The 144,179-nt window shown below is 35.7% G+C and overlaps 2 protein-coding genes across 2 annotated transcripts in view; both read right to left on the bottom strand.

Annotated features, from left to right (window-relative positions):
- Nucleotides 1–14,818: 14,818 nt before the first annotated feature.
- okr (DNA repair and recombination protein RAD54-like okr) lies at nucleotides 14,819–91,619 on the bottom strand. The gene is made up of 13 exons (XM_089099873.1): nucleotides 91,488–91,619; nucleotides 81,412–81,588; nucleotides 75,735–75,931; nucleotides 70,914–70,983; nucleotides 67,318–67,512; nucleotides 62,913–63,125; nucleotides 59,939–60,100; nucleotides 53,299–53,560; nucleotides 46,475–46,625; nucleotides 43,947–44,142; nucleotides 42,435–42,641; nucleotides 20,204–20,367; nucleotides 14,819–15,230 (listed from the first exon to the last, which is right to left on the bottom strand). Exons 1-13 carry the CDS (start codon nucleotides 91,617–91,619, stop codon nucleotides 15,032–15,034), a joined length of 2,325 nt encoding a protein of 774 aa, XP_088955999.1. The 3' UTR covers nucleotides 14,819–15,031.
- A 44,001-nt stretch (nucleotides 91,620–135,620) lies between these two features.
- LOC148944232 (b(0,+)-type amino acid transporter 1-like) overlaps nucleotides 135,621–144,179 on the bottom strand; it is a 98,153-nt gene continuing 89,594 nt past the window's right edge. The window contains exons 10-12 of the mRNA XM_089099874.1: nucleotides 143,927–144,076; nucleotides 140,951–141,119; nucleotides 135,621–135,740 (exon numbers count right to left, since the gene is read on the bottom strand). Of these exons, the coding sequence (XP_088956000.1) occupies nucleotides 135,682–135,740; nucleotides 140,951–141,119; nucleotides 143,927–144,076 (378 nt within the window). The 3' untranslated portion in view covers nucleotides 135,621–135,681. The remainder of the gene's footprint in view (nucleotides 135,741–140,950; nucleotides 141,120–143,926; nucleotides 144,077–144,179) is intronic.

Consider the following 144,179-nt stretch of genomic DNA (forward strand, 5'->3'; position numbering starts at 1 on the left):
AACCACGACGACAAAGTTTCATATAATAGTCCAAAGAAGGAGAATCGGTTCCCATTATATCGTTAAGCATTTCTCCAGAAAATATCTTTCTTTGAAGAGATAATTCTAGACAGTAATGATCTAAAACTAACTACTTTTCCAATTTTACTAGATTACGCATGATTTTCTGTTTCTCAAATCTATCAATTTTAACACCCTCACTACGATATACATACTGTTTTCCATAAATTGTTCTCTTCAATATGGATTTCGCCAGCACATTTAATCCATCTTGTAGTCTCTGTATATGCGCTATATTCAACTTAGCCGCGGAGCACAATTGTTCTTCTGACTTGAATTTGCTTAATGTTATAACATACCCATTATACATCGTGTCCCATTTTAGGGTTAGTCGAGAACCCCTTGTAATTTCTACAGCCACCTCAGGCACTCTAGGTCCCGTTTCATTAGCACTTTCAATATTAAATAGTGTATAAGCATCCATGTTGACTGCTCCACTTCCAGAAAGAAACTGATCCTCGATCAATAGTTTCAAGCACCAGGGAACGTGTCTAGAAACATGACATGCGCTAGAAATCTATCCTAGTAACAGGGAAGAGGGCGTGTCCTTGAAATCTTGCCAAGGGTCAGGAATGTCACCTAGAAACAGGTATGTCGCATGACGTCAGAGGGCTGCGTTTGAAATCCAATGCTATTTTCCCTATCTGTACGTTTGAAATCCAATGCTATTTTCCCTGTCTGTGTCACAGAAATCCTGCTGTGTGTCACAGAGCCAACGGAGGGGGTACTACTAATTAGTCCAAACAGCACTCGTAAATAATGCTAAATGGCAAAAAACGAAGTAAATGGTTTAACCTTCTCTTAGACGCACCGCACTCTAACAAGTCACATACGTGTAAAGGGCAGGAACATAATATCATAGCAAAATAAACTATTTCTGTCATACAGACAGAATCTTAATAAAACCTTCAGATAACGACAAAACCCCGATCGAACCTTTAACTGCTTAGTTTTAAACAGCGAATACCAAAGTCGTGAAATACACAGTGAGTGAGACAGAGCTAGGGCACTATATAGTTTAGTAAGTATACGCTTACTAAAACTGTAGTTAAGTGCAGCAAGTTTGGCATAGCTGGAGTTGAAACCCGACATAGCACGCTCAACGGTAAGAACCTGAGTACTAAGCTTTTGTGGACTATAAACGAGGCCGACGTATTTCAGCGTAGAAAACTCTATAATAGATTGATCTGTTATAACAACAGATAAATAAGATACAGCTTTAGCTCGGGCATTATAAGCAAGAAGTTCAGTCTTACCAGCATTAACATTAAGTCCAACGAGTTTATAACCAGAAATAAAAAAAAAATTAAGGTTTGCCTGTTAAGTAGAAAGACTTGGACTGATAAGCAGGACATCATCTTTGTAGCAAATCAAACTAAAATCACAAAGGTCAGTATAAATTCCACTATTAATCCTCCTAGTTAAAATGGTCGTAAGAATATTAAACATAGTAGGCCTTAAAATTGAACCTTGCCTGTGTTCTCTAATATGACGAATAGGCTCAGTTAAAAGATCCATTTTCAGTTAGACCCTGACAAAACTATGGTTATACCAATACGAATGCAACTCAACTATATGGGGCGTAACTCCAAAAACAAACTGAGTCAAAAATATTTTTGGTTGGACCACTGAATAGAATGCTCCTTGTATATCCACACTAAATAAATATCTAAAATTTTTCAAATTCTCAGCATTACTGCGGGTACACTTCAGTAGGTGACAAGCAAACGAACAATTCAGAAGCTTACGAAAACCAAACTCAATTGAGACAGGATAAGAATTTCTAGAACCTTGCTTAAAAGACTATAAACAGTAATAGAGCTATAACTATTATAAAACATAGCATTTTCCCTTTTTTTTATATATTCGTTATTGCGCCAGAACCAAATGAATTAGGTACTTGACCTGAGTCAATGCACATTTGAAACAAGAGTGTCAGATGCTCAATCAGTAGCGCACATGCGTTTTGAAGGTAGTGGGGTCGGATACCGTCAAAACCGGGAGCTTTCCGACGCCTCAGAAGCTGGCTTACATGCACAACATCACTTGAAACAACGTCACAAGAAACATGTTACGTTTACCCAATAGACAGCCAAGCCTATTTTTTATTAAAGCAGCAATTCCAGTTTCAAAATTCGAACCACGGGAGCCAAACACAGAAGAATAATGGCGAAACTTTTGCTCTTCAGGAATAACCCCACTCACTTTCAAAATGCCTTTTGAAAACCTTTGATTAGTTTCGGGGAGAGCGCGTCTAAATGCGATAAGTGGGGAGGAGCTGGCTGCCTTCTGATCACTTTCAAGCTTCCCCTTGATTATGTTAGGAAAGTTTCAGCTTAATACCCTAAGTTGTCCCTGAGATATAGCTGATGCACTCTTTTGACAGCCACTATGCACAGAGCGTGTTTTGATTTTGTTCGATATCCCCGTCAAAATTTTTGAAAGTAATTGAAAACCATATGTTTTGATTTTACACATAGTATGTTTTGATTCTGTTCAATATCCTGCTCAAAATTTCCTGAAAGTAGTCGCAAGTAAAAGTAGTTGCAGTCGCAAGTGGTTGCAGTCATAGTCACAAGTGATTTTAGTCACAAGTAGTCGTAGTTAAGTCGTAAGTAATCACTGTTACAAGTTACTCACACTCACAGTTACAATTTTGCATTACCTGTTTTTTTTGCTAGAAGTTGATTTTCCTGTATTCGCTTTTTTTTTAGGTTGTAAGTGGTCAAAAATAAACCTCCCTTATTTTGTTCAAAATAACCAAAAGGTCTAATAAACTGTACCTCCTGGGATACCATGCGCGTCACAGCCCAAGGGCAAGGGCCATAGGTCATTCAATTTGCCCGTTGTTCACAACCAGAATTTATCCTTGCAAAAAGAAGTATGTTTATTATGGGTGTGTCCGAAGAGACTAAGGGGGTTAAGATGAAACCTTAGGGAGGGTTGGCGAGAGGAAGATCTTCGTTTGTGGTAAAAGGGTAAGAAAATTTCCTTTCGTTTTGGCAATCCTATGGTATATAACTATGTTATTAGGTCAGCAGGCAAGGTTTTACAAAATACTCATGCGTTCTTTGTTTATGTAATAGTAGCGCAAGACATTTTCACTGAACTAAAATGGACTGGCCTCGTCAAGTTTCACAACTGGCGAGAAAAACATCGTCAATTCAACATTGATTCCACCATAAAGTGTTATTACAACCTCTTCATATTAAATTGGGGCTTGCAAGACAGGTTGTCAAGTCACTGCCAAGAAAAAGGAAATGTTTTAGATACCTGTGTTCCAAGTTCCCTAAACTGTCTGAAACCAAGTTAAAAGAGGGATTTTCAAAGACCCCGAAATAAGAAGATTCCCTCTTTTTGGATGATGGAAGACAAGAAAAAAATATGGTATTCTTTCAAGAACGATGTGCAGAAGTTTTTGGGGAATACTAAGGACCCTCACCACAAAACTATTGTACAAAGTTCTTGAAAGAATACCATGTTTTTTTCCTTTTCTTCCATCTTTTTATTGAGACTTTTTATATAAGAAACTGTATTGCAGCTACCGCTGCAACCATGATGGCAACAGTGGGGTGGATGAATTTCGGGATAGTCAAAATATTAGGAGGGAAGCCAATTTTTCTTTTTTTTGGGGGGGGGGGGTGTATTGACTAGAGCAAATTTACATTTTAAGTCCTTTAAAAAATCCTCTTGTTACTTCACAGCACAGTATATATAATAGCAGTATGATCTTTCCCTATCTCACCCATTATAAAAACCCGGACCGAGGTGCGATTGCTCCAGAGAATGTATAAACCGGTATAAACATAAGCGACAAAGAGTGCTCCAACGAAGAGAATGATGAGCCAGAAATAATCTGGGGTAAACTTACATTATAAAGACCCGGACCGAGGTGCGATTGCTCCGAAGAATGTATAAACCGGTATAAACATAAGCGACAAAGAGTGCTCCGACAAAGAGAATGAAGAGCCAGAAATAATCTGCGGTAAACTTACTGCCTAATTATTAAAACTGTGCTTCACAGATAACACAGGTTTGAAAAAAAAAACAGATGCATCACATATTTATGCTTAACTATTCGTTTTAAGTTCACAGATTCTGAATAGGACTTCCCTAAAATTCCATCATATATAGATTTTTCCAAATCGAAATCAAATACAAAACATAATTTTTTGACCATATTTTCTTACAGTTAATAAAAAGATTTCCAATATATACAAACAATTTAAGGTCTACTATTTTTTCTTTTTCTGCTTCTCCAAAGTCGCTTCCGATTTCTTGGTTTGGTTTTACTATTGAGCATTCAACAAAGTCAGCTAACATATTGACATCTTATTGTCCTTGAAAACGTTCTCAAAACCACAGACATCTTGATGAAATCTTGCTTGTCCTTATCGCTGGCAAGTGCGATTTAAGGTAATTTAAGGTAAAATCTTTTACCAAGTTCTTTGCTGTACGCTTCCAAGTTTTCAGAAAAAAGCCAATATAGGTTCATACGCTACAAGGGTCCATACATTGTACAAAAGTGTTGTAGTCAGGGTCCTAAATATTCCCCAAAAACTTGTGCACAAAATTCTTGTGAAATACCAGGTTTCTTTGTCCTGGTCTTCCATTGTTTCCAAAAAGATGGAAATAGTTAAAAATTTTCTTATGTCGGGTCCCGTGAAAATTTAGTAAAGATGGATGGCAATAGTAGGAATAGTTGGCGCCTCACACACCCCTTCAGACTAAAATTGGTGAAAATATCCGTTTAACTAACAAAAGGTTAAATAAAGTTAACGCTGTCAAAAAACCACCCAAGTCCTGATTTTTTTTTACCTTCACGAAGCACAAATTCTCCTTTTGAGAATTGATTGAGAGTAGGTTCACACCACTTTCGGGTGTTATGAAACTAATATTCTGATCATACCGTTATGGCTGAGTGAACACTATGGTCGTCACGCATCAACTGGCAGCAAGAAGCATTAAACAGCGTGGTGCATGTGTCTAGTAACCACTGACATAAATATTGAATTGCACATATTAACGCACCCTGGATTTGGCATGCTCTGTTTTCTCTTTCTTAATTACCAGATTTTGAAACAACAGTGGGCCGGGTTCAAAACATTTTTTTTTTCACTTAAAAGTGCTACAAAGCCTAAGCAGCGATACCTAATAAATTTAATATATAGTACCAGGGATCGAGCTTCTCTTGGTAGAATGAATTTCAAATATAAAAACAAAGTCCGGTGTATTCCCTCCTGCTTAAAATCCCCCCCCCCGGAAATACAATCCCCTCATTCCCTGGTTTAAACAAGGTAAAACTTCTTTGTGCATATTTTAGATTTATCAGTATTAGTATTTAATTTTTTCTGCCTAGCCAATCCATGAATTGATGCCCCCGAACCAAACAAAGGAAAAACAAACTTACTTTACTAACGATTCAGTCAAAAACAACATTTTAAGTTGAATATCTTGTTAAGATTACACTGAAAATTCAGTTGACCTGTTCTGTCAATCTAAAAGGTTCAATTGACACGAAAAGGGCTAATTAATCAAACAATCTCTGCATACGAATTTGATACACTTAATAGATGAGATACAATGCAAAATCAACCCATGTCGGAACGTTTAAGAATAGTAATGATTTTATTCATATTCAGTCACCTTCGTCCAACTGTCCAACTTCATTTTGACAGTTTTTCCCGATTGCTGGGTCCCTGATTTCAGGTAGCACAGATTTAAGAAAAATGTATCAAGGACACTGGGAGGGCGAAACAAATTTTCCCAAAGTCACGACATGTCTCTAGACGCTTCTCGCTATCACTTGTCTTTTAACCGCATATTAATGTGAACTTCTTTTACAGCCTTTTCTCCAGTAATGATATTTGTTTTAATTATCTAGCTTCGCGGGCCTTTACAATAAAAATTAGCTTCGTGGGCCTTTTCATGGCCTTTTCTTTACTTGAGCAAAATTGAAATCAGCTTGGTCCTCCGGCTTTAAAAATAAGTCAGTTTTATATTACAAATGGGTTACGTCATTTTGATATATGAATTTTTTCTACTTCATTCACACGAATAGGTGACCAGTGTTTCTTATGCTGTTAACTACACTATATGTACAAAATCCATAAAGTTTGACTTAAATATGTATAAAAAATGCGTACGACTGACATAAGTCTGCTCACTTTACGTCTTCAAACTACCCTACTTATCTCTGATATAATGAAAGATCTTAAGCCGAACCGGCCAGCCATGACAAAAAACCAACAAAGAGAAAAATCTCTAAAAAAAAACAACAAACAAACGAGACTGTGGCCAGTGGAGAGAAAAGGAAAACAACAGAAACAAAACAACGCGGATATTTTGCCTTTATAAAACCAAGGCGTATTCATCACGAAAGACACAAAAAAAAACAAGATAAAACAAAAACCAAAAAAACCCCCCACCAAAAAAAAAAACAAAAAAAATTTAAACACGACGCAAAAAGAACCACGTAGGGAAAGGATGCTAATATAGAGTTAATTAAGTGTGGACACCAGAGTAACTGAGGAAAAATAAAAAAACTGTAAATTACTTTAATTATTCAGTTGCGAAATAATCCTTTTGTTAGCTATTACTGAAGCAAATCGTTTTGGTCTAACAGGTAAAATAGTCCCCTGGTGATTATTTAAAATCTTTACTCCCTTATTGACAATTGATTCACTCTTTAGAAGGTTATCATAAATTGGGTCAATATTTAAATTACCCGTGTCCCTATTTATGGAAAGGTTAGCAAACATATGTTTTTTAATTTCTATGGCGTCCCTGGCCCATTGGGTGTACCCCTTATCATTAGAAATAGCCAAGGCTTCATCAAGTTTTACCAAATGATCTGGTTGAAGCCAAATATGCTCTGCTAAAGCTGAAACGAAAGTTTCTGGAGGCTTGCTTAATTTTAGGGTTTTTTCTATTGAATTACGGTGTTCAATAAACCTTTCAACAAATTGTTGGTGAGTCCTACCAATATAGAACTTCCCACAAGAACACGGAATTTTATACACCCCACTTACTAAATTTCCCCGAGTTAAATCCTTACCAGAACTAAAAAAACTACCCATTGGCCTCAGCGATTGGAAACATGTATCAATAACAAATTTACGTAAAACCCGTGAAAGTTTCTCCCCCAAACCAGGTACATATGGTAATGAAATGAAGGTTTTTGATACAACTAAATCTAAAGACTGAGAAACCTCAATAACCCTACTACTATGTTTGGTCCGTCTATTTTCAATTATTTTATCAATGAACTTAATTGGATAACTAATACAAAATAAAATATCTCTCAAGTATAACAAGTCCGAATCCAGAAATTCCTGGGAACAAATTTTAAAGGCTCTATCCACTAGTGAAATTACAACCCCCCTTTTCACCGACATAGGGTGACAAGAATCAAAATTTAAATAACTATCATTGTGCGTTGGTTTTCTGTAAATAGAGAAAAGTAAATTGAAATCCCTTTTAATTAATAAAATATCCAGAAAATGTAATTTATTATTATCCTCAACGTCAACTGTAAATTTATTATGATTATCAAAACTATTTAAATGCTTACAAAAAAGGTCTAAGGAATCCAACCCATGTTTCCAAACGCATACTACATCATCCATGAACCTACCCCAGAAGCAAGGGGAGATTCTAAAACTGTTTATAGCGGAGGTTTCAACGGCATCTATGAATAGATTTGCCAATAAAGGAGAAAGAGAAGCCCCCATAGGTAACCCAAAAATTTGTCTATAAAACTCCCCTCGAAAACCAAAATAAAAAGAAAATTCATTTACCAGCATAATTAGTTTCATAATGACATCAATATCCAAACTGGCTAACGTCACATCCTGTATTAAATCAAAGTGTTCAATCAAAATAAATAAGCCCCAATAGGGCTTCTGGGGACCGCAGTCCAAATTTATATGTCGCCTTCTCCTCTGAGGAGGTAAATATAGACAAAAAGCCACCATGGCTTTGAATTGTGTTTGCTTTAGACGACTTTTTGGTACGAAGAGTTATTGCTAGTAGCGGCATTAGATACCTCCACCAAGGGCAAGGCTTGTTGATAGCATTTCTCGGAATAATTTTGTAGGCAAAATAAAGCACTCCTAGAAATTAACACCACCCTCCTCCCCGAAGGAAAGATTTTGTTCTAATACTAATGGGAATACACCTTGTGTTCTATTTTTATGTCACTAGCTCTATGATAAACCAAACTTAGCTACGAATAACTAATTAATAGTTATGATAGTATACTGGGAATTAGACCCTTCTCTTGAATACGAGAATCCGAGTTCAATCTGCTTTGTGGTAACCTTGGTGATTATACGTAGTTCGTAGATTTTTTTTTTAAACTTTGTACCCCTCCCTCTATTAAAATGCCCTTCCCCCTAAATAAGTAACTCGAAGAAACGATAATAGAAAACGAGTTGGGTTTCTTATAGAACTATATCAGAAGTCCATATCTTCAGTATTTTCGACCACATTTTCAACGCAACTCTGGACTGTCGCAGCTGACAACAGCATGTCTTTGATTCTGGCAATCATTTGTTTTCATCAGAAAAGTCATCAAATAAGCGTCATAGCTAGTAACAAAACTCTAAAGAATTTTCAAAACTTAATACACGTTTAAAAATGTAATGAGATTTGCCCCAATTTTTCATTTCATTCTCATCTTTGTTTTTAAGAAAAGACTCACTCCATATTGTAAGTCCAAGCGGTAATGACATCTGCCCATAAAGTACATATCACTTTGTAGCCATTTGCGATACAGCCGTACATTTTAATCCTAATATCTGGAAGTAACCTCTTTTATTTTGTTTTCTTTACCCATGGTAACAATCATTTAGCTCTGTAACTGCGTCACTATCCTTGTGCAACTAAACATAACCTAAAACTGAGAAAACGACACACCCCGCGTGCTCAATAATTGTAAACTTTTTTTTTTGAAGAACATCTCTGTATTCTACCTATTATCGCCACCGTAACTTTCTCAACGTAATAACTCAGTTATGTTTTATAATTCATTTATAAATACACATTACTTTTTTCGCAACTAAAGAGATCTACTTAAAATTAGTTAATAGGTCAACAAGTGACCCGCGGGTTATAGATTACCAGCCCCTGAACTATTGGGCTGGACTGTTCGGTGCCATTTTCTGTTCGGTTGCAATATTAACCTATTAACAAACCTTTGCACTAGTATTTTCATAAAATTTGAAAAATTAATGCTAGGAGAGTCTAGAATCAAAGTAAATCAAGACCATTTTTTTTATATATTAAAATAAAAATATCTCGACATCGCTGAAATCCTATCTGTTTCAGAAGGATCCACGAACTGAACTAAATTGTAATTGATGCGTTTAGTGGCATACTTCAACAAGTTAGTGGAAATATATTATAAATTTTCATGGCAACATTGAGTTTCTAAAATAATATCGTTTTCTGCTATTACAAAAAACTCTATAGTTACTTAATTTTCTTGAAAGTAATGACTGAAAATAGGGGACCCAACTTACCCAATTTACTCAATATATTTCAGGGGGTATGTGCAACGGAACACGCCTGGTTGTTACTGAATTATGTAACAACGTAATTAAAGTAAAAATAATTACTGGGGAAAAGCTGTAAAAAAGTTTACATTAATCTGTGGTTAGAAGACAAGTGACAGGGAGAATCCCATATTTTATTCTTAGTCACAGGTTGCCTAATACTCAAAAGCTGACCTTCGGGACTCCACTCAGTTTATTATTGAGCACCTCAAACTATTTGAATGAATATAAAGAACTGCGCTAGAATCATTGTCACCTATTTACATAATTCAAACATTAGCCTCAACTGTTATCAAATTAAAGCAATGATAAATAAAAAAGAAACATGACTTTAATCACATATTTATGAAGGTGCAAACAACAACCACCTCGTTACTAAAAAGCTGGTGGTGGGTCTAGAAGGGGAGGGGGAGCATTGGAAAGGCCACGGGTTCACTTTATTATTAAACCCTCTATATCATTTGGGTAAATTTAAAGAATCAAGGTAGAATAATTGTTATTAATTACATAATTGGTTTGCTACCCTAAACTACAATTAGGTTCATTCAACGGTTTACAAAAAAGGTAATACTGCAATTTGTATGTTTTTGATAACGGACATCTCGCCCATAGACTAAGTAGTTCAGAAACCAAAATGCAAAAAAGACTTAGATTTACCAGTATGAATTTATTGAGTTTACCGTAATATGGTATTACCATTTACTGAACAACAAATTTACCATATTCAGTTTCTGCTTTCTAACAGTTCGTGGTAACGAACTGTAAGTAAGGAGCGACCCGGCTCAATAGTAACCGAAACTCTAGAAAAGGTTTTTTTTATACCAATAGATGCATCAAAAGAATCAAATTTCAATGCTGAATTCAAATATATAACTTTCATCAAGTTTAGTCCCACCCATCAAAAGTTACGCGCCTGAGAAAATTTGGATGATTTTCGAAAAAGGGAGAAATACCCCCTAAAAGTTGTAGAACCTTAATGAAAATCGCACCATCTTAGTCAGCGTATCAGAGAACCCTACTGTAGAGGTTTCAAGCTGCTATCTACATAAATGTGAACTTTCGTATTTTTTGTCAGAAGAAAGATCACGGATGTGTGATTACGAGTATTTGTTTGTTTTGTTTTTTTCCAGGGGTGATTGTATCAACCCAGTGGTCCTAGAATATTGTGGGAGGACTCATTGGAACGGAAATTTAACGTTTTAATCCCCTTTTAAGGTGACCAAAAAAATGAAAGGTAAATAGCCCCCCTCCTACGCTCATGTTTGTCCCAAAGTCACGTGATCAAAATTTTGAGATAGCCATTTTGTTCAGCATGGTTGAAAATATGATAACTATGTCCTTTAGGATGACTTAATCCCCAAAAGTCCCTGGGGGGAGGGCTGAAAGTTATGAACTTTACCCAATGTTAACATATAGTATTGGTTATTTGGAAGTATACAGACGTTTTCAGGGGGATTTTTTCTGGTATTAGGGGAGTGGGTGGGCCGGGTGTTATGTGGGAAGATCTTTTCACGAAGGAAGTTTTCCTGGGGGGGAGGGACATTGCTATGAAGGGGGCGCCAGATTTCCCAGCATTATTTAAAAAAAAGATCAGAAATTAAATGTAAAAGAAAACAAGTTTTCCAAGTCTAAATAACGGCCTTTGTGATTAAGGGGTCATTTTTGAAGAATTGGAACAAAATTCGAACTTTAGCGTACAGAGCGAGGTATTGTCTAGGGGGCGAACCCCCTAATATACGTATTAAAAAATATATGAATATAGAAGTTCGTTACGTAACTTAATTCGGAAGTTACGTATATTTATTACTAATAAAAACGTTCGTAAATAAAATTAAACAAGTTTTGAGAAAGCCATTTAACCAAATAAAAGTAAAATTAATATGCAAATTTTGTTTTAATTATTCATGTACGGTGAGCCAAAATCAAAACCTGCATTAAATCAAAAACGTTCAAAAATTAAATAAAAAAAACAAAGTTTTTTTAACTGAAAGTAAGGAACGACGGTAAAACTTAAAACGAACAGAAATTGTTCCGTATATGAAAGAGGCTGTCCCCTCCTCAACGCCTCGCTCTTTACGCTAAAGTTTCACTTGCTCACAACTCTTTTTTTTTAAACAATAAAAAACTTTAGCAAAAAGAGCGAGGCGTTGAGGAGGGGACAGCCCCTTTCATATATGGAATAATTTCTGTTCGTTTTACGTTTTAACGTCGTTCCTTACTTTCAGTTTAAATTTTTTTTTTTTTTATTTAAAAAAATGTTTTTACAAAAATGTTTATTACAAAAATGTTTGTAAAAATGTCGTTGACCAAGCGGTGTAAAGAAAAATAAATTTCAAATGTATATTTGAGAAAAATTCGTAACAAAAATTTTTGCAAAAATTTCTTTGACTGACACTGAAAAAAACAACAACACTCAACTTGTACAAATTTATGCGCCACGAACATAGTTTTACAGATTATATAAAAAGACAAAAAAATAAATCTCCTAAAACAATATATTAGGCAAAGTATCTCACAAATATCTTTTAGACTGATTTACAGAAAAACAAGAATAAAACCATGATTACTTACAATTTTTGTGGAATTGTGCAGCTGTAACCTAATTTTGTTAATATCTCAAAGAAAAAAAAAGTTCCCATAAAATATATATTTCAACAAGGAAAAGTTGGAATGTCAGGTCATACACGTCAAAGTCCAGAGAGTCATGTAATTAATTATTATCATTATTAATCAATTAATTCAGTCAATTAATTATTATTAGCATCAGCAAAATCCCTCTTTTTCTTGTTTGATAAAGATGAGACACTAATACATTATATCAATACAAATTAAGAACATGCGACAGCTGGGATTCAGCCCTGTGCCTCATATTGCCAAGCAGAGACCAATCCATTGGGCCACTACATGGTGAAAATTTATTTTTTCAATGAATTGATAGTTAAAATTCGATTCAGAGTGAGCAAAATTTTTTTGAATAAAATCGAATATTATGAAAAATCATACCAATTTCTCAAAGCTGTATTTATGGAGGTTGGGGATGGCATTACTGTATTTGTGCCCCCCCCCCCCCCCGAAATTTTTGTCTGATTTGCGAAACATAACAAAAGTGTATATAAACAAATTTCGGAAGCGAATTTTTAAAGTTTTTTTATAGTCTTCCCTGGCCCCCCGAAAAATACCCCCACCCGTGACCAATAATAACGGATACGCTCTTGCAAGTTCTATTAAATGGGATGAACTATTATGACAAAGCATCATTACCCATATTCTTTTTCACTTAAGATTAGTTTTCAAAAGACGGTCCCAGGTGAAAGACCCATTTCAATAAAATTTCAAATATGATTCTGTTGGTTTTTGCTTAAGAAAATATTTTAGTGAAAGAATAGAATAGCAATGAATATTCTAGATAATTATAAAAAGCAGGCAACAATAACTACAACAGTTAAAAAGGAGCATTAGTACCCCTGTTCGGACAAATTACTATTACATACTTCTTAGACCTAATCTTCAGTATTAATTCGCCTGACGAAAATAAATTTTACAAAAGTAACTTTACAAATCAACCGTTCTCTAAAAAAATAACATGTTGTATTTATATTATTTGGAGTAGGGTGTAGACATTCAATCTAAACACTTTGCAATTGTGGATGATGGTTTGAGGATGAAAGCCTTAATCCTAATTAATCCGTAGGTAGCACTGAACTCGTCAGGGTTAGTTCAATTACGCTATTAAAATTTACGGTAAAAAAGGATAAAGTTCCTCATGAGGCATAGATGGCGCATAAGGCATCGACAATTGAAATTCATGACAGTTTAAATAACAAAATGACAGTTCATGACAGTTTATACAAGACAAAAGCCCTCTGCGACATTAGATCCCAGCACACTTTTTCGTCGCAATAAAGCGCAAGGTGAACTGCCATTTCTTTCTACTCAATTTTTCCATTGCTACTAATGCTACTACTTACAGCAGCAAGCCATCTGAGGCCAACACAGCTATACAGGCCCTTCTTCCCTCCCAGCCCTTGTATTTTATTTTATATACACCATTTACTCCTTGGTGAAGTTTCCCCAACTGGGTTGGCAAAACATACAATTTCTGGCAGTCTATTTGATAAAATAAAAAGTTTAGTATTTTTTTTTTCCAATTCACAATGACAAGTTTTATATTAGTCACTGTTACAGGTTCAGGTTAGAGGTAACAAATTTGACTAGAGGAGCAGAAATTGAATATTACGCGGTATTTTATTGCTGTTTTTCTAGGGTTGAAACAAGGAAAATATCTGAGAAATTACAGGGCAGCACCCAAATTTTAAAACTTTATTTTAACATATAACCTCAAAAATATACGTCATATGGCCTTTAATCTCAGGTTCTTGAACATATTTTTGTCCTAGTCATGGCCACTCCCTCCCACATTCCATCAAGTAATTATGACTCAGCCAATGGGAACAGAGGATAAAGATAAATTAGGCTCCTGTAAGAATATAACTGATTCTCCAGGAAAAGTATCTCCTATGATTTTTAGGTCTAATAGAGGCAATCCGAGTGCAATTTAATAACTTAGAAGTCACCATTTTGAATAATTCCCAGGTACGTAACTACAGTTACGCTGACGACACAGCCCCTCGGAGATCAGTAAGAGCTGTGCCTCAGATACTAGGCGTCAGGTTGCCTTCAGGCTATAATCGAACTTTAAGGTACTGACCTGAAAATTATGCGAAAGCCAGGCCAAAAGCTTACACTATGACAGTAATAGAAAAACATACCAGCTTGAGTAACAATATTAGTTAATAGTGTTCATGTTTTTTTTACATATAACTAATCCAGTACAGGGTCCCCAATTTATTTTAAACATATATTTTTGAAAAATTAGCAACGTAGAAATATTTTTTTTTAATATAAAGGTGCTTTATCGTCAAAACCTCTCAACGCTTTAAACGGAATGGAGAAATAGTCATGATCATAGCACATACACTACCCTCCTCCAAAAAGTCCCTGGAATCCAATGACATAATTATTCCCACAGCCAAGGCCGTACCCAGGGTGGGACCCCCCCCCCCAAATGTTTGTTTGACTCGTAAAAACATAACAAAAATGGATATAAAAAATTTTCATCCGTTTTTTAGTTCTTTTTTGTATACCCCCCCCCCCCCAAAAAAAAAGAAAAAGAAAAAAAAAGAGATCCTTGTGTAAAACACCCCTAATGTCATAATGTCCACTGTCATAATGTCCTCCCCAGAGATTAACCGAGATTTAAAACAAATTAATTAACTGGTAGGATTCTAAAAATAAATAACTAGAAGCATATTTACTTTTTATGTGTTGGTTATTAATTAAGTGACAGTGGCAATGTTTAAATTTAACCGCTATTCGTCAATATCTAAACACTAAATGAAAGGGTTGAGTAAACTTCAGGGTACAACTGTCATCTCGTGCGACTTTTGGTGAAAAACAAAACTGACGCCCGATGCCCAGGCTGTCTTTAGGGCAAGATCGGGGATATTCTTTTTATCAGATGCATGGTGCCATTGCGATAAATCCGAGTTACAAGTTGCAGATTCTGGTGGAGATCGAACTTGGATACCTAGAGTACATCTTTTGCACTTCAACCTGAAAAAACGAAAACAATTTCAACTTTGTTAATATATTTTAATGAAAATTATTTTATTTTATTAACAAAAAAAAACATTAACACAAAATCTCAAAAATAAAAATATAAACAGAAAATATTTCATATTCAAAGCTTCCCAGGAGCTAGAGGGGACCTAGATAGACCCCCAAGTACAATATAACACTCTTTTGGCTGCTAATTAATATTAAAGATAAGGTGAAGGCGGCACTAGGAATTTTAAAATGTTCCTAAGTGTTTTTTGTTTTTTTAAAGTTAGTGCCAGTGAGGGGAGGTGGGATTAAAAAAAGAGCTGGAGGAATATGGTTTTGAGGATGGTACCCCCAACACTATAGAGATGAAACAAAAGCTTGACCGATTCGGGGTTTCTGGAAACCCCGCTCCCCACCCCCCCAACCCTGGGGAATAAAGCTATGGGAAAATATAACACCAAATCTAGGGGATGGATCGGATACTTTTAAAAGGAGAAGAAGGTGCATTTATTAATCGGAAAATTTAGACATTTAAGCATAAATTCTCATTCGAGTGAAGTTGTGGTCATAATTCATGGATTCAAAGACCTAAAATCCACAAAGGCTGGGTAGAAAAGGGTCAACAATGTAATTATTATTATTTCATGTTTATTTATTTTTACTTTAATGATAATATTAGTATATTCTTGAATTGTTACTAGTCCAGAAATTATATAAGGGTTATCCAGAATATTATCTACGCTTTGGATAAAAAAAAAAAATTATTAAATACAATTGAACGGCAGTTATTTTTTATAGTTCAAATTAAAACTGAGACATTTATCAGCATGTGCGCCCAGTTTTTAATACCCCTCTCCAAAACATTTTGCCACCTGACATACCTTCGAGCATGAAGAAACGCGAGATGGCAGAGCAGTTCCACCTCTTTTCTTATGTCTAATTCTTCCCTCATCCAATACACATCAAGCCGTGGTAGCAAAACGTTTGTTTTTATTTCTTCTCAGAGTGTCTTTTCGTTTTTTTTCTCTGGTACCTTGGTTTTCGGTACTATCTACTACTATTACTACTACTACTAACAACTCACCATAGCACCGAGCCACCTGAGACTAACAGAGCTACGTACGCTCCTTCTCCATCCAAATCTATTCAAAGCCTCCCTCTTTACCCCCTCCCAGGAAGTCCCCACTTCCCTTAAATCCCACCCCAACCACGGACGACCTGCTTTCCGTTTGGCCCTAGACGGTTGGCCGAAAAGTGCAATATTTGGCAATCTGTCATTTTTCATCCGCAGAACGAACCCTAGCCATCTCAACCCTTCTCTCATTATAGCCCTAGAAAGCAGGATTGAACCGCACTTTTCGTGCAGTATGTTTGAAATACGGCCAGTCAGCCGGGTACCCGGAACAATCTGTAAGCAATTTCTTTGAAAACATCTAGCAAATCTTCATCCGCTTTTCAGAGCGCCCATGTTTCAGAACCATATTTGACCACTGTCATCACTGTACCTTCCAATATTCTAATCTTGGTTTGCAGACTTATCTTCTTATTCTTAGAAGCTTTTTTCAACTATGTAAAAAACTCCTGAGCCTTGGCTATTCTACTTTTAACATCTTTACTGCTCCCACCGTCTTTACCAATAATACTACCAAGGTAAGCGAAACTCCCCACCTTATCAATCTTTTCGTTACCCAACGCCACCTTTTCATCTTCACTTATTCCTAGGCTTAGTGACTTCTTCTTTTTAACATTAATTTTTAAACCTATTCTAGCACTCTGAACTCGCAAAACCTCAAGAAGTTCATTTATTTTGCTCACACTTTCATCTAGGATCCTCAAATCATCCGCATAATCAAGTCCAGGAAAGTTTTCCTCTCTATTTTATTCTGTGTTCTCCCATTACCTTTCCTGTGCTCCTTCAGACAAAGTCCCTCAAAATGATCCATATAAAGAGGGATAGAACACAACCTTGCTTAATTCCTGATTTAGTACGAAACCAGATGCTAACCTCATTTCCTACCTTAACCGCAGCAGTGCTATTCTCGTACATAGCACTAATCACTTTAATGCATTTGTCTGGTATACCCTACAAGCATAAGATTTGAAAATTTGGTCGACATATCCTCTACCCTTTCTAAATCAGCATTGTTTTTCACTTATGACTTTATCTACAGCATTTCTCAGTCTAAAGAGTATCATATCAATAAGTAATTTGCTACCTACAGAGATCAGGCTAATGCCGCGATAATTACCACACTCACTCTTATCATCACCTTTATCACTCACTCACTCAGTTATCACCTTTCTTATAGAGTGGTTTAATTAGAGTTTCCTTAAAATCGCTACGTACTTCCCCTTTTTCAAAAATCATATTCATAACCTTCACTGACTCATCTCTAACCTCAGAACCACCATATTTAAGAAACTCATTTACCACACTATCAGTGCCTGGGACCTTATCATTTTTTAATCCTTTTAGTACTGTCGCTAATTCTTCCTCACAAAACAAATCCTCCTGCACATCCAAGGAATTACAAACTTCTTAATTTTCCTCTATACCTTTTCCTGCAACTTTTTCTCGGTTTAGCACACTCCCAAAGTGTTCTGTCCATCTCTCGTTAACTCATTGCTTATCACTATTTGTGGCCCCGTTCCTATCTTTAACTGGGACAAGTCTGGGTTGACTACTCCCTCTCAATCTATTAATACGCCAGTAAAATATTTTACTGTTATGGTGTCTAGCTGTATCTTCCAGATCCTTGGCAATTTTATCCATGACCTCCAATTCACACGTCCTCATATTTTAATGCTTTCTCCACTTTCTTTACATTCCTCTTGTTTTCATACAATCTATCACTCACATAATTCTTGTACAAGCCCCTTCTACTCTCTATTAAACATACAGCTTTTTTACTAATATTCCAAGCTCCGTTCCTGATTTTTTCCCCTAAAACACCATCAGCAACTTTACACATTATTTTCCTAAAATTATTCCATCCATCTTCTATATTTTCAAATTTTAAACTCTCCAGCTTAGTATTGAACTATTCCTTGAAATTTTCTCTTAAATTCTCATCCTGGAGTCTATCAACATCTCAGCTGCCCGGGAGATAGTTATCCTTCCAAAATTTCAGCTTTAAATTAAACGTAGACACTATTAGATAGTGATCTTTACTTTTAACATCAATAACATCACTCCTATACACCCTAGTATTTTGTATTGATACTGCTAGTCTTCGGTTTACAATAAAATAATTAATAAGGTTTGCTGTGCTACTAACAAGTGAATACCACGCTGATTAATGGGCCATTTTACGAACAAACAGTGAATTGGCTATAATTAGATTGTTATACCTTCAAATTGGTAGCAATCTATAGCCCTTACTGTTTTCCTTTCCTACACCAAATTTACCTAAGCTAGGATACCATCTATCCCTATTTCTACTGGCCTGTACGTTAAAATCTCCTAACAAAAACACCATATTTCTACCTGGAACTCTATCTATTTGCTCCTGTAACTCTAAGTAAAATTCACCTGAGTCACTAGTATCTCCATCAGTCGATTCTACAGGGCCATATACTACTATAGCTGATACCCTGAACTTTTTAGTCATAAAATAAGCGATTAATATTCTATTATTAACACCTTCCCAGCCTTAACAAGACTTACCAAGAAAGAAAAACGAGCAAAAATGGGGTTTTTAAAAGTCAAATGAAAAAACTGACAAAATACAACAAAGCAAACATTTCGAGGGGACAAATGCCCCTCTTCTTCAATGTAAAACGAGAAGATATAATCAGTGAGAGTGCCGGGAAAAAAACCAACAAAATAAAACGCGAGAAGTCAATGTTAGTGTGAAAAAAACAAACAATTAAAAGAAGTATAAAATTCAATAAAAGCCAAAATTATAAGAATTAAAATCAAATACTTAACCACAATAAAAGTGAGTCATTCACCAATATCCATGATTTGCAAAGAAATTCAAAATTGAACCGCCATTGACGGATACTATTCGCTAGTATCCGTTGATACAGGATCAGTTAAAAGTTTATTTCTTTCATTCTAAATATACAAAGAGAAGGGAAGTTTTAAAAGGATATATTGAATCAAATTTAAACGTGAAGGAAGAGCTTCGGATTTCAAAAGATTTCAAAGCAGCTTTGTAATTTTAATTGAACTGTTTGGAACCACTACAGGTCGATTATACAAAACTTAGTGCAGGCGTTCGAGTTTACTTGCCCAGAGCAATCCAGACGTCAATTTGTCGACGCCTTATCTTTAATTATTTTGACATAGGTGCAAGGCAATTCTAATAAATGAAGACTTTTGCAAGACCAGAACTCACCCCTAATACCCCGAACTTGCATGTCACGAGAATCGCTTATAATTTAATGATCAAGCAAAAAATGGAATGAAAGATACAATTTTCTACCTAATTTCAATGAAATCAAGGAATAAGAAATCAAGGAGAGGCAATCAAGCCCAAATTTCTCTTCTTCTTGAAAAATATCTTTGGGCTAAACCTGCAATATGGGTCCTGATGGGTGACAATTCCCCTCTTATTGTGATAAATGATATTTTTGAGTATAATAGAAGACTAGACAGGGCCCACAGCCCCGAAATCCTAAATTTTTCCGTGTTTCTGGCACTTCTTGTTGAAATTATCAAATTATTTTTTTATTCTCCCCCCCCCCCCCAGAAGAAAATTCTACATAAGTCCCTTCCATAGGATATATTATATTTTTTGATATATTATAAGGATAGCAAGTAATCAATTTTTAAAGCCATATAATAAATTTTTAGTCTCATATATCCTTCTTTCTTTTTCTTCAGATATATTCTCCTCTGAAATTCCCTTCAGATGTATTCCCAAGTCCCTTCATCCAGATATATTACAAGGATAGCACGTAATTAGCTGTAAATGTTTAATCTTATATATCCTAGTATCATATATTACTTTTTTCAGCGAGGGAGAAACAGTTACCTATCATGAGTATCACTTGTAGTCTGCTCATCGAGCTTGAATAATTCTCTTAATTCGGCTAAGCTGAAATGTCTTTCAACATCTTCTTCTTGATCAACAACACACGAGCTTAATGCTTTCTTATGGGCTTGACGTTGAAACATCTTCTCTTCTATAGTTCCAGTCTATAAATCAAAAGAGAGCGTAAAGTATTTGCAAAGAACAAATTTGAAACGTTAAGCACCCTTACTGTAAAATTATGTTTCTAACTATAAAATACATGGACTTTAAAATATAAAACTGAATGAGTCCTCACTGAAACATTCAATACAGTCCAATCCAAACTACCACCACCAACAGAGCTTAATGCTTTCATATGGGCTTTCTTCATCTGTTTCAGGTATGGATATATCACGTGTTGAAATTATTCGTTACCTTGGTGTACTGGTTGACTCAAATTTGAGTTGGAAGCCGCATATAAATGGTATAAGTTTGAAGCTTGGAAGGAACGTGGGTATTATGCAACGTATGAAATTCATTTTGCTGCTCGAAGCTATGCGTTCTATTTATTTCGCTCTTGTTCATTCTTATCTAAATTACTGCCCACTTATTTACTTGAATACTTTCAGATCCCATTTAATTCCGCTTCAGAGGCAACAAAATAAGGCGCTTCGTATTTTAAAAAGTTATCTTCCTTCCCCAGCGTCTTTCCCCAGTAAGTCTTCTAAAAAGAGTTTATATTGTTTATTGAATATTCTTCCTGTTGAACTTTCAGTTACTTTTAACTCGATATTATTCAAGGTTAATCATAATCTCCTGTCACTGCCCAGTTATTTCTTTTCTTTTGATTTGTTCCCAGTTGCTCCACCATCTTCTCATCTAGCTCGCAGCATACGCAAACTACGCCAGCCGTTGATAATTTCAGAAAGGTCCCGGTTTTCTCTACGAAATAGTGTGGTCGCCGCGTGGAACCAATATGAATCTATTTTTGATTTTGATGTGTCGATTGGAATTTTAAAAAATAAAATAAAATCATTCCTTTTGGACATTTATTAGTCAAATAATATTTTCATTTTTTTTTTTTTTTCTCTCTTCTTATTTTTCGATCTCTCTCAGATCTTGATATCCTTCTTCTTGTCCCATTGCTGGCTGAGAGTTGTTTATGTATCGTCGGGTGGGTGTCTGCCGTGATGTGGTGAGTAATTAACCTTACATTTATTGATTTATTTATATTTGTTTGTGAAGTCTACCATTTTGAATGAAAATCCGTATATTTCTTTATTGTTTTTCTTTTTTTATCTGTGCAAAACGAGCTTGTCTCACTGCCAGATATCTGTATATATTTAGTGTCATTATGTAAGATTGAATAATAAATGAACCTGAACCTGAACCTTGACGTTGAAACATTTCTCTTCTATAGTTCCAGTCTATAAATCAAAAGAGAGCGTGAAGTATTTGCAAAGAACAAATTAGAAACGTTAAGCACCCTTACTGTAAAATTATGTTTCTAACTATAAAATACATGGACTTTAAAATATAAAACTGAATGAGGCCTCACTGAAACATTCAATACAGTCCAATCCAAACTACCACCACCAACAGAGTCTTCCACGAAAAAAAAAAAATGTGAAATGCATCCAGAGCTGTTAAACATAACAAAAATAGGAAAACTTGATATTTTACTAAAGGGTTTCTCAATCCTCAGATGAAACATCAAGATGGTAATTCTTTTTCTTTTTGTTGTGGGAGGGAGGTGGGGAGGGTTGTACTTTTCAGGTGTTTCTTCAACCGCAATGGTTCGCAAAAAAAACGAAATGTAGATGGCTACGAATAAAATTAGAACGAATTGAAAAACTGGATTGGAACTGGGTGAGCCAAAATTTCAGGAATATTTTACTGCCTAAGGCCTGAGAAGGTTTTGTTTCATTCCATCCTCGACCACTTTCCTACACCCAAAATAAATTCTACACGAGGTTGGAAATTCGTGTGCTAGGTGGATGAAACTTTCAGGAATGGATCTAAACCCCAAATTAGGGTCTCAAAAGCAGTTTTCAGCAATCAATTACACTCTTCACCCACTTGTAAGGCACGACACTTTAAATCAAGAGTCCTAATTTCAAAAAGGCTTAAATCCTTGGGACCATTTTGCCAAAACCTAAAAATCAAGAGAAGCAGGAACATGCGCGGGGTGGGGTGGTGAAGGTAGGGGGCGTGGACCCAAATTCCAGAAAATCCTGAATTTTCTTGTATTTCTGGGCACTTCTTATTCATATTAGCACACAAAATGAGTTTTTATTATAACTTTGGACCGTTAAGCGAACTTCTGAAAGAGGGCATCAAATTATGCCAAGAGAAAAGACCAAGCGACGTGGCTGAGTGAATCAAAGCTTTATAATTTTGATTAAAGCTTTATAATTCAAGTTTTGTCATTAGAAATTATGCAGTTAATTTGTGGAATGGCTTCCCATAGAGCATTAGAGAGTCGGAAAGCCAGTTTCAGTTTAAAATTAGATTAAAAAAGTATTTGTTGGGTGGGAATTCAGTATTTTTGATTGTTATTTTTCTATTTTGTTTTGTTGGGTTTGTTTTGTGGGTATTTTTTTATTCGGGAGTGTTGAATAGTATTGAATGGTATTAAGAGAGTAAGAAGAGTGAATGAGTTTGGTTTATGATGAAAAATTATGTGATGCCGCTCAAGCCACAATAGTGGCTTAATAAAGCGTCACACGTTCTTACTATTTTCAATGTTTGGTTGATAGATTTATTTAAAAATTGTGGTAAGTGCCAGTTAAGTATGATGTAATTATTAGTTGAAAATAAAACCCATCTCATCTCATTATCATTATACTTAAAAAGAAATAGATGAGCACACTTTAAACATTTAGAAGTGAAAAGAAAATTTAAGGTTAGGGATCTAAAAATTTAGGGATCTAAAAAATTAATAGACTTTAGAATTGCGCATTTTTGCATATTCACGGTGCAACTTTTTCTTATTTGTCTAAAAGAGAAAATAGTATACAGTCAGAAAGAATCAGAGAAGAAACTGGTTTGAACAATAAAGAAAAAAAATTAACGATAAAAATTACAAAGAAAGCATTCCTTACGACAGGAGGGATCGAACACGGACACCCATGATTGGCTGCCACGGCCACATCCACTTTACTATCGTAAGGTACTCTTGTGTTAAATTTGTCTAGATTATGCTCACATTCTTTTCGTTGAAGAATTATAATAGTTAATGTTTGTTTAGCTGGCAGCAGACTTAAAGTTTTATTTATATCAATTGGTATTTCAAAACATAAAAAGCTAATATACCGGTAGGACATAGGTATCAAATTGCGAAAAATGTATATTGATATCCTATCGTCGCAATTTTGTCTCAGATACCACTAGGCTCCCGCAAAACCTGGATTTCACCAGGACTATTATGGCTCAGTACGTGTTAGACCCAAATATTTCAATTCACAAGTCTTTAATGTCTTGTCTCAAAAATGTCCAGGAAGAACTCCTTAGAAAACTTTTGAGAGCATTTATCAAAGAAATTGATGTTTTCGTAATTTATTAAAGATCCACTCTTATTAATACCCCCCCCCCCACCCTAAAAAAAGGCTTCAATATATCTAAAAAAAGGCTGCTACGACAACTGCACTCCCTTTCCGCCATTTATGAACCAAAATATTCCAATAAACGAAAACTGTATCAAGATAATGAAAAAGCAGACGTTAGGAAACGTTCAGACATTCTGGCTATAGGACCAATAACTATCCCCACACAAAGCCGTGGCCGTGGTGATGAGGTAAAGGCTAATTTAATGTTGGTTTTAATTTGCTTTTCAAGATAAGTTTTCAATCAGGATTTTTTTGAAGGTTTGTGTTTAATTTTTCTTTTATTTCGCTGAGAACAACTATTGGATGTATAGAAAAAATATTTAAACTATAGTTGACTTAACTGTTTTTTGACTATTAAAAAGTTTCCGTATACTGGATTTGTTCTGGTCTTCCAAAAAATGCAAAGTTTTTTTTTAAAAACATGGAGGGAGTGGGGGCTAATCGAAGTATAATATCACACTTCTTGACACAACTCTAGCAAGTGTGCCAGAAGCGTGATATTATACTTCGATTAGCCCCCACTCCCTCCATGTTTTAAAAAAAAACTTTGCATTTTTTGGAAGACAAGAACAAATCCAGTATACGGGTGACAAGTCTAATATTAAAGTAAATATAGGAAAACGCTTACAATAGCTAATCAATAGTTGGCCCACAGTAGATAAATATGTACAGTAGAATCATTCCCTATCTCAACCACAGGGTTCGGACAGGTCGGTTCGTTACAAATTATAGACTCTGTCCTATTTTTATAGGATTTCCCGGGCCCAAATATAGGCCAAATATAGGATTCGGAAGTCCTCGGAATCAGATCTGTGGTAGGTGGCGTGGGATGCCTCGTTACATAAATTCGTCATTTCCCGAGTTTTTGCATTTATCTATTTTTTTATTTTTTTTTTTGAAATAAAAACTGTACAAATAGTAAAAAACAGTAAAAAATCAGATACTCATACTATGCCAATGATTGACTGATACAAGTAAAATATTTGGAATCACTCTTCCTGCTTCTTGGGTATCAATTTCGATATGAGGTCAGTTCTCTTTGTAAGAGACTGCTCCATTCTCGCAGATTCCACCATCTGCTCTCTTTCACTTGTTCTGGACTTCAAAGCTTCTTCGAGCGAAGAAACAACTAGGGCAATGTCTATAGAACTCTTGGACTCGGCAGCCATCTTCATTCTGTCGGTCACTTCCTTAAGTAGAGTATCTGCTACTGTTCTCTTTTCTTGCTCTGATACTCTAAGTTTTTTTCTTTTGCTTTCCAGGTCTTCTATTTCTTTCTATTTCTTAATTTTCAGTCTCGGTCACGAAATCTGAAGTAAAGACCCGTCCGCAAAGCGTCACAACTAGTTTTTTGATCTCTGAGTGCAGAACATGAATGAGAGGCTCTTCTTTCTGGAACAATTGGGTGAAACTCATGAACAGTTCTGCTGAGGCTAGAACAAACTCGAGTTGGGCCTTCATCATCGCACTTTTGATATAAGCCACAATCTTCAGAATTTTGGGAGTGGACAGAAGATTCTTCAGTTTTTGTTCTCTCGGCACGAAGTTCAGGAAGTACTCTAAGATTGCCGGCCACTGCTGCATGATTCTAGCGAGGGCACGTCCGATCGTCAGCCAGCGGCTTGGGACATGCTTGATGAAAGCAGTTTCTGGCACTCCCATTTCTTTTGGCACTTTCGATAGTCTTCACAGCGTGCAGGCCAGTCGTCAAAAAATGAATGCACAAGAATAACAAAATCGGAACTTTCTTCTCCGAACACCTGAAGACCTTTCAAGAAAGCGTTATGAATTATATGGATGTTGCAAGTACTAATGTTCAACATTCCCTTTCCCGTCACTTTCTTTTTTTCGGCATTGAACTTGTTCCAAACGCTTTTGTTGACGTTTGGTCCGTCACTTCCAAGTGGGATCAGTTTTTCAAGAGGCAGCTGATTCTGCTCAATGGCTGACATAATCTTCCTATACAGGTCATCACTTGTCGCGTGGCCCATAAAACTTGTTCATAAATGTCTGCTCTGGATTTCGTTTCCGTATGAGGACCAATATCGAACACGTATCTATAACTCTTTCATACCAGCATTGTTGGTTGTCTCATCATATTCTAGTACAAAATATGACTGAATGTCCTTCACAAGCATTTGCTTACAGTAAGGATGCAGCGCATCGGTGATCAGATACGTGAGTTTCTTCTCACATAGGGACATTCCGTCGGGGATCTTACCAGGAAAAATCGCATGGAAGGTTGCGACAATATGGTCTGAAGAGTTAGCAGACATGGAATTCTGTACCGTCTGATGTGCCCATATTAACTCAGCTTTATAAGCGGCATCACGCTTACAAAACATGTTTGTACCAACTAATGGTTTATTCTTGGTTGTTTCATCAACTCGAGATTGTCCGGTCAGGTGAAGCTGTAGTGGGGTAGTTGAGCAGTAACTGCGGCTTTGTGTTCTGCAGATCACACATGCTGGTTTAGCTGAGCAACCCCAGCTGTGCAATCAAGGTTTTTTCAGCAGAGTTTGTAAAAGAACGAGTACTGGTCGTTCCCAGTCTTACACCATTCGCCAATCTTTCTGCCGCTGCAATCCGTCTTAGCAGGCCATGAACTATTGAACTTGGCAGGCCCCATACTAGATTACCAAGCATCACCTGCAAAATAGCACCCCTCGATTAAAAGGCCATAAAAAGAAAAAAATGTGGATATGTCTGAAACTGGGCCGTATTCGCATCAGCCTTTTATAACGTTCAGCCAGGAAACACATAAGTCTCAAGAACTCACAGTCTCATTAAGCAGAGACTGCTAGCCTATATACAGATCTCCGCTCATTTCGGACAGTTCCAACATGACAAAAAACAAAACATAGGCTACAAAGTCAACACAACAGCATAGCCCAGGCAGAAGCAGCTTACTAATCCCAACATAAAGCATTAGTTAAGTTCAAACAGCTCAACAGTTGTAACTAATTATCGATCTACACCGAAAGACAGCATAGTCTACAAGCAGAGTCAAAAGCAAAGAAAAGTACATCATGGCTTACTTAACGAGCAGTGAAAATTGCAAATCATTAGCAATGTTCTTGGTGCTCTTCAGCCGAAAATATAGGAATAATAGGATTTTAGCCAAAATATAGGCATTTTATAGAAGTGCATTAAAATATAGGAATTTATTGGAATTTATAGGCGAGTCCGAACCCTGCAACCATTATACAAAGCCGGACCGAGATGCAAGTGCTCCGGAGAACGTCGAAACATAAACGACATTATATTTTTTTCACGGGCAGACAAGTCAGATTTCTCTTCAACGCGAAACTTGGCTTCACCTTGGTAACACTAACTTTTATATAATCTAATTTTAAATGAATTTATTCTAATACATATATAAAAATCGGTAATTAGTAGCGTAATGTTATTATTAGATGTTTTTAGAAATTACAAGTGGGTTGCAAAGTCTCGAATTGGTTTCAAAAGCATATTTAGGAAGTTGATGCGAAAATAGGTGTTCCAGGGTAATATACATGCGGATCTTTTATACGCGCCAAGACTGTAGTAGCCAAATATTACTGAGTCGTGATTAAGCATGGGAACTGTTTCTGTTATGTTTTTAAAGTACCTGTTTCTGTTCTGTTTATGCAAAAAAACAGAAAGAGAACAGAAACAGATGACCTGTTTTCTATTTACCTGTTCTGTTCTGTTTCTCTTTTTATAATAGCTATTCCGTCCTGTTTCTGTTTTTTTCCTACCTGTTTTTCTTCTGTTTCTGATTTTATTTAAGTGATATGAGAATGAGATATTTGAGGATTTTGAACTTACAAAATGATTTTTAAAACATAATTTGAAATTGTGTAGAAGCGTGGTTACGCCTCATGCGATTTCTAGAATTGGAACGTAAGTAAAATGATGGAACTCAGTCTGTCAAGCGTATCAAATAGTGCTGCTTGACTGTTTAAGCTAGGCAGAATTAGGGACTAGGAATCAGATAATTGTAGGTATTTGCGTAAGTGTTAGCAGTGGTGAATCCAGGGAGGACCCGGCCCCCCCTCCAAGATTTTTTCCTGCACCCTCATTCCTTACATTTTTTTATTTTTTTTCACTCCTTTGTTTAGAATAAATTTGTCAATTTCGTCAATTATTGGTACCTTTGTCACATTGAGTCCCCCCAAATTTTGCTCATTTGTGGCCTTGTCACATTAGGCCTCGCCAGAGATTTTACTTTAGATCCGCCCCTGAATGTTAAGACGGTAAAGATGCAGTTCAATTCCACTAAAACGACGCATTGCTTACAATATATTATTCCATCAATTGAGCAGGAAAGTTGCACAGTTACTGTCCAAGAGAAGCAGGATACAAACAAATCACTTATTACTGTGTATCCTGGTTCTAGTGGCAGGGGTAGGGGCTCTGTCTCCTACATTACATGGGAAATAATTTGCACCTTTAGCCCCGAGAACTTTAATCTAACTGTTTTTATGGAATTTATGCTGCTAAATAACATTGACTTGCTACGATTACCGTGCTGACCTGTACATGATAAATACTGATTATTAATTTGTAAAATTCTCTTAAATGCTTAGTCAGAGAGCAATGTAAATATATTGAAGTCTTGTCCAGTAGAAATATAAGTTTTTGCTAGCAAATCTTTATTGCATCAACATAACAAGATAGCCAAAAATACTTTTTCTCATGTTACTAAAATCATCTCTAAAATCCACAGAAATACTCTAAAGATGAAGCCTTCAGTTGAAATTAGCTGATTTTCTGGAGGGACCAAATACTTATGAAATGCTGATACACTTTTCTCATTCAGTAGGATACCCAGCTTCCGGTGAACAAAGTATTTTTTACCATACAGCAAAAGAAATTAAAAAAATTAACACTAAGCGGTGAATTATTTCATGTATCTGTCTCATAAATACCAATTATAGACAAGCTAGTTCCCGTAAAAATTAATATCGTGCTTCAAATGGTCTAAGTTGTTATGAAACCGTAGTTGGGGTCATTTTGCTTTTATAAGCAGACAGATTCTTTGACTTATTGTGCCAACAAAGCAGCTCAGGGGGCAATTGGTCCCTTTCCCCCTAGTTATGCCAGTGAGGTGAAAGAGATCAGATATTTGGGTGGAGGTGCAATTTTTAAAATAGTAGGCTACTGGAAGGTGCTCCTAATTTTGTAAAAAATCCTAAAATCAACCTTTGCGCTAGGAGAAGCATGATGTCATCTTCTGATGACGACTTGGATGTTCCAACTAAAACTTCTAAACTATCTCTCTGGGTATCCCAATTGAAAAAGGAATCACAGAAAGTATCAGGTGCAATTTCTGCAAAGTGTCCCTAAAGGCTAAGGGAGTCTCTACTACGACATTTATATACCATCTTAAAAGGAAGGATATAATTGACGTGCACAAAAATAAAGTATATGTGGCTGGTGCAGCAAATAACAAATCCAAACCAAATAAAAAAAAATATATATATCAATTCAGGCTGCGGCCCTAAAGAAAGGTCCCAATAGCAAAGCAAGTGACACAGAGGATAATGAAATAGTTAAATATAGAACAAGAAGAGTAGACATACAACGACCATTCCTTATTTCTAATCATAGGCAGCGTGATAGCGCTGCCTAAGTAATGAAAAATGTGGGCACAATGTTTTTTTTCCTCCATACCCGGGCGCTTCGTATCATAACCCTCGGGGTGAGGGTTTTAAGTTATGCTCTGAGGACATATAAGAAGGATGTTGGCACAATGCATCATTTATTATTTTTTTCCTTTAGAGCAGGGCACTTCATATGGAAAGGGTCGTCGTAGAAACTTCAAAAGGGGCTCATTAGATTGGAAATCGAGAGTTCTAGTGCCCTTTTTAATAGTCGAAAGTGATTGGAGGGCAACTAGCCCCCCCCCCCCGCCCATCATTCCCCCAGACATCCAATCAAAATTTTGAGAAAGCCATTTTGTTCAGCGTAGTTGATTTCTCCAGATAGAAAATATGTTTTTGAGGAGGACACTCCCCCACAACCCTCAGGGCAAGGGTTTTAAGTTGTGCCCTGAGGGCATATAAAGCTTTTTATAGAAAGCGGTGTCGTAGAAACTTCAAAACAGGCTCATTCGATTGGAAATTCAAAGGGCTAGTGCCCTTTTTAATAGTCGAAAGTGATTTGAGGGCAACTAGCGCCCCCCACACCCATCATTCCCCCGAACACATCCAATCAAAATTTTGAAATAGCCATTTTGTTCAGCGTATTGATTTCTATATAGAAAATATGTTTTTGAGGAGGACACTCTCCCATAACCCTCCGGACAAGGTTTATAAATTTTGCCCTGGGGTCATATAAGGTTTTTATAGAAGGCGTTGTCATAGAAACTAAAAAAAGGCTCATTCGATTGGAAATTCAAAGGGATAGTGCCCTTTTTAATAGTCTAAAGTGATTGAAGGGCAACTAGCCCCCCCCCCCTCCACGCCCATTTTCCCCCCAAACACATCCAATCAAAATTGTGAGATAGCCATTTTGTTCAGCGTAGTTGATTTCCAGATAGAAAATGTGTTTTTGAGGATACTCCGCCACAGCCCTCAGGGCAAGGGTTTTAAGTTATACCCTGGGGGCATATAAGATTTTTATAGAAGGCGTTGTCGTAGAAACTTCATAAAAAGCTCATTCGATTGGAAATTCAAAAGCCTAGTGCTCTTATTAATAGTCGAAAATGATGGGAGGGCAACTATCCCCCCTTACGCCCATCATTCCCCCAAACACATCCAATAAAAATTTTGAGATAGTCATTTTGTTCAGCGTAGTTGATTTCCAGATAGAAAACATGTTTTTGAGGAGGACACTCCCCCACAACCCTCAGGGCAAGGGTTATAAGTTATACCCTTGGGGCATATAAGGTTTTTATTGTAATCATTGTCGTAGAAACTTGAAAAAGACCTCTTTTGATTTGAAATTCAAAAAGCTAGTACCCTTTTTAATATTCGACAGTGATTTGAGGGCAAATAACCCCTCTCTCACGCCCACCTTTTCCCCAAACACATCCAATCAAAATTTTTAGATAGCCATTTTATTCAACGTAATTGAAAGTTTTCGAAATTAGGTCATTAAGGATGACAACCCCTCCCCCCACAGCCCTCATGGCAAGGGTTGTAAGTTATGCCCTGGGGCATATTAAGTTTTGTTTGAAAGCGTTGTCGTAGATACTTCAAAAGCGCTCATTCAATTGGGAATTGAAAGGGCTAGTGCCTTTTTTAATTGTTGAAAGTGATTTGAGAGCGACTAACGCCCCTCTCACGCCCACCGTTTTTCCAAACACATCCTATCAAAATTTTCAGATATCAATTTAGTTCAACATACTTGGAGGTTCTTGAAATTTGGTCATGTGGGATGATAACCCCCTAAGAGCCTTCAGTGCAAGGGTTGTAAGTTTTGCCCTGGGGCACATAACTTTTTATTGGAAGCGTTGTCGTAGAAACTTGAAAAGGGCTCATTTAATTGGGAATTGAAAGGGCTAGTGCCTTTTTTAATAGTTGAAAGTGATTGAATAGAAACTAACGGCCCTCTCACGCCCACCATTTTCCAAAACCTATCCAATCAAAATTTTGAGATGTCCATTTTGTTCAATGTAGTTGAACCTTCTGGAAATTAGGTCGTTTAGGATGAAAACGCCCTCAGCGCCCTCAGTGCAAGGGCTGTAAGTTATACCCTGGGGCATAAAAAGTTTATATAGAAAGCTGTTGTATAAATCATATGCTGCGCGATGGCACTGCCTAAGTAAAGAACGGGGACATTCGAGAACGAGATATGAAACGGGTACTAAGTCAAGAGGAGGACACTCCCCCACAATCTTCAGGGCAAAGGTTTTATGTTATACCCTGGGGACATATAAGAACGATGTTGGGACAATGTATTATTTAATAATTTTTTCCTTTAGAGCAGGCCACTTCGTATCGAAGAAGTTGTCGTAGAAACTTCGAATAGGGCTCATTCAATTGGAAATTGGAGTGGCTTGTACCCTTTTTAATAGTCGAAAGTGATTGGAAGGAGACTAACACCCCTTCGACGCCCACCATTTCCCGAAACACATCCAACCAAAATTTTGAAATAGCCAATTTGTTCAGTATACTTGATTTTCAAATCGAAATTATGTTTTGAGGAGGACAGTCCCCCATAGCCCTTAGGACAAGGGTTGCCAATTATGCCCTGGAGGCTTATAAGTTTTTTTTTATAGAAGGCGTTGAAGTAGAAACTTCAAAAAAGACTCATTCGATTGGAAATTCAAAGGGCTAGTGCCCTTTTAAGTAATTGAACGTGATTAGAAGGCAACTAACCCGCCTTTTACGCCGACCTTTTACCAACACACATTAAATGAAAACTTTTAGATAACCATTTTATGCACCATAATTTTTAATTATGCAAATTAGGTCTTTAAGAATGACAACCCTCCCAGAGCTGTCAGAGCACAGGCGGTCAGTTATGCCAAGGGGTCATATAAGGTTTTTATATAACGCGTTGTCGTAGAAACTTCAAAAAGGGCTCATTCAATTGAAAATTCAAAGGGGTAGTGCCCTTTTTGATAGTCGAAAGTGATTGGAAAGCAACTAACACCCCTTCCACGCCCACCATTTCCCCAAACATATCTAATAAAGATTTTTTGATAGCTGTTTTGTTCCAGGCAGTTCAAAGTTCAGGAAATTTTACCTTTCAGCAGGAAAATCCCCCCACAGTCTTCAGGGCAAGGTTTATAAGCTATGCCCGGGGGGTAAGTCAGGTTTTTATTCAAATTTTTGTCGTAGAAACTTGAAAAAAGGGCTCGTTCGATTTGAAATTCAAAGGGCTAGTGCCCTATTTAATAGTCGAAAGTGATTGGAAGGAAACTAAACCCCCTCTCATGCTCATGTTTTCTCCATCCAAACACATCCAATTAACATTTCAGATAGCCATTTTATTCAACGTAGTTGAAAGTTTTGAAAATTACGGATTTAAGGATGACAACCCCTCCCCCCCCCACTCACAGCCCTCAGCGCAAGGGTTATAAGTTAAGCCCTGGGGGCGTATAAGACCTTTACAGAAAACGTTGGCGTACAAACTTCAAAAAGGTTCGTTTTTTTGAGAACCAAAAGGAATATGGTCTTTTTTAATAGCTGAATGGGATAGGGTTGTCACTAAATTCCCTCTCACGCCCAATATTTTCACAAACACATTCAATAAATATTGTGAGATATCCAGTTTTTTAAAAGTAGCTGAAAGTTCTTGAAATTAGGTCTTTTAGGATAACCCCCTCAGAGCCCTCAGTGCAAGGGTTGTAAGTTATGCCCTGGGGGCATATAAATTTTATATAGAAAGTTGTTATAGAAATTTCAAAAAGGGCTCATTTGATTGGAAATTGAAATTGCCCTTTTTAATGGTCGAAAGTGAGAGGAGAGTAATTAACCCCCCTCTTACGCCCAGCGTTTTCCCAAAAACATTCAATCAAAGTTTAGAGATAGCCCTTTTGTTCAACATAGTTGAAAGTTCTGAAATTATGTATTTAAGGATGACAAACTCCCCCAGAGCCCCAAGGGCAAAGGTTTTAAGTTCTGCCCTGAGGGCATATAAGGTTTTATAGATACAGTTGTCGTAAAACTTCAAATGGGGCTCATTAAGTTGCAAATTGAGAGGGCTAATGCCCTTTGTAATAGTCGAAAGTGATTGGAGGGTAACTAACCCCCCTTTCACGCCCACCAGTCCTCCAAACACATCCAATCAAAATTTACAGATAGCCATTTTGTTCAACGTAGTAGAAAGTTCTGGAAATTAGGTCTTTGAGAATGACACCCCCCCAGCACTCAGGGCAAGGGTTGTAAGCTATTCCCTGGGGGTATATAAAGTTTTTGTTGAAAGCGCTGTTATAAAAACTTCAAAAGGGCTCATTTGATTGGAAATTGAAAGGGCTAGTGCCATTTTTAATAGTTGAAAGTGGTTGGAGAGCGACTACCGCCTCTCTCTCGCCCAACATTTCCACAAACACATCCAATCAAAATTTGAGATAGCCATTTTGTTTTACTTAGTTGAAAGTTCTGGAAATTCGGTGTTAGAGGATGACAACCACCCTAACAGACCTTAGGGTAAGGGTTGTAATTTATGCCCTGGGGGCATATAAGGTGTTTATAGTAAGCTTTGTCGTTTCCAAAAGGGCTCATTCGATTGGAAATCGAAAGGCCAAGTGCCATTTTCAATAGTCGAAAGTTATTGGAAGGCTTGACATTTTTATAGTAAAGATCGATGTGGGTATAATGTATTATTTTTTGTTGTTGTTGTTGTTTAGACCAGGGCACTTCCTATCGAATGATTTGTCGTGGTAACTTCCAAAAGGGCTCATTCGATTGAAAATAGAAAGAGATGATGCCCTTTTTAATAGTCGAAAGTGATTGGAGGGCAACTAATCCCCCTTCCACTCCCACCCTCCCATTTGCCCATTATGTTTAAAAACTAAATGTCGCTTTAAGATAAAATCAAAATTCACTGTGATAATGCCAATTCCCAATTAGGCACCTCAACAGTATCCCAAGAAAAACTTAGGGTATCTAGCTAGTAATTTTAGGGTTGATTTTGCTCCTAAAATTTAACCCAATTAAAATAGTGTTGGTTTTTCCAAGCCATTAAAGAAATCAAATAGATATTTTTGCGATTGGCATCAAGTTTTCTATTTCATGTAAACTAGAAGAAGCATTACACGAAATTAAATAGTACTATTTGTGTCCAGATTTTTAAAAGAGTGTAGGTTGTTAAAAATTGCTGAAAATTTTTCTCCAGCATACAAATAGCAGGCCAAACTATAAAGTCCTAAAAAACGAAAAGATTTAAAGTATTTGTTCTTTTTCACCGAAAAGACTATGTCAATATAAAACAAACAGAAATTAATCAAACAACTTTTTCAACAAAACATGTTTTTCAGAGAAAGCTAAATAACTCTATTAACCAGAAAATGTACAACGATAAAATCAAATATTCTGCCAAGCGTGAAACTACCCCAAATCAGCATCCATAAATAAATGAAACCCAAAACGAACAGAAATTACAATAAATAACCGAGTCAAACTCAAAACGAGCAGAAGTTAACATGAGTAGGGCTTAAAACCCCTATGCCTTTTTATGGTCAGAATAAGATTTGCAATTTACTAAAAAAAAAAATACAAATGAATGTGCACTGTCAGTTTAATACACATATGCTGATATTTATTAATAAAAACATTAATATTATTTGATTTACCAAAGTTATAAAAGAAAAAATTTTTTCAGTAAAGTGCAAATTTTGTTCTGGCCTAGGGAAGGCATAGGAGTTGATTTGAGTGGTATTATTTGAAAAATTTTCACACAAATTGGCTTGGAAATAATTAATCTTAAAAGGCTGCTTTAAGCTGTAAGGTAACAAACAATTTTTTAATTGACAGTAAGAAGTGTCATTTTCCAGTGCATTTTTCTTCTTCCTTACTTTTGTTTAAGATGACTTCCACACATCAGAATAGAGTGGAGGGGGGGGGGGGGAAAGCATGGTCTGGAGGGGAAAATTTTCCCCTCCCAAATCAACTATATGCTCTTCTTAAATAATAATTACTTTTAGCTGACTGCGTAATTCCATGCTGATTTTTTTTTTTCAAATGTCTCGAATAACTAGTTTGTATTATAAACATAAAAGTCTATTTTTGGAATAAGAAAATGGAAGAAAAATAACCATAAAGAAAAAAATGATAGCGATATTTATGTGCGCAGACAATTTCTCGCCCCTATATTAGAAAAACTGCTCTTTTTGTGGAAAAAAATGCTCCAAGAGTACTAGGTTTTCTCAAAAGTGTTACCGCCACAGAAAAGCACTACCCATGGCAAGTGTAGTTTTTGATCAAAAACAGCTGTTTAAACAGTTTTTTTTTTTTTTATCAAAAACAGCTGTTTTCTGTTTTTACCAAAAAACAGATCAGAAACAGGAACAGGTATTCTGTTTTTTGTTGACCTGTTCTGTTTCTTTTCTGTTTTATTCAAGCCCTGTTAATTTTTTTTCTGTTTCTTCAGAAAAACAGAACAGTGCTCATGCTTAGTCGTGATTATGCTGTGTATTATTTATATACAGTGGGTTGGCCTAAGGTCTTTTCAAAATCTAGGGAGGGAGGACCTTGGTGATTTTTTTTTCCTTTTTTAATGAAAACACCAAAAAAGAGCATTTTCAAGGGGATCGGCAAAAAGAATTTTTGTTTAATCTAGGAGGCAAGAAAATCTAGGGGGGACCACGAAAAAATATTAGCTTTGTCAAAATTCAAGAACGATATATCATTGTGAAGTATACACACATGTTGGGGTTCCAACCACTGTTTCTTTTCCTTTCAGATAAATGAATTTCTCTCATTTTTTTAATTACATTAGCTGACAGTAGAATTTTGAAAGACAGTCTAAGTTCTCTCTGTTAAGTTTGAGGCCTCGCAATAAGCAAGCTTTGAAGTAAGTTTTATTTTTGTATATTCTGACTTAGAGTTATAGAACAATAAGAATAAAAGGTAGAATTGAGTACAAATGGAGACGGAAATCAATATTTCAGCCAAGTAAAGGTCAACCCCTACGAACAGCTGTGTATCAATTATGATTATATTTTTTTAGTCTGCGTTTGGACCCCATTTGGGGAGATATATTTTTGTGATTATTGTGACCCTTTGGAAGAATACAAGTAAGGTATTTTCTACAAACAGTGTACTAGTTTCCGTAACCCAGGCAGGGTAGGAATAGAGCTACGAGGTACCGTCATTATTATATTGACAGGGAGGTTTGTTACCTCCAAGGAGAGTTAGAGATTTTCTAGTCGTAACCCAAGGCGGGTACACTTGGCTTTAGAAAGTGGCCATTTGACCACTCGATCGCGTTATCATACCCTGGGACAGGGTATACTGTAAATCGGGTAGTACCAAACCCGATATTTGCAGAACCGGTGTGGTAGACGCGGCATCACATTATATTTTGGGGCCAGGGTTTTCCCCTCCAATAAGTGGTGACACCCGTATATTACCACGCCAGTGGTGTTGTGACCTACCTATATAACACTGGTGGCTAAATACCACGAACATTGGTGGCAGCAAGAAAAGGAGCTATCAGTAAACCTGATAGTAAAAGAATTCCGCGTTTTCGAAGAGACTAGTTGAGTTAGCCTACATAGTGATAGTAGCCTATTGTGGTTACATATAAAAAGAAAAAAAAAACGGAATCAATTAATAGAATTATAATGATCTATCATGGGCTGTGCCTTGTTAGATCATAATTGAAAAATTGACGGATCAATATATCGCGCAACTAATTAGTCAGCAAAAATATAAGGCTAATTGACACACAGCAATTTTCGCGGGAGACCGGAAGTTACATGGGTGAGAGAATTTTCATTTAGACTGAAGAGGTAATTTGAAGTTAACAGGATTTTGAAATTATGTCGGACAGAGATGAGATTAACTCAAGACCGAGAAGGGCGAGTGAAGCCCATAGAGAAAGTAGGAAAATAGAAAGAAAGGTTAATATGGAGGCGTTTGAGAGAGAGCACCGAGAATATGAGGGAAAAATGCAGGCTGAGAAAGATGAAATTAGAAAGAATAGAAAAGAGGACGAAAGGGCTAGAGTAGCCTATAAAGGAAGAGACAATACGGATAGAGAACGAACATATTCAGAAAATGAATTAAGAATAAATAATGACAGACGGAATCAAAGTAATCCGAGTAGAAGGAGCAGTGTTGAATCGAGATCCAGCAGGAGCTCGCGAAAAAGCACTCAAATGGATATGACACAACAACTATTAAATTTCATAGAGAAAGAAAGAGAGAGAGATAGACAGGAAAGAGAGAAAGATAGAATAGAAAGAGAGAAAGAGAGAATAGCTAGAGAACGAAAAGAAGAGGCAGATAGGGAGGATAGAAGAGAACTAATGCAAATGATTGCAGGGAGAAACTCCCAAGAGCCTCAGAAATCATCTACAATAGAGATAATGCATGCAATAAACTTTCAACCAATGAAAGAGAATTAAGATGCACATTTGTACCTCTACAACTTTGAAAAAACCGCGCAACTAAATGGATTGCCGAGAGAAAATTGGGTGACAAAATTACAGCCCGTTCTTAACTACAAAGCACAAATTGCATATAAAGCATTACCAATGCACTACTCAAAAGATTTTGAAAGACTAAAACAAGCCATTTTTGAAAAGTTTCATCTCACCCCTGGGCACTTTCAAAGGAGGCTTTGAAGCGAAAGATACAGAGATAACGAAAATTAAAGAGAACACGGGTACAAATTAAAAGATTTAAAAGATGTGTTTAAAATGGTTAAAGTTAGAAAACTATAGAATGTTAGAAGACCCGGAAGAAATAAAAGAAAAGATAAAGAAAATAATAGATAAAACAGTAATGGAACAATTTTTAGAAAATACCCTCAGAGAATTGAAAATATATTTAAAAGAAAAGAACCCAAACACAAGCAAAGAAATGGCGGAAATGGCAAATAGGTGGACCGAAATAAGAGAGGAAGTTGAGGAGACAGACATATTTCAATACAGAGAGTATAACAAAAATAGGCACTATAACACAGCGCAAGGATAAATAACTTGCTATAACTTTGGTACCCCGGGGCATTATGCAATAATTTGCTCCAGTAAATATCACAAAAAACACAATGAAATGACAACATAGGCCATGACCCATAATAGGGAAAAAAATTACGCATTTGCAGAGTCGCATGAAATATGAAGAAAATTGAACGGGGAATTAGTCGAAACGGCAATCGGTTCCTGTAGTGACCAAACCTATGTGCGAACAGGCCTAATTAATAGAAAGGAGATATACTGTAAAATCGGGTAGTACCAAACCCGATATTTGCAGAACCGGTGTGGTAGACGCGGCATCATATTATATTTTGGGGCCAGGGCTTTCCCCTCCAATAAGTGGTGACACCCGTATATTACCACGCCAGTGGCGTTGTGGCCTACCGATATAACTCTGGGTGGCTAAATACCACGAACAACATAGATTTTAAAATTTAAGAGTTTTAGTACTAACTATATCACCATTTCATTTTAATTTCATCCAAAGATGTTCTTAACCCCAAGCAAGAAAATAAAGACCACTCAACGAACCAAATACTTCTAGAAACCCAAAATCTGCAGAAAACCGATGATAATTTATGGCTATCTGATGGTATTGCTGACAAAAGTCATATGATTGTAAATGATCAAATTATGATGCGTCTAAACACCAATGAGATAAACCAAGGGTGGATCCAGGATTTTTTTAGGGGGGAGGGGGTACAAAATAGGTTGATCCGATAAACTTGCGTTAGGAGCAACTTCAATTAGCGCAAACTTGCGTTAAATAAGAAAATCACACTACTTTTGACTACGTTAGGGGGGCCCTCACCACCTGGATTCGCCAATGTAGTAAACTGTGGCTCACCGATAAGAGGTACATTACTTATCTCTCAACAATATGGTGGTTAATTTAAATAGCAGAAATAAAGGGAAAAAATGGCTGAAGAGAAAAAAGCAATTACATTAATGAATGGTTACAGTAAATGATACATAAAATTTTTATTTTCAGTAGAACGACCACATGACTGAGTCGTGGCGTATAAACTGTGAATTGCTTCAATTTAGTTAAAAACTATATATTTTAGAAGTCATATCATCCAGTTTGTTCAAACAGGTTAATAGTCAGGAAAAACTTCCCATCTCAAACCACGTGGAAATTTTTTTCAAATTAAAATAAAAAAACAACAGTTAATTTTCGATTCATAGCTACCCAATGTAGGCATTAAAAAATAAAATAGTGCCTTCAAGTCAAAGGTGAAGGGGGTTACGCACATATCCCTTAAATTCCATAATATGCTCATTCTCGAGTGTATGTAATAAACCTGGCTTCAACATAAAATGAATGTTTTTTGCCATACTCGAAGACTTCTTAAAAACAAAATTCCATTGTCAAAAAATGTATGAGCAGGACCATAGCCTTGATCCCTTTAGGATAATATGCATGAACAACTAGAATATGCTAAAAAAAAACAAAAAAAAAAAAAACCATATCACTAAATTCATGGCGTATGAATATAAAAGGTAAATAAGGTAAATAATACGGCATTGGACTTTACAGTCCCTACCGGCGGTGCTGATCTCCGTTTCTTGGCCCTTCAGCCAGGAAGTGCAATGGGGGGTTGGCTGAGCTTACCAAACCAAATAATTGGGTACACTAGGATTCGAACCTTCGCCCTCTCGGGCAATGAATTCACTCTAATGTATTAAATTCTTTAGATCGTGTAATTCCATTAATCGTGTTTTTCTTTGAAAAGACTAGTTATAAAAGAAAAAAAAAATCCCTTTTACAGATCGGCCAGTGAATAAACTTTTACAAATGCCAGTGAAACACCGATTAGACTACTGTACAATTCATATCAATACGCTGTCATACTCTTTTGTCAATTAGTAGCTTTGTTAATTAAATATGGCTGCACTACTTCAAAAAGATTTACGTCATATTCGTGTCAAACTGAGGATTAAACTGACAATCAAGCTGATTATTGTGTCAAATGGGGCCTAAGAGATAAACCAACCCCTTAAGCTCAGCCAGTCCTATATGCTAATTCAATCTATTATCCCCATTTTTATTGGTGGCCAAGATACTCATAAGCTCCAAATTTTTCTAAAAATGCCCTATGTCAACGTATCTTGGACATAGAAGTACTTGAAACTGGGACTTCTAACATCAAAATTGTTCTTGATTTTTATAGCCAAGTCAACTAGCTCTCAGACGCATTCAAAAACCTTAATTCAGTGGTAACAAAAAGCCCTAACACACAGCCTGGTACGTTATGGGGGGGGGGGCAATTGCCCTCTAGAATTATTTTCCCCCTCTTCCCTAGGCTTGAAAATACCTTTTTTCGTATTTTCGTCGTACAATACCTTTTTTTGGTATTTTTACTAAAAAAACTAAAAAAAAACAACTGCGAAGTGATTTTGAAAAATACATCCCCCCCTCCGCTTCCATTTTTATGAGCTGACGCCCCTGTACCCAGTCTTTATTGTATAAGTCATGCATATAATAGCCAAAACCTATATAACCAATCACAAACATAGTACCCACTGGAAATCTTAATCGTATTCGATTTCTCAATTTAATTTTACTGATATTTGGTGTTAAATTAATCAAAAAAACTTTTTGTACAAATTAAGTTTTTTAAAAAAAAGTAAAGAACTCCATTAAACCAAAATGCAAAAAATAGAATCAAATAATCTACCAAGTGTACAACTACCACAAATCAGGATCAATAAACAAATGAAACCCAAAACAAACAGAAATTAAAATAAGTCAAACTCAAAACGAGCAGAAATTAATCTGAGTAGGGTTTTAAACCCTATACTTTTGAAATCCAGAATATAATTTGTACTTTACTGAAAAAATTCAAATGAATTTACTGAAAAAATGTGCATTGTCAGTTTAATATACATATGCTGATAATTATTCCTTAAAATCTAAATTAATTTTTTATTTCTTAAAGTTATATGCGAAAACATTTAATATAATTTTTTATTCTTTTAAATAAATACCTAATTTCCAAAACTTTCAACTACGTTGAACAAAATGGCAATCTAAAAATTTTGATTGGATGTGTTTGGGGAAAAAGTGGGCGTCAGAGGGGGTTAGTCGCCCTCCAATCATTTTCGACTATTAAGAAAGGGGACTAGCCATTTAAATTCCCAATCGAATGAGCTCTTTCTAATGTTTCTGCGACAACGCGTTCTGTAATAATTTTATATGCCCCCAAGGCATAACTTACAACCCTTGCCCTAAGGGCTGTGGAGGAGTGTCATTCTCAAAGACCAAATCTCCAGAACTTTCAACTACGTTGAACAAAAGGGCTATCTCAAAATTTTGATTGGATGTGGCTGGAGGAGTAATGGACATGAGAGGGTGGTTAGTTGCCCTCTAATCACTTTCGAGAATTAAAACGAGTACCATCGCTTTGAATTGTCAATTAACTGATTCCTTTTTTAAGTTTTTACGACATATCCCTTTATAATAACCTTTTATGTACCAAGATCACAACGTACAACCCTTTTCCTAAGGGCTGTAGGGGAGTGTCCTCCTCAAAAACATAATTTCTATCTGGAAATCAACTATGTTGAACAAAATGGCTATCTCAAAATTTTGACTGGATGTGTTTGGGGAATGGTGGGCATGGAAGGGGTGTTAGTTACCTTCCAATAACTTTCGACTATTAAAAAGGAAACCAGCCATTCCATTTTCTAATCGAATGAGCCCTTTTCGAAGTTTCTACGACAACTCCTTCATTACGAAGTGCCCCGGTCTAGAAAAAAAATAAAATGAAAAAACAATACATTGTGCCAACATCGTTCTTTACTTAGGCAGCGCTATTGAGCTGCCTATGATAATACAAGGTCTCAAAAATCCAGAATACATTTTTCAGTTTTATCTTTAGGGCATGTTATGTAACATACCACTGATTGAGCTTTTTGAAACCCAGCAATTCAAGTTTTAGTGCATTTCTCACTTTGATATAGGGATGAGGAATATTCAGAGGGTTCTTAAGCTGAATTCCCCTATTTTATGCAACTACAACAAGATAGAATAACCTAATAATTGACTGAAAGGACTCACAGCTAAAAGACGATAAATGTAGCAGTGTTTCTTCTGTCCGTCCCTCCAAACACGAGCCATTGCTTGATCGTCATTTGCCGGATTCCAATCTGGATCAAACATAACCAGCCTATTAGCACCAATTAAATTTAGACCACATCCACCGGCTTTGCTGCTCAACATGAACACGAAATCAGAACTGATTGGGTCATTGAACTTTTCAACAATCTAGAATTAAGAAAGTTGATGTAAATTTGAGAAGAAGAATTTTTTTTTTTAAAGAAACAGGAAACAAGAAAAAACAATTCCAATAGTAGTAGCAAATAAATAAATAAATAAAAAATTAATCAGCAGTTAAAAAAGAATCTAAGCTTGCGAGAGCATGCTACTAAACAATAGCAACGAAAAAAACACAAAAACAATAATAAACATAACTGAGTAAATGAACTGAAATAATTTTACTTCATTATTATTATTTAACATATAGTTGGTGAAATCATCTAACAAGTCAAACATAAACAACCAAACGCAAACAAAACGTTACTGTTTTCAAGATAGGGAACAGTTAAACCATTTTTTAACAAAATAAAAACATTTCAACAAAATATTAAAATAAATCTAAATTAAATTAAACTATTCCCCTTTAATCCCGTTCAAAGGTATATTTACCCAGTATCTCCATTCATAACCCACATTTGAGCTGATGGTAAATCATTATTAAATTGATTAAGCAGCTCAGATAACTGAGGACTTTTTCAAGACCGTAACAGTAAATCAATATAACTAATCGGCTACATAACTGATAGCAGTTCTCAGGCAAATAGAAAAAAAGAATAAAAACACTAATATCTCTACAGATATGTACAATAATAGCATCATTGCAGTTACATAACAGACAATTCATACAAGAAGATATTGACTTTTAAGGTGTCAAATATAATTAATTTATTTTTACAAATAACGTAACGCCAAACTTCCACACTCTCAGGTATGTCTGTTGCGCTTTAATCTAGGGACATAAAGATAAAGCTGAGGGGGACCGGTGAGATTTTCAACGAGATGGGAGCTGATGGATATTTCTGGGTCCCTCCAACACAGGAAGCCTCCATTCCTCCACATGTAGATAGGTCTTTTTCCCTCCCATTTCGACTTACTGTCACGTTTCTGCCCCTCACATTAAGAAGACGCGAGAACAATACCGCAAAATACTTTGTGACATTTTTAGGATTTATATAACTAAATGGCTATAAAAAAAACTTTTTTCTTTGCCATAGAGGATAATTAAAAAAAAAATTTACACCAAAAATATAGCTATCATAATCAAAGACATGTATAGAAAAAAAAGGGATGATGTCTATAAAAAAGAGAATGTATCTATAATTATTTTTTAACTACCCAAATAGAAGAAATCTATAAAAAAAGAAAGTTATGTACTTGTATAAAAAAATAACTAGAGACAACATTATTTGTGCCATCTATTATCTAACTAACCTTAGCCTATAAGTAGTAAAAAAAAGAGAAGAGGAACGTTACCTTTGCTCTTTTTTTTATAGTCATTGATCCATCAAGTCGAACATACTGATAGTTTCTGAGACTGCATAGCCTTTGAAACAAGTCTAAAGTCTGTGTGTAGTTGGAAACGAGCACAACTTTGTCTCCTGTTCGCTTTATCATCGCTAATAAACAATCAAGGACACAGAGCTTTCCAGACAATTCAGGTACTAGTTGCCTGGAAAACAAAAGCCAATTATGATAAATAAGAAGTAAATAGACTCTGAAAATGACAAAATAAATCAATAGTGATAATAAATTGGAAAAAAACGAAAATACAATTCAATTCACTTGAGATTTTAATTAAATTGTTTGCCCACAGAATCTGTCGGAGAGCCATCATGGCTGTAGAATTGCCAGCCTAGTTAGCGGAAGACCGCGGGTTCAAATCAAATCAGCACTAGCGATATGTTTTTATAATGAATTTCCCCTATAAGCAACTAGTCAAAGAGTGTACAAGGCATAAAAGAAACATAGTAAATATGTTACTGTGAATGTCCCAAATTCCTTTTTTTTCTGCTTCGATTCAATTAGCTCTGCGAATCAGCTTTTTCAGTCTTATGAGTTTTGATGGTAAAAGTTAAAGTTAGATTAGGCTAAATTAGGTTAATAATTAAAAAAATGGGTTAAAAACCTAATCTAACCTAACCTGTCACCATCAAACCTTGCATAAAACTGAAAAAACTGACTGGCAACGCTGACTAAATCCAACGAGAAAAAAGGTAATTCGGACATTCACAGTAACATATATATAGTAAGAACCGGAAAGAAAATTGTTTACACCCTTCTCGCAAACACAAAACTTAAATCTGCTAAGCACTCCCCCCCCCCCCCAAAAAAAACGGGAATTTTCAATCAATGACTGAGCCGGGACAGAAAACTTGGCAGATTTCCCAAACTACACATTAAATACGTCATCTTTTAACAAAACCAACTATCTACATGCATTCACTACGATGGATATAGTCACTTGCCTCTAGAAAAAAACAAAAAAACATATGTTGTCTTCTTAGCATCCAAAAACAAACTGACTATTATCTAATTGGAAAAGTCTCCAAAGAAACTGTTACCCGTTCTATGTTATAATGCCATATTTTCCAGATTAGCTATTGGCTGAAAAGTCTAAGGACATTTACCTTAGACTTAAAATAAAGTAAGAAAGTCACTCTTTGTATAAGGCCCACGCGGGGAGGGGAAGAGATAACTACTGATGACATTGTTGTAAATTTTTGTGCTTACCTTTACGGAGCATCACGTTTAAATCTCAATAAAAAAATGTATCTAGGATTTTTTTTTCATGGGGGGGGGGGGTATTAACAAAAAAACTTAAAAAAGCGCAAAAAATTTGTATATATTCTTTTTGTTACTTTTTTACGAGTTGACTAACATTTCGGGGTGGGTGGAGGTCAAAAGCCCTAACTACCCCCCCCCCTCCTCCATCCCATCCCTGGATACGGCCTTGTCTCAATGAAACAAAGCGCAAGAGGCTATTAAAAGTCAGTAAATGACATTGTAATAATAGTATATACTGAAAAATATTCAACCGCTTCAATAGCTGGACCAGACTAAACTGGATAAGCGCCACTTAATCGAGTTACAGCAAAGAGTACTAGTTTGTCGGTTCCTCTAAGTGGCAGTCCATGAAAGCATGGACTAGCGCAAGTATATACTAAGATGGACAATCTTAAAGGCAGACCATGGCCCTTCTTTTATTGGGTGGAAAATTAAAACCTTTCTATGTAGATATAGGCAAAGAAATCTTAAATTTCATTTACATACTTGGTACACCTTTCTATAGGGGGGATCTTTCAAATACCAAAGCAGCCTTCGTAAGATTATGTCTGGCACAGAAGTGGCTACCACGATTCAGAAAAAAAAATTATAATTAAAATACAAACTTATTAACAGCAGAAAAAATATATTTGTACAATACAATAAAATGGCACTAAAGAAAAGAAAAAAGAGGATATATATGTATATATATATACATATATATATATATATATATATATATATATATATATATATATATATATATATATAGAGAGAGAGAGAGAGAGAGAGAGAGAGAGAGAGAGAGAGAGAGAGAGAGAGAGAGAGAGAGAGAGAGAGAGAGAGAGAGAGAGAGAGAGAGAGAGAGAGAGAGAGAGAGAGAGAGAGAGAGAGAGAGAGAGAGAGAGAGAGAGAGAGAGAGAGAGAGAGAGAGAGAGAGAGAGAGAGAGAGAGAGAGAGAGAGAGAGAGAGAGAGAGAGAGAGAGAGAGAGAGAGAGAGAGAGAGAGATAGAGAAAGAGCGATATAGAGAGGGAGAGAGAGAGAGAGAGAGAGAGAGAGAGAGGGAGAGAGGGAGAGTGGGAGAGAGAGAGAGAGAGAGAGAGAGAGAGATAGAGAGAGAGAGAGATGGAGAGAGAGAGAGAGAGAGATAGAGAAAGAGAGATAGAGAGAGAGAGAGAGAGAGAGAGAGAGACGTATCTTTTTGTCTTTGCTACTAAAATGGCTAATGGATTCTTACTTCAGGATATATCCTTTGGGAAAATATTCCAAGGCACCCTGAAATCCATGGCTCTTCTCGAGACATTTGTCATAAATTAGGTCAGGGTGAGCACACAGTTTCTTCACATGTGTAATTGATGCTAAAGCTGAAACACCGGTTTTCCCATTTTCTGAAAGGGAGGTATTACAACAAATTCATCTTAAATAATGATAGACCACAAAACTTTTAAACTGCATGCGAAAAACATATTTTTACAACCTAAAAAATCCTATAAGAAAAGAAAACTTGTGCATGGAAAAACATACTAAAGATATAAAATCTTTAAGGCTTATAAGAGAAAATAGAAAAAAACTGTTTACAACCAAACTCTTTGAAATAAATTAGCTTGTATATTCGCATTAGTGCATGAATAAACTGCAATTCATTTCTACTAGCATTAAAATAAATTTGAACTGTATTAAGACGAGAACTAGTGCTTGAGAAAAAAAAAATATCAAATAGTTATAACCATTGAAGTCAAGAAACTATGATATAAATAGACTTTTCAGACCCAAGACAATATTCTTACATTCTCAATTATTTCTATCGTCCCTTTTAAAATATTAGATAAAAAAGAAAAAAAAGTGTTTTTTAATTACAAGTAAGGAGCAATGCTAAAGCTTAAACGGAAGCAAAGATTTTATATATATGACAGGGTTGCCGGTCCATTATTCCCCCTTCCCCCGACCTTTACGTTTAAGGATGACTAGCATCTTTCTCGGAACACTTCAGAATAAAATGAATATAGCCTGTTGTTAGTTGCACAGTTTTTAGCTTATTCACTATTTGTTCATGACATTTAGCCTGCAAACTTGCATTTTATAGCAAATACCAATAATTTATTTATGCCCTCTATACATACATGATGTACACAGAGGAGCATAGGAAATAAATGAAAAGAAAACTGAAAAACAAAATATTACATTTCTAATGAAAAGGATAACAAAAAGTGGCTCATAATACTCAATAGCTCATGAATATATAATAAATAGCCTGTGATAGCTCATTAGTGCATAACACTAAAAACACTCATAAAACATTACGCATAAACACTCATAATACATAACGCATAAAAAGCTGTTTTATTAAAGCAATGGCGACAAAACTATTTTTCCATTAAACGAGACAATTAAGGGGAAAATTTATTCTATTTTCTCTAGATCGTCTAAGAAATCGGTCGTATTATTGGTCCATTTTAACATTAATATCAAATATTCCGAATTTTTGTATAATATACCTATTTTTGAACCACAGTGGAATTCCAAGAAAATATTTACAAAACCGGAAAAAGTACACACGGATACGCTTTTTATCACTTTGACTTAAAAACTTCAAAAATAGAACAATGAAAAATGCATGAGGTGCAAACATTGTATTATGAATTATAGCAAGCGTTTGTTTATCAAAAAGACATCTCACCCTGACTAACAGGCCATAAGATTTCATAAGTTTTCCCAGTGCAGACGATAACACCAACTCCCGCGTAGCTTTTATTGTTGGGCCAAAAGGCAAGCCAAGGTAATTAATAGAATCATTATGAAAGATATTAAGTGATCCCACCCTAATTGAGTGATGCTGGAAATCACTGTTATTGCCTGTCACTAGTAATTCTGTTATAGTAGGTTCAATCTCGAATCCTATCTCCCGTAGATGTGAATGTAATATATTAATTGCATTATCTATTGATGTTAAAATATTTGAAAATACTAAAATATCATCAGAATACAATAAGTGAATAATTTCGTTACCGTCAATCACATATAGCGGTAGGTACCGTGCGGCTATTCTAATTGCGATATTATATATGACAGTGATAAGAACTGGCCCTTGTTTTACTCCACGACGCAAAGAAATTCGGTCTGTAAGTTGCCCTACCGAAAAAATTCTCACAGAGGAATTACCGTACCAACCCGTCAAACACTGGCTTGTAAATGGATTGACACCACTCCGCAACAATGATAAAAAAGCCTAGCTACGCAACATATTATTAGGTGCATTTCAAATATCAACTCTGCAAACTAAAGGTTGTTTTTTAAAGCTATGATGCCGTTTCAATATTTCTAGAAATATTGCGTGTGCATTTTGAACCCCTACATCACTTCAGAAACCCAACTGATGGTCCCCCCACATCACATTTTGTTGATAAATATGGGAGTAAAATATTTGTAAATATGGGAGTAAATAGGTCTATACGATGAACAATATGAAGGATCCTTGCCCTTCTTGCGCATACAAACTACTCTACCTTCTCCCATCAAAGAAGGGACATAATACTGAAATATTATTACTTGATATAATAACGTAAGATGTTCTAGTAGTTTCGTAGTACCATACAAAAGGTGCTCTGATAACAAACCATCTGGACCTGGGGCCTTCCCACATTTTAGTGATTTAATTTCAGTCAAAACTGAAGATGGAGAAAAACAAACTAAGTTTTTATATGAGTTCAACTGAGAAAAATGCTTTTATAACAATTCACAATAACTCCATTCAGTTGATGGTGGGTTGGACGAAAATACTGAAGTAAGATGTCCATACCATTGTTCCAGCGGGATTTGGTCTGATAAATCAGCTGATGATTGCGTTAATCTATTAACCTTATTATTTATTAATTTGGATTATTCCTAATTTTGGTTGATATATCTTTTACTTGTTGTTTCTTCCATGTTGCCACTAACATTATATATTTCTTTTTTGTTGTTTTATCTATCTGGAAAAGGTGGCCATTTCTCGGTCGGTCACATTGATCCCAAATATAATACAATAGCTGATATTTCTCTTTTGCTTCGTCCAACCCAGGTATAACAGACCATCCCTTTTTTTGTGTGTTTTTACGGACTCTAATAGCAGGAACCGCAACGGAAGCCGCGGTTCTTTCGGAAGTGATGATAATTAGATCTGGGATCACGGTAAACTAGGAATAGTAAAGGTCAGTGTTAAAATCACCACAAAGCAAAATGGCTTTACCATACGCTTGTACTTTATGAGAAATTTTTGAGACACTTGCACATGCGTTAGCAAAACGTTCGTTAGATTGTTCGTTTCTGTAATTAGTAGGCATATAAACTGCAAGAATTACGGTATGACCTAGATCAACCGCAACAAAAGTATAATTCGTTTCAAGTAAAACACACTTAAGGCTCTTATTTACTCCAATCATTATGCCGCCAGAGGGACGACCTCCTGTGATTTTCGCAGGACGGATGAAGAACTTGTATTCACAAGAACTTCCAATTGATTACTATTAACGCCACTTAACTGGTGCTCTACTATGCACACTATTTCGAATGACTTGAATATTTCGGCTGTAACTATTAACTTATCTCTTGCTCCATTTATGTTCTGAAAATACAGGTTTACACTGTCATGTTCGGTGCAAAGGTCCATACCTGTGAGGGGGGAGGTATCAGCCTCAAGCTTGAGTGCTCGAAGCACCGACAGGCATACGGCTCTACAATACGGTGCAGGAGAAGCTGTTGCTTCTTTGATTTCCACCACAATTTGCGCATTTCACAGCAGAGGCTGGGCATGCATTATCACGGCTACTAACGTCGGGCCCGGCACAATTACCACATTTAAGTTTGTTCACACATTCACAAGCAAATGATCAAAGCCTTGGCATTTATACCACTGGTTAGGTCAATTCAGGGGAGTTGACCCCCCGGAAAAGCGAATAATCAATTTTGATGCCATGCTTTAGAGCGATATCGAGATCTAGTTGAGACTTAAAGGACAACCGCATGACTGAACTACCTCCAAAGCACTTTGCTTGCACAACAAAATTAATTAGACCTGTAATATTTGATTCATCAAAGCCCTTGTCAATACTTATAATCCCTAGATGTTCCTTCTTTACGACCTTAGCACTGATGCGTGAACCGAGTGGTAGTGCACTTACCACTGACGAGGCAGAATCATTATCTTTCATAAGCACTAGTAGCCTCTCTCTCCGTTGCTCAACATGTTCGACTTTGTCTAAGCATCCTAAATTTGAAATAAACTCGCGCTGCTTAGCGGGGTTGGAAGACTGCATACTAGCAGGTAAATTACTAAAAATAACAGGAACTGTAGCAATTTCTGGCTTAGGGAGGAACGGCCACAAACGGTTTTGTTCATCCATATCTGTGCTAACAGACTCTTGTTTTTCAACTAGGAAATTTAACATTCGAACACAGTCATTTAATCTTGATGCCACAATAGTATTTGGTTCGCTTGGGAAAACCAGAACATCTGAAGTGTCTATAATTGCAAATCGTGGAACAGGATCATCTTCTGAGATCCGGCCTAATAGTAATTCCTAAATGTCGGTCATAAATGCCGCATTTATATATAAACCTCAGCGCCTCTCAAGAATTTCCACCTTAAAAACATCACGACAGATTTCAACAGTCTCTTTAAATGCATCTTTTCCAAAAATTTTGCTACTAGTTTAAAAACGGCGTCCTTATCTTTATTTTTAATAATTTGTGTCTGCAGAAAATCTAAAACTGCACAAATATAAACTAAATCCATTTGACAGGGCACAAAAACTTACTTCCCATAATCTCAATGATAACCAAAGACCACAGTCCGTATTCGATCAAGCCGTCGGTAAGTTATAGTACTTTCTTCTCAGAAAATTTGTAACATTTCGGAATTTTCTTATTTTCAACAGTTTCGCAAATTGTGCAATCCAATTAAATACAAAGTATAATCCAGCTTACGTCCTCACAGTTCAAAGACTGAATGAAAAACTGAATTATCCATGTCATTTTCGGAACTTTGCGCGATAAAAAAGAATTAAATTTTTTAATTACATTACCCTCATTTTAGGAAAAAAGTCCCAACTTTAGCATGAAAAGACCTTAGCGTCTTCACCTAATTAGACCCTAATCATGCCAACATTTTGGTTTTGCAACATGGCTGACAATTATATTTTATTGTTGCGCAATCTCTTTCGCAAAAAAAGTACTAAAACTTTAAATTTGCAAAGCCTTTTCCTATAAAAGAGCTGTCTTAAAAAAGAAAAAAAAAACAAGACGAAATTATACATTTTTATAGATGGGGAGCCAAAATTTGGCTCTCCAATTCCCGAACCTGTTAAATTTGCCAGTAAGGAGCAACAATAAAACTCAAAACGAACAGAAATTATTTTTATCTTTAATTAAATAAATCTAAAAAACAAATGAAAATTCTCCCCCTCCACCCTATTTCTACTCTACTCCCTACTTCTATTCCCCCTAGGATAGTTGCTTGTACCCTGTTCAACGCGCACTTTTGTTCAACACACACGTCTGGCAAGGTCAAAAATAACAAACACAGTTAGTAATGTATCTTTAAATTACATAAACATCAGTTACAAATCAATACCTTAATTATCTTGTAGCTGTTGAACTCCAACAACTTTTGGTTGTTAAAAAGGGCACTAAAACTTTCAACTTCCAATTGAATGAGCCTCCTCCAGAGTTTATACGACCCCCCTTCTACAAAACCTTATATGATAACAATTGGCAACTAGCATAACTTACAGCCATTGTGATTTTCTTTGAAATATTACATCACTTCGGGGCCTCTTTTAAACAGAACGCAAGAAATTTTAAGGGGGGGGAGAGGGAATAAGAAAGTAATTGATAACATGCCAAGAAGTCTTGCAAAATTTAGGATTTCGATGGGACCAGGCCCGAAGGCCTCCATCCCTACGTACGTACATGGCCCTTTCCCCTTTTTTTAAATGAATACTTCGAATTTTTCTATGATGACGGAATTTGGTATGAAACTTTACTTTGTTCTTTTTTCCTAATTAGCTTATTTAGCAGCTCTAACTAATATATTCAAGCCATGAATTATCCAACAGCGCCAACTATTTATGCTCAAAATTATAGAACTTTGAAATTATAAAACTGTAATGAGATCGAGAAATGCTGAAAATAACAAATATTCAATATGGTAGAAACGTACAACACAATAAACACACCACTATTGTAATGCCTACTATAATTTCAAATAAAACACAAGAAAACAAAAGAAAAAGAAATTTAACATATTATTTTATTTCAAAAACTGCAACGGTTCCAAGATTAATTTTTGCTTTCTTTTTCAGATGTTTAAGTGGTTCAAAAGTGGTTATAGTATCCTTTTTCAAGGGCACCCGCAGCGGAGTACATAAAGCTACCCCTCACCCCTTAGAAAACCAAAACGTCCAAATGTGTGTCATTTTTAGTATCCTGGAATATATGACACGTTTTTGGTTCGAGCTACAAAGAAGAAATTCAACAAATCTCAAAACAAAACGAGGTTTGCTATATAATCTTAACTATCTCTAAAATTAATTCTTGGCGCAAAATGTTTTTCCCCGATTTGAACATTTTCCGTTTGATACAGCCACATATAAGTATATTCAAAACAAGTTACAAATATTTCTTTTCTATTGCACCTTTGGCAGGTGAAGAGTCAACCAATTATGTATAGATGAAACTTTGGATCGGTGACAACTTACAATAGGGCAACTACAGAGGACTACAGGAGCCACCAACCCTCCACTCTACACCTAGAAACCCAAAAACATCCAAAAGTACAAAACTGTAGAGAATTCTTACGAATATGACAATTTCCTAGTTTGAGCTTTACACCAAAGATTCACACACCCCAAAACAAAATTAGGTAAAAACAATACTAAATATCCAAAAAAAAAAAAAATTTTTGGGCAAAGACTTTTACCATAATATTAACTTCTATCTTCTTTGGATAATTTGAAATCTTTGGTGAAAGGATAGCCATAGAGCCACAAATTCAGAAAAGATTATCAAAAAAAATATTAATTATACCTTTTGTGGTGCCTTTCATTAACGAGGAGTCAACGAAAGATTTGTAGATGGCGTTCTGCATCGGTGACAATTTACAACAGACAACAAGCTCCGTCTTTGGTGGCAAGTATTTCGTTAAAAGAGCAGACGTTCGTCGGATGATACATCTATTCACAATTAAAGCTAGTTCATTTAATTTTTCTTCGCCTTTTTTCTGAATCTCTGGTGAGGCATCTGCGTCCCTTCCTCTGAGAATGGGGTTCTCAAATTTCTTCTTAAACTCCTAGAAAAGTTTCAAGATACACAATCCATAGTTCAAGACAAGCTGATGCCTTTTTTTGGAAAGTCTTTTTTCGTGGCTTCTTTATCGATTCTTTTTTTTCAGTTTTAATATTTTCCCTTTAAAAATAAAACGTTTAGGACATATTCCATCTCAGCAAGGAATAGCATATATTGCCTTTTCATCAGTTTAATCAACCCCGTGATCCCCCTTATAATACTCTGGAAAATATAGCTAGATACTCTAACCTATTCTTAATATATTGCTGATACGCACTTTTGACAATCTGTATGAACACAGTGTGTTTTGATTTAGTTCCACGTTCCCCACAACATATCCTGACATTTTCCCCTTAATATCTCCAGTCTTAGTAGTAATCGCAATAGAAACAGTATATGTAGTACCAGTGGTAGTAGTACTGTGCACATTTTGTCTTTTGGTCAAATGATCATCTCCATCATCATTCCCCAAAAGTTCCAACTTAATACTCTAAACCATTCCTGAGATGTCTTTTTGACAACCTGCATGCGCATAGTGTTTTATTTAATTCATATAGTTCAGTGGGTGAATTGCATAACTTTTGCAATTGCATAACAGCCCTTGCCCCGCGGACTTTGAGGGGCTGACGTCCCCAGAGACACAGTTATTGGACGTTTCGCAGAACAAAATGGCTATCTGAAAATTTTGATTGGATGACTATAGGGAAAAAAGTGAGTGGGCGGGGGAGGGGGGCTGATCGCCCTACAGTAACTTTTGACTCATAAAAAGGGCACTAGAACTTTCAATTTCCAGTCGAATGAGCTCCTTCCGAACTTTCTACGACAACTCCTTCCATACGAAGCGCCTTGATAAATAAAAATCAACAAAAACAAATAAAAAAAATAAATAATACATCGAACCCACTTTACTTTTTACTCTAATACTAAGCAATCAGATTTCATTTTCAATGTCCATGGTACTTGAATTCCGACGATGCAGTACGAACTGAGATGTTATAATCCCTTGTACTGACTCCAATGACATTAAAAAAAAAAACCATGTTCTTCCGAGAGAAACCTAAAATATGCAATACTACACAAGTAAGCTTAAAAGGCGTACATGGGTATATCCACTTTTATGTTCTCGGTTTTGGAAACTGCGGGGGGGGGGGGGGAATTAACATTGTTCGTTAAAAAAAAAATTCAAGCCACAGTTAAAGGTGAAAAAGAATTACGAACAAAGCACATTTTAAGAGCTTCAGCAAAATACCTTTTTTTTGTTATGTTAGAAATTAATTGTTGTAATACACCAAAAACAGTTGAAAACAAAAATAAAATAATAAAAAAAAAGTTAGACAATATTAATAGCAGGAGAAAATTGAAAAAAAGCTGAATATATGTAATAGTAAAAGAAAAGTTCGGGAAAATTCGACCACCAATTAGATGGTACATATGTGCTGATTCATGCAATTACGTTGCAACACTGTGTATGGCATCACTAATCACTTAAAGATTTTGCAACAGTATTGGCTATTTGATAGCTACTAGCTGTGTGGGACCTGTCTAAAGGGACCTGTTGGGTGTTACTATTAGACATTAGTATTTTACAAGTAAACAAGCGGTCAATAGCCGTTTACTAACTTTCGCAACTGTGGCAGTAGCCCTCAAAAGCATCTAGATTGGTATTTTACGGAGCATAATATGCTCGTTCAGCAGGCAGGGTTGCCAGCTCCTGTGCAGCTTATCTGAGCCAACCACACCAATATTTTATACCAAAGATTATAATTAACTATTTACTATTAGAAAAAACGTAGGATTGTGCAACGATGTGAAAAGCATACTTTACAAGTTAAAGAGTAAAAATAAAGTATTTACCTTGCAAAAAAAAATCAAAAAAATCTGACGCTAAATGTGGCTTAAGCTCTTTCTGGATTCAGCATCCTACGCTTATATATTCTATATTTAGCACAAAAGCAAAGATTCGCAAATTTAGCGAGAGGATCAGAACACACTTCTGGTGACACTTCAGATAGAAACAGCTAGTGACCTTAGAGTGAACCAGGGCAAAGGCGGCGGGAAGTGTCAAAAAGGACCTAGAGTTGGCATCTTAAAGCACCATTCACACTCTAGTTCTAAATGCAGAACCACTTGCGTCACTGCAGCTTACCATCATCAGCACTTTTATTGATTATCAAAGGTTAGGGTTTCATGAAATTTTTTTTTTTTTTTTTTTTTTTTTTTTTTTTGTAGAGAAACATACTTATCAACAACAGTACTTTACAAAACTTTTATTAACCTACTTGCTTTGAGAGGAAACAGAATGCAAAGTAGAGGAATACAAAAGCTCTTCAGTCCAGATTAGGCAGGCTCTTTAGACTTGATTTTTAGTCCGGGTTGTTAAAACTAAATAGTTGAGAGGAAATAGTGATGAGGCGAAACCTCAAATGCAAAGTAGAGGAATAAAAAGGATCTTCAGAGGCTCTTTAGACTCGATTTTTAGTCCGGGTTGGGAAATTCAAATAGTTGAGAAAAAAGTGTTGACAAGAAACCTTGAATGCAAAGTAGAGGAATAGAAAGACTCTTCAGTCTAGATTAGACCGGCTTTTAAGACTTGATTTTTAATCCGGGTTGTTAAAACTAAATATTTGAGAGAAAATAGTAATGAGACGAAACCTCAAATGCAAAGTAGACGAATAAAAAGGATCTTCAAAGGCTCTTTAGACTCGATTTTTAGTCCGGGTTGGGAAATTCAAATAGTTGAGAGGAAAGTGTTGACAAGAAAACTTGAATGCAAAGTAGATGAATAGAAAGACTCTTCAGTCCAGATTAGACAGGCTCTTAAGACTTGATTTTTAGTCCAGGCTGGGAAATTCAAATGGTTGAGAGGGTCGAATACAAAGTACAAAAAATAGGAATACTCTTCAGTTCAGGTTAGACGGGGTCTTACGACTTGATCTTTAGTGTGGGTTAGGAAATTTAAATAGTAGTTTGTTAACTCAATAGCAAAGTTTTGAGACATAGTCGTAAAAAAATGAGATATCTGTCACTGAAAACTCAAAACAAAAAAAGAAAAAAGAATTAGCTTAAAATATTCACTATGAATTATGTCTGTGCTAAGCTCACCTCACGTTATCTTGGTATGCTGTTTTTATTCATTTTTTTTTTATTTAAAGTTCACCTTACCTTAACTTCATATATTGTTTTTAATAATTTTTTCATTTATTTTTCAAAAATTGAAGTCCACCTCACGTCAACTTGATATGCTGTTTTATATATTTATTCTTGAAAAATTTAAATTAATCTCACGTTAATTTGATATGTCTTTTTCTTCATTTTTTATTATTTTTTTCAAAAACCGAAATGCACCTCATGTTAACTTGATATGCTGTTTTATTCATGTATTGGCAAGAAAATTCACATTCCTACGTTTCACTGTCCTATGAAGCTAAACAAATGTTTAAGATGACCCTTTTTCTTTTTCTTCAACAAGGTGCAGTTTAAACCATCTCCTTATTAGCAAAGCCAATTAAAAAGCTAAACAAATTTTTAAGATGGCAGTTTTTCTTCAACAAGGTGCAGTTTAAACCATCTCCTTATTAGCAAAGCCAATTAAAAAGCTAAACAAATTTTTAAGATGGCACTTTTTCTTCAACAAGGTGCAGTTTAAACCATCTCCTTATTAGCAAAGACAATTAAAAAGCTAAACAAATTTTTAAGATGGCAGTTTTTCTTCAACAAGGTGCAGTTTAAACTATATCCTTATTAGCAAAGCCAATTAAAAAGCTAAACAAAATTTTAAGATGACACTTTTTCTTCAACAAGGTGTAGTTTAAACCATCTCCTTATTAGCAAAGCCAATTAAAAAGCTAAAAAAAATTTTAAGATGGCACTTTTTCTTCAACAAGGTGTAGTTTAAACCATCTCCTTATTAGCAAAGCCAAATAAAAAGCTAAACAAATTTTTAAGATGGCAGTTTTTCTTCTACAAGGTGCAGTTTAAACTATCTCCTTATTAGCAAAGCCAATTAAAAAGCTAAACAAAATTTTAAGATGACACTTTTTCTTCAACAAGGTGCAGTTTAAACCATCTCCTTATTAGCAAAGCCAATTAAAAAGCTAAACAAATTTTTAAGATGGCAGTTTTTCTTCAACAAGGTGCAGTTTAAACAATCTCCTTATTAGCAAAGCCAAATAAAAAGCTAAAAAAAATTTTAAGATGGCACTTTTTCTTCAACAAGGTGTAGTTTAAACCATCTCCTTATTAGCAAAGCCAAATAAAAAGCTAAACAAATTTTTAAGATGGCAGTTTTTCTTCAACAAGGTGCAGTTTAAACTATATCCTTATTAGCAAAGCCAATTAAAAAGCTAAACAAAATTTTAAGATGGCACTTTTTCTTCAACAAGGTGTAGTTTAAACCATCTCCTTATTAGCAAAGCCAAATAAAAAGCTAAAAAAATTTTAAGATGGCACTTTTTCTTCAACAAGGTGTAGTTTAAACCATCTCCTTATTAGCAAAGCCAAATAAAAAGCTAAACAAATTTTTAAGATGGCAGTTTTTCTTCAACAAGGTGCAGTTTAAACTATCTCCTTATTAGCAAAGCCAATTAAAAAGCTAAACAAAATTTTAAGATGACACTTTTTCTTCAACAAGGTGCAGTTTAAACCATCTCCTTATTAGCAAAGCCAATTAAAAAGCTAAAAAAAATTTTAAGATGGCACTTTTTATTCAACAAGGTGTAGTTTAAACCATCTCCTTATTAGCAAAGCCAAATAAAAAGCTAAACAAATTTTTAAGATGGCAGTTTTTCTTCAACAAGGTGCAGTTTAAACCATCTCCTTATTAGCAAAGCCAATTAAAAAGCTAAACAAATTTTTAAGATGGCACTTTTTCTTCAACAAGGTGCAGTTTAAACCATCTCCTTATTAGCAAAGCCAATTAAAAAGCTAAACAAAATTTTAAGATGGCACTTTTTCTTCAACAAGGTGCAGTTTAAACCATCTCCTTATTAGCAAAGTCAATTAAAAAGCTAAACAAATTTTTAAGATGGCACTTTTTCTTCAACAAGGTGCAGTTTAAACCATCTCCTTATTAGCAAAGCCAATTAAAAAGCTAAACAAATTTTTAAGATGGCACTTTTTCTTCAACAAGGTGCAGTTTAAACCATCTCCTTATTAGCAAAGCCAATTAAAAAGCTAAATAAAATTTTAAGATGGCACTTTTTCTTCAACAAGGTGTAGTTTAAACCATCTCCTTATTAGCAAAGCCAATTAAAAAGCTAAACAAATTTTTAAGATAGCACTTTTTCTTGAACAAGGTGCAGCTTAAAGCATATCTTTATTAGCAAAGCCAATTAAAAAGTTAATCTTAAGTGTTTACATGTTAGCACTTAAGTGTTTACATGTTTTTCAGTCATATACATTTGCTAGTATGACAGTGCAGCAACTAGTATAACTGTGGATATATGATTTTTGAAGATGGTATTTCTTCCTTTTCTTTAGCACATTGCAATAATATCAAACTCCTACCTGAGCCGTTCCAAGCATCCCCTTATTAACAAAGCCAATTAAAGAGAAGCATTCATTGCAATGAATTAAGTACAATTGAAGAGACACGGGATAATAACTGAAATCGAATAACATATTGCAAATTGTTGTTATAGTATGAAAGCTATTATGGGTTGAAAATAGTGTTTGTGGCTAAAATTGATACTATCCCACCAACCCTTCAGTTGGTCATTATATTTTTTCGATGAAAATACTTTTCAGGACACAAAACAAGAAGAAGAACAAAAACAAAGGAAAAAGGAATTAAGTTGAAACTGTTTATGTTAAGATTTTACATCTACAACTTCATGTTTACAACTTCAACTTCATTGTTGTCTTCAAGAAGATTAAAAATTTAATCTCATACTGCACTTAAGCGTCTTCATGTTTTTCAGGCATGTGCATTTGCTAGTATGACTGTGCAGCAACTAGTATAACTGTGCAGATACGATTTTTAAAGATTAAAGCCTTAAAATGTGCGGCAAAATTTTTAACTTTCCATAATAGGTCCTTTGGGTATCCATCATTTGTGAAATATGAAATTTATAATTTGTGATTTTTCAATTTTGTGTTTCAATATTAGTCTCACATTTTTTAAATTTTTTTAAGGATATTTGTACTGCAGTTTTGAGCGTCTTTAATAATTAATTATTTAATCATTTAGGACCAGTCTTATGCACTTAAAATCAGAGCAGATTTTTTTTTTATGCTGTTATTAAAACTCTTTTTAAACTTTAAAACTTGTAAACTGAATTTAGAGACATTTCTATCTTCAAAGAGTTATTAACATCTTTAAGTTCCAAAGTTAATATTTCATTAGTTTCAAAAGTTCCAAATAAATAAAATATCAAACTCCTACCTGTGCCGTTCCAAGCATCCCCTTATTAACAAAGCCAATTAAAGAGAAGTATTCAATGAGGTCATTCTGAATGGGCGTTCCCGATAAAAGCACTCGTCTTTTACACTTCAGTTCCATTAGTGCACTGTACGTCTGATTCTCACAATTCTTTAAGCGATGTCCCTGAAAGCAAAAAATTACGCTAGGGTAGACAGTCGCTTTCCAGACAAACTTTCTTTTATGCTTTGGAGAATTGAGCTTTCAGGAAACAACTCAAATATCAAATCCTGAAAATAAAATGAGCTAGCTCAAATACTTATCTTTGAAACAAGAAAGTTCATCCGGAAATTGATTACTAATCCTAAGGTTTAAAAGCTGATTTCCCAGATCAGCATTTACAAAAAAATTTTGATTCGGAGAAGAGAGGACATATCTCACAAGAGTAAAAAAACAGACAAATTACGCGAAAAAAAAAAAGAAATTATAGGACCAATCTTGAAGTGTATCAAAATTTCAAGAGAAGGGGATAGCCTTGTAGCCATTTTTGGTCATTCCCACCATTAATTAGATTTAACTAGATACTTTTCATAAGGCAATAAATTTAATTTGTTTAATTTAAATTTCATTTTATGCATTTAATTAAATTTTCACATGACAATTCTCCTGACCTTTTTGAGTTAGGCAGGTTCTACCATTGGATAAGGCCCATCCTTGCAATAAGACAAGTAACCAAAAATGACATGCTGAGTAACATATAGTTTCACCTTTATGCTGGATTGATTTGAGAAACAAATCAAACAGAACAACTTACTTCTATTACAACTTAGAATATCAAGCAATTATTTGTTTAAGAAAAAATATCATCTCCAAGCCACTTCGGATTTTTAATTTCATTTATTTACGATTGTCTTCCCTTGTTGAAGTAAAATATTCAAAGAAACTAATGACACTAGGCCTGTACGAGTTCTATATTTTGACAATTTAGCAAAGCCGAGATCTTTAGTCCACGATAATGATACAAGATCTTCTAAAACAATTAACACCTTACTAATTGTTTCAACCCGGTCAGCGTTTTCTGTACTACATAGGGGGATCAGGATGTTTACCAGCATGTGTCTGCCATTCAAGGCTATTTACCAGTGGAGATGCCATTCTAAAAATATTTTCTAAGGCACATTTTTTATTTATCCTGCATGCAGTAATGCAAAGATTACATTGTATTTTATGGATATAGAGTATTCAAAGATGTAAAGAGCTTGCCAGCCATGGCAAAATAAAGAAATGAATCTGAGAATGACAAATGGGTCTATGGCCAGTAAAGGAAACAAAAAGAACAAAAATCAAACAAATTTTTCGCCCGTATGGAGCAACGCGTTATATATATATATATATATATATATATATATATATATATATATATATATATATATATATATATATATATATATATATATATATATATATATATATTATATATATATATATATATATATATATATATATATATATATATATATATATATATATATATATATATATATATATATATATATATATATATAGGGACGTTCAATAAGTTCGTAGAATGGAACACTTAGAAATTGCAAAATAAGTTCTAACCCTGCATGCATGCTTATCTAGGTAAATGATATTCACAGCCTGAAAACTGTTCATTTTGCTTTGTCCTTTCAGGTATAAGAAGACTCCAAAGTCATTGAATCACTGTAGAAATGGATTCGTCACTGATCGAGTACAGGGCAGTGATAAAACTCCTTGTCAAAGAAGGTTCTTCGGCTAGAGAAATCACAGATCGGTTGGCAAAGGTGTACCAGCAAGATGCTCCCAAGTATTCCACGGTCGCCATATGGGCCGCAGAGTTCAAGCGGGACCGTCAATCCCTGGAAGACGACCCAATGTCCGGTCGCCCTTAGGAAGTGACGTCCCCGGAGGTCATCCGGCGTGTGGAAGACCTTGTCATGGCTGATCGTCGTTTAAAGGTCAATGAAGTTGCAACCGAAGTTAGCCTTTCTGAAGGGCCATCACGACCATCTTCATCTCTCCAAAGTGTCTGCCAGATGGGTGCCTCGAAATCTTCAAGTGCAAGATCAACAGCAGCGGATGCAGCTCAGTTCACAACCTCTCGAGCTCTACAGGAGAGACCCAGAAGACTTCCATTTGCGACTTGTGACTGGAGACGAGACCTGGGTACACCACTGGGACCCTGAGAGCAAGATCGCCTCCAAGTAGTGGAAACACAGTGACTCGCCACCTCCAAGGAAGTTTCGGACACAGTCCTCTGCAGGCAAGATGATGGCATCAGTCTTCTGGGATTCGAAAGGTCTCCTTCTAATCGACTACTTGCCCAGAAGGTCTACCATCACTGGTGCCTATCACTCGGATCTGATGGTTAAGTTGCGCCAGGCAATCAAGACGAAGAGGCGAGGAATGCTGGCTCGTGGTGTTCTTCATGACAATGCACCTGTGCACAAGAGCCGCGTGGCACAAGCCACAATCAATCAGATTGACTTCGAACAGTTGGCTCACCCACCCTACAGTCCAGATCTGGCCCCAAGCGACTTCCACCTGTTTCGTGCCATGAAGTCCGACCTTCGTGGAAAGCGTTTATATATAATTATATATATATATATATATATATATATATATATATATATATATATATATATATATATATATATTTAACTACTATATATTTATATAGTAGTTAGTCTGTTTTAGTTTTAAATACATTTCTTTATTTCTGTTATTTTAGTTTTAGATTCTAGTTGTATTGTTTTTTTTTTTCTTCTTATTTTTTATACGCTGAAGACGCCTTGCTCCAGACGCGTGAAAAATTTGTTTGATTTTTGTTCCCTTTGTTTCCTTTACTGGCCATAGACCCATTTGTCATTTTCAGATTCATTTCTTTGCTATATCGGGTCCTTTTTTTCTTTTATTTACCCAATTTGTTGATAAATACAAAAATAATTCAACATACCTCATCACATATCAATAACCCAATTTCTGATTGGTGTAATGCTTTGGCATGCAATCGAAAAGTCTCATAGGAAATAATGAGTATAGGATTTACTGGTCGTCTACTTTGCATAAAACTATCAAGATTCCTGTCAATATCGTCTTTTGAGCCAGAATCAATTACAAGAGGTATAACTCTTCCAAACAGCCACTTCCGTATTTCATTGGCCCAATTCTGAAAAAAAAACCACAATAATTAATGAAAGACTTTAGGCAGCTATTGCCTGGAGAAGTATTTTATATAAAAAAGGTGGCTCGGGACCTAGGGAATATCCAGGATTTTTGTTCCGGGGGGGGGGAAGATTTTTTTCGGAAGAAGGGGGGGGGTATCACAAAACTTAAAAAAATGCATCAAAATTTGTTTATATATTTATTTTTGTTACGTTTTTTTATGAGAAAGACAACATTTGGGGGGATTTAAATCTCGTACCCCCCCCCCCCTTGGATACGACCTTGCTCGGGACAACCTGTTGAAGAAAATGAATTAAAAAATAAAATCAAGACTAGATTACTGAACATAGTAAAAACACTTTGTGATAAACACAACTGTAACTTTCACATTCTCCCTCCTACAGCGCGAAACATATAAGACATACCTCAAGTACTTCGACCTTAGAATTGTCAAGATGTCAACTGACCTAAAACCTGAGTACCACTGCTACTACTTACAACTCACTGCAGTACCAAGTCACACGAGGCCGACACAGCTACGCACGCTCCTCTTCCATCCCAATCTATTGAAAGCCCCCTCTTTACATTCTCCCAAGAAGTTCCATTTCCCTTAAATCTTTCCTTAGGACATCCTTCAGCACATTGGGGGGCGATCTGCTTTTTATTTGGCCCAAGATACTTGGCCAATAAGGATGATCTTTGGAAATCTGTCATCCCTCATCCGCAGAACATTTTTATAGCCATCTCAATTAGAAACAATATACTTGAATTAAAATTGATCATTCAGAAAGGAACAGAAAAGGACAAAATACTAGTTTTAGAATAGTACCAGAAGGGAAGCGTTGATGAGGTAACATAAAATTTATTACTAAAGGTTTGACGACTACTGAACTTGAATTAGAACTTCAAGGCATAAAAAGAATTACGACCACAAAAAAACCTAGACAAATCTGGAAACTTATCTTCACACACAGTACAATGTAAAGGTGTTATTTTTAAAGAAATCATTAGGTATTTATGGCGGCATTCTTTGAAACTAGTAGCAGACAATTTTCCAGTCTGCTGAATCCAATAACAAAATGAAAAGCAGTTTTGTCTTGCTGCCAAATCTTCACATTTCGTTTGCACCATTTTCTTAAAGATATCCAGGAAATTCAGAAGGAGATCCATGAGATTTTGAAAGAGATTCGTAAGATTTGAAAAGAGATCCGTGAGATATGGAAAGAGATCCGTGAGATATGGAAAGAGATCCGTGATATCTGGAAAGAGATTCGTGAGATTTGAATGCAAATCCGTGAAATTTGGAATAAGATCCGTGAGGTTCGGAGAAAGATCCATAAAATCCGAAAAGAGATGTGCTGGTAAAATTACGTTACCAGACGAAGAAATTCCTTAATGCTGAAACAATGTAGAAAAACTTAATTACAATTAACTTACATGATTTGAAAGTTAGCTTACATATTTAGAAAGAAATTACCTTATATAATTAGCTAGTAACAGTTAACTAGTTAACTGTAATTTAATTTATTTACAATAATCAAAACTAATTTCTTATGCAATTATACATTATACAATAATAATTAGATTTATTGTTGTAATACAATTTTATCTATAAAATTACATATAATAAAAGTTTCCTTATCATTTAATAATAAATAAAACAGATATGTTTATTCAATACACATTAATTCAATTCATTAATTTAATTATTTAAATTATTAATTACAATTAACGAATAGCACAACTAAGATAATGTAATAAAATTATAATTAATATATATAATTTGAAGTATAATTAAAAAAAAGTTTTATGTTTAATAGAAAGGAGAAAGAACTTGTACATGAATTACCTTAGTGATAGATCATATGAAAACAAAAGGAATGTAAAGAAAGTGGAGAAAGCATTAAAATATGAACTAAGGGGGTGTGAAGGGGAGGCCATGGATAAAATTGCCGAGGATCTGGAAGATGCAGCTAGACGGCATAATAGTAAAATATTGTACTGGCACGTTAACAAATTGAGAGGGAGTAGTCAATGCGGACTTGGCCCAGTTAAAGATAGGAATGTGACCGCAATTAATGATAAAGAAAAAACTAAAGAGAGATGGGCCGAACATTTTGAGAAGTTTTTTAACCGAGATAGACTTAAAGGAAGAGATATAGAGGGAAATGAAAAAGTTTGTGATACCTTGGATGTGAAGGAAGATTTGTTTTGTGAGGAGGAATTAGTGACAGCACTAAAAAGACTAAAAAATAATAAGGCTTCAGGTGCTGATAGCGTGGTAAATGAGTTTCTTAAATATGGCGGCTCTGAGGTTAGAAATAAGTTACTGAAGATTATGAATATGATTTTTGAAAAAGGGGAAGTACCAAATGATTTTAGGAAAACCTTAATTGAGCCACTTTATAAGAATGGTGATAAAAGTGAGTGTGGTAAATATCGAGGGATTAGTCTGGTCTTTGTAGGTAGTAAATTACTTAGTAATATGATACTTTTTAGACTGAGAGATGCCGTAGACAAAGCTTTAAGAGAAGAACAGTGCGGTTTTAGAAAAGGTAGAGGATGTGTCGACAAAATTTTCACTCTTAGGCTAATAATTGAGAAGTTCCTGAGTTTTCAAATACCTTGTTCCTCAGTTTTATAGATTATGAGCAAGCGTTCGATTCTGTTGATAGAAGAGCTTTAATAAAGGTTTTATCATTGTATGGTATACCAGACAAATACATTAAAGCGATTAGTGCTATGTACGAGAATAACACTGCTGCGATAAAGGTAGGAAATGATGTAAGCAGCTGGTTTTGTATCAAATCAGGAGTTAAGCAGGGTTGTGTTCTATCCCCCTTTATATGGATCATTTTGATGGACTTTGTCTTGAGGCGCACTGGAAAGGCAATGGGAGACCACGGAATCAAATGAGGAGAAAAAAATCTCCTTGACTTAGATTATGCTGATGATTTAAGCATCCTAGATGAAAGATCCTAGATGCAAGTGTGAGCAAAATGAATGAAGTTTTAGAGGTTTTACGAGTTCATGGTGTTAGAATAGGTTTGAAAATTAATGTTAAGAAGACCAAGTCACTAAGGCTAGGAATAAGTGAAGATGAAAAGGTGATGTTGGGCAATAAAAAAATTGATCAGGTGGGCACCTCCACTTACCTTGGTAGTATTATTAGTAAAGATTGTGGGAGCACTGAAGATGTCAAAAGTAGAATAGCCAAGGCTCAGGGTGTTTTTTCACAGTTAAAAAAAAGTTTGGAACAATAGGAAGATAAGTCTGCAAGCCAAGATTAGAATATTAGAAGCTACAGTGATGACAGTGGTCAAATATGGCTCTGAAGCATGGGCGCTCCGAAAAGCGGATGAAGATTTGCTAGATGTTTTCTAGAGAAATTACTTAAGGATTGTTCTGGGTACCCAGCTGACTGACTGTGTTTGAAACAATAGACTATGCAGAATATGTGGTTCAGTACAACTCTCTAGGGCTATAATAAAAGAAGGGCTGAGGTGGCTAGGGCACATTGTGCGGATGAAGGATGACAGATTGCCAAAGGCTATTCTTTTTGGCCAACCATCTAGGGTTAAACGGAAAGCAGGTCGTCCCCGTCTGGGGTAAGAGGACGTCATAAAGAAAGATTTAAAGGAAATGAGAACTTCATGGGCGGGTGCAAAAAGGGAGGCTTTAAATAGATTGGGATGGAGGAGGAGCGTATGTAGCTGTGTTGTCCTCAGGCGGCTTGGTGCTGCGGTGAGTTGTTAGTAGTAGTATAATTTTTTTTTACCTAATTTGACCGAAAGTAAACGTCTGGTTACCTCGTAACGGTTATCAACGTATTAACTGGCTACCTTCCTCATGACAATTCCTGATTATCTTCTTCCCTGGGCCGGAAATTTATCGAAAAAGTTTCTTTATTCGATCAACATCATTTAGAATAATTTCCTTTAAAATATTATTATAATAAGAAAATAATTAAAAATAGATTTGCTCGGTTTTATTTGAAACCAATGACTTGCAGATGAATTTTTTTAGAGGAGATGTTTTTTTTTTTTTTTTTTTTTTGTCTTCGTAACTATATTATAAAAATTCTTTGCCCTTTTTGCAAACTAGAACGAAAAAGCTTATTATTTAGACAAATCAAGAGTTTAAATGTTAAAAGAAAAACAAAAAAACAGCCAATTGTCAGTAATATATTTACATACCTTTACCAAGCTGCTGGGGGCAACAATAATTGATTTTTCAATTGTCGGTTTACAATCCGGACTTTGCTTCAATAAAGTCCAAACAAGGGTAATACACTGGAGGGTCTTACCAAGGCCCATTTCATCTGCCATAATACAACCATGCATTTCTTCTATGCGCTGCCCTGTTACGCAATCGTACATAAATTTGACACCCTAAAATAAATACGGTAAGGTAGTTCCCGGTAAGGGACCTAAGGTAAGGAATTATGGTAAGTTTAAACGTGGCGGAAAAAATCACCGGCCTCTAAAAACAACTGCTTGACCGGGGAAAATATTGCTATTTAATTTTTTTTTGTATTTTAGAGTAAAAAAAAAAACAGAATTATAAATAGTTCAGTCTTCAACCTGAGTTTAAAAATTGAGGTTAAAAGCAGTGGTTGAGAGAGTACGCATCATATTCAAGTCAGCCCTGAGCATATTATTAAACACTAAAATGAGTTAGACAAAATAAAAAATGAGTTTTTTTCGAAATGAAAATAAAGAGTGGCATCAGAACTTACGCAGTGAAATTATCCTGTAGATTCGAGGATGGGGGCTAATACTTCTTCAAACCCCAACAATTTACGCAAAAACTCGACTCTTTTTTAATGCTTCAACAACAATGCTTTAATACAGGAGTAATATGGTAAAAGGAGTAATCTTTTTTTTTATTACAATGCCTCAAGAATGAAAAGGGTTATTTATTCGCATTTGCTTTTAGCATAAAAAATCTCATTTCACGTCTTTTGAACGGCATCAGTAAATAGACTTGAAATTAACAACTAGCTATATTTGTTACAGTTCCGTAAATACTGAAATATTTTCAGTAAAGAAATAGTCAAAAGTTACTGCTAGGAGCAACCCTCTTACATAGAGAATAATGCATGTTCGCTTTAATTTTAGTGTCGCGCTCTACTTTCATTTAAAACAAAAATATACTTTATTTAATTTCTACAAGGATGGTGGCGCTTATGTTCTAATCATAAATAGCTAAAAAACTGTCTTACTTAAATTATAGTTTACACATTTGAGGAAGATGATAGGGTATGCTTAAAAGGCTCATTCATAGTGAGACGTAATTAACACTGGGATTTATCTAATAGTAATAACAAGTTCTGGTTACATTTCGAAGCAAGCTAGAGCCGGTACCGAAAATCAATTTAATTGACCCTGTTTTTAATTTAGCTAACGATAATTAGCTATCAATCCCTGCCCATAAAAAAGGGATTTAGAAAGGGAAGGAATTAGAAAAGAACTTAAAGGAATACAACTCTCAGTCTGAATATTTAAACGGCAATTAGTAAATAAAGCTGGCACTCTAAAATGCTTTCAGTAAAGTATTAGCCAAATTTTACCACAAAGAGCAATCCCCCTGCATACAGGATAATGTATGTTCGTCTTACGTTTCAATGCCACGCTTTACTTTCATTTGAAAAAACTTCATGTTTTACTTACTTTCTACAAGTCTGGTGGCGCTTTTGTTTTAATAATAAAGAGCAGCAGAACTGCTTTATTCAAATTATAGCGTATATACTTGAGCAAGAGTAAAAGTTATGCTTAAAGGCTCATTCACGTTGAAACATAGCTAACACTAAGATTTAGCTAACCGTCATAATAAGATTTACTTAAATTCGGGAGCAACCTAGATAGGATAAAGGATGGAGATCCCACAAAGCCCTTAATGGCAAATAGGGTGTCGAATCGGCATTACAGTTGCTGTAGCTTTTTTTACAGGGAAAGGTAACAAGTCTGTCGCCCAATCTTGAGGCAGTAGGAATAGAATCCCAGGCTCTGTAATGCCAAGTAAAGTATCAATCTACTCTGTTACCACAGAGGGTACTTTGAATTTGATTTTAATTTAGTTATCACAAGCCAATTAGAGAGCTTCATTACCAGTCCTTATCTCTAGAGAAAAGTAAAGGAATTTAGAAATGTGAAAATTTATTTACGATGAACATTGTATTCAGAGCTTTGACTAGACACTCGGATACACCTTATTATGAATGGGTCTGCTTCAGCTAAAATTCCATTTTTTAGAGTTTCGGTTACTATTGAGCCGCGTCACTCTTCACTTACAGTTCGTTACCATGAACTGTTTGAAAATCTCAACGGTTGTTAACTAAACCTTGGTATTAGTTAAATCTCATTGTCAATTAGCTTTAAGTGACTGTTGAACAACTAAACAACCAGATACAATCATTCGTCATTTCCGTGTGCTTATTCAGGCTATTTACAGTGAGTGAAGCATTTTTGAGGTTATTAACACGTCTTTTATTTACTTGTTTCTTTTTTTGTGTTTTTCTTTCGTTATACATTGCGTTTAATATAATTCGACCCTTTTTCCCGTTAATAAAGGCTCCCGGACATGGAGTTAAAATATTCAGATTTTTACTATTTAAAGTTAGTTGTTGTTTTTTTTTTGTTCCAGTTTTCTATTTAAATCATACCCGTTTTTATCTCTTAAATTCAGTAAACAACCACCAACATTGTGAGTGTTATTAACACAGGTATGCTTTGCATAACTGAAATTCAATTTCCAAATTCCTTTTTCCAAATTCTTTTTCCAAATTCCTAGAATTAGGAAAAAGAAGTCAAGACGGACTTAAAAACTGATTCTTAACAAAATTTTGTCTCAATGACTAAAAAACACATAAATAATTAGAATAGGTTAGATATGAAGCAATTTAAAATCTACAAACAGGTTGGTGATTTTTTTTTTCTTCTGTTTCTTCTTCTTTTAGATCCACTGGCGATTCTTGTGTCAATAAGGAATCCTCTAGTATTAAACAGCAAAAAATTAACTTTTTTTTCACATTTCTAACAAGCCTTAAGAACAACCTTGTTAAGAACGACAATATATTGATATAGTGAATTTAAGTTTTTTTTTCCATTTATTGATGTATGCACTGTCAGTGAAAGCTCTATATTTCCTTGTCAAACCATGAAAAAGTCTGCGAAGTGCGTGTTAATCATGACCGCAATCATCGGGCCAATTCAACAAAATTAACGGGGGGGGGGGACAAGATATTTCCACTTTTTAATGAATGAAGATCTAGAGGGGAGGAGTTTGTTTTGTTCGATTTTTTTCAATGAAAATACAAAAAAATCAAAATCTAAGAGGGCACTTACTCCCCCCACAAGAATTGAAGTCCTTGACAGCAATATGGTCTGCATTAATATTCTGCTTGGCAATACACCTAGGGACCAATCTTCCCAGCTGCCGCAAGGTTGGACGACAGATTTGTTACTAATCGCTGTAAAAAAAGACCCAGCAAGCAAAATGTTGATGCTCTATGTAAAAGCAATGCCTTTGAAAGATTTGTATCCTTTTTTATACTCCGTTAACTTCAATTCAATTGTATTATTTCTCAAAATTGCTTTAAATAGAATTTAATCTTCCTAAACCACAGGAAAAAAGTTAGGTTAACTGGAGTTGTTTCCCCTACAGGTATTTTCCTTATAAATTTTCAAACAAATTATATAATCACGGCTCCACTACAGAGCTCCAGAGGATTTAAAACAAAAAATAAATTCTCAAAAAATGCACTTTCGGTAAAGGAAAAAAGTAAGCAAACCTCTCTTTGATGAGGCCTTAAGATCTTTGAAAGCATAGGATCCACAACCACATGAACAAGGCGCTCATTCCTGAAAAAAAAGGAAATTTTTCAAAACTATATACCACAAACTGGGGGCATTTCATACGCTGAGTTAAAATTCGCGATCATTGAAGAACTATTTGTAACTATTCTGACCCATCTGGCTTCCATGTCCCACCAAAATTGAAAACATTCATAAACATTAAGGCGATAGTTTCTACTGTCCTTCACTACTTGTTTAAGAGATATTTTGATAGAACATAGTAAATTCTGTCAAATAAAACAATCCAGTGATGTTGTTACATGAATTCTGGGCTTTAAAGGTGGTGGTGTTATGTTGATGGTTCGGGATGAGCTTGCACCTCAAAAAATTAATGTACCACACTCGAATGATTATGATGAGATTTTATGGGTCCTCGTTCGGGCCAAACGACTCCCAAAAAGTGTTGCTAATATAGCTATTTGCGTTTTTTACTCTTCACCGAGTCAACAAGCTTCTCAGAAAAAAAAATTTATAAATAAGCTTTCTTTAAGCTTAGATTACGTGACAACAAAATACCCTAACGTTGGCATTTGTTTAACTGGTGATAAAAATGATCTAAAACTAGATTTTTTTCTTAAAAATAACAAACTAAAACAATTAGTTTCGTTTCCCACGACAAAAGGAGGAACTTCACTTGATGTTATATGTTCAAACCTTTCTGAATATTACCAGAACCTCCAAGAGCTCCCACCTCTTAGTGAAAGCTACCATTTTATGTAGCATTGGAACTCCCTTCCCTCGTATAAAATTAAATACGTTATTGAAACTTTTTCATATAGACCTCTAAATGATAATGGTCTATTTATGCTCGGTTCATGGATTTCAGAAGAGAACTTGTAAGACGTATACTCCTCGGATTCTCCAGATGAAAAACCATCGATTCTTCAAAACAAAATCCGAACCAAGTATGAAGAATGTTTCCCCGAAAAAACCGCCAAACGCTCCAACTCTGATAGGCCGTACATAACTTACGAAATAAGTATTTAATTCGACAAAAATTGAACTACGAAAAAAACAAAAGAGAAAAAGAAGCAAACAAACTACGTAATAAGATTCGAAAAATGACAAGAGAGGCTGCCGCTTCATATTATAATTCAAAAGTTGAACACCTTCTCCAAAGCAAAACTTCAGCATGATACAAGGAAATAAAAAAACTTTCTGGCAAAGGTGCTAATAGTCTAAATTTTGGTCTGGATCAAAGTGATAAAGACACAGCTGACCAGTTAAATAAACATTTAGCAAAAATTGTAAAAGTCACTCCCTTTTTTGTCTGGACATATGGGAGATCTCCCGTCAACAACATCGATAGATACGCTGGCGAAAATCAGTGAAAGGAAGTTTTTATTAAAATAAAGAAGCTGAAACGAACAAGTATAACCCCTATTGATGTTCCTGTGGAATTACTTAAAGCTTTCCTTGATAAGATTGCTCGCCCTTTGACTAATATTTTTAACTTGATTTCAACTACTCATGAATACCCGTCCATTTGGAAAACTGGGCACATTACCCCTATTCCGAAAAAAGGACTTGAGCTGGATTTTGATGGAGTAAGACCGATAACTTTAACACCCACTTTTAGCAAAATTTATGAAACTTTTTTAGCAAAATGGTTATAAATTCAAACTGAACTACTAATTGATTGAAAGCGATTTGGCAATATGTCAAAGACGTCCAAAAAGCATTACCTGATTCGTCTGCTTGATTTTATTTTAAAACATTCGGTGGAACCAGGTAGAAGGCTTAGCCTTTTAACAGTCAATTTTAAAAAAGGTTTTGATTTAATACAGCATGATATGTTAATTCAAAAGCTACTTGTGGAATTTTCTGTAAATCCTAATTTATTTTCTTTTATTCAAAGTTTATTATCTAACCGATTTCAAAGAATATAGCATAAAAAAGTTTTTTCAGATCCTCAGTCGGTTTTTTGCTCCTCAAGGGACTATTTTAGGCCCAATTTTATTCCTAGTCATTTTTAACAACATTGCCAGGGACATGGCAAGTATATGGAAGCACTTCGATGACTTAAGCATAGTAGAAATATGTGATAAAGGTGACTCCAGCAGAGCGGCGGTAATCATCAAAAAGTGAGACACGAGTTGGTGTCTTCACTGATTACAGTGAATGAAAAAAAGAGTAACATGTTAACATTTTATTTTTTTAAGAATTTTAGACCTACTTTTGATCCCCCTGCCCCTGAACAACAAATTGTAAATAAAACTAAATTACTAGGAATAAACATTACTTCTGATCTAAAGTGGGAAGCGCTCACTACAGAGTTGGTGAAGAGAGGTAACGCTAGCTTACAAATATTAAAATTAATGACAAAATTTCGCGTTCCACCAACCCATCTTTTAAGAATTTATTGTACTTTTATTAGACCACTTTTGGAGTATGCTGCCCCTGTGTGGCATTTCGGCTTAACTCTGGAACAATCTAACCGCATCGAAATAATCCAGAAACGTGCTCTTGTTAAAATTTCCCGTGGACCTGAAATTCCGTATTCTGAACTATTAGTTAAATTTGATTTGGTTTCGCTGGAGCAAAGGAGGCTGAGGCTGAGTATGGATTTCTGTAAAAAATGCCTTGATAATAATAAACACCGTGATATCCTTCCCTCAGATTTTATCCCTAAACGACCACCAAGGGGGTTGTTGCGGGACCAGTCCCGAAGCTGACAAAAATAAAAGCCTAACATTTGCGGTATGATAGAACGTTTGTTCCCAGTTTCGTGAACGAGTACAATGTTACCCTCTAAAATGTAGCATCTTTATTCATGTTTATTTGTGTATTTTTATGTATTTTTATGTATTAATATGATGTATCTTTATGACACATTGACCTATGATATGTATTTATGACGCAAACCGTAATTTGGCAATTGCTATGAAAGTGTTTTTAGAATAAAATGATTTGATATATTTCATTAAAACGATTTTCGTTGAAACTTCTTAGAAAACTTCGCAGAAAGAAAAGACTCCTTTGGCAGAGTTGCAATGTGGCAGAGTTGACGTAAGAAAAATATTCCGCATTGTAAAGGAAATATCACTCCAAGGCACTTCTTAACTTTTACAAAACATTACAGTACCCGTCAACACCAACAGAGAGTTGACCCACCATGTTAATAAAACAAAAATTAGGAAAAATGATAAGAGACACCAAACGTTAGACGTCGTGATTTTTATCGACACTAGCACCATTTCCTACTCTTCTAAATTATCCATACTCTTTGGGCTGACAAATTACAGCTTTTCGAAATTAGACTTGTGTCATAGTTGTTAATCTTTATAGTTAGAATAAACAGTTTTAGGCCTATGGTCCCAGCCCCCCACCCCTTGAGAAAAGTACATATAGACAGTAGCCACACGTTTTGAGCCAATCCTACACTGAGCTTGACTAAATCTCACATACACTTCATAGACATATTCACTAGAAACGTAGGCATGATGCCGCGTTGTTGGAATCAGGATCATATGAGCGTTGATTATTTGTGTAGTTTCAGGACCCTGGAACACCATCCACTCCGTGTATATAACATTTTATAAATTTTAAATCATGATCATTGAGCGATCGTTCCCTGACACCCAAACTAACTCAAACTGCCCCAAAATCACTGACACTCACAGTCAACTGATTATCACACTTGCTTAATTTGTTGACATGCATCTCACAGTGATCTGCTAGCTACTTGCTACGTATTAGCTCCACACAGGGAACCGAGTGAACCCCATTAGAAACTGAAAGTATATCTCAACCACTAAACTTCTAACCCGAAACCAAGTACTTACAACTCAACCTAGTATAGGTATAAGAAACCCAATCCAGTTCATTCAAAACAGGTAATTCGCCTGAAAGAACTCAACTACTAATACTGAAAGCTTGTTTCAGCACCAAGACACCAGAGGCCAAGCAGCAACGCACGCTCCTCCTTAACTCTAATCTACTCATATCTTAACTCTTCGCCTCCCACCACTTATTTTTTTCCTATTACATCGCTCGACTCCACTTTGGAAAGGCCTGCTTTTCGTTTGAGCCCAGGTGAATAGCCAAAAAGTAAAACCTACAGTAATCTATTATCATTCCTCCGTGAAATGTGGCCTATTCTACTAAAATTTTCTTTCATTATAGCCCAAGCAGCACCGCACGCTCCTCCTTAACTCTAATCTACTCATATCTTAACTCTTCGCCTCCCACCACTTATTTTTTTCTTATTACCTCGCTCGACTCCACTTTGGAAAGGCCTGCTTTTCGTTTGAGCCCAGGTGAATAGCCAAAAAGTAAAACCTACAGTAATCTATTATCATTCCTCCGTGAAATGTGGCCTATTCTACTTAAATTTTCTTTGATTATAGCCCAAGCAGCAACGCACGCTCCTCCTTAACTCTAATATACTCATATCTTAACTCTTTGCCTCCCACCACTTATTTTTTTCTTATTACCTCTCTTGACTCCACTTGGGAAAGGCCTGCTTTTCGTTTGAGCCCAGGTGAATAGCCAAAAAGTACAACCTGGGGTAATCCATTATCATTCCTCCGTGAAATGTGGCCAATTCTACTTAAACTTTCTTTGATTATAGCCCTAGATAATAGGATTGAAGGGCGCTTTTCGTAGAGCTCAGTGTCTCAGTAAATCAAGCGCCTAAAACTATCCTTAAACAAGTCCTCTGGAAGATTTACCGAATCTTTTCTTCCAGCTTTTTTTTTTTTTAGCAACGTGGGCTACAATATTTTCTCACGAAAAAAACACTGATGTAAACTTACGGATTCACTTTCAACTTTTCATGAGCTGAGAGCTCTGGAGGATTATATAGGACTAGCGCCCCAGGTTCTTCGGGATCGTGAAGAGATATCCTCTGGCCTGTTCGACGTATCCCTAAGGATCTGCCATAGCCACTAGGGTTATAATTGGAAATGGGTATTCGAAAGGGCTGGCATAAAATAGCCTTGATCAGCTTCTCCTGTAAATAAGATTCAGATTTCACATGATGAAAAAAGTAGTGAAAAAAAATAAAAATAAAGTCAGCAGTGAAAGATTAAACAGCCAATCATACTTGAAAGAGTAACCAACATTCAACTACAATTCAACTTTAAGCACAAATTACTCAGTTAAGTTACAATTTTAATAATTACCAACAGTTTCTTAATCATTCAGAGAATAGATGGCTTAGGAGCTGTAGAGAACAGGGTTGCCACCACGGTCAGTTCCTAAACTGCAATAGTTGCCTAAATTTACGTGCTATACAGCGATTTTCGGAGCTATGGTAAAAAAAATTCAACTGTAACGGTGCTAATTAGATCACTTTTGTGCTATTTTAGCACTTATTTTTTAGCCACCCTGAGCACGTGCTACAGTGATACACATAATAAAATAGAGCTAAAATAGCACTTTCATTCTAGAGGTGGCAACCCTGGTAGAGAGACCATCCAGTTAGAAAAGTTTTAGGGAACATTTGGGCACAGGAATGAAAATATATCAATGTTATTTGGTTCTTTCATATACATTCCTTTAGTAGCGTACAATTTTTGTTAGCACTAGAATGCCCTGCACCTCCCTGACCTCCTCTTCCCCCAAATTTTGACTGTTCAGCATATATCAAAGAAAGATATATAAAATAATGCAAATTTTAAAGAGGGCTGAAAACTTCGTTATTTTAAAAATTTCCTCCAACAATCAATTTTTAATTTGAATTCTCTCGTGGGCAATCCTTCATTTCCAATTCCAGCAAAACTATCCCCAACGATTGGCTTGTTTGTTCCTAAACATGCGAGTATATTCAATTCTTACAAAATCAATGGCTGTTATATATAATTCTAATATGCAAAATAAGTTTTTTTCTTCCAAGATAAAGGAAAATATAATGTTTTTAAATCAACAGATATTATCCTAAATATGAGGCTATCCCACCTCTTCACCAATTAACGCTAAAGTTTGACTAGTGCTCCCCCGAAAGTATTCTAGAATATAGTAAACACAAAAATATGTAAACCTCTAAAATTTATAAGAATTTTATAAAGTATTTTCGAATACAATAAAAATATACATCTGAAAGCCTCTAAAATTTATAAAAATTTCCGAAACTGTTTTATAACATAACAAAAACGTACACCTGAAAGCCTCTAAAATTTTTAATTCTTTAATAGAAAGTATTTTAGAATACAACAAAAACAAATATAAAATCTTTGAAATAAAAAATAAAAGTATTTTAGAATAAAATAAAAACATATGTCTGAAAATCCTCTAAAATCTATAAAATTTTTAGAAAACATTTTAGAATACAAAAACCATACATCTGAAAATCTCTAAAATTTATAAAAATTTCACTATTTAGATCAAATACCAGTCAAAACGTCTGGACAGTTTAATAAATAAAGAAATACAATTCTTGTCACACCAGTCATATTGCAGTTGTACTAAAGCCTTTATTTGTGTAAAAAACGATATAAAACAATACTTCAATTTGAAAATTAGGGGTCGAGAGAGTTGCAGAACTCAAATATAGGATAATTTCTGCTCGTTTAAAGTTTAAGAATTGCTCCTTATTTCCATCATATAAATATTTTGTATTTTTAATCAATTTCGGTTCATTTTAATATCATGTACAGAGTTATCCGACAAATTAGAGGCTTCAACCCCCCCCCCCCTGCTCTTTTTTTGATGGTTAATTTTCACAAAAAAAAATGTATATTCAAATATATTTATTTTAAAATAAACTGGAATTATACCAAAAACGATAGAGGATGCCACCTTCATGAAGCCCAATTCTTTATCTAAAGTTGAATAATTGTTATCATAATGGTAAGATAGCTAGAAACTATCGTTTTCTGTTAAGGAAGTACCGCTTTCACAATGTCAGAGGAAAAAGCCGCCTCAACACACCTTTTGAAAGCTTTGCATATACACAACCCTTCAAATTAAGGAAGTTTAGGAGGTAAAAAACCTTCCCTTTCATATTGATGAAGAGTCTCTAACGGAGGTTTTGAAAATTTAAGCCTAAAAATTGACTTTCTGTGGCTTTAGGCAGACCTCTTCCCCTTCAAAAAAGGCCCATTGACTTTCCAGCTAAAGAAAAAAGGATGAAAACTGATGCTAAAGAGACAGTTTATTTTTAAGAAAACTTAAAAAAGAGTAATCTTCCAAAAGAGAAATAATCAACTTAGCTTAAATTTTACAAGAATATTTGATTTTGTGTTCTTAGTTCATTTGCCTTCTTTTAAAAATACCAATTAACGAGATTAAGTCCGTTTTTTGATTATAATTAATTGAAAAAAAAAACTCAAAAAAAAAAGTTTTTCAAAGAAAAGTAAAGGTCATATTAAACTTCAGATAAGCAGACACAAATACCTGTTAAAATTCAAACTAGAAATGACAAGAAACTACTATTAAAGCATAAATGAGACCCAAAACAAACAGAAATTAAATAAAGAATCATAGCAGAAAAAGTACAACAAGTACTAATATAAATGAAAAAATTACAAGGAATTACTATCAAAGAATGAATGAAACCCAAAACGAACAGAAATTAAATAAACTATCATAACAAACATACAATAGGCACTAATATAAATGAATAAATAAATCTTAAAACGAGTCAAACTTAAATTGAATATGCAAATAAGCTTAAAACGAACAAAAATCACTGCAAACAAGAGTTAGGTTTTGCCTCCTTCTCTCACTATAAAATCTAAAACCTACTGCGTCATATTCTTTAATAATAATTTCTTGTTGTTTCTATTTTGAATTTTAACAGGTATTTGTATCTCCTGATCTGTAGTTTAATATGGCCTTTACTTTTCTTTGAAAAAATTCTTTTTTTGAAAGTTTTCTTAATTAATTTTTGTTCGTTTTGATTCCAAAAAGTTTCAATTTCTTAGAAAATGCCTTATTTCAAATTCTTTTTTTTCTCAACATTAAACTTTCATCAAAGTAAAGAAACCACCTAAGTAAACAAGGTATCAAGGCAATCAAAGTAACAATGAGCAAGTTCCGTAACTCAAAGCCAGTTCCCTGGGGCTGAGGTGGGGGTTCAAACCCGGAAACATATTTATTTGGCCTTTGAACCATTTTGAACAAAATGGCTATGTCGAAATTTTGACCGAGTGCCCTTTTGGAAAGTGGGGCGTGGGGTAATTGCCCATTGCTCACTTTTGACTCTTAAAAAGAAAAACAACTAAAAGTTTCTATTTCTGATCAAACGAGCCCCCGCCAAACACCCCTTTCACAACAAACTTATATTCTAATAATGGGCAACTTGCATAAGTTACAATCTTTTCCTTAGGGGCTAAGGAGGATTTCTCAACCCCTAAGTTATAGCAATTTGAATTTATGACTATTTTGAACAAAATGGCTATTTCAAAATTTTTATAAGATGCATTTGGGGGGAAAAGGCACAAGGGGGGGGGGGGGAAGAGCGTGTTACTTTTTGATCATTTTCGATTCTTAAAAAGGGCACAAAAAAATTTCGATTTTGGATCAAACGAACTTCCTCCAAAGTTTATACGACCATACCTTCCATAGAGGCTTTATATGCTAACGATGGGCTGCTAGTATAACTTACAGCCCTTTCCCCTGGGTCTGGGGGGGGGGGGGGGTCAAATCCATAAAGAGAGCTATTTGACATTTGCACGATTTTGAACAAAATGGCTAACTCGAAATTTTTACTGAAAGCCTTTAGAAAAAAGGGTGGGGGAAGGGGTTCCTACCGCCTGATTACTCTTGACTTTTAAAAATGGAGCTATAATTTCAATTTAAATCGAATGAGGCTTTTATTCACCTCTTGACTAATTCGGACACAATGGCCATCTAAAAATTTTGATTGGATGCGTTTGGGAAAAGAGGGCTTGGAAAAGGAAGGGGAGGGGGCCTTGAATTCCTCCAATCACGTTTGACTCTTAAAAAGGTCACTAGAAATTATCGTTTCCAACTGAATGAGCCCCCTCCAAAGTTTATACGACCACCTTTTCCGTAAAAACTTTAGATGTCCCCAGGGCATAAGTTACAACCCTTCCCTCATTTTTCTTTTTTTTTTTGGGGGGGGGGGTATTTGGATCCCAAAGGTTTATCTCCTGATCGGTGGAATATTTCAAACAAAATGGCTATCTCAAAATTTTGGTCGAATACATTTGGGGAAAAGGGGAATTTGGGAGGGGGGTTAGCTGCCTTCCGATCACTTTTGATTCTTAAAGAGGGCACTATATATTATGATTTACAGTCAAATGAGCCCCCTCCGAAGTTTATACTACCATCCCTTCAATAAAAACCTTATATACACCCGGGGCATAATTTACGACACTGGCCCCCTGGTTCTGGTGGGCTGTGTTATCCCTGAAATCTTTGTAATATGATCTTTGGTATATTTTGAACAAAATGACTAAATAGAAAATTCAATCAGACGCATTCGGGGAAAAGAGGGTTGGCGGGGACGGGGGGTGGGAGGGTGCTAGTTGCAATCGGATCACTTTTGACTCTTGAAAAGGGAATTAGAACTTTCAATTTCGAATCATTTGAGTCCCCTTCGAGGTTTCTACGACCACATCTACCATAAAACCTTATATACACCAAGGGCATAAGTTAAAACCCTTCCCTCGCGCTCTAGGAGGGGGCTAGGAGTTCCTCTCTGATATCTTTTGCCTCTTAAAAAGTGAGGTAAAACTTTCAATTTCCAATCAAATGAAACCTCTCTGAAGTTTATACGAGCATCCCTTCTATAAGAACCATATATGCCCCCAGGGCATAACTTACAAGGCCTGCCCCCGGGAACAGGGAGTTTTGTGTCGACCCCGGAGTTTTTGTAATATGATCTTTGTACTATTTTTCACAAAATGGCTATTTCAAAATTTTTATCGGATATATTTGGGAGGGAAAAGGGCGTCAATGGGGGGGGGGGCTAGTTACCCTCTGATCTCTTTTGACTCTTAAAAAGCGAACTAGAACTTTCAATTTTCAATCAAATGAGCTCTCTCTGAAGTTTATACAAGCACCCCTTCTACAAGAGCCATATATACCTCTAAGCATAACTTACAGCACCTGCCCCCGGCAGGCGTTTATATGAGCCCTTTCTGAGGTTTATCCACCAAATGAGCCCTCTCTGAAATACGAGTATCCCCTCTATAAGAACCACATATACCCCCAGGGCATAACTTACAACGTCTGCCCCCGGGCCCTGGGAGGTTGCCAAAAAGGGTACTAGAACTTCGTATTTCCAATCGAATTAACCCACTCTGAAGTTTATATGATGACTCCTTCCATATGAAGTGTCCCTGGAAAAAAATTAAACATTGGAACCGTATAGCCTTTACTATAGGCAACGCAATTGCAGTGCCTCTGATAAAATAATAAACAAAATTACAATTGATTTCATAGGCTATTATAGATCAGTACAACTTTGAATTGATAAGCATAAGTTATCCACCTGTTAAAATTCAAATTAAAAGATCTTACATGAGTCGAGAGAGCTGCTGTCCTTTCTGCTAGCGCCTCTTCTGTCACAGGTTCAAGGGGTTTTCTTGAAATAGCTTGACTAGATATAAAATTCGGCTTTTTAATAATCTTTGTGAAATCTTCAAATTCGGGATCATTTTTCCTCTTTAGAATTTGACTTGGAGCTGAGCTTCTCCTCTGGAAAACAATTAGAACATATTTAAAACATAATCATAAAAGTCTCTCATGTTTTATATTTTAATACCACAGAAAGCGAAACAATTCTCTTCTATAAGTTCCCTAAGGACTTTTATAAGATAGATTATTCAGATGATACGAGATGACCAATCAAGGAGATAGCTTCACTTCCCTCGGCGGCATTTCATAGGCAGCGCAATAGCGCTACCTAAGTAAAGAACGGTGTTGGCACAATGTGTTATTTAGTTGTTGTTTTTTTGTTTAGACCAGGGCACTTCGTATCGAAGGAATTGTCGTAGAAACTTCGAAAAGGGCTCATTCGATTGGAAATTGGAAGGGCTTGTGTCCTTTTTAATAGTCGAAAGTGATTGGAAGTCAACTAATACCCCTTCCACGCCCACCATTTCCCCAAACACATCCAATCAAAATTTTGAGATAGCTGTTTTGTTCAACGTAGTTGAAAGATCCGGAAATTATGTCTTTGAGTAGGACACTCCCCCCACAGCCGTCAGGGAAAGGGTTGTAAGTTATGCCCTGTGGGCATTAAGGTTTTTATAGAAAGCGTTGTCATAGAAACTTCAGAAATGGCTAATTTAATTGGAAATTGAAACGGTTTAGTGCCCTTTTTAATATTCGAAAGTGATTGGAGGGCAAGTAACCTCCCTCTCACGGCCGCTAATTCCCAAAACATAATCAGTCAAAATTTGGAGACAACTATTTTGTTCAGCTTAGTTGAAAGTTCTGAATATTATATATTTGGGGATCATAAACCTCCCACACCCCTCAGGGCAAGTTTCAAAGTTATGGTGGCCGGCGTTTACTCCCCCACCCCCGGCGAATACCCCCCCCCGTGAAAAATAAGGCTTTCCAAATTTGAGAAAACAAACTCGTAGAATTTGACAACGCTTTTGTCCGTAAAAACTTAAACAATTTAGAATGTGTTGATTCCCAAAGCCAACTATCTTTTCAAAGGATAGCCAAACCTCCTTAAACTTTTTGGTGCCATATGTTCCTTAGCATTTTTCAACGAAACTAAAAAAAAACTCAAATAAAAGTTTCAAATTTAGAAACCTTACTTTCCAAATGGGGGGAGGGTATTTTCCAAGGAGGGGGTATTTTTCACGGGGTTTACTTTCCGTGGGGAGGGGGGTGGGTATTTTTCGTAAGGGGTGGGCACTTTCCAGGGGGCTAAACACACCCCCCCCCTCCCCATTCACTATATTCATTTATGTTATTTTACTGTGTTCATGGCCGTATATTTGGCTTTAAAATACACTTATTTGTCCATCTATCTAATATGCAGAATAATTGTACCAAACACATTTTGCATGGAGACCCGCTATCCTCATCCCCCCCCCCCCCAATGTACAAATCTATGGCGCAAATTTATTTCTAAAGTAATGAAGAAACTAACAAAAAAACCGGTGTGTTCTCGAATTTTACACAGCGTAAACTTGACTGAGTGGCGCATAATACACAAGTACCAAAATTCCAACCCCCCCCCCCCTACGAAAAAAAAACTCAAATAAAACTCTCAAATTTGGAGAGCCTTATTTTCCACGGGGGGGGTATTTTTTTTTGGGGGGGGGGTATTCCGGGGGAAGGGGGTATTTTTTTTGGGGGGGGGAGGAGTATTTTACGAGGGGGGGTATCTTCCGGGGGGGGGGGTATTCGCGGGGGGGGGGGGTATTCGCCTAGAACCGTAAGTTATACCCTGGGGCATATAAGGTTTTTTATAGAAAATTTTGTTGTAGAAACTTAAAAAAGGACTCATTCAGTGGAAAATTGAAAGGGCTACTGCCCTTTTTGATAGTCGAAAGTGATTGGAGGGCAACTAACCCCCCTCTCACACCCACCATTTCCCAAAACATCTAATCAAAACTTTGAGATAGCCATTTTGTTCAACGCAGTTGAAAGTTCTGGATATTATGTCTTTGAGGATGATAAGTTCCCAAACCCCTCAGGGCAAAGGTTGTAAGCTATGTCCTGAGGGCATATAAGGTTTTTATAGAAAGGGTTATCGTAGAAAGTTCAAAAAGGGCTCATTTAATTGGAAATTGAAAGGGCTAGAGTCCTTTTTAATAGTCAAAAGTGATTGGAGGAAAGCTAACACCCCTACCATGCCCACCATTTCCCCAAACACATCCTTTAAAAATTTTGAGATAGCCATTTTGTTCAACGTAGTTGAAAGTTCTGGAAATTAGGTCTTTGAGGATGACACCCCCCCCCCCCACACACACACACCCCTCAAGGCAAGTTTTGCAGGTAATGCCCTGGGGGCATATAAGGTTTTTATAGAAAACGTTGTCGTAGAAACTTCAAAAAGGGCTCATTCGATTGGAAATTGAAAGGGCTAGTGCCCTTTTTAATAGTCGAAAGTGATTGGAGGGCTACTATCCCCCCTCTCACGCCCACCATTTCCCCAAACACATCGAATCAAAATTTTGAGATAGCCCTTTTGTTCAGCATAGTTGAAAGTTTTGGAAATTAGGTCTTTGAGGATGACAACCCCCCACAGTCCTCAGGGTAAGGGTTGTAAGTTAGGCCCAGGGGGCATATAAGGTTTTTTTATAGAAAGCGTTGTCGTAGGAGCTTCAAAAGAGCTCATTCGATTGGAAATTGAAAGGGCTAGTGCTCTTTTTAATAGTAGAAAGTGATTGGAGGGCAGCTAACCCCCTCTCATGCCCACCATTTCCCCAAACACATCCGATCAAAATTTTGAGATAGGCATTTTTTTCAACGTAGTTTAAAGTTCTGGAAATTAGGTCTTTAAGGGTGATAGCCCCCCCCCCCCAACCCTCAGGAAAAGGGTTGTAAGTTTTGCCCTGGGTGCATATATGGTTTTTACAAAAAGTGCTGTCGTAAAAACTTCAAAACGGTCTAAGTCAATTGGAAATTGAAAGGCCTCCTGCCCTTTTTAATAGTCGAAAGGGATTAGGCTAAAGGGCAGCTAACTCCCCTGTCACGCCCACCATTTCCCCAAATACATTCAATCAAAATTTTGAGATAGCCATTTTTTCAACGTAGGTGAAAGGTCCGGAAATTATGTCTTTGAAGTTGACAAACCCCCCACAGACCCAAGGCAAAGGTAGTAAGTTATGCCCTGGGGGCATATAAGGTTTTTATAGAAAGCGTTATTATAGAAACTTAAAAAAAAAGACTAATTCAATTCGAAATTGAAAGGGCTAGGGCCCTTTATAATAGTCGAAAGTAATTGGAGGACAACTAACCTCCCTCTCACGCCCACCATTTCCTTGGTTACATTCAATTAAAATTTTGAGATAGCTATTTCGTTGAATGTATTTGAAGGGTCCAGAAATTATATTCTTGAGTATGATACACTCCCCCCCACAGCCCTCAGGGCTAAGGTCGTAAGTTAGGCCCTGGGAGCATATAATTTTTTTTTATAGAAAACGTTGTCGTAAAACCTTCAAAAAGGGCTCATTCGACTGGAAATTGAGAGGGCTATTACCTTTTCTATTAGCTAAAAGTGTTTGAAAGGAAAATCTCCTCCCCCCCAACGATCACCATTTCTCCAAACTTTTCCGATCAAAAATTTGGTCTGGCCGTTTCGTTTAGCGTAGTTGAAAGGTCTGGAAATTATGTCTTTGAGGATGACAACCCTCCCCAAATAGCCCTCAGGACAAGGGTCGCAAGTCAAGCCCTTGGGGCACATGAGGTTTTATAGAAACTTTTGTCTTGAAAGCTTGAAAAAGGGCTGATTCGATTGGAAATTGAGAGGACTAGTGTCTTTTTATTAGTCGAAAGTGATCAGAGCCCAAATGCCCCCCACCACGCCCATCATTTCTCCAAACACTTCCAATCAAAATTTTGAGATATCCATTCTGTTCAAAGTATCATAAAGGTCTAGAAATTATGTCTTTGAAGATAAAAAAAAATCCCCTCAGCCCTCAAGGCAAGTGTTGTAAGTTATGCCCTGGGGAAATATAAGGTTTTAAAAGAAAGCGTGGTCATATAGACTTCGGAGGGTGCCCATTGGATTGGTAATCAGACGCTCTATTGCTCTTTTTAAGAGTCAAAGTGATCAGAGGTCAGCAACACCCCCCCCCCCCCACACCCACACACACACGTTGTAGCCTATTGTCCCGAAATGTATCTAATAGAAATTTTGAGATAGCAATTCGATTCAAAATATTCAAAATATCATATTACAAGGCTTTTGGGGTTGAAACAAACCCCAGAGATAAGGGGCAAGGGTTGTAAGGTATGCCCAGGGGCTATTTAAGGTTTTTATGGAAGTGATGGTAGTTTAAATTTAGAAGAGGCTCAGTCTTTCTCCCTGAAAAAGACTGTCAATATAAAACGAACAGAAATTAATACTTTTTCCAAAGAATATGTTTTTCAAAAAAAAGTAAAGAACTCCATTAAACCAAAAATGAACAAAAAAAAATCAAATAACCTACCAAGTGTACAACTACCTCAAATCAGTATCGATAAATAAATGAAACCCAAAACAAACAGAAATTAAAATAAATAACAGAGTCAAACTCAAAACAAGCAGAAATTAATATGAGTAGGGTTCTAAACCCCATGCTTTCTAAAAGCCAGAATATAATTTGTACTTTACTGAATAAAAATTCAAATGAATTTACTGGAAAAAATATGCATTGTCAGTTTAACATGCACATGCTGATATTCATTTCTTAAAATTATAATTAATTTTTGTTTTCTCAAAGTTATAAAAATGAAAACATTTAAAAGAAATTTTTCCAGTATAGTAGAAATTATATTCTGGCATTTAAAAAGCATAGCGGCTTAGAACTCTGCTCATATTAATTTCTGTTCGTTTTGAGTTTGACTTTGTTATTTATTTTAATTTATGTTTGTTTTAGGTTTCATTTATTTATCGATACTGATTTGGGGTAGCTGTATGCTTGGTAAATTATTTAATTCTTTTTTTTTGTTCATTTTTGGTTTAATGGAGTTCTTTACTTTTCTTTGAAAAACCAATTTTGAGGAAAAATTTGTTTTAATTTCTGTTCGTTTTATACGTTCAACGGTGAGCGCCCATCATTTCCCCAAACACTTCCAATCAAAATTTTGAGATATCCATTCTGTTCAACGTATCAGAAAGGTCTAAAATTATGTATTTGAGGATAACGAATACCCCCAGCCCTCAGGGCAAGGGTTGTAAGTTATGCCCTTGGGAAATATAAGGTTTTAATAGAAAGCGTGGTCATATAAACTTCGGAGGGGGCTCATTGGATTGATAATCAGACGCTCTAGTGCTCTTTTTAACAGTCAAAGTGAAACCTTATAAAAACCTTACCCTGAGGGCGGTGGGGGGGGGGGCTGTCATCCTCAAAGACCTAATTTCTAGAACTTTCAACTACTTTGAAAAAAATAGTCATTGTAAAATTTTAATTGGATGTATTTGGGGAAATGGTAGGCGCAAAAGGGGTGTTAGTTGCCCTCCAATCACTTTCGACTATTAAAAACGGTACTATCCCTTTCAATTTCCAATTGAATGAGCCCTTTTTGAAGTTTCTACATCAATACTTCCTATAAAAACCTTATATGCCACCAGGGCATAACTTACAACCCTTACCTCAGTATAAAATGTGTGTCATATTTTAAAAAACAAAACCAATTCATCATCAAGTTAAAGTCAAAATCCCAGTTGTTAAGTGCAAGCATAGAATGACTTGCTTTAGAGAGTGTATAGATGACCTGAAAGCTCAGTAAAGTTGTCTCCAAACGAAGCTATGGCTAACAAGCTGAAACCACTGTCAATTGAGGAAATAGGTGCATTACATGTACCATAACAAAGGAGCACGTGGATGCTTTGAAGGTGTCTTTGACTGAAGTTGAAAGTAAAGAATATATAATACCAATTTTGCCAATTGGCATAGCCCAACACTGGAAGGAATCTCAACTAGGTACTAGATCAGATGCCTCCTATAATTGTTTTAAATATATCTGACAAACCATTACTTGATCTTTAAGTATATGCAGGATCTCTCCTGCTAAGTGAACTCAAAGAGACCCTAAAGCCCTTGCCAACAGAGAGGCGTCTGGCAATGATATCAAGTTCATAAATTAAGCTCTTAAAGTTACTGTCAAAGCTCATAAATGAATTGGGACAAAAAATATACATATATATAAAAATCCTCCATAGCCATTGATGCCACAGAGGGCATCAAAATGACATTTCAGTTGCTTGGTCTCTTTTTACAAAAACAGGTTGCAAGTTTGTTGCCCAACCTTATAGCAACAGAATTCAAATCCAAGACCTAGTATTACCTAGCAAAGCAGCAATCCACTGTGATACCACAAGGTGAACATTAATACTAAATTAGAAGAAATCACCCCAGTATTCAATATTAATTGCCAAATGTCTCCTCTGAATACAGACTGGATAGAGGTAATGAGGATCATTACCTTAAATTACCTTAAATCGCACTAGCCAGCGATAAGGACGAATCCTGTAGACGCTGGTCAATGATGATGGTGGCTCAGCTCATCAGGCACATCCCAAACTGTGTGCCATGGCTTGCTGCACCAATCTCTGTCAACAGCTGACTTGAAGGCTTCAGTATTAGGGGACATGACTGCATTCTGGCTAAGGGAATTCCATAAGCCAACCACACTGTTGGAGAAAAATTTGTTTCGCAGCCTGGTATTAGCGCGTTTCCGGTAGAGCTTTAGGGGTGCCCTCTTGTTCTTGACAAACTATCTAACTGGAATAAGTCAGGGATGATATCGTGGTTGCAGATCAATTTGAATGTCATCAATACATCTCCTCGCTTACGTCGGTATGTGAGAGATGGTATTTTGAGCCTCTGGAGTCTGGTAGAATATGGCAAATTTTGAAAACCCCTCATGACATTTTTATCTGATCAATCATAGCTCAATTCTTAATGACATCAAAAAGTAGAAATGGATGTACTGCTTTGGGGTCATATAGTATACAAAGGGGATCAAAGGCTATCTTTTGATACTTTTCATCCCTTATAATACAAACATCAGGGGACGTACAACATACTGTAATCTTTGCAGGTCAGGAAGACCAAAAATAATCCCTGGAAGATTGCTAGAGAGGAAGGCAGAGTTAGCAAGGAAAGAGAGTTCCACAGTCAATGAGGTAACTCTGGTGTCAAGCCTATTATGGTAAATTATAATAGCTAACATAGGCACCTCTAGGCATAAGAGAAACTAAGTCCAAGTAAATCCTTTAGACATTACTGTCTGACATTTGAGTGCTTTTTTGAGAAGACAATGTCCCAGTTACTGGCATATGAAAAAATGGTTCTAACCTTAACTAAATTTTAATTTCCAGTCTACTAAAACTTATAAAAGACTGAAAATTGTACGTTCTGGGAATTTTGAAAAATGACTTTTTCTATTGAAACAAAATGCCCATCAATTTTTTTATCCAAATGCTTTCATTCAAACCACCCACAGGTAATAGCTAAAAACCTCACAAAATTGCCAATAGGCTGAAATCAATTACAGGACAGAAATCAGATAGTACACCTTTCATTAATGTTTCCAAATACAATAATCACTTCTATTAAAAATGTGTCCAAGCATTCCTCCCTCTCTAATGGACCAGATAATTGCCCTAGGTTACATACAAGGTTTTGCTGATTTTGTGGGATTTTCCATTTTTGTTTATTATTTGGTAGATTTACAATGCCAAATAAAGCCAGTTTGGAAGAAAATTCAGTGAACTGTTGTATTTAGCTCATGGCTAAGTTATATCTGGCCTAATAGTGGAGGGGCATGGGGATAAAGCACAATTGCAACAACAGTTATTATGGTATTTGGAAAAAATACTGAATATTGAATTGGATGGAATATTTATTAGTTTTCTACCTACTTTTTGCTTTACAAGTAATCTAGACCTGATGACAAAAATATCAATATGAGTGCTGGAGATATGGTAGTTAGCTAGCAATGGCTATTTTAACAAACAGATAGTTACAAATCTTATCTTTTTTTGTCTCTTCTGATTTTGGTACTATTTCGCCCCTTCTCCTGCATATGATGTATTGCTTGAGATGGAACTAATTTTAATTACAGACTCAATGGTTCCGAGTTGTATCTCTTAAAACTAATAAAGCTTTTGGTCCTAACTGAATTCATCCTCATATCCTGCATGAATATCAAGCAGTCTTGTCTTGGCCACTTTCCTTGCTATTCAACTGATCATTCAGTTTTTATAGACTATTGGCCTGGAAAATTGTATATATCATTCCTATATTTAAGAAGGGTATAAAGGAACTTGCTGTAACTATTGACCAATAAGCATGACATCAGCAGTAGTTAAAAGTTCTTGAAAGAATAGTAAATCCTGCAGTTATTCACCATCTTGAAGCAAATAATCTCTTACACAGCTCACAGGATAATTTTGTTTTGGAAGATCAGTTGATACCAATCTCTCAAAATTATATCACTACATCACTAAGTTACTTGATGCAGAGGTACCTGCTGACATGATTCTGGTTGACTTTTGTATAAGTTTTGACAAAGTTTGTCACACATGACTTGTAGTTCAGTACAACTAAATGCTGTATTTTACACCTTGGACACAACAACCCAATGGCTACCTAATCAGCTTTTAGTCCCATTACTAAAGTCAGGAGGCATCTAGAGAATAGAGAAGAAGAAAGGGACGCTGGTGTTATTGTTGACAGTAAGTTGAGGTTCCATAGTCAAGTTCAGCATGTTGTTTCCCAAGCAAATTTCATCATTGGCCAATTGAAACAGACCAGCAATAGCCAAGAGGTGACAATCAGTAGCGTATCCAGGGGGGCGGAGCGCCCCCCCCCCCAATTTCTTTTCTTCTTTTTTTTTAATTGCCAATATAGTAAGTTCCGAAATATTCACGCTTTTAAGTTATTTGCAACACCCGTTCCTTTTTTCATCTCTTGTTAAATGGCTATCCATTTCTCCGGCAAGCTCATATCATTATTTTATCATCAAACGTGCAATCGCCTCCTGTAATCAAACAAGATGTCAAGAAATTTTTTTCACTATTTAACCCCCGCAGCTATAAGCACTACCTTCTCTGCAATGAATGAATTGCGATAAGGAATCGGACTAAGAGGCAGGTCGCGTGAGAGGGAAGAAAGAAAATGAAGCGACACCAGACCAGCATTAAGCATTTCTTAAAGCTTGCAAAAACCAGCAATGACGGTGAGGAGTTTACTACTATTCTGACGATAGTTTGTATTTAGTGGGTTTTGAAGCACACATGTGTCACTCGAATTAAAATGCAATTCCCAATTTAGATTGAAGACAACCAAAGCTAAAACTAGATTTGGAAATCTCGTAAGAATTTTTCTTATCTATGATCAATTAAAGGAAACAGTAAAAATGATCATTATTTGGGTGGGATCAAACTTTTTTGATGCTTGATCTTTTTCTAGAGCCCAACATGGGATTATTACTAATTCGCTAATTTTATATTCTATTTCTCGTGTAACTATGAGCATGGTTAATGTCGGAATATCTTCATATTCCCGTATTTCCAGAAACAAAAAGTAGAATCCCGCAAAAACGGTAATTTTACTGTGTGAATTGATCATTTAGAGCTGTTTCAGAATTTTTAGCCATGTCTCTAAAATTCAATACTTTTGAGGAGGGATGGACAAACTTTGACCTACCAAACAAGTCATGTACGCAAATCCTTTAATTAACCAAAGGTAATTGTTTTCTTTTTTTACGAGTTAAATGAGTTTTACAAGGAAAACGAGTTTTTGCGTCCATTAATAAAATCGGGAGAAAAAACGTTCTGATTACGATTTAATTGCCAAAATTGATTTGTGTCCAGGAAAAGCGAGATAAGTGATAAAATGAGTCTTTTAACGATTCAAGGACAATCTTTGAAGCCTTGGAACTGTCGGGTAGAGAGCATTTTCTTGGCACTTTACTGTTAAGGTCACACTACATGATGCTCCAAATAGCGCTTCCGTGTAGAAGTGATCACACATTTTTTCATGCGAATTCAACAATATCCAGAGCATTTCAATTTGAAAAGTATATAGATCATATAAAACAGACATCTTTAGAATGACTGGACATATTAAGATCTTTTGCTGAATAGGCAATCGTGCGGAAAACGCCGCGTTTCCACATTACTAGATTTTTTCTCTAGATCCCATGTTTTGAAGGATTGAAATTTGGCCCGCTTGTTGACCTGGGTCTTGTGTCACGCCCAAAACTCAGAAACTCGGACTAGCACAATAATTCACGCGTTTCGGTTTTGAAGAATATCATAATGTAGAAAATGGAAATCTAATTTTAAAATATAGATAATATCTTCAGTCCTGCTTTAAGAAAACATAGGGTTTGCCAAAAATAAGCAACAAATATTTGCTACCTTTTTTGTATGTTTTTCCAATAAGCTTTGGATCTAAAGCTGAATTGATAGCTATGTGTTTTTTATTTCCCGTCCATTAAAGACCAAGATATTTAATAGAACTATGATTAATTATGATTTATATAATAATTTATAATTCACACTATCTTTCATTCTGGTTTTTTACTTTTTGCTTATTTCTTTTCGTCCCTTCATTTCGTCTTTTTTATTTTAGACTTGGATTTTGGCGATGGCAGTAGTACCTCTGCTTCTAGTAGTATTTACTATGTCATGAGCGGTGTGGATGCTTCTTGCTCGAAGGGCTCAGATATGACCGAATTTCACCAGCCAACTGAACAGGATTCTGCAGACTCGTCCTGTGTTCTTTCAAAGTTTGATATTGGCTTGTATGCCAGAAAACCAGATCAACTCAAAAAGCTTTCAGACAAAGAAAAATACAATCTTTTAACTAGTCACTTCAAGCCGAACCAGAACTTTCCATTTCATTCGAAAGCATTTATCAAAAAGGGAAAAACAAAAGTTCGATCCTTTCAGTACTCTTGGTTACAAACTTTCCCAGAATGGTTGGTCTTCAGTCCATCATGCATGGGTGTCTTTTGTGCAAAATGCGTTTTATTTGCTTGTCAACCTGCTGGGAAGGGTAGCCATCAGGTTCAAGGCTCTCTAGTCTCGAAACCATACACAGGACTCAAGGATTTCCTTTCAGACATGCAGGCGCATCAGAACTCTCGTTGCCATCTTGATTCAATGATTAGCACCAAAAGCTTTGTCTCCATTTCTGAAAAACGAACTAGGAGCATTGTGTCTGCTATATCGAGTGCAGAGACTGAAATAAAAAAGAAAAATCGCGAAATTCTAACACCAATTCTGTGCGTGGTCCTTTTTTGCGGGTGGCTTGAGTTACCTCTGCAAGGACACAGAGAGGAGAGTAATCTATGCAAAAAAACTAACGTAAATGAAGGCATTTTTCGTGGTGTTTTGCGTTTAATGGTAGAGAGTGGAGAGCAATGTCTAAAAGAACACTTCGAAAATGGCGCAAAACATGCGCAGTATATATCTCCCATCACCCAAAACGACCTGATCGAAAGTGTCGCGTCCATTATTGTGCCAAGCATTGTGAGTGATGTAAATAGTTCAGTAGCATTTTCAATCCTTGCCGACGAGACTACAGACATTTCCAATAAGGAACAGTTAGTTCTTGTAGTCATATACTACAATGGAACTCGTGCTTTACTTGAAGAGCGGTTTCTCGGGTTTTTCTGTTTGCATAAATCTCACCGACTCTGCAGTAGCGAAGCAAATCATCAGCCCATGCATTGCGTTTAGCTTAAAAATTGAGAAATTTGTGGGGGCTGGTTTTGATGGGGCCAGCAACATGTCAGGCTGCTATTCTGGTGCACAGGCAGAAATTAGGAAAAAAAAAAATCCTCATGGGATCTACACCCACTGTGCACCGCACAGCTTAAATTTGGCTTTATGTAAAACTAGTAGGGTAGGACTTGTTAGGTCAACCTTTGCTACTATACCGCAGATATCATTTTTATCATCCTCACCAAAAAGAACGAATATGGTTGTAGAAGCGGTCGCTGTCGTTTGTCCCGATAGTCCTGTGAGAAATCTTGTGAAGTTGTGCGAACGTCACGATTGCATTTTAGTTTTTATGTCTTTGTATTGTGCGATTATTTCCGTACTTGAGGAAATAGTTGGTAGCATACGGTGCAATACGGAAGTTATTTCAAAAGCGAATGCGTTGGTTTCAGCAGCAACCAAATTTAGTTTTATGTTCACGATGGCTATGCTAGAGATTGTAAGTGCCATAATGCTCTCTGTCTCTAAGGCGCTTCAAGCCGAAGATTTAGACTTAGTTGAGCGCTGTCGGCATATTAAGCTATGTTCTGATACTTTACTGCAGTCAAAACAAAATGATTTTGAAATAATTTTTCAGAAAGCCTATGAGCTTGCACAAGAGGTAAATGTGGCTCCGGCTGGTCCAAGGTCTATCCGCCGAACGTCCATCAATGATAATGAGTCCATCAGGGTTTTTTATCGCGAGTCATTGTTAGAACCTTACTTTGCTTCACTTATTGAAGAATTTGATCAAAGGTCTTTGCACTATCAGGAGGCATCTTTCAAAATCAGAAGGCTTTTGCCAGCTAACAGCGATTCATTAAATATTAATGAATTTGTGAACGCTGTTGCTGTTTACGAGAGATTTCACGGGGGTAGACGTGCGCTCAAATGTGAGTCAGTCCTTTGGAAACAGAAGTGGCTCGGAATGTTTGAGAAACCATCAACTGTTGCTTCGACTCTTGCGTCATGCGATGCAAGATTTTTCCCATGCATTCGAAGGCTTTTGACGATTTTTCAGACATTACCAGTGACTACCGCTTCTGCTGAGAGGAGCTTTAGCTGTCTTAAGCGATTATCTGACGAGCTCCACGGGCGAGGAGCGTCTGAACGGACTAGCTCACTTGACCCTGAACCACGATATCCAGGTCGATGCTGACCAAGTTTTTGATCGATTTGCAGCCAAAAAAGACCGGCGGCTGTTACTGTGAGAGATTAGGTCGTCTTTCGTTGCTCGTTTCTCTAAGTGCAGTTGATTCTGTTTTTTAAACTTTAATTGTGCTTCATCCTCTGTAAACAATGTTAATATCAATACATTTCTTGCTTTCATGGCTGCTATAACAGGTAGACTGAGGTCCCCACCCCTCCAAAACCAAATTCTGGGCAATTGTCTTTGCTATAATATTATTTTTTATTTACTTGGTTCTCTAAAACAAGGGCCCCATAGGCAAATATAAGGAATAATGCACCTCTTTTTTTTATATTTTCTAAATTCTGCCGCTTCGTGGCAGTTCCAAAACATCTTCTCGCCCAAAATAGACACTCCCACTGCTTCTAACTTTTTGTTTAATTCTGACTTTGTTGGCAAAATTTTGTCATCCATTCTCAAACAAAGAAAAGTCTACAACTAGAAATACTCATGACAAGTGTGTACTTTTTATTTCTTTACCTAGCTACCCCCCCTACCCCCGCCTGAAATCTTGCACTATGATAGATAATTTTCTTGCTCACATGACTGCTATAAAAAGGAAAACTGACGCCCCCCCCCCTCGAAACAAAATCCTGGATACGCCACTGGTGACAATATCCATAAAACTACATAAAGCTCTTGTTAGATCCCATCTCAATTTTGACACATGCCTTGCTGGTCCCTCTTATTGGCGAGATGTAAAGCTCATTAAAATATTCAAAGGCATGCTATAAAGTGCACGAAAAGCCTAAACTCAGCTTCATAGGAGATCCTCACAAGTAATTCAAGGTACCTACTCTTGTATACAGATGTATGAATAGCAATATAGTACTGACCTACAAACTTCAAAAGGAAAGCTCTACAATCTTCATTGGCAGCCATAGTACTAGCCATCATCACACAAGAAGATACTCAAAGAAGCTCCCAAAGTTAAGTTCCAGATCAAGAATAAGTGAAATGTACTTCTCAAGAAGAGTCATATACCACCAGAATGAATTAAAGGATTAAACTGTCAGCACTCTCTGCATTTAGACTTTCAAACACCAACTTGACAAGGAGTGGGAGAATAAGCAGTGGAGGTTTGACAGGGAGTCATCAAATCAAGAGCACTACAGGTCTGGAGGACCTTAAAGCTCTCAAATGGATTAAGGTGATTAAAGTAATTAAGCTGTGTGTAGCTTGAAGAGAAATCCCTGCTCTGGATCCTTGATTTTCTTCACGAGTGATCTCAGCATGTTCAGCTTTTTGATGGTTTGGCTAACCATATTCTCTCTTCCTCTCAACAATTTTTGAGCAGAGTTCCTCAGGAAAGTGTACTGAGTCTACATTATCTAGCCTCTTTGTTAATGATGCTCCTTCTACTATCTTCGGTAACCTACCTCTATGCTGATGACTCAAAACTTCGTGCGCCAGCCTTTTCATGTGAATATCCTGAATTAATCTTGAACTGTATGGCCATTGGGCTGAGGCTTGGCTTCTGGAATTTAATATTGACAAGTGCCATGTTATTCCCTTCGGCAAAAACAAACTCCTATTGTTCTTATTTTTTTTTCTGGCCACTTAATCTCTTCTGTAAGTGATAAATGAGATCTTGGTGTCATTATGAAAATGAATTGGAAATTCATTACTACACTAAGAAGTCTGTTGCTGGTCCTAGTTCGACTCTGGTGCTGATCAAGTTCACCCTTTCCACATGTTTCCCAAAATGTCATAAGTCATCTATATAAAGGACTAGCATGACCCAAGCTTGAAGCTGGAATGTCTCTAGTCTCCTTGTATTTAAAAAAAAAAGCATTAAAGTTCTTACCCTGCAAGACTAGCAAAGCTGAAACGCTCAACACTTGTGTATAGTAGAAGAAGAGGTAATGCCATTATAACCTATAAGCTAATGAAGGTCAACACTCTCTCAGCATTATTTGCCGTTGTTGGTCTTGATTCAAGAACCAGAATCCATTGGCTGAAACTTATAAAGCAGGCTACCATAACCAGGACTGTACACAATTCTTTTCCTTAAAGATTGTCACTAAATAGAACTCATTGAAGATAGAATTCCTGCTCACTCTGTAGACATTTTGAAACAACAAGTGGTCCTCTAGAGAATGGAAACTCATCTGGGAACCTATTGATTATCTATCAGCACATATTCTCTAACAACACTGTAAACAATTTATCAATCTGAGGCTTCTGAAGCCCCTGATATTAATGGTGTTTCAAATGTTGTCATGCATGAATTGGCTCTTAGCATCATAGCTTGACCAGCCCTCTTGCTTCTCTTTTTAACCTTTGTTTAGATTCTCGTAAATGCCCTACTGTAGAGAAAAAGGCAGATATAAAAACTATTCATAAGGCAAATACATTCTTAGACCACACTGGCTATACATGACAAACGAAACTCAGAGAGGAGAGAAAGTAACAAAATGAAAAATAAAATAAAAAAGGGTGAAAAAACGAGGATTTTGTCAGCCAGCGAACCATGAATATTAAAAAATTTAAGCAAACATTTCGACAAGGACCTCCGCCAAGTCGTCTTTAGTGCTAAAAAAAAAGAAAAAAAAAAGAAAAAAAAAAAAAAAAAAAAAACAAACGAAAATCTAACCTTTCGAAGTTTACTATACGAAGACAGAACAGACACTGAATAAAAAACCAGGCAGGAATCAATGACATTGAATTTACCAAGATGATTGGGCAAAGATCTTTCGTCTTGCAATAGCTTTAGCTTGTCTATAATTTCGGTTTTCATTAGATATGCAAAAAGGTTGTTCTAAGTCTTTTTGAGTGAAAATACTGAATGAGTCCTTCAAGATTGAATTTTCGTAAATTTGGCTTAATGAAATATCTCCAGCATCTCTATTTATTGCTAAATTTTGGTTCATATATTTTTTTTTATCTCAATTACCTCTTTAAAAGTTTGTGGTACGCCATTAACAGTTGATATTAAGATTGCCTTGTCAAGCACAACTAGATGGTTTGGATGTACGTATATATTTGAAGTCAACGCCGAATCAAAGTTGTCATTGGTTTTTTTAATCTAAGGTACTTATCTGTTAAAATTTAGTGCTCATGCAAACGTTCTCCCAGTCCTTGATGGGTCCTAACAATGTAAAATTTTCCTCAAGAACACGGGATTCTGTAGACACCACTACCCAGTACAGGGTCTGTTTTATCCTTTCCTGAGTTGAAAAAGTGTTCAACTTTTTGTTCGGTTTTGAAAGAAACAGAGAGATTAAATTTTTTTTAAATTTTCCAAAGTCTATCGCCAAGCTTCGGGATGTATGGTAAAACGATGGAAGCTTTTTTCCCAAATGCCGTTGTAGCTGAGTCTAGAGGATCAATCTCCCTTTTTCGTTCTTTTATCTTTTTGAATCTTCTGAGTATTATATTTTCAATGAGTTTGATTGTGTGACCATTGCAAAAAAGAAATATCCTTGACATAATTCAGTTCAGAATTTATATGATTACGGGAACAAATTTTTAAAACTCTGTCGACTAAAGAGATTATTACCCCTCTTTTCACAGAAGGAGGGTGATGGGAAGAGAAATGTAGATATCGATCATTATGAGTCGGCTTTCTATATATAGAAAATTCAAGACTAGGATTAGTTTTTATAATCAAAACATCCAAGAAAGGCAGCTTACCTGAATATTCGAGTTCTATTGTGAACTGGAGAATCAAATCAAAAGATTTCAAATGTACCAAAAATCACTTAGAGAGTCTTGTCAATGTTCCCAAACAGAAACGATATCATCAACGAAACGAAACCAGATACAGGGTTTTAAGTGGAAACTATTAAAGGCAGACTGTTCTATGAAATCTATGTAAATATTTGCCAAAAAAAGTGACAAAAGAATGCCCATGGATAAGCCCATTATTTGAAGAAAAAATTTGTTTCCTTCAAATAATGAATTTAAAATATGAGGAGTACTTGTTGCACAGACGGACAAGGGTCATTATTATATCAATTTCCAAAATTTTATAATTAGACCAAGCCGAATTTTCCTTTAATTTTCTTAGTAAGGCTTTCTTACAATTATGAACATCGCAAGAAGTGTACATAGAAACTGCATCAAAATTAGATAAGACGGGTAAAACTTTTTCCACAAAATAAGCTTTTCAAAAAAAATTAAAGAACTGCATTAAACAAAAAATGAGCAAAAATACAGTCAAATAATCTACCAAGCGTGAAACTACCACAAATCAGCATCGATAAATAAATGAAACCCAAATCGAATAGAAATTACAATAAATAACCGAGTCAAACTCAAAACTAGCAGAAATTAACATAAGTTGGGCTCAAAACATAATTTACACTTTACTGAAAAAAATATAAATGTTTTTACTTTTATAACTTTAATAAATCAAATAATATTAACATTTTGATTACTAAATATCAGTATATGTATATTGAACTGACAGTGCACATTCATTTGTATTTTTTTCAGTAAAGTGCAAATTATGTTCTGGCCTTGGGAAGGCATAGGGGTTTTGAGCCCAACTTTTGTTAATTTCTGCTCGTTTTGAGTTTGACTCGGTTATTTATTGTAATTTCTGTTCGTTTTGGGTTTCATTTATTTATTGATGCTGATTTGTGGTAGTTGGTAGATTATTTGATTTTATTTTTGCTCATTTTTTGTTTAATGGAGTTCTTTACTTTCCTTTGAAAAACATATTTAGTGGAAAAAGTTTTTTTTTAATTAATTTCTGTTCGTTTGATATTGACATAGTCTTTTCAGGGGAAAAAAATAATGCTTTAAATCTATTCTTTTTTTAAGACTTTATAGTTTGGCCTGCTATTTGTAGGGTGGAGAAATATTTTTAACAATTTTTCATAACTTACGCCCTTTTAAAAATCTGGACAAAAATAGTAGTGTTTTATTTAGTTTCATACCTCCTCTAGTTGACCTGAAATGTAAAACTTGATACGATTTGCAAAACAAATCTATATACATTCCTTCATAGCTTGGCTACACTTGAGCTATTTTGATTTGGTTAAATTTTAAGATCCGAAGTTGCTCCGAAAATTTGAACATAATACCCTCAGTCGCTCTTGGGATGCTGCTGAGATGCCTAATTGGGAATTAGCATTAAAACAGTGCATTTTGATTCAATCTTAAGGCAACATTTAGTCTTAAAACATAATGACCAAATTGGACCGTGGGCATGGGAAGGGCATTAATTGCCCTCAAATCACTTTTCACTATTAAAAAGGGTATCATCCCTTTCTATTTTCAATCAAATGAGCCCTTTTCGAAGTTCCCACGACAACTCCCTCGATACAAAGCGCCCTGGTCTAAACAACAACAACAACAAAAATAATACATTATACCCACATCAATCTTTACAATAAAAATGTCAAGCCTTCCAATCACTTTCGACTATTAAAAAAGTCACTAGGCCTTTCGATTTCCAATCGAATGAGCCCTTTTTGAAACGACAACGCTTTCTATAAACACCTTATAGGCCCCCAAGGCATAAATTACAACCCTTACCCTAAGGGCTGTTAGGGTGGTTGTCATCCTCTAAGACCAAATTTCCAGAGCTTTCAACTAAGTTAAACAAAATCGCTATCTCAAAATTTTGATTGGATGTGTTTGGGTAAATGGTGGGCGTGAGAGGGGAGGTAGTCGCTCTCCAACCACGTTCAACTATTAAAAATGGCACTAGCCCTTTCAATTTCCAATCAAATGAGCTCTTTTGAAGTTTCTACGACAACACTTTCAATAAAAATCTTAAATGCCCCCAAGGCATAACTTACAACCCTTGCCCTGAGGGCTACGGGGGGTGTCGTTCTTAAAGACCTAATTTCCAGAATTTTCTACTACGTTGAACAAAATGACTATATGAAAAATTTTGATTGGATGTGTTTGGAGGAATTGTGGTCATGAGAAGGGGGTTAGTTACCCTCCAATCACTTTCGACTATTAAAAAGGGCACTAATTCTCTCAGTTTCCAACTGAATGATTCGCTTTCAATGTTTTACGACAATGCTATGTATAAAAACCTTAAATGCCCCCAGGGAAGAACTTGAAGCCTTTACCCTGGGACCTCCAGGGGGTTTGTCATCCTTAAATACATAATTTAAAGAACTTTCAACTACGTTGAACAAAATGGCTATCTCTAAACTTTGATTGAATGTTTTTGAAGAAATGGTGGGCGTAAGAGGGGGGTTAATTACTCTCCACTCACTTTCGACTATTAAAAGGGTAATTTCAATTTCAAATCAAATGAACCCTTTTTGAAATCTCTACGACAACTTTCTACATAAACTTTGTATGCTCCCAGGGCTTAACTTAAAACCCTTGCCCTGAGGGCTTTGGGGGGGTGACATCCTTAAGGACCTAATTTCCAAAACTTTCAACTACGTTGAACAAAATGGCCATCTAAAAATTTTGATTAGATGTGTTAGGGGAAAAGGTGGGCGTGAGAGGGGGGTCAATTACTCTCCACTCACTTTCGACTATTAAAAAGGGAAATTTTAATTTCCAAACAAATGAGCCCTTTTTGAAATTTTTACAACAAATTTCTATATAAACCTTATACGCCCCCCGGGCAAAACTTACAACCCTTGTACTGAGGGCTCTGAGGGGGTTATCATCCTAAAAGACCTAATTTCCAGAACTTTCGACTAAGTTGAACAAAATGGATATCTCAAAATTTTGATTGGATGTGTTTAGGGAAATGGTGGGCGTGAGAAGGGGGTTAGTTGCCCTTCAATCACTTTTGACTATTAAAAGGGCACTAGCCCTTTCAATTTTCAATTGAATGAGCCCTTTTTGATGTTTTTACAACATCACTTTCTATAAAAACCTTACATGCTCTTACAACCCTTGCCCTGAGGATTGTGGGGGGATGAGTTGTCATCCTTAAAGACCTAATTTCCAAAACTTAAAGCTACGTTGAACAAATTGGCTTTCTATAAATTTTGTTTGGATGCCGTGGGGGAAATGAAGTGCGTGAGAGAAGGGCTAGCTACCCTCAAATACATTTTAAATGTTGACAAGGCACTAGCCCTTTGAATTTCCAATCAATTGTATTGTTTTCCAAGTTTTTACGACAAAGATTTCAATAAAAACCTTATATGCCCCCAGGGCATAACTTATAACCATTGCCCTGAAATGTGGGGGAGTGTCCTGCTCAAAGGTATAATTTCCTGAACTTTACACTGTGTGGAACAAAATGGCTATATCAAAATTTTGATTGGATATGTTTGGGAAAATGGTGGGCGTGGAAGGGGTGTTAGTTGCCTTCCAATCACTTTCGACTATTTAAAAGGGCACTGGCCATTTCAATTTCCAATCGAATGAGCCCTTTTTGAAGTTTCTACGACAACGCATTCTATAAAAATCTTATATGCCCCCAGGGCATAACTTACAACCCTTGCCCTGTGGGCTGTGGGGAAGTGTCCTCCTCAAAAACATAATTTATATCTGGAAATCAACAACGCTGAACATTTGATTGGATGTGTTTGGGGAAAAGGTGGGCGAGAGAGGGGGGGGGGGGGCTAGTTGCCCTCAAATAACTTTGGACTATTAAAATGGGCACTAGACCTTTGAATTTCCAACTGAATGAGACCTTTTTCAAGTTTTTATGACAAAGATTTCAATAAACACTCATATACCCCCGGGGCATAAATTATAACCCTTGCCCTGCAGACTGTGGGGGGGGGGAGTGTCCTGCTCAAAGGTAGAACTTCCGGAACTTATTCTGCGTGGAACAAAATGGCTATCTCAAAATTTTGATTGGATGTGTTTGGGGAAATGGTGGACGTGGAAGGGGTGTTAGTTGTCTTCCAATCACTTTCGACTATTAAAAAGGGCACTAGCCATTTCAATTTCTAATCGAGTGAGCACTATCTGAAGTTTCTATGACAACGCGTTCTATAAAAACCTTATATGCCCCCAGGGCATAACTTACAACTCTTGTCCTGAGGGCTGTGACGGGGTTGTCATCCTCAACGACCTAATTTACAGAGCTTAAAACTACGTTGAAAAAAATGGCTATCTCAAAATTTTGATTGGATGTGTTTGGGGAAAAGGTGGGCGTAAGCAAATCACTTTCAACTATTATAGAGGGCTTTACCTCATAGAATGTTAAATCGGGTTAACCTTCTTTGTAGTTTCTATGGCAATACTTTCTGTAAAAAGCTTATATGTATCCTGGGTATAACTTACAACCGTTAGCTTGAAGGCTGCGAGGAGTGTCCACCTCAAAAACATTAATTCTATCTTGAAATCAACTATGCTGAACAAAATGGCTATCTTAAAATTTTGATTGGATGTGTTTCAGAAAATGGAGGGCGCGGAAGCGGCGTTTGTTGCTTTCCAATCAATTTGAAATATTAAAAAGGGCACAAGCCACTCCTATTTCCAGTTGAATGAACCCTTTTCGAAGTTTTTACAATAACATCTTCTATACGAAGTGCCCTGATTTAAAGTAAAAAAAAAAAATAATAAATGATACAGTGTGCCAACATCATTCTTATATGCCCTCAGGGCATAACTTAAAGCCCTTGCCCCGATGGTTGTGGGGGAGTGTCCTCCTCAAAAACATATTTTCTATCTGGAAATCAACTATGCTGAACAGAATGGCTATCTCAAAATATTGATTGGATATGTGTGAGGAATGTTGGGCATGGGGGGGGGGGGGGGGTCAGTTGCCCACCAATCACTTTCGACTATTAAATAGGGCACTAGCCACTCCAATTTCCAATCGAATGAGCCCTTTTCAAAGTTTCTACGACAATTCCTTTGATACGATGTGCCTGGGTATGAAATAAATAAATAATACATTGTACCAACATTGTTCTTTACTTTGACAGCGTTCTTTACTATTGCGCTACCTATGATTTATAAATTATTTGCCACAGGTAATTCAACATAAAAAAATCAAAATGTTTGCAGATAATATAAAGCATTACAAGGGTGTATCTTCCCCAGATGTTGTTGCTCTTCTACAGGATGATTTAAATGCATTGGCTATTTAAATTCAATGAGTATTAATCAGGGGAAATGTCTCATTGCGAATTATCTACTGAGCAGAGTTCTGTTCCAGTATTCTAGTGGTGAAGTTGTAATATGCTTTGTTGATTCCATTAGGGACCTTTGTATTGTTTTTGATAATCAATTGAGGTTTGATAGACAAGTATTAGGTGTATCATGCAAAGCCAATTACAGTTTGCTTTGTACAAAAGAAGGTTTAATCTGCAAAGCTTTACTAAACTGTATAAGACACTGGCATGACCAATAGTTGAATAATGTATTGCCCATCTGTGTGGTATTCAACAGGAAAATCTTATTCATGGCTTATTGAAAAGTGCAAAAACTGGCATCAAAATTTGTTCCTTACTTTGAGTGCTTGCCTCATCAGCATAGAGTAAGATGTTTGAGTCTACCATCTTTTTAATTCAGGAGGGATGGATTCATGGGGGCCCATAGGCTGAATTTTAGGGGGGAGCTTAGCTGGTCTAATCGGCACTTCCAGTGCTGTATAATTGAAATCTCAAGACAAAATATCATAGGCAGCGCGATAGCGCTGCCTAAGTAAAGAGCAATGTGGGCCCAATATATTGTTTTGTTTTTTAGACCAGGGCACTTCTTATACAAAGAAATGTTATAGGAAGTTCAAAAAGAACTCATGGAGGGCAACCAACTCCCCCTGTCCCACGTCAATTACTTCCCCAAACACACCCAATCAAAATTTTGAGATACCATAGCCATTTTGTTCAGCGTAGTTTAAAGGTGTGGAAATTATAACTTTGGGAATGACAACCCCCCCCCCCCACAACCCTCAGAGAAAGGGATGAAAGTTGTGCCCTGGGGGATATAGGGTATTTTTCATAGAAAGGGTGGTTGTATAAACATCGGAGGGAGCTCATTTGACTGGTAATCAGAAGTTTTAATATCCTTTTAAATAATTAAAAGTATAGGAGGTCAACCAGACCCCCCCCCATACACCAATCATTTCCGCAGACACATTCTATCATAATTTTTGAGATAGCCATTTTGTTCAGTGTAGTTAAAAGGTGAAGAAGTTATGTCTTTGAGGACCCCCCCCCCATATAGCCCTCAGGAGAAGGGCTGTAAGTTACGCCCTGGTGGCATATAAGGTTTTTATAGAAATGGTGGTCATATAAACTTCAATGAGAGCTCATAGGATTGGTAATCAGAAGCTATAGTGCTCTGTTTAAGAGTCAAAGTGATCAGAAGGCAAATACCCCTCCCCCACACATACACGTAGCATTTTCCCAAAACATATCTGATAGGAATTTTAAGATGATCATTTGTTGTTGTAGAAACTTCGGAAAGGGCTCAGTTGGTTGGTAATTGAAAGGGTCAGTGCCCTGTTTAATAGTCAAACGTGATCGGAGGGCAACCATCCCCCCCCCCCCTCCCACGCCCACCATTTCCCCAAACACTTCCAGTCAAAACTTCGAGATAGTTATTTTGTTTGACATTGTTTAAAAGTCCAGAAATTATGTCTTTGAGGATGAGAACCCCCTCAGAGTCTTCAGGGCAAGAGTTGTAAGGCATGCCCTGAGGGCATTTAAGGATTTTATGGAAACAGTGTGTTGTATATATTTTGGAGGGGGCTCAATTTATTGGAAATCGGAAGTTGAAGAGCCATTTTTAAGAATCAAATTTATCATAGGGCAGTTATTCCCTCCCACGTCATATTTTCCCCAAATGCATTCGTTAGAAATTTTAAGATAGCCATTTGTTCAAAAATATTCCAAAGATCTCATTACCCCCATACTCTGGGGGGTCCAAAGACCCCCCAGAGTATGGGAGTAAGGGTTTTAAGTTATGCCCGTAGGGGATCTAAAGTTTTTATGAAGAGGTGGTCTTGTGAACTTTAGAGAAGGCTCATTTGATTGTAAATGCATAGTTCTATTTTCAAGAGTCAAGCATCAAGACTATGTCAACACTAAGAGTCAAGCGTGATGGAGAAAATAGCCCCCCCCCCCCCTCCCTGATATCCTCTTTTCCCCAAACACATTCGATCAAAATTTTGAGATAGTCATTTTGTAGCCAATAGTCCTAAGAGAACATAACAATAGCTTTAGTAAACAAATATAAGAAGCATTTAAGCGGACGTTGATCTAAGTTAAAACATACTATAAGTGTGCGAATTTTTCAATGGCCGGAAGATTCGTGGCTTAAGACTGACTTGAGTTCCACAGTTTAACCTTTAAAGATAGGCTGCTCGAAATTCTGACCCAAATAAAAAGTTCAATACACAAAGCTCTAGTACAGGTGAAACTTCTAGGAAGTGTTTAGGAGGCATTCCAATTAAACAAAAAACCTGGATACATGCAGAATTTCAAAAAGGCATATAAGCAATATCATAGGCAGCACCACTCTATAATAGCTAGAAATATTATTGAAACATTTAAAGAAGCTAATTAGATTCAAAATTAAAAGTTCTAGAGTCCTTTCTAAGAGTAAAAAGAGATTGGAAGGCAATCAGCCTGTCTCTCAAGCTGATTTATTTCCCAAACAATTCTAGTCAAAATTTTGAGACAACTATTTTGTTCAGCACAGTCAAATGTTCGAGCTGTAAAGTCCTAAGGGATATTAGAAGCGCCAAACCCCCAAAATTACAAAATTAAGCCCTTACATCATATAGATAAGGGCTACTTTTTGACTAAATCAAAAGGTCTTGTGTTTGTGGTTGCCAATAAGACACTTCAACAATATATCAAGAACAAATGGGGGTATGAAATTGAAGCTTTTGGGGTGACTAATATTACTACTTCTGCTCTTACATTTTAAATAAATAAATATATTGTAAGTATATCTAGGTTGTCAAAGAGCATAGATAGAATCTTTTGGGAATGATGTTAAGTTTTATTTTTTTCAGGTGAACTTGAGGAGGTATAAAATAAAATTTAAAAAAACTATTTTTGTCAGGATTGAAATTTGTTAAAAAAGTTTCTCCCAACATACAAATAGCAAGCCAAATTATGGATTCTTGTAGAAAAAAACGAAAACATATAAAATATTATTTTTTTCATCAAAATGACTTTGTCAATAAAAATGAGCAGAAATTAATCTAAAAAAAAACTTTTTCCATAAAACTAGTTTTTCAAAGAAAACTAGAGTTCCATTAAGCCAAAAATGGGCAGAAATAAAGTCAAGTAATCACCCAAGCACAAAACTACCACAAATCACTATCAATAAATAAATGAGACTCAAAATGAACAGAAATTAGAATAAATAGCCAAGTCAAACAAGCAAAAATTAACATTAGTAGGGCTGATAGCCCCCATGCCTTCTCAAGACCAGAACATAATTTGCGCTTTACTACAAACAAAAAATGTTTAAATGTTTTCACTTTCTTTTACTTAAATAAGTAAAAAACTTTTTTTACTCACTTTTTTTATTTTAAGGAATAAATATCAGTATAAGTATATTAAACTGACAATCCATGGTAATTTTTTTTTCAGTAAAGCCTAAGTTATATTCTGGTTTTCAGAAGGCATGGGGGTTATCGGTTATCAACCCTAGTAATGTTAATTTTTGCTCGTTTTGAGTTTGACTTGGCCATTTATTGTATTTTCTGTTTGTTTTGAGTTTCATTTAATTCTTGATAGTGATTGTTTTAGTTTTACACTTGGAAGATTATTTGACTTTATTTCTGCCTTAATAGAGCTCTTTACTTTTCTTTGAAAACTTATTCTGTGGAAAAAGTTTTTAAATTAATAAAAATATATGACACTGTCATTCAGCCAGGGGGAGCTAGCACCCCCCCCCCCGTATGGGTGCCCATGGATGGATTAAACTTAATTAATGCATTTCAAATTATTAAAGGTGTTGATAAATTATCTTTTAGTGATTTCTGTCAATTTAGCCATTATTCACCCACACAGCAGAATCCTTTAAAATTGTTTCAGAAAAGGGTTTTAAGAAAGGTTGGACAGGGTTCTTTCATAAATTGCTCTGTTAGATCATGAAACATTTTACCAGTTCATTTTGTTTCAAGAAATAATGGGTAAAATTTTAGTTTAGCTACTAATTGCTATCTTGGAAAGGGGTAAGGTTAGGAAAGTAAAACTTGCAGGAATGGGTCTACCAATCTATCCCTGAAAGGACCCATCCCTGACCCATGTCTGTATGGACCCATCCCTGTCCCCATCAAAGTATGGCCAGGGAAGGTATTTTGAAGTACCCACCTCTACTCCATCTCCCTCTAGAGGGCATTGACCTTTGATAGCCTTTAAAAATTCTTGTGTTATGGAAGTGAAACCTTACAAAACAGGCTTTCTGCTTAAATGAATTACAAGAAAACTCTTTTCAGCTTCACGACTTTGCTCAATCCTAATTTATGATGTTTCAAAAATCTATAAATACATTTCCTAAATTTAGAAGAAAAAAAAACATTTGATATGGCTTAAAATTCTACTTAAATAGCAGGAATTGCATTTTTAGAACTAAAACTAAAGAAAATGATAACTAAAAATTAATATAAAATGTTGCCTTGTCAAAATTTCAATAGGTAGGTCTGTCAAGTAGACAAATTTATAAGACTTAGAAATCAGAAGAGGGTTAACATGGAAGCTTGGCAATACCTTCACAGATTATGTTTTTAACCCTAGTTTCATTACTGAAAGTTTCAGTTTCCTAACCTAACCCTTTTCCATGATAGCAAAAAGTAGCTAAACTAGAATTTCACCAAATAATGTTACAGCTTTTAACAGAGCTTTTGATTGGAACCTCTTTTTATGAAGGGCAGTATATAGAACCATAGCATTTGTATGATTTGTTTTACTCAGTGCCCCTAAAAATAGGGTAATTTTCTAAGTGGCACTATAATTTAGCTAGGATGAAAATGAAAACATCATTTGATGCCTTGTTTTATGCTATTTCATAATTCAATAATTGCTTCTGTTGCAAACTGCATCTTGAGCCCTTAAAGGGGTCCCAAAGGTATTTTGTATGAATTATAAGCATCAAATGATGTTTTCACTTTCATCTTAGCTAAATTATATGGCCCACTGCAAATTTACCATGAACTTTACCCCCCACCCCTCCCCACCCCCCTTAATGAGCAAATATAGGCCTATCCTGAATTAGGATATACCTTGAATAGTCAAAAGCAAAGTTCTAAATAGCACAATTCATAGCTATTTTTGTTGACAACATATCAAAAACTTGAAACAGTAGGCAAATGTTTTATTATTGAGTTTTCTAGTAAATAAGGTATGAATTTTTATAAATAAGGATTTTTGGAATATATTACTCTTGAATAACCTATTTATAGACTAGTGATGTTTTTTGTCACTTTTTAAAAACTTAACTAGTACTGATAGCTTCTTTGTGTGGTTACAAAAATGAAATACTTTTGTGACATCTTTAAGGGCTGAATATGCAGTTTGCAACAGATGTGATTATTGAATTATAAAAGAGCATAAAAAAGCATCAAATGATGTTTTCACTTTCATCCTAGCTAAATTATAGTGTAACCTAGAAATTTACGAAAATAGTTTGTCTCTTTGTGCACTCTGGTGTATTTGCTTATCTTTTTGTAATGTGTTCAGCCTAACAAGTTTATTAATCATTACCTGGGGGTTCAGTTCTTGTATATTGTCTCTTGTTTTGATGCTTTTTGTTTTGTTTACTGTGAAGCTTATAACTAGACAAGCTGATACATTTTTGGCAGTTCATATTATTGACTTAGGAATAAAGTGAATATATCACTTGATGCCTTTTTTTATACTCTTTACAAATATAATACTCACTTCTATTGGAAATTCAAATTTACCCACCCCCACCTGCCTAATGTGCAAATATATACCCTGAATTGTAACCACACAAAGAAGTTATCAACAGTAGCTAAGTTACTGAAAAGTGGTTAAAAATATATAACTAGTCTATAAATAAGTTGTTTAAGAGTAACATATTCCAAAAATACTTATTTATAACAATTCAAACCTCATTAATTAGGTAAATCAAATATAAAATGTTTTCCTACTGTTTTAAGTTTTTCATATGCCATCAACAAAAATAGCACTGAATTTTGCAATTTGAAACTTTGCCATAGACAATTCATGGTATATATTTGCACATTAGGCGGGGGGGGGTAAATTTGAATTTCCAATAGAAGCAATTATTATATTTGTAAAGAGCATAAAAAAAGGCAGTAAAATTCTACTTTAGTTACTTTTGGCTATCTTGGAAAGGGGTTGGGTTAGGATAATGAAACTTTCAGGGATGGATGTACATGCTAAGGTTTGTCCCGGGAAGGTACTTTGAAGTACCTACCTCCACTCATCCCCCCCCCACTATATAATGGTAAATTACTGAACATTACTAGTTGTTTTTAACTCATATTTCATCCTATATTGCTATCATAAATATAAATCACTGCTTACCTTACACAACTTCTGCTTTTAACCTTGTTCATTAAAATATATTCCAAAATCCTATTTAAATCCTAAGCCATTTAATTTTCAACCCATTCCGACTTTCTTTATGGTATATGAAACCAGGTTTGTTGTGATGTCACACTTGTCTTATCAGAAACCCTTACCCTTAAGGGTAGCAGGCACATGCCAAACAACTCTGTTGATAAGACCATTTAAACTATATTAAGGGAAAGGATTTGACAAGAGAGACCAGTAAAAATAACCCAATCCTTTTTAGAGGACAAATTGTGTCATGGGAAGATGTTTTTGAAATTCCCCTTCCATCCAAACTTAAAATTTTCTAAAATTCTACTTTAGAAGATTTTAAAATATGTCTAAAGTACTAATAGATAGAGTACTATAAACATTAGAATCGACTTCAGAGGACACGTTATGTTATAGGAAGATATTTTTGAAATCCCCCTTCCCCCCAAACTCAAAATTTTCAAAAATTCTACTTTAGAAGGTTTTTAAATATTTCTAAAGCACTAATAGATAGTGTTAAAAACATCAGAATCGACTTCAGAGGACACGTTATATCACGGGAAGAGGCTTTCAAAATCCCCCTTCCCCCCAAACTCAAAATTTTCTAAAATTCTACTTTAGAAGCTTTTAAAATATTTCTAAAGCACTAAAACATAGAGTGCTAAAAACATCAGAATCGACTTCAGAGGACACGTTATATCACGGGAAGAGGTTTTTAAAATCCCCCTTCCCCCCAAACTCAAAATTTTCTAAAATTCTACTTTATGAGTTTTTTAAATATTTCCAAAGCACTAATAGATAGAGATCTAGAAACATCAGAATCAACTTCAGAGGAAAAATTCTGCTACAGGAAGATGTTTTGAAATCTCCTTTCCTCCGAAATTTTCAAAAATTCTACTTTAGAATATTTTTAAATATTTCCAAAGCACTATTAGATAGAGCGGTACAAATATCGGAATCGACTTCAGAGGACAAATTATGTTATGGGAAGATGTTTTTGAAATCCCCCTGCCCCCAAACTCAAAATTTTACAAAATTTTACTTTCAAAGTTTTTTTAAATATTTCTAAAGCTACATGACATAGATTTCTAAAAACCACAGAATCAACTCAAGAGGATAAATTATGTTACGCGAAGATATTTTTTAAATACCCCGTCCCCCCAAACTCAAAATTTTCTAGAATTCTACTTTAGGAGCTTTTTAAATATTTCTAAAGCGCTAAAACATAGAGTGCTAAAACATCAGAATCGACTTCAGAGGAAACTTTATATCACAGGAAGATGTTTTTAAAATCCCCCTTCCCCCCAAACTCAAAATTTTCCAAAATTCTACTTTATAAGATGTTTAAATATTTCTTAAGCAATAAAAGATAGAGAGCTAAAAGAATAAGAATATACTTCAGAGTACAAATATTGTTAGGGGACGATGTTTTTGAAATCCCCCTTCCCCCAAACTCCAAATTTTCAAAAATTATGCTTTAGAAGCTTTTAAAATATATTCAAAGCAGTAATTGGAAGAGTGATTCAAATCGCATGATCAACTTAAAGGGACAACGTATGTTCTGGCAATATGTTTTTTAAATTCACCTTCCCCCCAAACTCAAAATTTACTAAAATTCTACTTTAGTAGCTTTTTAAATATTTCTAAAGCGCTAAGACATAGAGCAGTAAAAACATCAGAATCGACTTCAGAGGACACGTTATGTAACCGGAAGATGTTTTTTAAATCACCCTTCCCCCCAAACTCAAAATTTTCAAAAATTATACTTTAGAAGCTTTTAAAATATTTATAAAGCACTAATACATAGAGTGTTAAAAACATCAGAATCGACTTCAGAGGACTCGTTATATCACGGGAAAAGGTTTTTAAAATCCCCTTCCCCCTAAACTCAAAATTGTATAAAATTCTAATTTATGAGCTTTTTTAAATATTTCTAAAGAGCTAAGACATAGAGCGCTACAAACATCAGAATCGTTTTTAGAGTACAAATTTTATTATGGGAAGATATTTTTGAAATCCCCCTTCCCCCCAAACTCAAAATTTTACTTTAGAAGCTTTTTTAAATATTTCTAAAGTGCTAAAAAATAGAGTGCTACAAACATCAGAATCAACTTTAGAGGATAATTTATGTTACGGGAAGATGTTTTTTATGTCATGGGATGACGTTTTTGAAACACCCAGCACCAATTGAAATTTCGACAAAACAAAATTTTAACTTAATTTTCAGTTATCAGTGTCTTTTTCTCTGGCGTTAGCTCTGAAAATAAACCTCCAGTTATTTGAGATGAATATTTATCCTTATCAAATGTTTTATTTCAAAAATTTTGGAAATGTATTTGCATACATTTAAAACCTTATAATTTGGGATTGAGCAAATTTTTGAAGCTGAAAACAATTTTGTTGTACTTCATTTAAACAGAAGATCTATTTTGCAAGGTTCCGTTGCAATAACTCAAAAATTTTTAAAGGTTATTCAAAGTTTAAGAAATCCCCATTACCATTCATCCCATTCCCCCTTCATACTCTAAAATCTGGTTGATAATTTGAAAAGCCTTATTTTCCACGGGGGTATTTTTTGGGGGGGCGGGGGGATTTTCCGTGAGGGTATTTCCCGTGGGGGGGGGGGTATTTTCTGCAGGGAGGTATTTTCCGATGGGTATTCGCCAAGAACCACAAATTTGATGGTATGAGTTTTATTAAAATCTTTTACTTTTAGGGGTTGTTTCCCCCTTTCACGAAACTCAGACAAATTTGTTAGACAGGCAATTTATCAACCAGATTTTAGAGTATTATTCCGGTGCAACACGTTGCAACAAAATGGTCAGCTTAGATTAGTATAAGCAGGGGCACCGCGAGCAGGTTTCTGACCACCGCCCCCGCCCACCCCCTCCCCCGCTATCAAATCTCCTTTCAACTAACCTTTGCACCCTCGAAAGAAAATTTTTATATAAGTTCCAACATTTTTTGCATATTTTAAATCACGGATGTAGAAAAGAAAAGCAAAATTTTTCAACATTATAGGATTAAGCTATTTGAATATGTATTATGTGGTTACCCAACTCAAAATGTTAAGGGGTTTCCAAAAAAAATAATCAAAACGAATATAGATTATTCGGTACTTGTGCATTATAAATAACCCACCGCTATAGACTGTACAAGGAAACCAGACAAACGGGTATTTGTTACACAAATGGATCAGAAAGCGTGATTTTTTATTGCGTTTACAATATTTAAACTGTTGTTTTTTTGGGTTTAGGGAGGGAAAAAGGTACCTGGGTTAGGTTACATATTTAATATATGCTATGATTTACCCCCCCACCCCCTAATGTGCAAATATACAGCCCAAATATGTTTCTTAACTATTATATTTTCATAAAATTTTATTTTACTTCATTAGCAGTAACCAAAATTAAATTCTATCATGTATAGTGGTTTGGTTATTTATAATACACAAGTACCAAATAATCTATAGTCAAATATTTACTTCTGCCCCCTCTCTCCCCCTCCCTATTTACACCTTAATAACGTCTTGTAGCTTCAAGAATGAAGATTGCTACACTAAACTATTTGGACAAAAACATTTGAATTGCTTTAAGAACAAATGGGGTTAGATACCGTAAATTGCCAAATGTTCTGTTACAACGTTTTAAAAATTAATTAGTAAATTATACACATAAAAAAAAATTAGCTGGGGTTATAAAGCTCCAATGTATATTTCAAGAAATGGTGCATTCTTAAGGAGATTGAATATTTTTTTTTGAAATAGTGCTCTGCCAGATTTCATTCCATATGTTCTTCTTTTCTGCCATATCTGGGTATATTGTCCTGTGATATAACGTGTCCTCTGAAGTCAATTCTGATGTTTTTAACACTCTATCTATTAGTGCTTTAGAAATATTTTAAAAGCTTCTAAAGTAGAATTTTGGAAAATTTTGAGTTTGGGGGGAGGGGGATTTCAAAAACATCTTCCCATGAGATAATGTGTCCTCTGAAGTTGATTCTGATGTTTTTAGTACTCTATCTTTTACTACTTTAGAAATATTTTAAAATCTTCTAAAGTAGAATTTTAGAAAATTTTAAGTTTGGATGGAAGGGGAATTTCAAAAACATCTTCCCATGACATAATTTGTCCTCTAAAACGGATTGGGTTATTTTTACTGGTCTCTCTTGTCAAATCCTTTTCCTAATTAATACAGTTTAAATGGTCTTATCAACAGAGTTGTTTGGCATGTGCCTGCTACCCTTAAGGGTTTCTGATAAGACAAGTGTGACATCACAACAAACCTGGTTTCATATATCATAAAGAAAGTTGGCATGGGTTGAAAATTAAATGGCTTAGGATTTAAATAGGATTTTGGAATATATTTTAATGAACAAGGTTAAAAGCAGAAGTTGTGTAAGGTAAGCAGTGATATATATTTATGATAGTAATATAGGATGAAATATGAGTTAAAAACAACTAGTAATGTGCAGTAATTTACCATAATATAGAGGGGGGATGAGTGGAGGTAGGTACTTCAAAGTACCTTCCTGGGACATACCTTAGCATGTACATCCATCCCTGAAAGTTTCATTATTCCTAACCCAACCCCTTTCCAAGATAACCAAAAGTAACTAAAGTAGAATTTTACCAAAAAGGCATTGAGTGGTATGTTCACATTATTCGTAAGTCAATAATAGCCTAGGGTAAGACACCCAGTAGTCGGCCACCCGCCTATTCTCGGACAGAATGTAACTAACAGGGAACCTAGCTCTTGGCTAATGTGCTTAGAAAGTTTTTAAGCACTACTATAATACTATAAAGGAAGTTTTTACGCACTACTATGTATACTATTAGATATCCATACGGATATCTAAGTGACCTGGGAAACCAGCTTTGTCTTTGTATAAAAACTTTCTAAGCACATTAGCCTAGAGCTAGGTTCCTTGTTAGTTACATTCTGTCCGAGAATAGGCAGATCGCTGACTACTGGGTGTCTTACCCTATGAACTGCCAAAAATTAACCAACAAGCCTAGGCTATGGTTTACTCCATTTTTTTTTAATTAATAAATAAAAGGAAAAATACTTTGATTGCTCCATCTGCAATCTAATCCTTAAAGGTAATAAGGAATCTAATGGAATCTAGGGTAATAAGCAACCTAGTTCTTTTGTTGGTTTAGCAGGTTCTCTTGAGAAGTTAAAAAGCTCTGTAAATTTATTGTTATTTTAGCTTAGGTGTTGTTCCTGGATACTTAAGTTTCAGGAAAGAGGTAAATTAAAATGTGAAAGACAACTGTCAAAAGGATGGAAATAGGAAAAATAGCCAAAGGAAACTCGCATTTTAGGCCCATATTTCATAACCTAAGAATAGTCCGCAACATTATATAAATTACAGCCTGATCTAGGCCAATTTCATGGCAGCCGAGTCCACCGGCTAGTGGTAGCTTTGGTTATAGATGCCAAATTAAAAATAAAGAGTATTTCCTTACCATTTCCCTGCCTATTTAAATTTTGCTTCTACAATTACCATCTGAAAAAATAAAAAGCATCATAAACTTCTACTTTAGATGTCTCTAGTAATCATTTTTGTTTAAGTTAGTCATTCACGACAAGCCGCGTCTTTTGCTAAGTTCAAGCATGTAGATTTTGGGAAAAAAAACTTCTAAAAAACTTGTATAGTATTTTCAACTGTCTCTCAAAATTCTATACTTCTCAGCTTAATATGAAGGACAAATAAGTGTTTATTGTTGATTTTCAATGGAAAGCGAAGCTGCCTAAAAAGACCGACTACAGGTGATTTTCAAGAATATCGACATGAACACCGAGCTACTTGAGAATTCACCACTCTTCAGTTGTCCTATTCAGTGGCGTAATTTTGTCAAAATCCTGGGAGGGGGGGGGGGCTAAGTTTGAGCCAATTTTTCCAAGTCAAATGAAATGACAGTGAAAACTGAAAAATCACCCATATATTACCAAAAAGGCAAAGATATACTAAAACACTGACCTCTTTCTCTGGATGCTTGAATTATGCAGGCTTATCTTAGTTTTGACAAGATTTTTTGCAGAAACTAAATTTCAGCTGGGGGGACAATCTCAGGTCTGTGGATGGGGCCAACTTTGGTCTGGAAGGGATAGTTGCCCTCTGCTCCTTAGCAAATTACTTCCCTGTCCCTATTTAATTTATATTAAAAACCTGGAATTAGAAGTTTTCAGTTCCGATTCTTCGAGGTTTTCAAAAATACCAGGGGTGAATCTCCATCATTTTTATTGGGTGAGGGGGGATTGAGGGGCTTATATCCGGATAGTCAAGGGAAGTGGTATAAATAATAATTTTGTTATCCACATTGTTGGAGGACGTTCTAAACACACAATGAAAACCTAATAATCCAATGAGAGCGTTAGAATACTGTTTCTACAACATAGTATACAAGAATTGGTTGTTCTGCCTGCTGCTTGCCCAGTAAATGTCAAAAAAAGAAAAGAAAAAATAGCTTTATGAGTCTACTGCTCTTTAGGGGCCTCCTCCAGGCCACTCAGCTTATCCCCAGGTGGCGATAGAGGAAAGCCCTACAGATGTGTAGGGGATTTCCATAGAGATATTTAGGGTACCACCTTGTCCCTGGGGCCCATAATAAAAACTGGGGCACCTTCGCCCAGGGCCATAAATACAGGAGGAGCAGGAAGAAGCCCGCTCAAATTTACACTCAACAGGGTCCACCAGCGTGTCCACACGTCCAAGTAATGGGTTAACTTGCATGGTGGCGCAGAACACCATTGTTGGAGGATCCTCTAAAGGAGGACAACTACAGCAGGGCTTAAGATCCAGATCTATGGACAACGGCCTCTGCAAAGGGCTTCCTCGACCCTTTCGGGGTACCTGCAATACTGGGGACCTTGCGGTCAGCTCTATTCCTACTTGAAGAGTGGCACCCCTTGAGGAAATTATAGCTTAGAAAACTATACAGTATTTGCATGTGATTTTGATTTTAGAATAATTCTTCTGGGCTTGGTCGGTTTTGACGGAAGTTTTCGGGCTGAAATTCCTCTTCCAAGCTGATTTATCTACTATGGGTTTCCTCCCCGTAGTAGCATAATATTCTTAGGCATGAATATATAATGAGTCGGAGGCAATAGGCTTGGGACTGTCTGTGTAGGATTTCGACTCTTGTTGATAGAAGAGTATTGCCAAGTACTGAAAACCAGGTTTTGACCAAGGTGGGCTCAGGATTTCACAAAGCCTCCATTGATACTGGAGGTCCCAGGGACTTCTTGCTGTCCAGTTCAATGTAGACTTGAGAAGATATGTTGATCCCCTTCTTGCACTGATATCTGGGATCATTGCTTTTCCTGAGACCAAAATAATTTCAAATGATCTAAAGAACATGAACATTGGAACTGGGAATGTTAAGGGGTTAAAAAAATGACTATCGTATCGATATTTTGACCGACGAATTCAGACGATTAGAATTGGACTTATTAGGAGTTTCAGAAACTCATATCCCAGGGGTAGAAAGAATGAAAATAGGTGATATAGAATTTGTTTACTCAGGCAGGAAGGATGGGGTATATAGATAGGGAGTAGGGCTCATGATGAATATGAAAGCTGCTAAGTCTTGTTTAGGCTGGAAAGGTATAAATGATAGAATAATAATTGCTCATTTTATGACTAAAAAGTTTATGGTATGAGTTATATAGTATAGGCCGCTGTTGAACTAACTGACTGAGATGCTAATAACTCAGATGACTTTTAATTACAGTTACAGGAGCAAATAGACAGGGTCCCAGGTAGAAATATATTTTTTTTTTGTCTAAAAGATTTTAACGCCCAGGTCGGCAGAAATAGGGATAGATGGTAACCTAGCCTAGGTATATTTGGTGTAGGAAAAGAAAACAGTAATGGCTACAGATTTTTCCAATTTTGTAGGTATAACAATCTAGTTATAGCCAAGACGGTGTTTGGTCATAAAATGGCCCATAAGTTGACATGGTATTCACGTGATGGTAAGACAGAAAACCTGATTGATTATGTTATAGTAAACCGAAGACTGGCAGGATCAATACAAGATACTAGGGCATATAGGAGTGCTGTTATTAATGTTATAAGTAAAGATCACCATCTAGTAGTTTCTAGGGTTAATGTAAAGCTGAAATTTCGGAAGGGTAACTATCTCCCGAGAAGTTAGGAACCTTATTAAAAAAAAAACACATTCAAGCTGTAGGTACAATAAAGAAAACAGCTGCAGACAACTAAGCCAACAGCTGCAAACAACTAAGCCAACAGGTAAAGGTACAATAAAGCAAACAGCTTTAGACAACTAAGCCAACAGTTGAAGGAACAACAAAGCCAACAGCTGCAGGTGCAAAAAAGCAATTAGCTGCAGACAACTAAGCCAACAACTGTAAGTACAATATACAGGAACAACTAAGCCCATAGCTGCAGGTATAATAAAGCAAACAGTTGTAGAAAATTAAACAAACTAATCTAACTAACTTAACCTAGCTAACGTATCTAACTAGCTAACTTATCTTACTATCTAACCTAACTAACTTAACCTAACTTAACCTAACTAACTAACCTAACTTAACCTAGCAAACTAACTAACTTATCTAACTTAACGAACTTATAATCTAGTAGAATCCATTTGACCTTAGCATATTGCATGTAGTTCTTTAGTCCCCATTAGGATTAGAAGGAGCAATTAGCTCTCATAAGCTTAGAAAGCTCTTCTTTTTTAGCTTGGGAAGGTTGCTTTGTGGCGCCAACACAATCAGTCTTAGCTTCATTGTTACAATTCTTTGGGCTATTTTTTTTTTTTTTTTACAACAAGACAGAGTGTATTTTCTTTTGCCTCTTCTGGTCACCTCCTGTTTTTCTTCTTATTTTTAAGCCTTCTTTTGGGCGTCCGCATAGGTTTGACTTTTTCCTTCGGATTATTAGGAATAGAAAGAGCGAAATTGTTAGCATTTTGTGAATCTTTCTTCACTTCGTCTTCTTGTTTTTCATGGATTACAGGAGATTCTGTCGTTCTACGAAGATCTTGGGAATCCATCCTTCCTTTCATGAGCATATTTTACAGGTCATTTTCAGAGTATTCTCCTTTTGTTAAAGCTTGGACATCCGCTGGGGTTAAAACAGACCCCAAGAACTGGAAAAGATCTTGTATTTCTTTTTGAGTGTCTTTTTCTTTTTCAGTAGCTGGGAAAAGTTTCGCAGGCTGTTCTTTTTCAGCTTCAGAAGGCTTTTTTGTGGCATCAACAGAGCCACTTTTTGTTTCATTGTTTCCTCTCATTCTTTGAAAAAAATATGTTTCTTCTTTATCACTTGGTTCAACTGCATTCCTGCAGACTGAAGTGGCAATTTCCCAGAGAGACGTTGCACTCTTGCAGACAGAGGCCGCAATATCACAGACTGAGGCTGCACTTTTCCAGAAAAAACTAGAAATAATCCTTTCCTTAATCACACTACCTTGAGAAACAGGTTTTCCTTCCTTCTCAGTAGTCTTCTGGGGTTTTTCTTCGCCTCCTTTCGTTTCCAGTCCTTCTTCCTCCTCGTCTGGAGCCGTTTTTATTGGAATATCTTTTTCTTTACTAGTCTTAACCGTAATAACGGTTTTGGGTGCATTAATCAAACTTGGTTGAGAGTTAAAAACTTCTTTATTTTGTCTTAAGAATTTTTCCGTTTCAGATTGTTTGTATGTTTTGACGGCCCACCAAACTGAAATTCCGACAAAGGAGGCTGGAATTCCAATGGCTATTCTTTTCCATATGATATTCATCTTGTGTAGATTATCACTTTATAAGCTCCACTGAATTTATGATTACACAACGTGAGAAATCCAAGATAGGCGGTAAAATGACGCCATGCAGTAAAATGACGTCATGATTGTCACACAGCTATGACGTTCAGACAATGACGTTAATTAAAAATATAAAAAGCTGCACGTAGGTTACAACCATACCATATTAAAAATCACATTGTAATATTGCAATACATCATGCTCTAGTCATATGCAGCGCAATAGCTTTACCTAAATAAAGTGCAAATTGGGCATAATGTATTATTTTTTAAGGCACTTTGCATGGAAGGAGTTGCAAAAAAACTTTGGAAGGGGCTCATTTCATTGGAAATTGAAAGTTCTATTGACCTTTTTAAGTGTCCTTTTTATGCCTGCATCTTTGGGGGGTTATGAAAATTCAGGGTGGAAGAATGCGTTTGAAAGTTTAAATTAACTTAATGAAAACCAAGACACTAAGACTGTGAATAAGCGGAGGGGAAGAGGTGATGCTGGGTAACGAGAATATCGATCAAGTGGACAGCTTCATTTACCTGGGAAGCATCATTAGTAAAGATGTTAAAAGGAGAATAGCCAAGGCCCAGGGTGTTTTTTTCACAGCAAAAAAAAAGTTGGGCAGAATAGGAATGCATGAATATTCTGTCGAAGCTATTCGAAATGTCTTGACTTCTGCTTTTCTAGCGTGATGTTTTAAGAGTTTATGTCCCCATTTTATCCTGCAACACATAGAAGAACTAGCATGCTATCTACATTACACAAAATTAGCATTCAGCTTTTTTGTTTTAAGATGCTATGACATTTCTTGGGCGCCAAAGCTAGCAAGCTCTGACTTTAAATCCAAAAAGGCCTGACTCATGTAATAAGGAGCCGACTCTGTCTTTACCAACCTTGTTTTTCCTAATCACTTGGACTCATCTTTTGTCAACTAATACCTGAAAACCATGACTTTCTAAGTTTTTTTTTGTTTATTTCATGATTTTGAAGTTTCTAGGTCACCACCATAGTTATCATCAGTGCTGCCATGCTGAACCACGAAAATAAATAAGGAGGATTAACCAATTTTTCTGACTTCCAATTGGAGTTTTCAACCACCCAATGACATTTTAAAGTTTTGACTCTTTCCCAACTTTCAAGTGGTGCTGTTTTAGCCAATTAATGACTACTTAAAAAAAATTTAAGGCGTCACTCACCAAAATGTTTGAGGGGAGGAATTAATTTTACAGACTAGCAGGTCATTTTTACCGACTATTTTGAGTAATATTGCTATTAAAATTTCTTTTTTTTTAATGAAAGAGAGTGATCTTTCATGTATTTAACGCTGTTTATTTCCATCAACCCATTTACCTAATGAAAAATATTTACACCTGCAAGATAGTGGCGATTCGCACCACTTTTTTACCGACTGGCTATAAGCCTTGGGGGAAGTCCTCCCTATCCCATTACATGACGGCCCTGCTATGCAGCAACCATTTCATTTGCACAAAAGGCCATTCTTCAAGTCGTGAAGAAAGATTATGAACCCACGTCCAAGTAGTATGACGTCAACAGAGGTGGGAGGAACATAATATAGATCTTACCTATACTTTCTCCTTTAAGGGTGAAATATTTTTTATACAAAAATCAAATTTTCATAACACAAAATTTATATATAAAAGCCAATATTACCTGTGCATCACAGTAAAGAGAATATACAGTAGCGACAAAGGCAGCCTTTGTATAGCCATTGAAAGGCTATTCTGTCCATTAAAAAATATAACACAGACCTAAAACCACACAAGATTCATACCCCACCTTCGCGCGTGCACAATGACAATTGTTTCCAATGAAAACATCTCGAGGAGCTTATGGCAGCTCAGCTAAGGTTCTGACGTATATGCTCAGGGTTATACGCGTGGTATGAAATGTGTGTCTTATTTTAAGAAACAAAACACATTCATCACCAAGTTAAAGTCAAAATCCTTGTTGTCAAGTGCAAGCATAGAAAGACTTGCTTTAGAGAGTGTATAGATGACCTGAAAGCTCAGTATAGTTGTTTCCAAAGATAAGTCAAAACATTAACTAGGCACGACAAGAGAATGCACCTTGGAGCTATGGCTAACAAGCTGAAACCACTGTCAATTGAGGAAATAGGTGCATTACATGTGTCATAATAAAGGAGCACGTGGATGCTTTGAAGGTGTCTTTCACTGAAGTTGAAAGTAAAGAATATATAATATCAATTTTGAAAATTGGCATAGCCCAACACTGGAAGGAGTCTCAACTAGGTACTAGATCAGATGCCTCCTATAATTGTTTTATATATATATCTGAAAAACTATTATTTGATCTTTAAATATATGCAGGATCTCTCCTGCTAAGTGAAATTAAAGAGGCCCTAAAGATGTTAAAAGTAAAGATCACCAGGCCCTATTGATGTGAAGATGAGTAAAAATTAAAGTAAAAATTATGATGTTGGTAGACTCCAGGATGAAAATATGAGAAAAACTTTCCAGGAGCAGTTGAATACTAAACTTCAGAATTTAAAATTTGACAAGGTGGAAGATGGTTGGAATTATTTTAGAAAAACAATTTGTGAAGTTGCTTATGGTGTCTTGGTGAAGAAAGTTCAGACTGCAGCTAGGAATATTAGTCCAAAAGCGTTAGGCTATGTTTAATATAGAGGAGAAGGGTTTGTACGAGAATTTTCTGAGTGATAGATCATATGAAAACAAAAGGAATGTAAAGAAAGTGGAGAAAGCATTGAAATATGAACTAAGGAGGTGTGAAGTGTGGGCCATGAGTAAAGTTTCCGAGGATCTGGAAGATGCAGCTAGACGGCGCATAATAGTAAAATATTGTGCTGGCATGTTAATAATTTGAGATGGAGTAGTCGGACTTGTCCCAGTTAAAGATAGGAGCGAGACCAAAATTAGTGATAAGGAAAGAGTTAAAGAGAGATGGGAAGAATATTTTGAAAATGTGCTAAACCGAGATGCAGTTGTAGGAAAAGATACAGAGGAAAATGAAAATGTTTGTGATACCTTGGATGTGAAGGAAGATTTGTTTTATGAGGAATAATTAGTGACAGTACTATAAGGATTAAAAACAATAAGCCTCCAGGTGCTGATAGTATGGTAAATGTGTTTCTTAAATATGGTGGCTCTGAGGCTAAAAATAAGTAACTGAAGATTATGAATATGATTTTTGAAAAAAAGGGAAGTACCTAACGATTTTAGAAAAACCTTAGTTAAACCCCTGTATAAGAAAAGGGATAAGAGTGAGTGTCGTAATTATTGAGGCATTAGTCTGGTCTCTGTAGGTAGCAAAAATACTTCGTAATATGATATGGTTTTAGAAAAGGTTGAGGATGTGTCAACCAAATTTTCACTCTTAGGTTAATAATTGAGAAGTACCTTAGTTGTCAAACACCTTTGGGTGTTCAGGTTTATAGATTATGAGCAAGCGTTCGATTCTGTTGAAAGAAGAGCTTTAGCCAAGATCTTATCCTTGTATGCTATACCAGAAAAATATATTAAAGTGACTACAAGGTTAGGAAACAAGGTTAGCAGCTGGTTTTGTATTAAATCAGGAATTAAGCAGGGTCTTGTGGGAGACCATAGAATCAAATGGGGAGGAAATAGTCTTCTGGACTTAGATTATGCTGATGATTTAAGCAGCATCCTAGATGAAAGTATGAGTAAAATGAATGATTTTTTAGAGGTTTTGCGAGTTCAGGGTTCTAGAATAGGTTTGAAAAATTCATGTTAAGGATACTTAGTCACTAGTTTTCAGTTTACATTCAGAGTTCAATGAGGTAACACCAAAATTGTATTGGATATTATTGCATTTCTGGATTTATTTCGGTGAGGTCATAATTTATTCTAAGTGAGTTGTTGACATGAGTTAACTTTAAGAGGATTATAAATTGGAATCTAGCTTTCTTTTAATTTGATCTATATATTGATATTCATTAATTTTCAGTGTTGTTTCTTGAATTAATACTGTGACTTTTTAATATATGTGGCAATTGCGATAGCCATGAAAAGCACTGACGAAACGCCTGAACTTGTCTATTCTCCTGTGCTGAATTTTATTGAAAGCAATTTGCTAAGCAGAATTGAGGAGGATATCACAGAAAGACATGGTATGGTAAATAAGTGCACCTGAATCGGATTGCCCAGTACCTAAGGGGAACAATGCACTTTCTAGTCATTTTAGTGACATTAGTTGTCTGTTAAGATCTCTTGACAGTAGCGACACTTTTGTACCTATGTTTGTACCTATCTGCTCCAGTGCTTTATACCAGTGAATTGCAAAAAGGACCTGGATTGCTATTATAATCAAATAATTAAATGTCTAAAAGATGCCGAGGCAGTTGGAGTGCCGCTGCAACGTGTTAGATGTGGTACGCTAAAACCTATTTGGTCTTAGATCCTAATTTAAAAACTTTGAAAAATAAAGCGAAGTTTTAGTTATAATTTTGGAATGAATGTGATAGACCACCTTGTAGAATTGTATCTGATCTTAAGCGTGAGAGGTGCAATGAATATAAAAAATATCTCAAGTCAATGAGTTATCGTGGTATGGATATTTCAATGCTAAAGAGAAAAGGGTAAAAAGTTATTAATTATGAGTCGATTAGAAATGATGTGCCAAGTTGTGATTGTCTCCCTATATGTGCTTGGCATGATCATTACTCGTCTATTTTTTCTTATGTTAAATACCGTTTGCATTTCTTGTATACTCATTCTCTTTCTACTATTTCTAGTACCCCCCTTATTCCAGTGTCTTTGTATCTCCATTTCTCTTTCATTCGTAGTTGAAGCAATTAAAAAACTTAAATCAGATAATGTTGAGAATGATGGTATATCTAGATTTCACCTTTTATTAGAATGCTCCCTCCTTATTGACCATCTACACTTACTTTCCAGATGTGTATTTGTACTTCTAGTGTACCGGAGAGTTTTTTGTGTGGCACTGTTTCTTCAATTTTAAGGAGGGGAAATTCTCATTTCATTTGCTCTTCTTACCGGCCTATTACTGTCTCTTGCACTTTTGTAAAGTTCTTGAGCACGTATTACCTTTTGTGACTAATAATATTTGAGAGAGAGAACCAGTTTGGATTTAAGCCCAGAGTAGATTGTCAGTATGCACATCGTGTATTATCTTCTTTGCTCCTTGAGAATTTTTCTAAGGGAAAGGGTATATATCTTTGTGCATTAGATCTATCAAAAGCTTTCGATAGTGTATGTCATAGTCTGCTTTCTTCTGCTCTTCATGGTTGCGGTGTCAATCTATGTACCATTGAAGAATTTGTTTGCGGTAATAGAAAAGATTTGCTCGTGGCGATAGAGATTTCTCCTATAGCGCCACTTGGAGATCAGATTCCTTTGGGAGCACTTACCTTGGAGACTGGCGAACTAGTTACCCATTATCGGACTAGACTCAGACATACAAGAGAAACGAACACTTATAAAAAGACAATAGATTTATTAAACTTACATGCTTAGTTGTACAGCAATGGGTCACTTCAAACAAATAAATGGTGACCGAGATTGTTTGCCGTACGAGCTCTCTCTGATACAACTTCATACTCCAATTAAAAAACACATTTTCCCCACTCCCAAACGCGGTTCTTTCGTCCTGAGCTCTAGGGACTGCCTGCCATTCGCTCCCGGGCCCCAAGGACGCGAACCCTCGTCCAATAATACGTCTTAAATATTTTTGATGATTTAGGCGTTCACACGGTTCTTATCGTTTAAACGTCCTTAAAAATATTGTGCGTAGCACTTTTCTTATTGCTCACTGTCTTAGCGAAATCCAAAGACTGCAGTTTCTTGTCTTTGCTGATTAAGGACTTTTTCATTTTTGAAACTAGATTTAGCTTAATTCTAGGAGTCCGAATTAAGGAAGGAACTTTATTTTGGTATTTCAGGTATATCGTGTTTTACTCCCGGTACATATCACCCTTCCCATTAAATAATGACGTCCCGTCATTAGTTACTGCCCATTAGGATTTTTAAAATTTTTAATTTTTTTTTATTTTTTTATTCTACATCCATATATAAAATTAATATCCCGTAATAATATTGTTTTTGTTTATTTGTCTTCTAATATAATAAATATTTTTTTTTTTTTTTTTCTTTTTCTATATCTAACACTTTTTAATTTTAATTTTACAATAATGTTTGTAATATTATAATTTTAAATTATTTCTCTTTTTTTTTTTTTTTTTTTTTTTGCTGTCTATATTACGTAATAAAAAATATATAAAAAACGTTAAATTAAAAAAAAAAAAATATTAAACCAAATTATAATTTTGGTACATAAAAAAATTATTTATAAAATAAAATATTTGATTCAACATATTCACAGATGACATTAAAACACTTTCACTATTTAGATTTTTGCATTGTCAAAGCTGTTAGGAGGTAACACATGTAGCTTCACATCTATTCATCACCTTTCGTGTCCTTAGTGTACTACACCCTTCTGTTGTAAATTACTGTCCTTCACTCCTTTTGTCCTGGCAAAAATTTCGAAGCACTTACGTTATGGTTTCTTCATGAAACAGTTCGAGTCTAGTTGTCTTTACACGGTAGGTTTTTCCTAATAGTCAACTGGGAAATGACCGTTAAATATCGTTCAAATGGTCAACTGGGAAATGATTCTTCCCACTACAGGTGTGGGTGTTTTTTTTTTTTTCAGCATATCATTTTTAGGATTTTTGAGGCACATAGAGAATGTATTCTCGCGTAAAATTGTTCATTTGTGCCTTTTGAAAAGGGTTGTCGTCATATTATAGTGACTATATTAATATATTGTCTTTAAATTCAACTTCGAACCTCTTCAACTATTATCTAACTTCAAATATCGTTAAATATTGTTTATCTTGTACTGCTCGATGGTGTTCTCAGAGTTAAAGTTCAAATTGTCTTTAATTTCTGCTTCAAATATCTTCAAATGTCTTTATGTTTCATTTAACTTCGAATATCGTCTATCGTGTTATGATCGATGGAGTTCTCAGAATTAAACTTAAAATTTTCTTTAATTTGTCTTCAAATATCTTCAAATGTCTTTAAGTATCATTTAACTTCGAATATCGTTTATCATGTGCTGATTGATGGAGTTCTCAGAGTTAAACTTCAAATTGTCTTTAATTTGTCTTCAAATATCTTCGAATGTCTTTAAGTATCATTTAACTTCAAATATCGTTTATCATGTTCTGATCGATGGAGTTATCAGACTTAAACTTCAAATTGTCTTTAATTTTGTCTTCAAATATCTTCGAATGTCCTTAAGTATCATTTAAATTTAAATATTGTTTAATATAGTTTAGCTTCAAATATCATCACTATACTGTAAAATTATTCTGGGGTCCATAGTGAGTATCAACAGCGATATCTACGTATTTATATCTTGTACTGGCCGATGGGTTTCTCAGCGTTTATGTGATTATATAGTTCGTTAAAGCACTTGATATTGAGGTTCAAATATAGTCTTACCTGATACATAATATGGTTCATAGTCGAAGAAACGACGATCGAAGGTAACTGTTGTTTTCGTAGACGAAGCTGGGATGATAGTTGCCTGGAGTTATGGTGAGTACTCTTCGTTGGTTGAGATATGATGAAAATAGATGTTACTGGGTCGTATCTGTACTGGGCAGCTTATTGTAACACTCAATGACCAAAGTGTCCATTTACTTTCCTGTAATAAAAACAACGCGGCAGAATCACATGTTCTTTTAAGCAAATACACATACAATGATTCACGAATTAATTGGGTTATAATTTCTTAGCTATGAGACAGAATTAAATAAATACATTAATATTAGCACTCACAATGAAAATCTAAAACAGAAATGTCTTCAAATTTGTTTTGATAACGAAAATATCGATATTAGATAAACATAATTTACCCTACATTATTAAGTTTGAGGTCTGTTTTTACAATATTTTTTTTTCATGCCTGCATTGTTCACGCATGTCCGTGCTGTATAAGAAACGCATGTTGCAGCGTCATAACCACACGGTTTTACGCAAACGATACTACAATGAGGGAGTAAGACATAACAAGGACTAGTGGAGACCTCTATACCCACTAGTTTTCTGATGTCTTCCCTATTTCTTGGCTTAGACGTTCTCATGTGGCTCCGGGTTTAACGGCTGAAATGCAGAGGTGTTCTTCTTTGTTTCCCCGTGTTCTTCTCTTGGATTTTCCGTAATTACAAGTCAACATTGGTGCATCATATTCGCTTTTCGAATAAGGTCATTAGATGCAGGATTTCCAAGCTTGCCTCCGTAGATTCCAGTTAATGCTTGGCAAGAAATATAAGCATAATGAAGAACTGACATCAATATCTTTTTATAAGGCTATTGTTTGAGCAAATCCTTCGGCACTAAATAAATAAATATTATATTAAAGTCTTATTAGAATCCGTTAAGCGAGAAACACCTTCACATTATTAGGGAATTCCTTGTGGGTTTTACTTAGTCGCCATTGGACATTCACAGGGTTTCAATCCATGTATCTTAACTGTTCAAATGGTTTTAAAATTTTACAAATTATTTTTGAGATATAATTTCACATCCGCCGTGAAATTCTACATATAAACGTACCAATAGGTTGTTTGGTTATAGTTACCAATAGTTGGCTATTAGTACATATATTACTCGAGTAAGAAACACATGAATGAGCAATGTGTAGGCCTAAAATAATTATAATCTGCACTAAGATAAAATATTTCATATAATTAGACGCTTCTGTACTGCTAGTTTTTTTTTGATTTTATAAAGCTGCCAGCTATAAGGGTATAGCCTACTGAATTTCATAGTTTAAAAACTAAACTTCTTTTCAAAATACCAGACGCTCCGAATTAGTCGTGTTTACTTCAGCTAGTAAAAACAAATTCGCTCTATCAAAATATACTGAAAACTGGCTGAAATTTGTACGGGTATAATGGTGGTGAAGAAATATAGGTTTCAAGAGGAAATTTCTTTAGTATTCACTATATCAGAATTGGATAATTTAATATACATGTTGCTCAAATAAATTTCGCATAAACTAAAAAAAAGGGGAAACAGGAAAAAAATTTTTACAAAAATAAACGTTTTTCGCTAAATGAAGCACAGTCTTTTCAAGTTAAACATAAACCTTAGTCTAACTTAAATAAATTATCAGGTTCTAAATAGTTTATTGAGATAATTAAATTTTAATTAATAACTTATTGAGAAATCATATTTTAATAAATAATTAAAGTAAAAATTGAGTACTAATTGATTATTAGAATATTTAAATAAGAATTTGACTGATATTTTAAGCAAGAAAAATGAACAAAACGGCAAGTAAAATGGAAGATTAAACACTAAAAACCTAAAAATAGAGCAAAACACGATTCAGATCAAGCTCTAGCTAAGAATAGTGTCAGATTATCGAATTTTTAAGTCAAGTTAGGCATATTTGATTTATTTTTGATTAAAAAATTTTTTTTTCAATCTTCACGTGGACGGCAATTTCAGTAGGGATTCTACATCTTAGAAAACTCTTATGCCCGTTGTAGAGATGAGATTTCGCCTCGACTTAATCCATGTATAAAACCATTAGTAAAGATATCACCGTCATCACCTTGCAGTCTTCTTATTGGTAGAAATTAAACGATAAGTAAAATTTTTTTTGTTTTTGATGACATCAATTTTTGTTTGCACCTGGGTCGAATTTTCATAGAAAATTCGAGGAGACCTGAGTCAGTATAGGTAAGATATAACGTGACTGACTTGCGAAAATATGTCACAAAAATTAGAGCAAAATATATGTCATGGATAAACCAATGAAATTAAAGAACATTTTTGTCACAGAACTATAGAACAGTGATCTCTCTGTTATTGAATACGTCATATTTATAAACTAATGAAATTAAAACACTTTTCTCTTCTTTTTTTTTCTTTTGCCTCGGAGCTATAAGAAAGTAAACTCTCTGTTTCTATTTAAAAGCATTCTGATCCAAAAAACGAAAACTTAGCTCACAGAAGTTTCTATTCAACCTTTAAGTATTGTTTTGATTGGCCCTGATTGGCATAAAAATACTAATTTCTTGTACTTGAAGGACTGAAAAATATCCCTTCCTACGGTCGTTAAAAAAAGAAATTACAAAAAACAATCATGGGCCTTGAGTTCCTACCCAGGCTTCCCACAAGACGTGGTCCAACACCGTTTGTCGTTCTCAGTCGACCACGAGCTTTCTACCTTTGGTTATTTTCTGTTCCAACCTTTCTCTTATCCTTTGAAAGGGCATAGAAATAACACTAACAAAAATAAGACATCTAAAACTTAATCAAATCCTTAGTAACATAGACTAATTTAGTCTAAGGTGCGCGAAGTATAGCAATCAAGGATGCTTGTTGTAACAAAACATAGAATGTAGATTTAATTACACTGAAGTACTTAGGTATGTCTTATGTCTAGCTACAAAAATAAAACCTACATATGCTCATCCTCTCTCGCTCTTAAATAAATAGAACAACATAAAAAGAAAATTGACATTTTCAAATAAGCAGTTTTTAAGAACAATGGGCAGACTTTTGACGCCCTTTCTTAATTGTGTTGAATGGTATCTGTTTATAAAAAAAGCAATAAGTTAAGTCTGATATTTGCCATCATTACAAATAACCCATAAAATTAATAAGCGCAAATAACGCGGATATTTATCCACTAGGGGACCTAACGTGTGCTAGGGTAGTCGACCCCAGCAATACAAATGACACTCGACCCCAAAAAAATATATTCATGCATTTTTAATTATTCTTTGTATACAAGCATGAACACTGGCTTGTTTTACATCTACATGGCTCTAAAGCAGCCATGGTTTAAAATTCGAATTTTTTTGTTCACTCATTTTGCGGAGCTAATTTAGAATTTGAATTTTTTCTAACACCATTATTCACGTGAAGGTCATCTGTGTAGGTAAAGGAGACCCTTTTAAGACCTATCCCTATGCCTCAATTTTCTGTGATTAAAGGTTTCTGTCGCCGAATTTCTCGCCTTATGCAGAGTTCCAGTCACAGCTGGGTAACAACTCTTCTTTTTTTGCTTCCTTCGGCGACTTTTGCTAAGCTTTCTAGCATGTGTGCTTATGCCGCTGCCGCCAATGTTCGTAGTGCTAGCTACCGCTGGCATCTCTTATTGGGGTGTATGTGCAGGGTCACTAATTTTAAAGGCAAAAAATGACGCAAAAGATTGCTATGCCACTTACTCGAATGACGCAAAAAGATTGCTATGCCACTTACTCGAATGACCCAAAAAGATTGCTATGCCACTTACTCGAAGGGGAGAATCCCTTTTCGGCACTAATGTTAGTGAGATTCCCGCTCTTACCCCAACGGTTCTGCAAATATCGGGTTTGGTACTACCCTATTTACAGTATACCCTGTCCCAGGATATGGTAACGCGATCGAGTGGTCAAATGGCCACTTTCTAAAGCCAAATGTACCCACCTTGGGTTACGGCTAGAAAATTTCTACTCTCTCCTTGGAGGTAATAACCCTCCCTGTCAATATAATAATGACGGCGCCTTGTAGCTCTATTCCTACCCTGCCTGGGTTACGGAAAATACTACACAGTTTGTAGAAAATACCTTACTTGTATTCTTCCAAAAGGGTCACAAATGTAATTAAAGAAACGAAAATAGGTCATTTATCTGAAAGGAAAAGAAACAGGGGTGGAATATAACAGACCCCATTTGCAGACCCACTATTATGCCTAAAATTCTTCTGTTTCTACCAACGTTTTATCGGTCCAGCTAGATTTTGTTTTTCTTTACGTATTATCTTTTATTTAATTCTTTCAATTCACGGTACAAATATTTTATTATTTATTAATATACGGCACTAATACATTGCATTTATTTCTAACACTAAAAAAACTAATAATTATACACTTGCTTATAATTTTTAAAAACTGGATACTATTTTTTTTTTTTTTTTTTTTCTCATTTTACAATTCTTAACTGAGCCTTTTCTCCATTTTTTCTATTTTACCCAACTCTTTTAGGGGATACACATTTATTTATAATGACCGAAGTTCAATCAAAGCTGCTCGAAGTTTTGCTAATTCGAGAGCAGCTAAAAGCGAAGTCCATTTACCTTCCTCCTTTGACAAAGACATTTTTGTTTCAATATATAATATTTCAATATTTTTTTTTTGCGTTTATATCAACTTAAAACAAATTTATTATTTTACTTAGCCTATTTTTGGGGAGGCTATTATCTCCTATGAGATATAAGGGGTTTCCTATCGTAGCCTAGCGGTTATAGGCCTAATCACTTTACTTATATGTCTGTATCTCTCCAACAATTAAATTTAAAGCACAAAGTTTTAATAGCCTAATTAGTTTGCAGTTTTCTTCCAATTTCCGACTCGCGCCATTTGTAGCGATAAAAGTTTTTATTGGCACACGATATGGCGAACTAATTAGCTATATAGGCTAAATACAGACATATAAAATGGAATAAACAGAGATAAAAAGGACAATAGATTTATTGAACTTACATGCTTAGTTGTACAGCAACGGGTCACTTCAAAGACAAATAAATGGTGACCGAGATTATTTTCGGTAACAGCTCTTTTAGATCTAGCTTAACATTCAAATTAAAAAACACATTTTCCCCACTCCCAAACGCAGTTCTTTCGTCCTGCGCTCTAGGGACTGCCTGCCATTGGCTCACGTGCCCCAAGGACACGACCCCTCGTCCAATAATACGTCTTAAATATTTTTGATGATTTAGGCGTTCACACGGTTCTTATCGTTTAAACTTCCTTAAAAATATTGTGCGTAGCACTTTTCTTATTGCTCACTGTCTTAGCGAAATCCAAAGATTGCAATTTCTTGTCTTTGCTGATTAAGGACTTTTTCATTTTTGAAACTAGATTTAGCTTAATTATAGGAGTCCGAATTAAAGAAGGAACTTTATTTTGGTATTTCAAGTATATCGTGTTTTACTCCCGGTACATCTATAGGTTTATAATGCTTCTTCGTTACTGGTACTTTAATTCTTTTCGTCAGCTGAAATCGGCACTAGCTACTATTATTAAAGTGAAAAGAGGTTTAAGGCAAGGTGGAGTTTTATCTCCGACCCTATTTAATTAATGTATCTCAGAGGTTCTGGCAAAGAAATCGGCTCCCTATCTCTCTGGTTTTTCTGATGTTTCATACCTTGCCTATGCTGATGACCTTCTTCTTATAAGCCGTACTATAACTGGTCTGTCTAATACGGTTTCTCGTGTTGCTACTTCTTTTTCAGACATAGGCCTTTCTCTTAATGTAGATAAATGTGAATTTATTTCTTTCAACAAAAATTCTAGTACTCCTATTCGTTGTAGTGGATTTACTATCCCTCTCGTAGATTCTCTTCGATGGCTCGGTATTTCTATTACTAATAGTCTTCCGAGCTAGCGCCAGCACAAAGCCTCCGATATTAATAAGAAAATTCAAATTAGGATATGCTAAGATTGTTGCCAATAGAGGTAAATATAATAAATCTGTGTTAGCCAAGCTCTACTCAACTTTTTTTGACCATTCAATCCTTTTTGCTTCTGGAATTTTTCCCCTTCTTAAAAAAAAAGAATCTGGATTAATTATTTTAGATTTTGTAATTTTTTTTTGTTTCGTCCACCTTGGACTAAAAACTGGGTTATTATTAATGAATTTCTTGTTCCTGATATTACTATAAAACTGGAAGCACTACACAGAAAACTTTCAAATACCGCTTGTATCCGTTTTTCTCTGCACCATCACCTTATCAGGTTTGTTTCAGTCGTAAGTTATTTTTCATTAATTTTTTTGTTTGTTTTTCTCTATTTGGTCACTCAAGATCTTTTAGTATTGTAAAGAGTGAGTAAGAATCAAATAATGATAATAATGATGACAGCTTGTGTCCATATTTCTGTATGTTACTGCTTATTAGATTCTGCAAGTTGTGAGTTTTTTTTTCTCTTCTTCTTTTCCCCTCCTTTTATGTTATTTCTCTTTTGTTTTATTTTCTTTTACATTTTATGTGTTACTCTGTAACTGGTATTCTTCGATTTCTATATTGTTTTTCGTTACATTTTTGTGTGTTTTTCTTCGTGATACTCCACGTATTGTACCTCTGTATAGTGTGGGTTAGAAATAAATAATAATAATAATAAGGCTAGGAATAAGTGAAGATGAAAAGGTGACGATGGATAACGAAAAGATTGATCTGGTGAGCAGCTTCACTTACCTTGGTAGCATTATTAGTAAAGACGGTGGGAGCAGTGAAGATGTTGAAAGTAGAGTAGCCAAGGCTCGGGGTGTTTTTTCACAGTTCAAAAAAGTTTGTAAGAAAAGGAAGATAAGTCTGCGAACCAAGATTAGAATATTTGAAGGTACAGTGATGACAGTCGTCTAATATGGGTTTGAAGCATGGTTGTTCCGAAAAGTGGATGAAGATTTACTATGTGTTTTCAAGAGAAATCACCTACGGATTGTTCTGGGTACCCAGCTGACTGACCGTATTTCAAACTGTAGGCTGTGCGAAAAGTGTGGTTCAATCACATTTTCTAGGGCTATAATGAAAGAAAGGTTGAGGTGGCTAGGGCACGTTGTGCGGATGAAGGATGACAGATTACCGAACTATCCTAGGGGTTTATCCTTTTCCGCCAACTATCTAGGGGTAAACGGAAAGCAGGTCCTCCTCGTTTGGGGAGGGAGGATGTCATTAAGAAAGATTGAAAGGTAATGGGAACTTCCTGGTAGGGTGTAAAGAGGGAGGCTTTGAATAGATTGATATAAAGGAGGAGCGTGCGTAGCTGTGTTTGCCTCAGGCGGCTTGGTACTGCGGTGAGTTGTTAGAAGTAGTAGTAGTATAGAAATTATGTGTTGATCTTTCCAATATTTTTAGTAATCGCCAATTTTGTTTGTTGCATAAATAATTTTTCAAGATAATTGAAGATGCAGCTAAATGGCACTCCTGCCAGTCGCCATAGCAAGAAAAGGCAGATGAGGAAAATGCTAAATAGTTTTAACTTGAACATGCTTAACCCTGAATAAAAGAAGTAGCCCAAGCCTTATTGTTTTTTGAAAAGAGAAGAAATAAGCTTAGTAACTATAATGTATCTTTATCCTATCCTTTATAAAATCCTTCACGACCTAAAAGCCAGTACAATATGTTTTTAGAGCAAGACTGACACTGCTCTCCTCCGGTCGTCTTTTTACATTGAAATTTCAGAGACAAGGGTGATAGTCTTAGTCTCCAAATAATTTGCTACGGTGATAAAGAATCAAACTTTAGGTGCTCTGATCTTGTCCAAACTACTGTCGATTTAACTTGAGGCCAAGTCAATTACCGTAATTCAGGGTCTGAAATCTTGAAATATGTATGTAGGTAAATACTCATCAATGTATCTACAAAGAATGACCGAAATGACTTTCGATTCAATCAGTTAGACTATCAGACTTTGTTTTCCTGTGCCATAGAGAACTGATTTGGCTCTGGTTTGAACTTCTTTCTTCTGTTTCGGACCCGCTTCTCCTGCTGGTAACAGTCTCTCTACCTTTGCATTCCCAAACATTTCTTAACTGATACGCTTTCAAGAATGTTGCTCTCAGTCAAATATACCTGCTAAAATTCATAAAGTGACGTCGTTTTATCGTCTGTCCCCTGACAAAATCCCCCACCTATCAAAATTGGTCATAGATTTATATTTCAATAGAGCAGGCCTAAGGGTATAGTGTAATTTTTCGAGGAACGAAATTCTGGAAGTACAGCTGTTTTTTTTTTAAATAATTGGGTAGGTATGTTTTTTGAAGGGGGGGGGGGAGGTTTTGAAAAAAGTTAAGTAGTAAAAATATGTTTTGCAAAAGATCTCGTTAGAGGAAGAAGGTGTCTGGTTTAACCATAAAATCCCTTTATACGCTCTGATGGTTAGACATATAGTTTTGGTGAGACTGACTCATTTCAGTTTTGTCAATTTCTGGGATAAAACAAAACACAAAATTATGTTTTTTAATATAAAGTGAGTAAAAGAAAACATCACAGCAAAATTTCCCGCATTAATCATACTTTGTTGGCACAGCTTGAAAAAGACACTGGATGAAGTAAGTAACAGAACCTGAAAAAGAATGAAATATTTACATGATTTTACCTTCAGTAAATAGTTAACACTTTGTAAAAAGATTTAGAAGTTTCTTTTGACTTTAAAAATTTAAACTGGTGTATTTTCAAACGAGATTTCTTTGTCCAGAAGGTTGTCTCAACTTTCAATTTAACCCTATAAAAACATCACGCACTTTACTTAGAAAACAAAACAAAAAACAACTTGATAACATTTTTTTTTAGCTATCTGGTATATAACAATCGATAAAATTATTATTTTATAAAAGAAGATGGCAGGATTTTAGACCCGTGGGAAAATACGTCTTTTTGCAGTTCTAATATTTTTTATCTATTACAATTAGACCATATTCTGACTATGGGGCCAAGAAGCCGTCACACATTAAAAAAATTTTTAACTTTGAATTTGACTTTAGCTAGACACTCACACCCCCCTATGCTTGCCCTCTTGAAAGGAGCTTCCTCGTCTAAATTATGAACATGGCTAAAAAAAACGAAAGCTAGGCAGAACAACTTTAGACAGTCCTTCTCTGATATGGGCAATAAAAGTCCACGTCAGCTCAAACTCCATAGGCTCTGAAACAAATAAAATGAACCTTGCCTTTTAAAATCAGGGAAGAATTGTGGGCAGCTTTCACAAATTTAATATCCTGTTCATCAATAAGCAGAAGGTTGCACTCTCGGTAAAGAACGCGTAGGCTAAACCTTATTGCTTTCTCGAAAAAATTAGATTGAAAAAACAGCAATTTTTTTCAACTGAAAATAAGGAGTGACAATCAAATTTAACTAAACAGAAATTATTACGTATATGAGGGAAGTCGCCCCCTCGTCAATACCTTGCTCTTTACGCTTAAGTTCGATTTTTGTATAGTACTTTAAGACTGACTCCTGAATCACAAAGGCCATTTAATTAGAGCAAATAGCTCTTTTAAAAGTACAAAAAAAACTTTAGCGTAAAGACCTAAGTAATGACGAGGGGGCGACCCTCCTCATATAAGTAATAATTTCTTTCCGTTTTAAGTTTTAATGTTGCTCCTTACTTTCAGTTGAAAAAATTAGTTTTTTTAATTTCCGATTGTTTTTTAAATAATGCTGGGAAATCTGGCTATTCCTGTATGGAAAATTCCCTTCCCCCATGAAAAATCTCGCCATGGAAAGATCCTCCCACGTAACCTTTCTTCTGGCAAAAAATATAAAATTCCAACTTTTTGTACATATGAGCTTGAAATTTCTACAGTAGGGCTCTCTGGTATGCTGAAACTGATGGAATGATTTCCATTTAGATCACTTGGTTTTTGGAGGTATTTCTCCCTTTTTAAAAAATTGTGCAAATTTTCTCAGGCTCGTAACTTTTGGTAAGCACCATTAAATTTGATGAATTTTATATATTTTGAACGGCCATCAAAATTCGATTCTTTTGATGTATCTATTGTTATCAAAACTCTGTTTCTTAGATTTTTGGTTACTATTGAGCCGCATCCTTACTTAACAGTTCTTTACCACGAACTGTTTGATTAACTGCAATTGGCGGCATGGAACCAAAAGAAAAGCAAAACGGGACGAGACTAAAGTATTTATCCCGCAATAGAATTACCACAGGTGTGGCTGCTACCCCCTTAACCCCTCACGGCTAAGGTGTCAATTGCACTTTACTGAAAATAATATACATTTTTTTTTTCCTTTAGACCAGGGCACTTCGTATCGAAGAAGTTGTCGTAGAAACTTCGAAAAGGGCTCATTCAATCGGAAATTGGAGTGGATTGTGCCTCTTTTAATAGTCGAAAGTGATTGGAAGGCAACTAACACCCCTTCCACGTCCACCATTTCCCGAAACACATCCAATCAAAGTTTTGAGATAGCCATTTTGTTCAGCGTAGTTGATTTCCAGATAGAAATTATGTTTCTGAGGAGGACACTCCCCCCACAGCACTGAGGGCAAGAGTTGTAAGTTATACCTTGGGTGGCATATGAAGATTTTATGGAAAGCTTTGTCGAAAAAACTTCAAAAAAGGCTCATTCGATTGGAAATTCAAGTGAGTAGTGCCGTTTTTAACAGTCAAAAGTGATTGAAAGGCAGCTATCTCCCCTCTCACGCCCGCAATTTCCTTAAGAATATCCAATCAAAATTTTGAGACAGCCATTTTGTTCAACGTAGTTGAAAGTTCCGGAAAGTAGGTCTTTGAGGATGACACCCCCCCCACAGCCCTCAGGGCAAGGGTTTTAAGTCATGCCCTGGGGGCATAGAAGGTTTTTATAGAAAGGGTTGTCGTAGAAACTTCAAAAAGGACTCATTCGATGGGAAATTGAAATGGCTAGTGCCCTTTTTAATAGTCGAAAGTGATTGGAGAGCAACTAACGCTCTCTCCTAATTTATAATTTATAACACTCTCTCATAAACATAATTTTCACTTTACTGAAGAAAACACAAATGAATATGCATTGTCAGTTTAATATACATATACTGATATTTAGTAATCAAAATGTTAACACTATTTTATTTATTAAAGTTATAAAAGTAAAAACATTTATATTTTTCAGTAAAATGCAAATTATGTTCTGGCCTTGGGAAGGCATAGGGGTTTTGAGCCCAACTCATGTTAATTTCGGCTCGTTTTGAGTCTGACTCAGTTATTTATTGTAATTCCTGTTCGTTTTGGGTTTCATTTATTTATCGATGCTGATTTGTGGTAGTTTCGCGTTTGGTAGATTATTTGATTTAATTTTTGCTCATTTTTGGTTTAACAGAGTTCTTTACCTTTTTTTGAAAAACTTATTTTGTGGAAAAAGTTTTTTTTAATTAATTATAATAAAAACTAGGTTTATTGATTAAAAAGACATATTCATTAATGACAATACCCAGAGGCTACAGCTTGTAAAGGACTAAAAAAAATAAAAGCAAATAATTCAAATAAGCACAAAAGCGGGAGGGGGGGGGAGGAAGCTCATAATCAATGGTCTGTGTAAAAATTAATTTTTATTTTATTCCGCGTTGCTAATAAATGGGGCAACCTTGAAGTAAAATTTGCTACTTTTGATTCCCCTAAATTGAGACAGTCTTGTGCTATACAGCTGACTAACGTAATATCTTCTATTTTTTAAAGGAAGCACTAGTCCAAAAAAGTTTAGAAGCTAAATTAATAATAGATACCCGTTCTCTAAAGATTAGAGTTAGTCGAAACTTTTTCAGTGACAAAAATAATCGTGCCAAAGCAAGGTTCGTTTCCTGGCATTTTTTGCTAAAAGAAAAAAATTTAACCCTAACAAAGTCAAAACAATACCAATCATAAATTGTGAGATAGCCAGTCAATTTAAGACTATCGTGAGTAATTACAGATCAATCCCCAATTTCCGAAGCCAAATGGCCATGGGGTAGTATCCCCTGTCCCCAAACATTTATGCAGTAGAAAATAATGGAGGATTGTTTCAGAAAATAACTTCAAAGCTTCATTTGAATGACTAGTTAATTAGAAATTCCTGGCCAAATATTCTATGCAAAATATTTCATAGTTACGCACGAGCAATACCGTGGGAAGTCAATGGAACAACATGTTGGGGATGGCATACCTCAAATTTAGAAAATCTATCGAAGAACCAGATCTTTCAGCTCTTCGTCAGAAGACCTCCTGATAAAGTTGGGGAATAAGGAGTTCAATATATCCTGTAACATGTTTACATTTGAAGGAGTATATTTAGACTAAACGTTAACAATGGACACTGAGTTGGTAAAAGCTCCCATATTATTTTGAAAAATTGTGAACGTAGAATTTTAGTGCGTATTCTTATGCTGCGGCAGAGAGAGTAAGGAGAAGAGGGGACGTCACCCCAACATCAAGATTACAACTATAAATTGATTAACTTGAAACTTTATTGATTTCCGTATACTATTGCACAATTGTACACTAACCTTTAAGGTAAAGGGGAGGGACTCAGTGGATAATTTTATTGGGGATTGAGGAGGAGGATTATCCCTCAAAAAACCTGTGAAGGCATGAATTTTTCAATTTTTGCAATACGTCCATCAGAGACATATGGAGGGTCGGTGGGGGTTGATAAGCCCACTCTAAGGAATAAATCTAGACTGAATATTGGTAATTGGTTACTGTGAGGGCAGCTCTTCTTATAGTAGAAAAATCTTGAATAAAAAAGATTTGTGCGCGCCTCGCTTAACTGCACGGATGGGGATTGGGGAGGTAGGGGTCATCACCCTAATATCAAGATTGTTATAATGATTTGTTATTTTGCTACTTTATTCACGAACGTATAACATTATTTATTTTTATATCATATTTTAAGGAAGGGTAAGCGGATGCTTTTGAGGTGGGAGGAAGGGTTCGGGTATAAAACCAAAAAAGCTATTTCGAACTTTCCACTTTTCTGGGATAATACTGAATAATGGATAAACCGAACACATTCAATAAAAAAAAAAACTAGTTCTTTCAAATAGTAGCAAAGGATTACGTTAAAACTTTCAACAAAAATCGGCACCCCCTAGCTACTCCATCTTTTATTTACGAGTAAGTTAGAATTTTTATCATAGTGCCTCAAAAATGAATGCTCTGACACGAGAACAACTGATAAAAGTTGACCTTTATTTACTCACAATGCTTCAAGAATGAAAAGGCTAATTTATTTATATTTGATAAAAAAAAACTAAAGCTGTTAGTTCAAAGTGTTGAAAACTAATGAGTAAATTTAAATTTTAAGGCTATCTGTTGGGTTAATTTGTTATATTCTAGATCTTGGATGAAGGATGACAGATTGACAAACATTGTCCTTTTTGGCCATCCATCTAGGGTCAAACAAAAAGCTGATCCTCCGCGAGTGGAGTAGAAAGAAGTCGTAAGAAATGATTTAAGGGAAATTGGAACTTCTTGGGAGGGCGAAAGGAGGGAAGTTATGAATAGATTGGAATGGCGGAGGAGCGTTTGTAGCTGTGTTGGCCTTAGGAGGCTTGGTGCTGCAGTGAATTTTTAGTAGTAGTAGTAGTAGTAGTAGGGGGATTCTAAAATATCTTCAGGAAAGCACTAGTTAAAATTCAATGTGAAAAGTAAAGTACTAATGGGGATGGTAGCTCCATCGCACCTGGGTTAATATCTGTGTGTTGTAAGTCTAGTGCTTCTTCTTTCATTAAATGAATAATTCATTAATTTTTCAGCTTAAGCTCTCAAGCTCTTAATGTCAAAAACAAATTAAAATTATACAACTTACCCATACAACATACTGGAACTTTGTAAAATATAAAGGGTACATAAAATATGAGACCAGCAAGAATGAAAAGTGTTGCGTATAGGTATTCAATTCTAGGATCCTGTATTATTGGAGCCATCACAAGGAACACAGAAAAGATCAAGACTATTATAGGTATTATAATGTTGACCTGAAACAAAAATAAACAAATTAGTAACACAGCCCGCTTCATTTGATAGGAAATCCATACTAATGCTCAATATGTCTTTTCTCAAACGATGACAATGTTTCAAAGTGGGGGGGGGGGACTTCATGGAGTAAAAAGGTACGCTTGAGCATATAATAATTACGAAAATATTTTTTATTGTTGCACCCCTGTACGGATATATTTGAATCCCCTTCAAAATATATTGTGGCTTTGCCACAGTTCTCACCTTTTGACATAATTATACACATAAAATACTAGACTGAAAATGGTGTGTAAAGACCAGGTCTGAATCTTACAAGGTAAGGCAAAAAGTAAGGGAAGCTTACTAGAGTGTAAATTGGCACTAGTGTCAACAAGAGAAATCACCGACGCCATCTAGTTTATCGATTTTGTTTGACCAAAAACTGCTGCTTCCTTGCCTTTTCAGGTACTTTTAAATCTACTAGAGGGTTTAAAAAGCAAACTTAACAGGACTAAGTCCTTGAAGATTGGAAATTATCCTTAGACCAGGCACGTACATCGAGCAAAGGGGGGGGGGGTCGCATCTAGACCGCCCCCCCCCCACTGCTTGCCTCGGATAGAATGACTTGAGCAGGAGTTTTTAGGGAGAGGGATAATATACAACAGCTTTTATTGACGAATAGTTTGATTGAAAAATACCCAGAAATTCATAAAATTTAGGATTTCCGGGGGGGGGGAACCTGACTAGCCGACAAAATACGTCTTGCTTGATTGTAACTGCATAAAAAAGAAGTAAGTAGAAAAAAAAACAACAACAACAATCTGAGTAAAACAAAAGAACTAATTGACAACGCCGTCACCAGGCCGCTGGATACAAACAAAAAAAGAACAGGTAAAGACACTTAAAGTCTTTAGTTTTCAAGTAGCATAATTTTAGTGATAATATTGAAAAGCTTTAAAATGTTGTCGCTTGTGCCAAATGAGTTGTAATAGGTCTGAACATTGGGTAATTTGCTTGTAAGTAAAATTTTTCCTTATTGACCTACGAAAAAACAAAGAGCTGAAGTAAAAAAAATAAATTCATAAAATTTAGGATTTCGGAGGTGGGGGGCTCCGAAGCCTCCTCCCTGCAGGACCATATTTATTAAAACTTTGTCTGGGAATTCTCCCTCCCCTTCCCCCCACTTAAGTGTTGATATCAATATCAATAAAAGACAATTGGCAAGGGAATGTAACATTAAGATATAAATATAATTAACATATATTAGAAATTCAAGCTATTACTTAAAATTTAAGTTCTTTTAAAACTTGCTAAGATATTGATATAATACTGTATTAAGCAGAACTTTACACAAGGGCATTATCCAAATTAAGACTCATAAAAAATGCAACTATTATCAACGGCATCGATTCATACAAATGAGGGAGGGGGGACAAAATGTGTTTTATCTTAATTTAGGGGGAGGTTTATTTTTTATTTTTTTCAATTAAAATGTCAAAAAAGGGAGATTTTTCAATCAGTATAAAAAAAGATATTTTTCAAAATCTAGGGGAGGGGGAAATGTTGGGAGGGGACCATACCCCCCCCCCCCCCCAAAAAAAATAGTCACTGCTTATTGAAGTATCTTGGGGAACTACCAAAAATCTGATTCTCCCCTATGATGGTAAAACCCCTAAAAGTTGAACGTATGCCAGTGGAGATGTTCTCGTGAAAAGTGTATCAAATAAAAGTTTCAAGCGTTTTTCCAAACTTTAAATTGTTAATCTTATAAACTAGACCATTCTAAAACATTGATAAAGTACCCTTCGGTGTCATATTTTGATTTTATTTTTAAAAAGGGTGGGAGCTTATAACTTAAAATCTATGTCTACCTGATTTATGACAGTTCTACTCAATTCCTGATAAAATTAAATAACGTAGGAATAATTCCTGGGGAGGGGGAGGCCTTAATGGCTGTTTCTTAAAAATTTTTGTCGGCGCTTACGGTTAAGTCATATAGCTCCAAAAAACCACCCATTTATTGTTCAGTTATGCCCGTTCCACATCGTAGTCACATCTATCGAGAAAGAAAGCTGAATATCACGAATGACATGGCAATTTTCTTGATTTTAGCGTCACACTTGTATTTAAAAGCAAAAGATTAAAATGGCAAAAAATTAGTTTAAAGAGTTTGCACCAACAGTAATTTGTGTCCAACTGTTCTCTACTAATACCAAGTCTTCTTAACTTTTGTCAAATTCCTCTCCCAGATAGAAAAACTGCTGTTCTAAGCTTCCATCTTTTCTAGTCTTAAAAAGTATGCCTTAAACGTTGACTCTGATTGGTCAGTCAAAAAATTTATGCTTGAAAGTTGAACGATGTTCAACTCGAGAAATTACGAACGGCGAACGTAATTGGCGCTGTAGTCGCACGTAATTTTGATTTTATCGACCAGTGTGACAATAATGTGGCACGGGCGTTATTCACCCGTTCATTGTAATGAACGGTAAGGATACAAAAGATTTAGAACAGCAAAAAGAATTAGTTCTACGAATATTATAACAAAAATAAATAAAAAAAATTAAAAAACTATGTGTGCCAAGTTTTAGCATTTTAATTATTATATATTCAGTGGAAAAAAGAAGACATATCATAAGAACCCTGAAAAACAACGAAAAAAAAAACATCTATTATAGTTAAATAAACACCTAATTTCATAAATTTTTTCATAGTTTCTGACAGTTATTCATGTTTTTTTTACTTTTTATGCGAAAAACAAGAAGAGCACAAGTGTTTATTCCTAGTTCTTTATCATCAATTAGTTAATCAAAACAAGTTTATACAGTACCTTGTACGGTCTTATGGCGTTAGGCCGTGTGAATCTCATTGCAATTAATGCACCCATACATCCTCCATAAAATATCCAGGCTGTAAAACTAAAAAAATCTATCAAACTTGCAATATTGCTTGGTATAATCATCAGTAATGGGACTACCGTCTGAAATAAGATAGATATCAAATAACTAAAAATTGCATATAGCTGCAGTGCAGCACCAACGCTGGGTGGATACAACGCTGGCCATAAAATGTGTCCCTCTCTC

This window comes from Artemia sp. Qi Xiang Cuo, chromosome 14 (genome assembly GCF_049724085.1).
Source record: "Artemia sp. Qi Xiang Cuo chromosome 14, ASM4972408v1, whole genome shotgun sequence".
Lineage (NCBI taxonomy): Eukaryota > Metazoa > Arthropoda > Branchiopoda > Anostraca > Artemiidae > Artemia > Artemia sp. Qi Xiang Cuo.

Excerpts from the sequence above, each read along its gene's own strand:
- okr (XM_089099873.1), bottom strand. The coding sequence starts at position 91,619 with ATGTCTGTTTTATATGATCTATATACTTTTCAAATTGAAATGCTCTGG. Across the intron at positions 53,561-59,938 it reads GGATGCTTGGAACGGCACAG|GAGTTTAAGAAGAAATTTGA; the intron begins GTAGGAGTTTGA and ends AAACTTTTCTAG. Across the intron at positions 15,231-20,203 it reads ACAAGTGATACTCATGATAG|GTTGAAGTGCAAAAGATGTA; the intron begins GTAACTGTTTCT and ends TCGTTTTTTCAG.